The sequence below is a fragment of the Elephas maximus genome, chromosome 12 (assembly GCF_024166365.1).
Source record: "Elephas maximus indicus isolate mEleMax1 chromosome 12, mEleMax1 primary haplotype, whole genome shotgun sequence".
Taxonomy (NCBI): Eukaryota; Metazoa; Chordata; class Mammalia; order Proboscidea; family Elephantidae; genus Elephas; species Elephas maximus.
Window position 1 is genome coordinate 36,741,796 of NC_064830.1, and position 144,179 is coordinate 36,885,974.

Consider the following 144,179-nt stretch of genomic DNA (forward strand, 5'->3'; position numbering starts at 1 on the left):
TGGGTCAAAGTGTAAAGAAAACTGAAGAAATTGTCTACAGGATTATGGCGGTAATGAATCATAAACCCAAAAAAACCCAGTGCCGTCATAAGAGTCCCACCTAATAATGAGCATCCTGTGGGATTCATCGTGTAGTTGTCAGGTTCTTACCATCAAGTACTTCCTAGTTTCGAAGCTCTTTGGACAGTCAGTATATTATTCCTACTCTACAGACAGGTAACTAAGAGGCCTAGAGGGGTGAGTTGTTTGCCCACATCACATCATCCACATGCCACAGCCTAGCCCAGGCCCTGGATTTCCTCGTTCCCTCCTGCAGTGCTCTTCCTGATGCACAGTGCAGCCCCTAGATCAGTGGCATCACTAGGACTCGTGTCACCCAGTGTGATAACTCATGATGTCACCACCATCCTCCCCTCCCTCGGCAGATCCCCACAGCATCTCCCCTCTCCCACTGGCCAAGGCAGATACTCTTCTCTGTGCCCAGTGGGTGATGGGTGACACCAACCCTACTGACAACTCTGTCTTGGCATCCCCAGCCCACCCACCACTGCTCAGCTCTGGGGTCATTTTGGTGTCACCCTCTCTGACAGTGTCGGGGTGCGGACCACACCCTCCTAGTGACGCCACAGCCCTAGATATGAGCACCAATGCCACAGCACCCCATTCCTTCTCACCTTGGTGTCCATGGATGAATTTTCTCAATGTCTGGAGCATTCAAATCCCATCGGACATGTTGAATCAGATTCTTTTAAGAACGTAAGGTAGACATTGAATATTGCTTTTTAGGGGTTTCTCTGCCTTACTCCTACTGTCCCCACTTTTTTACTTTTCTAAGAAGGTGCATTCATGAACGCTGAGTAAGCAAACCTTAAAACAAACTGCTTGGCATGATTGAAATGGTTAAACTCAGGCCTAAATTGAAATTCTATTTTAAATTAAGATGCAACTAGGTTTGATATGTCTCTGCCTTCTACAAAAGACAAGTTGGCTTCCTGTGAAAGTTTCAATTGCCTATGACACAGTGTAGAGATCCGGGCTGTAGTTATGCAAATAATCTTGCTATGTTAACTGCTCTCAGTAAATGCCTAGGCCCTAACTTGACTCCCTCTTAGGCGGACGGGCAATGTTGATGTTTCAAAAGCCTTCAAGTTAGAGCTGACCTAATCTCCTTCCTTACCAAATCTTTGACTTTTACATTTCAAGGACTCCAACCAGGGCTGAACCAGCCTACAATCACTAAACACTCACATTAAGAATGTTTACACCACTTGCTTTAGAAATACTGCCTTAGTCAATTTCTATCTGGAAATAAGAGATTGATTTTAGGTTAGAAATTGATGTTAGGCAAGTTTGTAGTAGCTTGACCAACCAGAAACCAAACCCATTGCTGTCGGTTCCAACTCACAGTGACCCTACAGAACAGAGTAGAACTGCCCCACGGGGTTTCCAAAGAGCAGCTGGTGGATCCCTACTGCCGACCTTTTGGTTAGCAGCTAAGCTCTTAAGCACTGCACCACCAGGGCTCCGTTTGTAGCTTGACAATCCCTTGTAAATTTTCCTTCCTTTCCTCGTACCCTCCTTGATGGGAAACCATTTTGCCTTTGTTGCTGAGACTGATAAATACCTCACTGCTTTCCCTTCAAGCTGGAGCATGCGCTGTAGCCTCTTGAGTGCCGGTGTAGCTCTCCATTTCATGAGTTTTCTTTTTCCTTCGATGAAACTCCTTTTAATTTGTAGTGAATGCCAGTCTAGTGTTTTCAGTAGGACAGGGCAAACAGAATACTGTAGTACAGTGTTTAAGCGATCACCTGATAACCAGGTTGGTGGTTTGAACCCACCAGCTGCTTGTGGGAGAAAAGATGTGGCAGTCCTCTTCCGTGAGGATTTCAGCCTAGAAAACCCTATGGGGCAGTTCTGCTCTGTCCTGAAGAGTCACTATCAGTCGAAATCAACTTGACAGCACTGGGTTTTTTTAGGCCACTTTAGGAAATGGCTTTTCTCAGATGGGTAAACTAGGCTGTGAGGATGTGGTACTCACTGCCTTTTTTAGAATCTTTTAATTTCCTCACCACAAAGTGAAATGGGTCAACAGTTCTAGATGCTTTTAGCCCAAAACAGAACCAAACAAAGATAAATTTCAAATTGATAAAAAATGTGTACAAGGAACATCTCTTTTCCCGCTTAGTTTTATGTAGATCTCTACTTTGGATTCTATTAAATTACCGGCTCATGGGGGAAGGGACGGAAAATGGTATTAGCATTTGCTGAGAATTAGGTTTTTTAAAAAATATATTCTTAATTCTTAAAACTTACAAAGTATGTAGTACTATCAGATAAACGCACTGAGGCTTAGATAAACGAACTCATCCAAGTTCACAAGGTTTGTTTGTAAATGTTCTTGTGTGTTACCTTCAAGCTGATTCCCACTCATAGCAACCCAAGACAGAGTAGAACTGCCCCACAGGGTTTCTTCTAGGCTGTAATCTTTATGGGAGTGGACTGCCAGGTCTTTTCTCCTGCACAGCTATTGGTGGTTTCAAATCGCCGATCTCTCAGTTACAGTTAGCAGTGAAACGCTAATCATTGTGCCAGCTGAGCCTCTATGTTTGTAAATAAAAACCAAAAAACCAAACCCAGTGCCGTCGAGTTGATTCCGACTCATAGCTACCCTGTAGGACAGAGTAGAACTGCCCCACAGAGTTTCCAAGGAGCACCTGGCAGCTTCAAACTGCCGACCCTTTGGTTAGCAGCCGTAGCACTTAACCACTATGGCACCAGGGTTTGTAAGTAGTGAAGTAAAATGTAAATCCACACCTGAACCCACACTGTACTTCCCATTAGACAAGAATGCCTCCCCAAGTACATGTGCAAAGGAAACACGCACCTAAGGGTATAGAAATATAGTTTAATCCTCAAAACCACCTTTAAGAGGTATCATTTATTAATAAGAAACAGGCTAGAAGTACTCTATGCAATCAGACAGAGATCTGAATATTAATCAACAGAGGGGATTAATACCAGAAGGATCAGTGGCCCCAGACCAGCATCCATGTGATAAAAAATATTTTTGTTTGCCTTAAATCAGAATAAACTTGAATGGGCAATCTGAATCATAATTGAGGTACAGAGGGGTATTTTATCTAGAGAAAAACACAAGACCAGGTTTATTTCATACAATGTTATTCACACATTTTTCATTTTCTAATTTATACATAATATACAAAGAAGTAAAGATAACATTATTTCATATGAGCCAATAAGAGCCAGAACTTAGCAGACAAACTGGTCCAGAAACAATCCGTATCAAAAGGAGACACTCAAGAGCAAAGCCTAAGTGGTTCTGCCCAAATTAAATTCCTTTATTCTGAAATATCTTCAGATTTTACCAAAACTCTATGCCAACTTATCAAAATATTGGGAAGACTGTGGGTTGTCAACATTGGGACACATGGGAACATCAGGACCCCAAGAAGAGGGTTCGGTTTGCCAACGTAGTATTCTGTAGGACTTCTGTTCTAATTTTCAGAGATAAATGCCTGTGCGAACAGAGCGTAAGCATAAAGGAAAACCAGGAATTCAGCTGTGCAAATAAAGGAAAGTCACTACCAATCTCCAACAAGGACAGCTTTGATCCTGAAACCAGGGGCTGACACTGGGAACGAAAGTTCAACATGGGGCCAAGATACTCACAAGCTGGTAAAACAAAGTAAGAAAGGGTGGAAGAGAGCAGCTTTATATGGCAAAAACAAACAAATTCCCCCAAAACAAAACCCCAAACAAAACACTGCCGCTGTGACTAGGATACTCTCATAAACCAGTGTGACTATGAGAAGGGACAAACAACCAGTAACCAGTGGTTGGATTTAATGGCCTCACCAAGGAATGTTGGCTTAGAAAATGAGAATAACTCAACTTCAAACGTGAAAAAGTATGCCTGGCACCTCAAAATTTATGCTTTTGTTTTTCCTTAAAGGTTCATGATACGAACATCTAAATGATAAAACCTATATATTCATTACTGTGCTCAACGAATTTTCTTCTGCAGATCTCTAATAAAAAATTCCATACATATTCGATCAACTGAAATAGCATGTTCATTTTAGTTTGCAGCACTAAACGTAAGTGGGTCAACATAAATGTTTTATACAAAATACTGATTTCAACAAAATACAAAGCACTTTCTTTATCTTTCAGAAACTGAATATACAAAGCAAGTTTTTTTTTCCAAAATATTTTCATAGGCAAAGGATTAAAAACGATTTTAATTATACACATATGGTCACAATTTTGCCTTAAAAAGATTGTTGGGAAATGTACATAAGGCCGCTTGTAAATGTACATCATGTTACTGTGTCTTATGTCCAGAGAAAAAAATGTTATCATACAGATTTGCTCTTACTTGGGAGTAGGCTATTCAAAAATACAGTACTCTTCTGTACAAAGAAAAAAGTCACATCACATTTAATAAGATGGGAAAAGCATTGGCCTCCATGGTAACCAAATATCTCAGTCCAATACTTTCTGTTATGCACAATACCCTGACTTCAATTGAAAGCGACCCAAATCCTAGCACGTCCATATTAACAGAGTCAACAACTGTGGTATAAAACAAAATGTGTATCACAATAATAAAAAGAAAGCTGCTTCATACCTCTGAAACCATATAAAGATAAAAAATTTTTTTTAAAAAATCACTCTTGATTTGGAGAAATAAATTTACATTATACAACACTATATGCCAAGTCAAAGAGGGCAGGGACATAAATGTACACTAAAATGCAAATGTTTCCCAAAGAGATAAAACAAATTCCATTTACAGCATGAAGGTTTACAAATGTACACCTGTACAACCAAGGTAAGCATCACTACTAAATTAGCAAGGCTTTTATAATAAACATTGAAACAAGATTTGCTTTCAAAGTGTAAACTTACATCTATTACCACACACACAATGCATATATTTATAGGAAGCAAAAAAAGCTATCTGAATATGTAATCATGCTTAAATGTTGAGCTATCGTATCAAATTCACTTTTCAGTGGCCCCTTTTCACCTCTCTCTGGTTCCTACTTTCTGGATCTACTACGGGAAAGCAAAATAAAGCTCAACATTTCCTGTCTTTGTAATTCTATAAGCAAAACAAAATACAAATTTCCATTCTTTCTCATTGCAAACCAAACTGAAAAGTTAATATAGGCCTTAACTTTTCATTTAGCGCACTTAACTGGATGGAAGTGTCACCATGATTTTGTTTTTTCTACCTCTTACAACAATTACATATGTAAGTATATACAATACTTCTGTACATTGCCAGAGACATTTTAGGGCAGTATTTGTATTAAAACCACATCCACTGTAAATAATGTAGGTTATTTTCTTCTCAAATCTTTTAATTCTTGTCTTACTTGCTCAGTTTTTATTTGCATGATAGTTTGTGAATTATCAAAATACAACTTAACTTTCTCATTTAAAATATTAATAATATTTATGCAGTTGATTGCTAATCTGTTATAAAAGGCTTCACACAAAGGAAAAAAAAATGACTATAATTCTATATACATCTCTATAAACCTCTTGTGCTGTGGGGTCGTAGACCTACCAGACTGCAAGCCAGTTTATTAAAAGAATACTGTACTTTTTCCTTAAAAACTATTTTTGTGACTTTACAAGGTAAAAATTTACAAAATATGTGACAGCTTTTTTTTTTTTTTTGATACAGTTACATCATATACAGGCATTCTGTGCTTTGCCAGCAATCCAATCTGATAGGTCTCCGCTCAGGGCTGGATATATTTTATAATTCACGACCCACCCCCCAAATATACACAAGAACCTTAAAAAATTTACAAATGGATGAATAAAGTCAATAAATAGTTTTGCTTTAAAAAAAATTTGAAGATCCACAGTTGAGTTGTGTTTTGATAATTCACAAAAGCACTCCCTTCCATGTGGTGAAATCACCTTCCTTTCCTTTACAGCATTCCATTTGGTGGTCCTCCAATAGGCCCAAGGTCTGGGCTGTTTTTCAAATAATATTTTTCCAACTTGGCCAGTATATGCTTCCCGTAGGTGTATTTGCGCAAAGTAGTAATGTGAGGTCGAATCTGAAAAACAAATAATTTACTTAATAAAATTTTTTTCTTTCAGTTTCTGATTTCTTAATAAAGTGCCTTCAAATCTGGGTAATTTAGCTGAGAAAAATTACAATTCTAAATATCAAATTCAAAGAAAACTACTGCTTGCAAAATTAGCTCTGTTCCATTCATCTCTCTAAACTTCTGCTTTCAAAGCTGTTCAATGAATAAACAAACCGCTACTTCTAAACTATTTCATATGCTAAGAGCATAGAGGCTCCACATGTAGCAGGAATGAGCTACTGAACTTTTGTAAACTTTTTAAGGCACAATTTTATACTTCACAGCAGCTGGACAGGAATTCAAAACAAAATGAAGTGAAGCACAAAAATGAGCAATAAGATGTAATGGTGGCTAATAAATTTAAGATGCTCAGTATCACACTAATAATTTTTAAAATGCAAATTAAAGAATCATATCATTTTCCATCCAGACCGGTAAAGATTTAATAAGTATTAATAACTGGTGTTGATGAGGGTGCAGCGAAACAGGTACTCTTCTCATGTACTGAACAGACAGATGTATTTGTATAAGATTTTTTGAGAGCAATTTGGTGATATCTGTTAAAATGTAAAATGTTCAAACCTTTTGACCCAGCAATTTCAAGTCTAGGAATTTATCCTATGAAAACACTTGTTTAATTATACAATTATTTCAAATTATTAATACTGAAATTAATTTCACACAAAGCACTGTTTATAATAGTTAAAAATGGAAATAATTCAAATGTCATAAATATATTGGTTAAATAAATACTGTGGCTGTTAAAAATAAAGTTGGAAAAATTTTACGTATTACTTTTCAGCAGAAATATTAGATTAAAAAATAGGTAGAAAATTTAATTCCATACAATGAGTTGAGGAATGTACTTTAAAAGTCAGAGGCCCAAGACACTTTTAGTGTTAACAGGTCATTTTTCCTCTATATAGGAGAAGTCCAAAGAGGTTATGTACTTTGCTCTGTTTCCTAAATGAATACATTAGAAGATCAAGAGTAAGTCTTCAAACATTACTTCCAGTGTTCTTTTAACAGTAAGTTTTCCTATGGCAATTAACGACTTTTTGAAGAATCAACTGGCTATAGGAGAGTTCAAGAGGGTACAGAATAAAAAAAAGAGAACCATTAAAAGGAAAAGTACTAGGAGACACTGCTATTCGAAAAATCAATCAAATCAACATAAATCCTCTCTTTAGAAAGCAGTACTAGGTTAATGGAAAAATCTAATTGCACTTAAGAGTCAGTGTTCAATCTATCTATTATGGTACATCAAGCGTGTCTGAACAAGATGGGGAAAGAAGAACTAAAGTTAGATAAAGAGATGAGGAATGAAGGTAATTTTACTGAGTAGATTATCTTAAGAATGTAATCATACCAAAATCTGCCAAAGGTTATCCATTGATTTTAGATTTGTTCCTCAGTTATAACATGTATGAAGAAAACAAAGCCTAGAGAAATTAAATGCTTGTCGCACAAACAAATGTAGCTATCTATTTCAGTGCTATATGCTGTATTACCTTGTGCATGATTATCTTTCTCTGAGCAGGTTCAGCCATATCAATCATCTTCTGAACCACATAATTGGCATACTGGTCCTTCATCATGGTGTATAAGGCACTGTGAGGACCATCATTCTGGCAGCAAACCTCATCAATCAGTAAAGCTCTCTCAGCACGGGAGGCATGAGTAACACACTTTTCTACTACATTGCTAAAAATTAAAGTACATACACAGAGATTTAATATATCTTTTTCTTTACCGCAAAATCTCCTTGGCTCTTGAATGAACGTGCTTAACCTATTATAAGAAGGAGGGAATCAAGACTTGACTCTCTTATCTTTACAATAACCTTTACAACAGAAGCTAGGATCACAGGAGAACAACAATTCAAAAAATGAAACTAGGTCGATAAGAGGCCTAGCACTTTCCAGGGTGTGTGCTAAATAAGTTAAATTTGCATTTTCTGAAAGGTGTTTGGGACAAATAATTTCTTAAACCCAGGTTTTAAAAACGGACAAAACCAATTCGCCATGTAGTTTTTTCGAAGAATAAAAGCAATGTTCTTTACGTGTTTTTGCCTCCACTAAAAAAGATTATAGTTCAATGGTATATTCTACATGCATTTCTGTGTGTACTAGGACAATAGGGTTACTAATAAAAGCCAAGGGGCTAAAAGAACCGACCCTGGAATTACAAATTATTGCAATACCTGGCAAATTTGTGTTGACTCAGGGCTAAGACCTTTCCTCTGATTTCAGAAACGATTTTGCTCTTGTCTTCAGGTCGACCATGTTCCAGTACATGCTGAATAACATAATTTCCATACTGATCCTAAGAACAGATATTGCAGAATTACTTTCCTTAAGAGAAAGGCAGAATGATTATTATTTAAAAAGAAGTTTTAATCAACTTGTCTAAAAATCCAGTAATCTAGTCAGAAGAAAACAGGTTTTTATTTCACTGTGCTATTCCATTTCTATAGTATGTTAATTTAACAATAAAATACATTCCCTTGGAAAATAAAATCAGAACCATTTTTAAAAATATACAAATATTTCAAATGATTAGAGAATTTACTGTACCTGTACCAACTGCTCTGTATGTTGATGGAGTTCTTCTAAGATAGGTAAAGTCTGTTCTGCAGTGCAATGCTCTAGAATGCGCTGAATTACTCTGCAGCCGTAAGGATGAGTTGAAAGCACAAATACCTTAAGACAATTAGAAAAATTAAAATTTCCATCCCCTGACAATTTTGAAAAGTGCTGAAGCAGACAGGTTTTTCATAATATGCTGAATTAACTAAAAATAGAAGGGGGATGAATTCACATGCAATATACCCACCATCATGGTAGCAAAGACTGGGAGGAGGGGTGGAAGGGCTCAGTTTAGATCTACTGACGCTGTGATCAAAAGAACCTAACCAGAAGATTGAGGGCATGTAAAAATGGAAGTTAATGGATTCAGGGGAGGTAGCATAGCATAACTGTATTAGTTACTAACTGCCATTTATTTTCTTTTATTATAGTCATGTGTCTTCTTCCCTCCTCCCCTTCTCCCAGGAAATTTAAAAAAACATACTGTTGGGTTTACAATTCTAATAGTGTTTACTTTACTTTTTAAAGTAATATGCCTAAACTCAGATATTTCTAAGTTTTTCAACTTCAAAAAAATGAAGCTCTCCACTGGCTACCCTATGAAAAGAGGTAGAAGTTAATGCAAATTTACTATTTTGTCTTCTATTTTTGTATGAAAGAGCTGGGAGTTATCTTGGGACCTTGAGAGAAATGTGTTAACACTCAAATTCTACAATAACACCCTGCTAACTAATTAGAAGCAAAAGTCAGTCTTACTTGTCCTTTGAAAGCATCAATGATGAACTGTAGTGACTGTGGCTGAACGCATTCAATACACTTTTGTACAACATGGTTTCCATTCTGATCTTTCACACATTTGAGTACATGACCGTCTAGCTCCTTTACCATTTCACTCTGAAAAAATAAGATGCAATTTAAATAATTCTTTCCTAAACAATGTAACAGAATTAAAAATATTGAGATGGAAACAAACAAAAACCTCAAAAACAGTATTTACTGTTTTTAAAATTGTTCATATATGGACGTTTCAAAAATTTTCTCCCTAAAATATAATTATCAGAAGTCATGGAAGTTGGGAATTTCCAAAACATCTGCAGAATTATAATGTGAATTACATTTGCTGAAGTATAACCCAGTGATGCTGAATTTGCCATTAAACCCATTGCCATAGAATCAATTCTGACTCCTAGTGACCCTGAAGGACGGAGCAGAACTGCCCCATACAGTTTCCATGGAGCGTCTGGTGCATTTGAACCGGTGATCTTTCAGTTAGCAGCTGTAGCTCATAACCACTACACCCCCAGGGTTTCCAGCTCATGGCAACCCCATGTGTATGACAGTGAACGTGTGCTCCACAGGGTTCTCAACGGCTGATTTTTCAGAAGTAGATTGCCGGGACTTTTGAGGTGCCTCTGGGTGGACTAGAGCCTCCAGCCTTTCGGTTAGCAGCCAAGCACTTGACCATTTGTGGCACCCAAGGATTCCGAATTTGCCTAACTACTACTTTTTCTGTGTACGTTTTTTCTGAGCTGATAAAACAAATTCAAAAATTCTATATTTTCCCCCTACTTAGCATTTTTAAAGGTCCTTAAAATATACAAATTATTTTTAATGACTACATGAGCCTATCAAATACTTGGAAAAGAGAAAGAAGTTGGGCACTTACGGGCTATGGGATTTTCACATAATATCTCTATTATGGACAGAAATTATTATTGAACATTTTTGTTCTGTTTAATACTGAGATGCTAAACAACTTGCTCCCTACAGATTTTCTTTATTTTTGAAAGCTTCCCCAGGGAATCTCAGGATATTTTACGTTTTCGCTAATTTAACGGGCAAACATGATTCCTTACTCTTTCAATTTATACTTCTTTGGTTAATAATAAGGTTAAAACTTATTTATATTAAGGCTTATTTACTAACTACATTTTCTCTCTTTTATGAACTCTCATGTCTTTTAGGTAATGATCGAAGCATTTTCTTCTTATAAATCTGCAACAACTTGTTAAATAAATGTATTATCCTTTGGAAAAAACACTGGCAGCTCATACAACAATTTGTTTGTTGTATGAGAGCAACAGGGAATAGTACTGTGGGGAACTGGAGCACACACATCCAGTTTAAAGACATTCATATTTAGAATATCTTTAAAATATCTTGCTTACCCAATGAATTCTCAACCTCATGTTGATATAATTGTGAAGGAAGCCCATTAAGGCAAGCTACAACACAGATGTTTAGTTATAAACTAAAACTTAAATACAAAATAAAATGTACTGAAGCATCCCAATACAGAATCAATTTGTTGCCGTCGAGTCAATTCTAACTCATAGCGACCCTATAGGACAGAGAAGAACTCCCCAAGGGGTTTCCAAGGAGTGACTGGTGGATTCAAACTACCAACCTTATGGTTAACAGCCATAGCTCTTTATCACTGTACCACCAGGGCTCCAATACAGAATATCATACCATTATTCATTAACTGACTCACCTAAGACAGTCTCAATTCTATTTTCAAATGCTGAAGATATTTAAAATATCAATACTAGTTTGAGACTTTTGGTAGAGAAGTTCTAATCTTCTACATAATAGAATTTGCTCATCATCTTTCTCTGTGTGACTTATCTTCAATTATACCAAAACTCACTATCTTCTCCAGAGGAATACTACTATTTCCTTACAGATTTTCAAAGGTATAATTAATACATACACATAAACATATACATATCCATTCATCTGTGCATTTATTATTATTGTTTTTAATTCTAAAATTTAGTTTATGTATGTGGGATGAGTCAAAGCTGATCTCTTTTTAAACTCTCTACTAATCACTCATATTTTTAAAGTAATTATTTGTTTCACCCTTATTATGTTTTCATTGTAGTACATAAATCTGTTATGTATAAAACAGTATCTGTCTGGAGCTATCAATTCCACTATAAAAGTCTGTGTAATCTTATATAAGAAGCACACTAATTATTGTTGCTTCACAGTGACTTTTAAAAATCTAATGGATCACCACTTCTCCTTGTCCTCTAGTGTCCTTGATATTCTTTTTATTTCAAATAATATTTAAAATTTGATCAGTTACAAAAAAATTCCCATGAGTATATGATTGAATTGCATTAATCCTTAATTAACGTATTTAGGCTTTCTGTTTTTTGTCCAGGAGCATGAGACACTTTCTATTTAATTATATGTTCTCTTTTCTCTGAAAGAATTATAAATCTTGCTAAGATGACCTTTTTCCTGTTAAGTGAGATTTTTTAAGAAATATATATTCCAATGTCTTCATTTAGTGATGAAAAGAAGCTGAAGAGAACGGATATGGAAGACAGATCAAAGATCCGTGTTGTAATTTTAAATTAATAATGTGCTGTTTAAGGCATTACTAAAAGATATTTTAGTCTAATTGTGGAAATACTTATCCTTTCACTTTAGATTAATGTAAGCTATAAAAGAAAGTTAAGATTTTAAAAAATGAATAAAGTAATAAAAAAAAAATTGTCTTAACTTACAATTACCTGCTGGTCAGAAGAAATAGATTCTAATGCTTTCTGAATAACACGGCAGCCATACATCTGCAAGGCTAAGGGTAGAACATGACCACGAATACGAGTAGCCAGGGCTAATTTTTGATCCAAACTCCCAAACTGACAGAAAAGAAAATAATGTTAATAAAAGGTGCCCATATTACTTTGTTTAACTTGAGTAAGACACTGTAACCTATTGGGTCTATTTTAAAAGTATCACATTTAGTAATTGAGGAAAACCAAACCAAACCAAACTCATTGCCACCGAGTCGATTCCGACCCATAGTGACCCTAAAGGACAAAGGAGAACTGCCCCATAGGGTTTCCAAGGAACGCCTGGTGGATTTGAACTGCTGACCTTTTGGTGAGCAGCTGTAGCTCTTAACCACTACACCCCCAGGGTTTGGGGGAGGGGGGAAATACTAAAGTTACACTACCTAAAATTTCCTTGTTACTACTGTATTAACCACCAATATACTTTTTTCTTCTTAAAAAAAGAAAAAAGCATATTCATTCTTCATCTCAAACAAAAAAAATCCCCTTTAAAATACGGATTTCTGAGGCACACATACAGATCACTAGAACTCACTCACCCAGGTAATTCTCAACTATGTCCTGACACACTTGTGGAGGAAACCTGTTAAGTCAAGCTACAACACTGATGTTCAGTTATGTAGTAAAAATAAACTAAATTCAATATAAAACATACCTAAGAATTCGAATAAAGACTAAAATATTCATTAACTGGTTCACCTAAGACTTACTCCCAGTGCTTTATGTTTTCAAGTATTAATTGGGACTAATACTAAACTTCTCATTTAAAGTAGGCTCATATATTTTTACATGAAAATGAATCTTACTAACCAAACTTTCAAAGCAATTCTTAGTATTAAGGATATAGTTGGATGGATATACAGACATGCATGCATGCTTACCTCAAAAAACTTCTGTATAACATAGTTGCCAAAAACATCTGTCATTAATTGATAAGCTGCTTGTAGAATTTCATTAAATACCATCTGTCGCTCAGCTGGGGTAGCTCTCTCTAGCTTTTGCTGTATGAACCTATATGGGGAAAATTTTTAAATGACATGACAACAAGTTGAAAACAAGCTCCTATAAAATCTGTACTTGAGCATTACATACACATACTCGCACCCCCACATATATACACACAAAAGCATTTTCAGCAATAGTACAACACGCTTTATACAGTAGACAGCCAATTTTAAACAAAAAGCACGCACATTTCTTTGTAACATCTTAATAATTACTAGTGCCCCTATGTACAACAGTACAAAACACTGCCTGGTTCTATGCCATCCTCACAATTGTTGCTATGTTTGAGCCCACTGTTGCAGCCACTGTGTCAATCCATCACATTGAGGGTCTGTGTCTTTTTCGCTGATCCTCCACTTTACCAAGCACGATGTCTTCTCTAGGGACTGGTCCCTCCTGGCAACATGTCCAAAGTACCTGAGACGAAGTCTTGTCATGCTTGCTTCTATGTGGCATTCTGGCTGTACTTCCAAGAAAGATTTGTTCATTTTTCTGGCAGTCCAAGGTACATTCAATATTCTTTGCCAACATCATAATTCAAAGGCATCATTCTTCTTTGGTCCTCCTTATTCACTTTCTAGCTTTCACATGCACATGAAGTGACTGAAAACATGATGGCTTGAGTCAGGCACACCTTAGTCATCAAAGTGACATTTTTGCTTTTTAACACTTTTAAAGAGGTCTTTTGCAGCAGATTTGCCCCATGCAATACATCATTTGATTTTCTGACTGCTGCTTCCATAGATGTTGATTGTGGATCCAAATAAAACGAAATCCTTGACAACTTCAGTCTTTTCTCCATTTAATCATGATGTTGCTTATTGGTCCAGCTGTAAGGATTTACGCTTTCTTTATGTTGAGATGTAATCCATACCGAAGGCTTCAGTCTTTGATCTTCACCAGTAAGTGCTTCAAGTCCTCTTTGCTTTCGACAAGCAAGGTTGTATCATCTGTGTATTGCAGGTTGTTAATAAGTCTTCCACCAATCTTGATGCCCTGTTCTTCTTATAGTCCAGCTTCTCAGGTTATTTGCTCAGCCAAACAGATTGAATAAGTATGGTGGAAGGATATAACCCTGATGCACACCTTTCCTGATTTTAAATCATGCAGTATGTGCTTGTTCTGTTGGAATGACTGCCTCTTGGTCTATGTACAGATTCTGCATGAGCACAATTAAGTGTTATAGAATTCCTATTCTTCACAATGTTATCCTTAATTTGTTATGATCCACATAGTTGAATGTCTTTGCATAATCAATAAAACACAGGTAAACATCTTTCTGGTATTCTCTGCTTTCAGCCAAGATCCATCTGACATCAGCAATGATATCCTTCATTCCACATCTTATTCTGAATCTGGCCTGAATTTCTGGCAGATTCTGGTCGATGCACCACCGCAACTGTTTTTGAAGTATCTTCAGCATGATTTTACTCGCATGTGATATTAATGATACTGTTTGATAATTTTTGTATTCTGTTGTATCACCGTTCTTTGGAATGGGCAAAATATGATTTCTTCTAGTCAGAAGGCCTGGTAGCTGTCTTCCAAATTTCTTGGCATAGATGAGTGAGCACTTTCAGCATTGCATCCATCTGTTGAAACATCTCAACTGGTATTCTGTCAGTTCCTGAAGCTTTCTTTTTTGCCAATGCCTTCCGTGCAGCCTGGACTTCTTCAGTACCATCGGTTCTTGATCATATGCTATCTCCTGAAATGAACAGACTCTCTGTACTCTTTCCGTCTTCTCTTGATGCTTCCTGAGTCATTTATCTTTTTACCCAGAGAATCCTCAACATTACTAGCCGAGGCTTCACTTTCTTCTTCAGCTCTTTCATCCTGAGAAAGGCTGAGCATCTTCTTTTGGTTTTCTAACTCCAGGTCTTCGGACATTTCATTTTAATACTTTACTTTGTTGTCTTAAGCTGCCCTTTGAAATCTTCTGTTCAGTTCTTTTCCGTCATTCTTTCTTTCTTTCACTTCAGCTACTCTGAAAAGCAACTTTTAAAGTCTCTTCTGACACTCATTTTGGTCTTTTTTTCTTTTCTATCTTTTTAATGACCTTTTGTTTTCTTCATGTATGATGTCCTTGATGTCATCCTACAACTCGTCTGATCTTTGGTCATTAGTGTTCAGTGTGTCAAATCTATCCCTGAGATGGTCTCTAAACTCAGGTGGGATGTACTTAATAAGGTCACACTTTGGTTATTCAGACTGACGAAAATCTGGACATTAAGGTATCTAATCCTGTTTAGGTTAGTTCTGTTACATTACAATCGACAAAACAGAAAATTACAAAGATTTGGCTCATTTGTTTTTAATAACATACAAAATATTACTAAGTATTTTTGGAACATAAATAAACCCTTAGGAATAAAACACAAAACCCTACTGAATTCCTAACTAAGCTACTAGCTGTTTGGGCACTATGAGATTTATCTGCTACTCTCAAGGAACCTTCACTTTTACAGAGATAATATTTACATGCAAGTAATAGAAAACCTTTTCTTTAAAATCTCAAGTTTACCTTAAAATAAAACTATAAAAAGATAAAACATCTCAAATTTAATAAATATGTTAGAATTCTACTTCTATTTTCCTTTCTAAGCTTTTTTGGGAGCAGTAATCACAACTCTCTCTCAAGCATTATATTATATCTGAACACTTAATGTATAAAGACAAATTTTCCTATTTTAAAAAGTGAAGTATTTTAATTTAAGCCAAGTCACGTGGAACACTAACCCATGAAACAACACAAAAGTACTTATTTTTTTTTTTTTTTTAACTATTTTTTAATGACAAATTATACATCAGGGACACTTTCAAGTCCACAAAGGTAATTCAGAGCACTGTCTTCAAAGAATTAAATGTATTCAGAGCCAATGTAATCAAAATAATCCAATAAAAGCCATTACTATACCTTCATTATAAAAATATTCTCATTGTACAAATCTAGGAAGCCCTTTAAAAAAAACCTTGCATTTTTATAATTTGTCCTAATATGAAGGAAAAAATAGATCCAGAGTATTATTTTTTAAGTTTCCCATATTTATGCAGATTAGCTGATTCTAGTCAAGAAAAACTTAAGTTCTTGTAAGGCAGTCATTTTCAAAGCAATAATGAAGTAGAAAGTATCAGGAATCACAATCACCTACCTAGAACCATGCTGGTCTTGAGAAAACTCAACTATGTGTCCCATCAAGTCTCTAAGTTGAAGGTTTGGGAAGCGGTTGTTTCTGAAATCTTCCAATAATCTACTGCGGCCAGAAGGCATAATATCAGACCTATTATATCGAAGCCGAGAAGGAGGAAAGAGCTGGCTGCTGGAACTAAACAGACTGGAAGTGCTTGAAGCACCTCTAAATTTTGCTTCTGCTCCAGGTGCTGCAGAGATATAGCGACCACTACCATTTGTCAGTCCTCCTACAACAAAGCAGCTGTGGTCAGCAAGTATTTTTGACAAAGTCAAAATAGAAGTTTCACAAATATAAGTTACTTAAGCTATAAATTTAGCCAAAAAAGAAATCTTTCCTTTACTAATTCCTATTTCTTATGACAGGAAATTACAATTAGAGGGGAAAATCTCACACATTTACTTAATGTGTATGGCTGTATGAAAGAAAAAGACTGGAAAACATGAGAAAAATCAACTACATTTGTTCTCAGCAGCTTAGTTTAAAATGTAATTATAAGAGCTAATGTCATACACTTTAATACCAATACTAGAATACTGAAACCACCAACAAAACTTTCGTTTATATTAATAAGTTATAAATAACTAGCAAGCTTATAATTTAAGCTACTGAAATATAGTTTAGAATTCACTTGTAGTGTAAACAGTAACATCTGGTGCTAATTTTGTACTTTTTGAAATATATAAAAAATACATTAAGTCATTGTATACTTCTATATAAAGACAAACTATTCCTCAGTTAATGACTAATTAATGCTTCAACTAAAAAAAAAAAACCCACAATATTAGATAATAAATCTAAATCAAACAGTAATTTAAAAGTTACTCATAACAATATATATTACAGACATAAGTAGTAATAGGCACCTTAATATTGATAATTTGAGACAAACAAATAAAAAGCTTAATTAACTTATACCCATTCCAAACAAGGAAATGAAAGGGCAGGCAACAGAAACAAAAATAAATAAACAGGAAATTGTTTTTATTATGAATAATGGTTTAAAAGTACTTGACAGTGTCCTTTTAAAAAAGAAAAATGTGCAGGAAATTATAAAATGCAGATTAATTTAATAGTTCAAATAAAATTCACCATCAGCTTTATGTTATTATATACCAACTCTATGTAGAGCAGTGCTATGTACAACCCAGACCACAGGGTATGTAGATGATCCCTAGGACACACTGTCAGTGCAAAGTTATACAGAGCATGAATGGCCAAAAGGAGTTACAGGGACAGGGAATAGTAAGAGTTATAATCCTGGAGGTTGAACTGAGTTAGAGCATTCCTCCTTCACTTTCTATCCCCAGTGCTCTAGCTTTATTTTTCTTCACTGAACTTCCCATCATCCAGCATATCATACATTTATTTATTTGAATCCCCAGCTCCTTCATAAAATTACATTCATCTACATACTAGGTGCCCAATGCCTACAACAATGTCTGCCAGTGAGTGTACAATAACTATTTATTACATGACAACTAGAGAGCATGAATATTTCACGTAGCATCAACCGCCTAAGGTCCAGTTCTGGGATATTCTTCTAAAAAGTATATAATTTGCAATCCATTTCATACACCAAAATCACGTTTTTCCCAGTTCTACATAACAATGCCAGTGCCCACATATGAAAAATAAAATATGTGAAACGGTTCAGTATTTTAATACTGACTCAATTACCTTTCCAGTCTCCTATGATTTCTGATTGTATAGTTCCAATCAACTGTTTGCAATAGTAACTGATCACTAAAGCCGTTAGATTCTTAACAATGCAATTCAGATGACTTTAACAAATACCATTATAACTGAGTCCTTATCAAATCTCACACTAGATTTTTAGCTAGCATTCTTGCCTTTTTTGTGGGGTTTGTGTGCTTTGCTTATCATTCCAATCTATTTTTATACATAGCAATGATACTTTTCCCTTCAAAGGCCAATATGATGAAATAATTTTATGCTATAAAATCTACGGCATCCTGCTAGAGAACATCCTCTAAATTCTTCAACCTCAATTTCTGGTCATTATTCCAAACATATATCTCACACAAATTTCCTATTGATGTCCAACTGTTCACTTCTTTCCATTCTTATTCATTACTATCTCTGTACCATTGCTCATCATTACTTCAAACATAAGCCCCCATCTAACCCCTCTATCCTTAATGTACTTCAGATTTTCTATACCAAATTAAAAATATGTGCTTAGTCCAGGAAATGACTGAACCAATTTTATTTGGTATCTTGCAAGTAGTTCTACTAATCTCCAAACAGAATTTCTTTCATCTTGGTATTCTTTGATTCTATTCTATCAGCTCCTAGGAACCAAATTCCTAATGCAATCTTCATCTGACAATCTAATAGTGCGAAACCATCCTAAATTTTAAAACTCTTGGGCTTTCGGTTTTGAAGAATAATTAATATTCTCATTTATAAAGTTGAAAAATTAAATTTACTTAGGCCAAGATTCCTCCCTTCTTTTACAAATTAAATAAGCACTTAAAACCCAATTTATAATATACATTAAACATTTTAAATTTGGTTGTCTGAACACTAAAAGCATGTCATCCAAAATCTGTTTTGGGATTGAGAGACAGACTACAAAACTGGCTTATACTCTTCAAAAATGTCAAGATCATAAAAGGCAAAGACTGAGAAAAAAATTCAAGATTAAAGAAGAGTAGTCATGACAAATAAATGTAATGTGTGATCCTCAACTGAACCATAGGCCCTCAAATCAACCAACTTACCTATCTTTCTTTTTGTGTTATAAAGAAATCATTGAGACAATTAGCAAAGTTTGAATAAAGTCTGCTCATTGGATAACAGTATTAGAGCAGTGATAATTTCCTGTCTTTGATAATTGTGACTGTGTAAAAAAAAGTCAGTGTTTTTTGGAAACATACATTGAAGAATGGGATATCACGTGTGCAACTTCTCAAGTTTCAGAAAAACAATGTATGTAGAGAGGTGGGGAGTAAAACGGCAATGTGAGGAATCTGTGTGCTGGCTATTCTGGAATATTTTTGTGCTAACTTTGCAACTTTCCACTAAGTTTGCAATTATTTCCAAAATAAGTTAAAAACAAACACACACAAAAAAAATCAGGTCATCCATATTCATACTACTGCTGTTGGCAGTCTAAAAACAAATGTGTTCTGCACAAAATGTATTAAAGGGATAATAACTAGGTCCTTTCGGTTCATCACTGACATCCTTATACCATTTCTTAATCATTATTTGAATGGTAAGAGTGTATGGGATATGTAGATCAGTAATATTAATTTCACTGATGAGGTTACTATGGTCCAAAAGTGACCAAACAAACAGCTAGTCAGCCAGGCCCTTAGGCCAGAGGTTATCACAATAGCATGTTGCCTCTTATATGCTTATTTACACAGGTATCTTTCAAGTTCACTCTTGATAACTGAATGAAGGTAAACATAGGATTTCCATTATCTTAATGGAAATAATCCATTAAATAATCTGTCAGTTTGTTGTACTGTGGTAGTTTTTGTGTTGCTGTGATGCTGGAAGCTATGCCACTGGTATTTCAAATACCAGTAGGATCGCCCATGATGGATGGGTTTCAGCAGAGCTTCTGGACTAAGATTAGTGGTCTACTGAAAAAATTGGCCAGTGAAAACCTTTATGAAAAGCAGTGGAACAAGGACGGGACAGTGTTTCTTCTGTTGTATATAGGGTTGCTATGAGTTGGAACCAACTCAATGGTACCTAACAACAATAATGGAAATATTATGATTTTACAAGTTCTCATTGATTTCTTGAGTAGGGTATTATTTTAGAGTCCTTCCTGTTTAAATATCAGAAATCAGAAAGATTATTTGAAAGTATTGGGAAAATACAGGGGATAAAAACAAAGCAACTACTGAAACAATCACAAAATAAATCTGACTAGCCTTTACTTTTTACTACCTACCCCCACCCCTGAATTTGGAATGGCAGCTCCCATACCTGACTGTGTATTAGACCTGTGTTTTCAAAAGACAGATTCCTGAGCCTTACTCAACACCTACCAAACATTTTTTATTTTAAAAAAGCTCCCTGAAGGTTATTCTGGTAAAAAGAGTTTGTGAATTAATGAATTAGAATCAAGGTAATTGAAGCCTTCATTTGACAACAGGTTGTCACCTACTCATTTCATACAAAATGGTAACTCAAGTAGATCTTAGGTCCTGAAAAGGGTACAATTACATACAGGCCACTAGGCAAAGCTCTGAAAAGCTTAAGAAATAGGAAGATGATAAAAGAAGATCTCTACTGGTAGAGCAAATAATCAATGATACAGAATAGGTAGCTGGAAAAACAGCTTAAAATGAAGACTGTTCACTTTATGACATAAACTTTAGTTACTTCTATCCCATAAACAGGCCCACTGAATATTTTTAGTTCAGCACTTTTTCTCTGATCACTTTTCAGAAGAATCTGTAACAGAGTGCAAGGGCTATGGGCAATCTGATTTATTACTATATTACATGTTGCTTGGCTTTAGTGGGAAAACCCAAAGTTGAAATGAGAAAAAACATCTCACAGCAGTACTTCTCAGTGTGCACATTAATCACCTTGGGATCTCGCTAGAAATAGAGAGTCTGAATTTCTAACAAGCTTCTTGGCGATGCTGACACTGCTGGTCTGCAGAACACACTTTGAATAGCAAGGTTAAAGGTTTATAAATTTTAAAAATAATGAAAATATGTTGATCGGACCTCTGTCCTAAGTTCTGGCATCTCATGTCAAACAAGCTTTATGTGTTCAACATAACCAGTATCTTTGGCTATTTCAGAAAGTCTATTTAATGACAATATTCATAGTTTTTATTATTTTCTAAACCCTGAGGCACGCCATCCATGGCATGAAGTAATTTATTATTGTGTTGAAAAATTTGCATATTAATAAAAAAACGTTATCCTGTACATAGTAACTGTTAAAAATATCGTGAAAGGCAAATTTTGCAATATGCCATCTTAACAATGGCAAAGACAAGGATAATTCCATTTACTTGTGAGAAAACACTTAGAAAAGCTAAATAACCAAGTCAAGAATGCACAGCTAATAATTAAACTGAGCTTTTTACTATTCATTTAAAAATTCTGGTTATATTCTGCTATACTTCATGAAGAAAGAGATCTGGTGTTGCAGCGGTTAAGCACTCAGCTGCTAACTGAAAGGCTGGCAATTTGAACCCACCAGCCGCTCCTCTGGAGAAAGATGTGGCAGTCTGCGTCAGTAGAGATTAAAACCAAAAAACCAAACCCACTGCTGTCGAGTCAATTCTGACTCACAGGAACCCTACAGGACAGAGTAGAACTGCCCCATAGGGTTTCCACGGAGCGCCTGGTGGATATGAACTGCCAACCTTTTGAAAACCCTACGGGGGAAGTTCTACTCTGCCCTACAGGGTCACTATGATTTGGAATCAACTCAATGGCAAAGGGTTTGGATTGGTGGTACACTTCATGGAGAACATTTTACACCATATACCATTCTTAAATCTGGGAAATACTTGAAGATAAAAGGGATATGAACCACACAAAATTTTTCTAATTATTATTAACCATGTATCTGCCACATAGAGACATAAACATTTTATCGGGCAAAGACTCTTAGGCTACGATGAGCTGAAAAACCAAAGTGATCCTTTGTATAATCTTTCACATCATTTTACTAGACTAATATAATAAAAAGCCTAGTGTTTAAACTTAAAGAAAAAAAGAAGATCAAGACCACAGAAAATATTAATACCAAAGAGTATAAATGGACTGAATTTTTAACATGAACTATATATAGTCCGATGGTAGTGGGTTATATAGTCTTCAGACTAAATATTGTATCATTTCTATGAATAATCCATCTTTGTTAATTTACATTTCAATAAAAAAAAGGTAGTTTCTGTACGACTTCAAAAATTCCCCAAATCTTATACCTTTAGTGAAAACTAGCTAGCTCTATGGTTGTTAACATAAGAACAGTTTAAAAACTGACAAAACAAAAACAAAGCAAACAAGAAAACACCACACACACAAAATGGGGAGGAGAGGGAAGGGAAAGGAAGAGAAGTGAGTGCTACTGGCTGCTTAACATGAACACGTGGACACAAGTATTTCCCTGCAGATCTCAAATCACCCTCCCAGACTGGACCTGAACATTCCTTTCTCTGGTTAATACTTCTGGTGATAGTTAATAAACTCTCAAGCTATATCTGCATTTCCTTTTGAATATTCCTGATATAGACTTCATAGTCACCCACCCTTCCTGATTGGGGTGAAGAAAAATTGTAGGAGCCAGGATTTTTCTCTTAAACCATGATTTCCTAAGAAAGCTTTATATAATCCTAAGCCTTGCTTCTCATATTATAAATACTGGGAAGAATAATTTTGATCCTAGACAAAGGTGAATACTCCCTTTCTCGCTTGATGAAGCTTCTTATGCTGATGAGAAGGTAGATGACCTAGGAAGTTACTATGAAAGACGTATTTAACCAGATTAACCTAGATAATGGTAAAACAACAAAAACACCCCAAACTGACAATTGACTATCATATAACTTTTCAAAGGGCAATATTCTAAACACTGTGATCTTAACACACTGAACAGAGAACATACTGTTAATATACTAATCTATGTAGGACTTAAAATGTTTTCTTTTTCTAAAAGAAAGCAGGCGGTGTCCCTGACCAAGAATAGGTTTATTAATAAAACATAAAATCACTCAAAATCAATTACCCAAACACTTATTGAGATCTGAACACTCTTAAAGTGTGGAGGAAGGTCTGGGCTTTCTTGCTCCTAATTTAGCGGGGACAATAAACCCAGAAGCAACCCTAATATAACCCAGTCTGTGGTAAATTTGGTACAAAAACCATGAAGGAAAGACGATAATTTCAATGGAGAGAATCACTGTTTTTATAGGATGAAATTATTAAAGAAAGTGCAATAACGCAATAGCATTACAATCATTACATTGTAACTGTTGATTTATTAGTCTGTATTCAAAGGCTACAAATTTGATGAGAGTGAGAATGGATGGTGTTTATTTTTCTCAACATGTACCTTTAGTGAGGCAGAGTCTGGCATATAGGCATTCAATAAATATTGGTTGAATGAATTGCTAAGTAAAAAATTTTGATCAGACATAAAAATTGTAAAAAGAAGCCTAATAAAACTACATACAAAAGATAAAATAACAAGTAGTGTCAGTGATTTTAAACTAAACTTGATATTTATACTCAAAAAGACAGCATTAAAGAAGATCCTGATCTGGTCACTTTTAATTAAAAAAAATTAGTAGTAACATGTTTTAAGAGATCCTTGAGGTTAAAAAGTACTTAACTTGAATTAAAGGTTCACCGCTAGCAAGTGAAAAACCACCAAGACGCTTCAATACATTGACATTCAAACTCCCTTTTTCCACCAGATCACAATAGGTTAAATTACATTTTACCACGATTTTATAAAAAGTTCACAAAGATTCTAAGCTCAGGGAACTGAAGAACTTTAACCAGTTGCTGGCAAGTTAACTCCGATTCATGGTGATCCCATGTATGTCAGAGTAGAACTTGCTCCACAGGGTTTTCAAGGGCTGATTTCTCAGAAGCAGATTGCCAGGCCTTTCTTCTGAGGTACATCAGGTGGATTCAAACCTCCAAACTTTGAGGAAGCAGCTGAACATATTAACCATCTGCACCACCCAGGAACTCCAAAGAAGAGAAAAAGATTTTTTTAATTCATTCGGATAGATGTTAGATGAAAATAAAAGCATCCTTTGAGAAGCAGTATGATAACCTGGAATGAGCCAGATATATCTGGGCTCAAAATTTTTGTCTGCCCCTTACTAACTTAACGACTACAAGTCAGTTACTTAATTTCTTTGAGAATGGAATTTGTATGTGTGTGCACAGTATGTTGAAACAGGAGTTAAAGTTCCTTTCCCCCCAGTTGGGAAAATTTACTGGAAAGACCATCTTTTTCCTTGTGCCAATACCACACTTAATTACTCTAAGCTTTGTAAGTTTTAATATCTGGTGGTAAGTTCTCTAACTTTGTTCTTCAAGATTGTCTTGAATGTTCTTGCTCTCTGCCTTTCCATTCACATTTTGTAACCATTTATTTTAAAAACCTGAAGCATTATGATTGAGATTGTGTTAAATCCAAATAATGGATATAAGTGGTAAATCAAAAAGTTACATTTTTCCATATCATTTCGAAAAGAGGTCTGAGGGCTACAACTTTGAGGACTAAGTGCTTAAGGCATACGAAGACTTGCTCACTAGCTCGGTAAGAAAGAATATATAGGGGAAAAGTTGTGTGGGAAGCTGAAATGCAGATGTAAAGGAAGGGTCAATGAATAAAAAAGAAGACAGTAAAAAAACAGTAAAACACATACAAAATTAAAGAAAATGCTTCAATCCACAAAATACGTATCAAAGGAAGAAAGCATTTAAAACATATACGAAAAGTGATCAGACCTTTCTATTTCACGCCTCTCATCCTATTTTTTTTTTTTCCCCCCAAATTTAAAATACGCATTGGCAAGCAGAGTTCAGGTCAGTGGGAAGAAAGAAGGTAGGGAGGAAACTGCATTAGGGAGATGATGGGGGACAAAGTCAAAGGCTCAAATGAACACATGATGGATCCTGTGCTACTCAAGTAAAGCTGCATATAAATTATGAGTTATTTTTTCCATTCAGGGTCTCTCTCTACACGGGTGCTACTGGAAATTTCAGAGGGACAATCCTGTTTTTGTGGTAACTATAAAAATGTTAGCATCTGGTCTATGGGCATTTTATACCAATAAAATCTCCATAATCAGATAATGAGCAAAAATTGCTGCCACACATTTCCAAACTATTCACCTCTTTTTGAAGCCCACTACTAGGCATTTTAAACAAATGCACCAAGTGATCCTAATCCTGAACCACTGATCAGGTCACAAAGTATTTTCTAGTGCTAAATCTGTGATTATCTGAAATTAACTGGTGAACACATTGTCAGTCATTAGAACTACAAAGTCACCAATAATGGTATCAAAGGGTAATGAATAAAACATAAGACAAAAATTATTACAACCCAAAACTAGCACAATTAAGATCAGTAAATTTGCATACAGAAAAGACAATAAATTCCTCCATCCAGATAATGTATTTTTAGAATGCCTTCACATCATCTTTCCTATTCATCGGCAAATAAATGACTTTTAGACACACCAAAGGATTAAAACAGTGTTTTAATTTACATTACCCCAAGAACCAAAGATAATACTCTGTTGAGAGCTGGGTGTGCTGCGGGATAGCCAGTCCCTGAGTCGCCTGCCTTATGATCAACAAATAGTCTCATTTGGTGGAGTGGATAATATGTTTGGACTTGAAAGATGAAGCGCCTTTGTATAAATCTCAAGAATAAACTGGAAAAAGAAAGGGATCTAGAATTCTGTTAATCTTTTATAACCTTAAATACAAAAGAAACCCTACTGCTTTCTGAGGTAAACTTGAGAGGCTGACTGAGTATGCTGTTTATACATTTTGTAAAATTGTTCAGTTCATGATAGAATAACAATGGAAAAAGCAAGGACAGGTATCAGAAATCAGAACTGTATTCTAGTCTTGGCTATCATTTGCTGGTTTGGACAAGTCACTTAGGTTCAACCTGACCTTTAATTTCCTCAACTTTAAGGGGCTTATCACTCAGCCAATGTATGGATGGAATGAACTAATGAATACGAAGGTGCTTTAGAAAACTTATCAGTTACAAGGAACTTTTTATTTACCACTTAAAAGAACAGTATTTTCAATTAAGGCTTTAAAATCACTTTTATTGTTTTCTGTTTTCATTAAGGACGACATATAAAACCTGTTGCCATCGAGTTGATTCCAACTCATAGCAACCCAAATGGACAAAGGAGAGCTGTCCCCAGAGAGTTTCCAAGGAGTGGAAGGTAGATTTGCAGTTCAAGCCAACCTTTCTGGTTAGGAAGCTGAGCTCTTAACCACTGTACCACCAGGGAGCTCAGCAAAATTACACACCAGCTACATGCAGCTTTATGATCAAGCTGGCCTGCTTCATTTGTTCTAATTCTCAAACATTTCATCCTGAGGGGAGCGATTGACTAAATCTGCCAAATGCCAACAATTTTAACAAATGACTACTATTTAATAGGAAAGAACGATCTTTAATACTATTCTGCCTCTATTTAATATAAAGTGTTCTGTGACTGAGAGAGAAAATAAAAAATAGATTATGAAAATAGCAAGCTAAGACAGTCCCATTTGCTTACTAAATAAACTTGGAACTTAGAGGTACCTTTAAATAAACTAATTTCATTGAGTTCAAAACTTGTATTACATCTTTCATTATCCTTTTGAAAGAAAAAAAATTAAGCCAGTTCAGAAATGAAGAGGTACAAGGGAAGGAGTCATTAGTTTGCTAAAACCTAAGTTAAATAACAAAAATACAGAATATGCTGTGTTATACCTAAGAAATCTATCAATATAATTACTATGGGTATAAAGATTAAATAAGAAACCACTAACATTATATTTAAAGAGTTTATTAAGAAAAAGGAAAGAAGGAAGGATGAGAAGGAATGGAGTGCAAAAGAGTGAAAAAGAGAAGGGAGGAGGGGATGAAGGAAGGAAGGAGCTAGCTCCAGGTAAACCTGTTGCTGTCACAGCAACCCTACAGGACAGAGTAGAATTGCCTCCATAGTGTAATCTTTATGGAAGCAGGCTGCCACATATTTCTCCCGTGGAGCGGCTGGTGGGTTTGAATCTCCAACCTTTTGGTTAGCAGTCCAGTGTTTAACCACTGTGCACCAGGGCTCCTAGCTCCAGGTAGAAGGACAGAATAATAATAGAAATAGAGGGCAATTAACAAAACAACTAGGAGTTTCTTTTTTCCTACAGATCATGGGAATTAATCCACTTAATATTCAGCACTGGACCTGAAGCCCAGAATTTTACACTGTTCTTTGTGTTTCAGGATAAACAACAGTTGATCTTCAAGTTCTTTTCTCTCCTTGTCCCTTTCCACTTCTTTCTGTGACTCCCAGTAATTTAAGTGCTACATTTAAAGTTATACTCAACATGGGGGACAATCTGAAGGAGCTCCAAGTGGCCAAAGATGGTATAATTTTAAGATCAAAACTGATATCTCAACTGTTCCTGATTAAAAACTCTCAAGAAAATAGAAATAGGGAGGAAATTCCTTAACACAATTAAGGGCATACATGCAAAACCTGGAAACCCTGGTGGCATAGCAGTTAAGCGCTATGGCTGCTAACCAAAAGGTCAGCAGTTCAAATCCGCCAGGCGCTCCTTAGAAACTCTGTGGGCTAGTTCTACTCCGTCCTATAGGGTCGTTATGAGTCGGAATCGACTCGACGGCACTGGGTTTGGTTTTTGGTTTTATGCAAAACCAAGGAAACCCTAGTGGCGTAGTGGTTAAGTGCTACAGCTGCTAACCAAGAGGTCGGCAGTTCAAATCTGCCAGGTGCTCCTTGGAAACTATGGGGGCAGTTCTGCTCTGTCCTACAGGGTTGCTATGAATCGGAATCGACTTGACAGCAGTGGGTTTGGGTATGCAAAACCAACGGCCAACGTTATCCTCAATGGAAAAAGACGGGGAGCCTTCCACTTGAAAATGGGAACGAGACAAGGACACCACTATCACCTCTTAGTCAACATTGTACTGGAAGTCCTAGCCAAATTGGAAAGGAGGAAATAAAACTATCCCTATTTGCAGATGACATGATCCTATATATAGAAAACTGTGAAGAGTCCACAAGAAAGCTTCTAGATCTAATAGAATTCAGCAATGTTGCAGGATACAAGATGAACACACAAAAATCAGTTGGGTTCCTATACACTAACAGGGAGGAATCAAAAAAGGAAATCAAGAAAACAGCATTTACAATACCCCCGCAAATGATAAAATAACTGGTAATAAACCTAACCAGGGATGTAAAAGACTTACTTACACAATGATAACTATAAAACACTAATAATACAAGAGACTAAACGAGATCTATATAAACGGAAGACATTCCCTGCTCATGGATTGGAAGATTTAATATCGTGAAAATGTCAATACTACCCAAAGCAATCTATAAATACAATGCAATCCTGATCCAATATCCAATGTTTTTTACTGTCATGGAAGAACTAATCAAAAACTTTATATGGAAAATGAAAGAAGCCACAAATAGCCAAAGCAATACTAAAGAAAAAGAACAAAGTAGGAGGCCTCACACTTCCTGACCTCAAAACATATTACAGAGCTATAGTAATCAAAATAGCTGGTACTGGCTCAAGGACAGACACACAGTGGAAGAGAATTAAGAACACAGAAATAAATCCATCTATGGACAACTGATTTTCAACAAAGGGTCAAAGGCTATTAAATGAGGAAGAACAGTCTTTTCAATAAACAGTGCTGGCAAAATTGGACAACAACATGCAGAAAAATGAAACAGAACCCATATCTAACACCATAAACAAAAACGAAATCAAAATGGATCAAGGACCAAAACATTAAAGCCAAAACCATAAAGTTCCTGGAAGAAACACAGGGGCAAAACTATGGGATTTTTTTTTTTTTTTTTTAAAACAACAGATTATCAAATACAACTACAAATGCCAGAGAGCAGCAGAAAACAAAGTAGATAACTGGGACCTCATAAAAATTAAACACGTTCTTCAAAAGACTATCAAGAGAGTAAAAAGACAACCTACAGACTGGGGAAATTTTCGAGAATGACATACCTGACAAGGGTCTAATCTCTAAAATATATAAAAAAAAAACTTTAGCAACTCAACAACAAAAAGACAAACCAATAATAATAATAAAAAAAAAAGGGCAAAAGACATGAATAGATACTTCATCAAAGAGAACATTCAAGTGGCCAACAAACACATGAAAAGATGTTTCCAATCTTTAGCCATCAGAGATATAAATTAAAACAACAATGAGATATCATTTTGCCCCTGTGAAAATGGCACTCAACAAAACAAACAAATAAGAAAACAAAATGCTGGTGAGGATGTGGGGATATTGGAACCCTTATCCACTGGTGGTGGGACTATGAAATGGTACAACCACTATGCAAAACAGTATGGTGCTTCCCAAAAAAACCAGAAATAAGGCTACCCTTTTGATCCAGCAATCTCACTCCTATACCTTAGAGACTTAAGTGACATGACCAGACATATGCATACGTATGTTCACTGCAAATCTATTCACAATAGGACAAGATGGAGACACCCTAAGTGTCCATAAATGGCTGAACGGATAAGCAAAATACGGTATGTACATACAACAGGATACTATGCAACCATAAAGTATAATAGTAAGTCTTCGAAACATCTCATCATGTGGATGAATCTGGAGGACATTATGCTGAGTGAAATAAGTCAATCATGAAAGGACAAATATTGCATGATCCCACTTTTATAAAAAGACGAAATATGTAAACATACAGAAACCAAGGTTCACTGGTGGTTACCAGGGATGGGAGAGTTGGGATGGGGGAATCACTCTTTAGGTAGTAGACACTTGCTATTTTTGGTGACACTGAATGTGGGTGAAGCATGCATAGTCTAAGGTAAAGGATGTCACTAAGAAGTACACACACAACACATAAAAGAACACTTCTGGTAAATGCTAGGACATATAATTTTGCAACAACCAAAAAATATATGTGTATAGGCATGTATATATGTGTGCACATACACATGCAGTTATATGTATATATACATGTGTGTGCATGCATGTATATTCATATACATAAGTACATACGGGGCACAGTTACGGATACTTCTTAGATATAACCAAACACCTTGCAGAATTGGTTTTCTGGGTTTGAAGCCTTAGGACTATAGTCTTGTGGGACAAATCGATCAACTGGCATAATATAGTTCACAAAGTTTATGTTCTATCTACATCCTAGTTCGGTGAGTAGTGTCCGGCGTCTTAAAAGTTTGCAAGCGGCCATCTAAGATACAATGATCGGTCTATCTTCCAGACCAAAAGCGAAAGGAAACAAAAGATTCAGTGAGGAAACTAGTCCATAGGGCTAACAGTCTACAGGAACCACAGCCTCATCTACCCTGAGACCAGAAGAGCTAGATGGTGCCTGTGACCATGCTGATCAGGGTCACAACAGATGTACCCTGATACAAGGGGAGAAAAATGTGGAACAGAACTCAAATTCTTAAAAAGTCCAGACTTACTGGACTGGTTGTGACTAGAGGACTCCCCAAGACTATCACACTGAGATACTCCATAAACCCTGAACCAAAATTATTCCCTGAGGTCATCTGCTAGCTAAGTAACAGACTGGTTCATAAAGAATATTACCAGTGAGTACTGTGCACCTTAAAAAAATCATCTATGTAAGACGAAATGGTCAACAATTACTCTAAAACAGAGATAAAAGGGTAAGGGGACAGGGAAATCAGATTACTGGAAATGAAATTTCCAGAAGTGAATTAATGAGAATGGTAATACATTGTGAAAAATGTAACCAATGTCTGTGAATAATCTGTGTAGTAACTCTTAAATGGGAACCTAATCTGCTGTGTAAATTTTCACCTAAAATACAATATTATTTGAAAAAAAAAAACTGACATCTCTTGGACTGCAATGGACTAAAAAACTTCAACTATCATAAAATTAATCAATCTATAGATGATGATGATGGAAAAACCCATGCATCACATTTAAAGGTTGCTAGGCCATCAACTCATTAAGTAAATAGAGGAAAAGAATCAAGTGTTAACGATGACTCCTACATAAAATGGTATTTCAGGTATTTGAGGCGAAGTTCTTTATAGAAAAGTTCCAACAAAGAAATGCAGAAGGCATGACAGAACTAGAGTACCACGATTTGCAACCTCTGAAGAAACCGCAGGTCTGTGCAATAATCAAAGGCTGCTAAAACCATTAGGTGGACCAGGCTGACAAACTCATCAACGGAGACAAGCAGACATTATGGGTCTATTGATATGGTGCGACAGCACAGAAACACATCTTGCCAAAACAAAGGAACTGACCAAACCTCTAGATCTAGCTTCAGTTTACAGGAAATATAGAAGACTGAGGTACATGTTAAATAACACCTCAGGGACGCAATTAGAAAAATCAATAAAGTTGATTCAACAGGACAAAGTTTCTTCAACAAATAAATGGAAACAAAAAAAAAGAGGAAAGAAAAACTGTTACAGACTGAAAAACTTATCAAACAAATGCAATGTGTGGGCCCTGATTCAAACAAAGCAACTGTAAAAAGATATTTAAGTCAACTGGGGAAACTATTAGGATTAATTTTAAATAATATTTTATTAGGAATTATTGATTTTGAAAGGTATGAAAAGGATGCTGTGATTATGATCATATTTAAACAAGAGTCTCTATCCCTTAGATATACATAGTAGAATATGGAAGAATATATTTTTCATGCTTCTACCTTGGATATATTAGAAGGGTAACACGGTTACAAATGTGAACAAAAGGATTTTAGATTATCATAAAAAATGAACACTCAAAATTTATTTAAAGATTCTTGTTTGTCAATCAAAAAGGGACTACTAGTCAATCCTGCTAAAAATATATACACTGATCAAATGCCTGCTCTTTAAAAATAGAAAACATCATCTTTGAAATTAGTCATCTTCTATGAATAGCACTAGCAAAAAGAGAGCTTGTAAAAAAGTTTATTATGTTTCATTAAATATTTTGGGACCTCAGATCTCAAGGCATATCAATAACTATAATAATGTTCCTGTCTGAAAAACTGAACAATAACTTGAATTAACTAATCCCAACCAATTCTAATGAGACAGACAACATCTCTACCCTATGATCTTACATTCTTAATGTGAGCCGAGTAAATATGTATTTTTTAAAGAATATGCAAATCCCATTTCCACAGGTATTTTATGTACCAGAAGCCTTGATTACCTGATTCATGAAGAAATTCATTTAAAAGATATACAACTTAAAAATATTTTTTAAACCAGAGAACACATAAGCCTTGCATCATGATTCAATCACAGGAAAGCAGAGGAATAGATTATTTCTAAAAACACTATACATACAGCAAATTAATGAAATCTACTGAATTGTTTTTAACTTGGCAGGGTGTGTTCATTATTAACATGTTGCCAGTGATACAACTAAAGAAGGAAATTAGAGCTCACAAAAGAGAATAATCTACAGATAATTCCAATTGAGATACACTACAAGCCATCCCACAATCAGAGATGCAGAAAAATTTCAGATTTCACGCTGAAGTTAAACCAAGGAGTTTAACTCTGGGTACAAAAGTACCAGACTATAATGCAGAAATGTTGGCCCAAGTGATGATTATTTCCCATAAATGACTAGAATTCCTTCCTCACACATCTATTAGGTTAGATTCCTCACTGTCTAAAGGAAAAAGGCACATACCTAGATTGCTATCGACTTTGAAAGTCATTTGTACCGACTTTCTAAGCAAGCTATATAGAACAATAACTAATGTCATTTATAGTGGCTCTAAAGCACAACACAAGCAGTAACAGTTAAACAGAAATCTGATCTGAAACTTACCCATGAAAAATGACAGGACACAACAAATATTATTTTAATGAATAAAACACAAAGTTATTACAATAGGTCTATTCTTAGGTTTGTTTTGTTCCAAGTTTTTATGTCCATTTCAAAGTTTCAAAGGTATGTCTTATGTGGGGAGGGGGCAGTGGTAGTGGGGGTTTGTCTTGGTAGTAACAGAAATCAGGAAGTGAGTAACTCCTGTGATTAAGAAGAAAAGATGATAAATGAAGGAACGTGTTAGTCTAAAAACTGGTAAATCTACACAAATAGTGCTGCAAAGCAGATCTAAGGACCCCACCCAAATAAATGATTACATATACTCAACAAAGAAACCCTCAAAAGAGCAAAGGACCAGAATTTGGGGCAGAGGACCATGGTCTTCAAAAAAGAAAATCGAGCCCACCTTGAAATAACATAAATCTAAGTGATGATCACTTTACCAGGTATCTTTGTTACGATGGACCTTTACCGTATTAATGAGCTTTAGGAAAAAATATTGAAATCCATATGATTAGGGGTCAAAACACAATCACTAACTTATAGTATATCTGCTTACAAGAGCAACATTACTTTTTAAAATCACAAGCGGATTAAATCTTTCCAAGTCAGCATTAAAATCCGTCAGTTTTAGTTGAGGTAAGCCAGATTACAAAAATTCAGAATCTAATTAATGAAATAATTTCTCTTACACGGCCTCTGATAAGAGGCTAAATACATTCAGGAGAGAGAAAAAAGGTAACCACCAATGTAATAATCTTGGGGGGTATAGGGTGGAAGTAATTTTAATGTACAGATATAAACAAAAAAGTTCTAAATTCTCCAACTTCAGGGGTACTACCAGCTTAAAACATTTTTTTCTTAAATTAACAACACATTCAAAAATTAGAGAAGTATATGGACCAAACCCATAAGCTTCTCAACTCACAAACATACTAAATTGACATCCCCTGATAACAACCCTTTGAGTTAAATGGCCAGGCATTCAAAAGGCAAAGCAAAAACCATTGTTCTAAACTAAATGATTTAAGTTTGGTAACTGTGTGACTAATGTTCTCTGCTGGTGTGCAAAAACTTTTGAAAGCGAAATTCGTCTTTCGCTATCACGTATCAATAGTTGACTTTTCAGATGATCTAAAACACACACAAATCAAAAGCACAGACAAGAAAAAAACACACCATTGTATTTCATAAAAAGCCCATAAGGTACAACAGGGGGTCTTTACCTTACTGTATATCAGACCCTCACTCTTAATTTTCAGAAAAGCAGAACCTTTTCCAAAGGCTAATATCTAAAAGCAAAAGCAATTCGGCATGTTTTATCCAACATTAAATATTTTACATATATTATAAACATACACACACACACAAACACACATACATGTATACATACAAATAAAAAGGGTTTTGGTTTTTTTTTTTTACCTAAATGCAAACTGGATGAGGATCCATGTGATGAAAGTGATGGCGGTGGCGTGAGTGAGTGTCCTGGAGTTTGGCTTGGCAGAGGCATGCCTATTGGACTTGGAGAGGAGGAAAATCCCAGACTATGGTAAAATGGCTGCCCTATGGGTGCTAGGCTGCTACTAGGTCTTTTGTACAAGTCAGAGCTAGTAGATAGAGACTCTCTCCTTGTGGCACTACTACTTGCAGAACTGCCAACTGAAGAAGAAATAAAAAAAACCCTAATTACATACAGTGTTAACTGAATAAAACCTATCCCCAACTCTTGCTGGGCAACAAAAGAAGTGATCACAATAATTACTTTTAGAAACATTGTGGAGAAGATAATTACTGTGATAACTATATACACTAACTTATTAATCATAAAAGGGTATAAATGCACCCCTATACAGTAACTAAATACTTAACAGAGCAGTCATATGTTGCATTATTTCACACATATTTACCACTGACACATGTGATTACTGTGCTTTAATACCCTGGTATGATTATAAACCCTGCAATTACATGTGGTCTTCTTTCGGACATGTTAGAGATTAAATTCCAATAAAATTAAATTCTGGCAGTGTCCTAATCTCTAGAACCTGATTCTTAAACTTCAACTCAATGCCAAAGAAAAAAAAGGTTATACTGATTTATAGAATATTTAACACATTTCCCTCACCATTCACATTTGATTTGGTTCTAGCTTGTGTTCAAATCACAGCCCATTAAATTCATATCGGCCCGAATATTAGGCAGCTATGAAATAAAAATGGCAACTCCTCAGTACTTTTCACACTATAAATTCCCCCTATTCTCCAACTAAATTGCAAAAATACACCTGAAAATACTTTCTTGTAGAATATTACTACCTCTCATTACTCTTATCACACCAAAAGACATGCTTTCACTTACCCTCAGGAATCCTCCATTCCAAAGATTCTACTAATGGCACCCTGAGACTCTTCCTCAAGTGAAGATTGCTCAGTTTTTTTTCCTTATATTAATATACAATTTTTCTTATCTTACATCCCATATTAACTTAATCTCAAATTTAACTATTAACTAATGCCCTTTTCCTTCCTGTATTCTACAAAATCATGGGGGGGGTGGGGGCGGGGGAAGAATCACATTACCATGAGGGCCTTGATGAGCTACGGATGCTCTGTAGAGCAACTCAAGTGCAGGCTGTTAATTAACATATCTCAGGATAATCAAATTCTTTATCATGTGTCCATAAGGGCTGCCTAACTACCAACTCTTAAGTCTCACTTAACAGCCCATATTTTCAAGTATGTTTCTTTCTTATTTTTGAGGATTAGCCTCTTTCAACCTACTGCCTTTTACACCTAACAGAATTTCATATTACATTTCTTGTCAAATAAATTTTTTAAAAGATAAGCTCTACATTTGGACCAATGTGGTAATTCTTTTGAATAGAATTTTAAAGTTTTATTCTATTAAGTCTTTTCTAATAGCAAGTCTATTATAAGTAGATTGTATAGGATATAAAGAGAAAAATTAAGCAGAGCTCATGGTACGTAGCCCAAATTAAGTTTATAAGACAGACAGAAAACTTGAATACATTGGTTTTGCAAAATTCAAAAAGTTCTATAGAGAAAAAAAAAAACAAACCGGCTCATACTAGTGTATTAGGCAAAAGATTACACTATTCAACTTTTTTATACCAGCCAGTGCTGTTTCTGAAAGACTGATCATATGTTTTATTGACAATCTCACATTTTAAAATATCATATAATAGGAAAATACTAAGCAGCTATATGTATTTTAATAGCAGGAAAAAAAAAGACACTGATATAAATGGTTCTTGAGTTGGTTTTGGCAAAATTGTCAACGTATATTAACTATGCTAATTTAAAAGGACACTGTCAAAGTGATTTTCCTAAAACATGACTACATTAAAATTCCTATTTATTGTAGAAAACAATTTAACGGACAAAGAAAAAGACATTAGCTCTCTAATGAGATTCGCAGCACTACTGCACTGGCAAATAACCAAACAAACCATAGTTTTGATATGTGCAATATTACTTTCTTCCAAAAAGGAAAAGCCAAGTCAAACATATAAAAATAATTCAGTGATAGCTTTACTTTAAATATAAACTAGCTGGCTCTTTAAATTTTACTATACGCCTAAATTGTCTGCAGAAGTGTGACTATGAAATATGACACGAAGTATAGCTAAAATAACCTAAGAGACTAGACAGTGGAGTCACTATCATCCATCAGCTGTGTAAAAAATGTTAAATTATAAATTTTCAATTGTAATAGCACTTTCTAAATAATGGGCTATAAGAAGTATGATTTAAGTACTCCATTGCAATGGCTAAGCTTCCTGGTCAACTGTGTTATAAATTAGTGTATTTACCACATATAAACATTAAAAATTCCATCATATAGGCAAGCAAATGATGATGTGTATGCCAATTGTGTGTGTGCACATATGCACACAATTACATTTTAGATTTCTATAGGTATGTCATTGTCATACTGGAAAATGACAAAGGGTAGACTTGTAAGAGTATATACATGTAGAACTTGAATGAACTCTCTCAAAATGCCCAAGAAAAGGGAGAAGATGACAAGCTATTTACTGGCATTTAGGGGTGGCAATCACTAGTGCCCTCTGAGGTAAGGTAAAACAGAGGTACCCCAGACTAGAAATCAGAATTGAATAAGCAATGGTTATAAATAAAGGAGGCATGAAGAAGTAAAGATCAGCTTTTGGGAAAGAGGCATCAGCAGGCAACATTTGTTAAGGGACAATATATTTATGCCGAGTAGAATGCAGGGGGAAGGTCTTAACAACTAAGAGACAAATAGGAATTTGGAAGAAGGAGCAGGTTAAGGGGCCTACAAAGATGTAACCAAACCACAAGTCGTATATTTTATCAGGAAAAAGGAACACAGGGTTTTTATCAAAGCTCTCTTCTATTTTCCCTGAATTACTTAGGGTTTAACATCTATATTTTAAAAACTATCTCCATAAAAAAAAGAATTAAAAAAAATTATGCATTCTTGTGGTTTTACTCTAAATATTTAGAACTCCTTGGGGGGAAATGTTCATGTGAACTGTGTTAGAAACAAAGAATGAATCCTATGGGAGTTGCCGGAGCTGCAGGTAAAAATAATGAACTTCAAAAAGGGATGAAAAAACTCAAGTGGGAAAACTAAAAGATTGAACAGTCTCCATGGTCGCTAAATTTCTCCTCATCTCAGGAGTTTTTGTGCCTATTCTTTATTTTATGTTTGAGAAGTATGGCATTTTTCTATTGTACTTCATTTTTTAGCAAAGGAGTATTCTGCACCTAGAAGTTTACAGCTCTTATAAATGCTAAAAGTGCAGAAGACACTTCATTAGAAAGCATAGTTAACAATGACTGGCGTATGTTACTTTTGCCATTTTCCACACCAGAAAAGAATATAATTTGACATAGTGGGAAAACAGATGAGAAGGAGACATTAAAAATTCCAGGATGTTACTTAAATAGAAAATCTCTTGAAGCTTGAATCCTGCCCTCAGGAAGAAAAGGCTACTAATTGTACCAATGAAACTACGGTAAGCCCCTTTTTTTGTTGCTGTTGTTGTTTCCTGAATTCTCTGGAAACCTCAAAGCATTCTAATTCAACACGGGCTCAACAGGGGCCTCTTCTTCACTTAGTTCTTTAGCTCCGTCACAAAATCCAGGAACCAGTTTGTATGGGTAAATTATTTCGTGAAGCTATTTAAAATCTGGATTTCTTAAGGGGTAAATAATGCTGGGATATGAGAAGAAACATCTTTTACACACACATATATATTTTTAAAGAGATACAGACTTAATGTATTTAATCTAAAATAAAAATAAGCATACTAATAGTTTCTTAGGGGCTTCTGTTTAGAACATTTAACTACATTTTTTTTTATTATATGTCAAATAAACAAAACCATAATGAACAACCAGCGCTGAATAAGAATAAACCATCTGATAAGCTAAGATTATTTTAGAAGACCAAAAATGTAAGATGACAAAATATTTGGCTCTTCACACATTAACATTATGGAGAGAATAAGGAAGAGCTAATCATCAGCATACAATATATTGCTCCAAATAAAACTACCTAAAACAAAATTATAGGAATATCATTTTAAAGCTAGTAAGAAAAGGAAACTTATATTTGAGTAAGGATGGGCTGCCTGAGATGAATTAAACATCCATAAATGTTTAAGGATTGGCAGGAGGTACTTTTTCTTTTTCAAAATTATACCAATAAATCAACGCTATTCCTGTCTTTCCTATACTATATGCTATCATTGCTTATTTTAATATTAAAAACAAACTGCTCATATCCACTTAGCAGTGTACACTCATCTTAAAAGCAAACTTACCTGATGAACCAAATCCACTGAGCGCTGAGCCTATAGCGGCACCCAAAGAGCTACTACTTCCAAAGCCAAGGGATGCACTTCCAGGTTGACCAGGTCCATGAGAAAATAAAGAAGTGCTCTGGGAGCTATTACTTAGAGAACTGCTCCCATAAAATGAATTAGACTGCAGATTAGTGCTTGGCTGCTGCTGCTGCTGCTGCTGCTGCTGTGGTGGCTGAGTGCCAATTGGCCGAAATAGACCATTTGTGGTGCCCGTGAGACTATTTGCAGTTCCTCCAGCTGCTGCCGCCGCTGCTGTAAAGTATAAATTTCAGATACTTCTTAAAAGTATCCAGAAAACTATTCTGTATTTTTTAAATATTTCAAAAACACTAGAAAAAAAAATTATTCCTGAAAATGTCAGTTACACTTACCAGCTTGTGCTGCTGCTGAACTAATTAAAACGGGTGTTGGAGCCATTAATCGAACTGGAGCTCCAAGGCCAGTTCTTGCTCCAGGACCAACCACTAAGGCACCAGTCTGATCATAATAGGCAGTTGGAGCTAGTACTTGATAGCCTAGATAACATTAAAATAAATGTTTACTAATGAAAACATTACAGAACACATGCATCTTTATCTTCCCTTGCATTTGTATTTTTGTATGAACCAGAAAACAGATATTTTACACTATTAATAAAAAACCCTTAAATAGCTACCATAAGAAAAGCATCACATTTGAGGTCTTACTTACCATATGAAAATGAAAATGTAATAGAATGTAGTGAAAATATTTTTTCCTCTCAATTTTAACAAATACCTTTAACAGAGGCACCTTTCATTTAAGGATCGCAATGTGAAGAGGTATTTTCCTTGACACATAAACAAATTACAGGCTATCGAGGGCTGATACTAGAAAAATATCACCACTTCAGTCAGTCTGAGAGGAAGAGGGACAGGAAGACTAAAGGAAGTGAGGTAGAACACTAAAAGCAATGTTTATCATGCAGTTTTACTGAATTTCTACACCAAGTGCCTCACTATCAGCATTCCCTTAGATTTCACTTTTAAACATCTTTTAAAGAACTTATATTATGATATAAAGGGATACAGTAAAACCATAAGATAATAGTCTATTTGTAAAAGTTCTTAAGCTAGGCTTTCAGTAGAAATCTTGCAGGCATTATTTTTATTTATTCTTGAGCACAAAGCAGGTAGCAATTTGCACTGCTCACAGCTACAGAAGAGTTAATTTTTTTTGTCCCTTAGCAGCCTTTCTCAATAGGGATTCCTCACCTAAGCCTCAGAACACAGACAGAATCATTCAAGTAACTATTTTCTCAATTGTCCTAGTTGGTACATAACTAGTACAGGAGAGAAGTTAACTATATAATGGCTGGTTTAAGGCAACAAGGTTTAATTCTCTCCCTCAAACTCAGGTTGATAAAGGCTGCCTTACAGCGCAGCAAGGACTCACACTGGAATAGCACAACAAATACCTAGAAAAATGTACCAGCAACTTCTGATACTTCAAAAAAGTATTTTAAAACACACAATGTATTGAAATATACTACAATCTCAAGTTGTAGTTTTTGTTTTTTAAGACCACAGGAAACAAAAATCAGAGTACAATTACACTTATGAAGCAATAAATAAATTTTATTGACTTCTAACACAGCAGGCCAAATTCAGTTTAAGCATAATAAACTGTGCTAGGATAAATACAAACTTCACCACTAAGACTGACATTTTCATATGCAAAGGTTGTTTTTAAATAAATACAGTAATTATGGCTAATAATAAGCATTAGCATGCTGCTAATGAAGCATCCACTTTACTGGTAAACCTCAAGCTATAGGTTTTTAACTGGTGCATGCAGTCCCAGTCTTAAATCTAAGACATTCAGAAAATACTTCTGTTCAAAAGCAGTATTATCTACTCAGCACCTGAATTGCTATGAGTTGGCATCCACTTAACTGGACAATGGGTTTGGGTTTTTTTTTTTTTTTAGCATCTGAGCATAAATTAAAATATAAAGTTAAACCATTTGGACATTTGGTTGTAAATATCCTAATGAGGAATCAAACAGTAACTGCTATTTGGCTACACTGCATACACAAATTCCTAAAGAGAGAGTAATTAATTATCCCAGTCAATCCATCTCCCAAGACCTGTCCATTTCACTTTCTAAATATTTCACAAATCTATCTATTTTCTTGATTGTCACTATTCTGGTCTAACTAAATCAAAATGGTCCTGCCTTACTCCTATAACGTATTCTCTAGAGTGATATTTTAAAACACAGTCTAATACCACAAAGCTGCTCAAAACCTTCTACCTTATTTTCGTTAAGGGCAGAGATGGATTACCCATTAAGCAAGGTAAGCATGGGATTACTTGTGCTTGCTTACTAATCTGTACTGCACAATTTCACCTCTTTTTCTTTTTTTTTTTTACCACAATAAAAACAAAAACAAAACTGAGTTGTCCAATGGTATCTATTTAGATCTCCTTCAATGTCTAATTGTTGCTGTTGGGTGCCACTAAGTCAATTCCAACTCATAGTGACACCACATGACAGAGGAGAATTGCCCTATGGGCCTTCCTGGCTGTAATCTTTACAGGAGCAGATCATCAGGTCTTTCTCCCATGGAACCGTTGGGTGGTTTCAAACCTCTAATCCTTCAGTTAGCAACCCAGCACTGAACCACTGCTCTACTAGGGCTCCTTAATGTCTAATAAAAGCTTTTTAATTTTTCCCTCAGAAATCATGCACATTTTTCCTAGCTATATTTATCTATAGATTTATAACTAGCTATTTGTCACTACTGTAAATAGTATCTTTAAAAAATTTTATTTTCAACGAGATTTTTGTTCGACAGGTTTTAGTACCAAGGTTATGCAAGTAATATAAAATGAGTTGGAGAGTATACCCTCTTTTTCAGTTTGAGGAGTGGCTGAAGATACATGGTAAGTCTGGCATAGGGATAGAAATTTATTAGATGTTTAGGAAAGAATCCAAGATACAGACATAAACTCATTAATGCTTAAAGTAGATAAGATTCCCCCAAGGAACAAATGTAAAGTAAAAATCAGAATAAAGAAACAATACTAGAGGATTATAGAACAATATAGCTAGTTATATTAATACTACTCATTTTGTACCTACTTTGCCAAGTTTGGAGCCCTGGTGGTACCGTGGTTTTGGCTGCTAATCAAAAGGCGGGCAGTCCAAATCCACCAGCTGCTCCTTGGAAACCCTATGGGGCAGTTTTACTCTGTCCTCTAGAGTCGCTATGGGTCGGAATCAATTCTACGGCAATGGGTTTGGTTTGGTTTTTTGGATGCGAGGTACTGTAGTCTCATAATTTAATCCTTTTAACAACCATAGGAGTTAGACCTTATCTCTATTTTTCTAATATTAAAACTGAAGTTCAAAGAGGAAAGTGGCTTGGCCAAAGTCACACAACTGGTCAGGTGGTAGAGCAATATGGCTGCTGACTCCAGAGCATGCAGTTACTAAGCCAGACTGCCTTCTGTATTTAAGGATATACACAGAGGAAATGGAGACTGATGGGAAGCAATCAGAAAGGTAGGAAAGTACAGTATTATAGAAGTGACAGCAGAAAGGAGTTACAGGGAGCTGGACATAGGTCAATATGGTGAAATACAACAAAGAATTGAGAAAATAAGGACGAAGGAGAGGTGGTCATAATTGGCAAGCGTCACCAAGTAAAATTAGAGCTACTGCAAAAGAATTGTGGAGGCAGGGCTTAAAAGAAATGTGGATAAATGGAAGGTCTGATAGTAGTCCATGAAGGCAGCACAACTGAGAGAATTTAGGATGAAGGAAAGGACGTGGCAAATGGGATAGACTGAAGCACAAGACTTAAAACTCACACCCACACCGAGAGAGAGAGAGAGAGAGAGAAGATGAGATGAGAGAGAGAGAGAGAGAAGATGAGAGAGAGAGAGAGAAGATGAGATGAGAGAGAGAGAGAGAAGATGAGATGAGAGAGAGAGAGAAGATGGCAGACAGGATCAAGTAAAAGGGGCTGAAAGGTCTATAATTAGTGCAAGACAATGACCAGGGATTTTGATGGACGTAAATTCAAGAGGGATAAAAGGTAGATAATATGAGACTTGAAAGCAATTTTCTCAAATGAGCTCTTTTTAATACAGCATATTACCTTTATAACTATGTAACTATTTGAATAAGGTAGGTGAAATTATTTCATCATAGTTCTGGGCAGAAGAAGTTGCGAAAGGATCAAAAAACGTTTTAGGGTGAGGACACCACGTGAATAAACAACCAATCAAGTCACTTATGACTTACAAAGACTAATTCTACTAAGGCCCCCTTTTCTGAGACTGTTTTTTATGTTTATATTTTCAAAGGGCCAAAATCTTGTGGTTCGAAGGTTAGGTGAAATAATCTGTTTCAAAATATTTTCCTGAATGTTCTACTATCTTTAATTTTATCATCACTCCAAAGATACAGTCCATTGTTTTTAGACAAATATAATATAAAACTTGCTTACTTTTAGAATTACCAATACAATGTACACTGTTGAACAATGTAAAAAAAAAAAACAAAGGGAAGAAAGCAAGCAATAAAGAGCTTTCTCAAAGAGTGGAAAGGAAAAGAGGTGAATATATAAATAAATTCTGAGAACACTAAGGTTGATAAAATAGCAAAATGCCTTATATTCTCCTATTAAGCAAAGAAATAAGACCATGAGCTGAATATGGACAAAGAGAGCAAAGACATTTGTACAAAATGAATAACAGGACCAAGCACTAAGAGCCCGAAAAGATCTGCACTAGTTACGAGGAACAGTAAATACACAAAGGCCGGAAGTACTCCCTTAATTCCAGGTTCCACTGAGAATACAGAAAGGTAGGACTGTAGCATTCTATGACACCTCTCCCCTTTCTAGCTGTAGTTAAAACCTACGCAAGACTTTAAAGACACTTCTTGATTTATTTCACTCTTTGGTGTGAGAGTCTACATTTAACGTTTCTTAAATTAACCAACTACATACCTGGCATTCCGGTAGCAAGACCCTGACCAAAAGCCAAAGTTGGGTTTGCTGCTGCAGCTGCTGCAAGTGATTCTGCTTGCTGCCCTTGCTGACCCTGATTGGGAGTAAGAGGGCGCTGACTTGCTCCAGCACGGAGAACCTACAAAAGGACAAATGATACTCTTTCCTTAAAAGTGCAATTATAAAATGATAAATAAATTTATTTTGGACAATGTTTTATATATTAGAAACAAATTTAGCCCTTAGATATTTCTTGAATATATTTGCATACAATGTAAAGTACATTTAGCATGAGAAAAATATAAAATACTTTAACATCAAAAACACAATGAACAGTTCACTGGCTGTTGACAATTAGAAGAAACTAAAGAGCAACACAGAGGTTCTAGAAGGTCTTTGGAAAAAAATGATTTCTAACAACTATGCTCTTAACTTACCAAAGTGGTACTAAAAAAAGAGAGAGGTTAGGAGTGGATGGGGAGTAGGGGCAAAATCTCAGATGAACTTTCTTTAGAAGACTAAAAAGAAATTATTTTAGATTGTTAAAATTATTTTCTAAGACTGAAAACTGAAACATAGGAAACATAACATAACAAATTAGGTATATTATTCAGTTAACCTGTTATGAGACTGTGGTGTAGAGGAAAAGCTATATCCAGAAACTGTAATAAAAGTGGGTAAAAGCTACTTGCAACTTCAGGGTTAAAAAAAAAAAAAAACATAACATAACATCCAAACAAGGTGAAAACTCTTCAGGCTGGTCAAATTTTACTGCTTCGTAATACACAGCTGTTGTAGTGATTATACACAAGCATAATACACATTAATCTCACAAAAACAAAAACAATGCAGGACAAGGTGTAAGTCCCATCTACATAAGGATATACTGCACACAGGTGGCGTGGGTATTATTAAAACAGTATGATATTTTTATGTTTGCCTAAAGAAGATATAGGTTAAAAAATAATTTATTAAATAGTACTGTGGCTTGATGTTCCAGGACTGAGACAAAAGACAGCTTTAACACAGCATCAATATAATATTAAGCCACATTAAAGGAAATTTAGAATAAAATTTCACTGCCAAGTAACACCATACTTATCAGTAACTGCTTCTTTGGTATAAAACAGGATAAATTTGACAGCAAGAATTCTGACATGTAGTAACAATGTTCTTACACTTATTAAGATACTTTTATAAAAGCGACTGAAGTAAAAAGAAAATCTTTGTGATAAACATTTTTCTGTTTTAAGAAATTAATGCTCAAGTTCAGTCAAAATATTTAATATTTTCTTGCTTAAAAATATAAAGCATCAAGTAATTTTTTTTTTTTTTTTGGCCAGAAATGTATAAAGCAAGTATTTAAAATAATGATTTTAAATATCCAGAGGAAAACAAAGTGACAATTACTTTCATGGAAACATTACTAGCATACTTTAAGAAATGATGAAAAGAAATTTCAAAATTGCTAGTGATTTCAAGACAGCAAACAGAAATGCAGACATGGACTATAACCAAACCTTTTAAATTAATCTGATACTAATTTTTAAAAATACAATAAACATTTTTGGACTAACTATAAGCCAGGTACTGTGCTACATACCGAGGAAACAAAAGACAAAGATCTTGAACTTACAGAATTTCAAAGAATCAGTCTTCGGGTATTATTTAATGAAGTAAGGACAGTACCTGTTGCTGTCCAGGCTGGGCTTGTGATGCTGCTTGTTGACTTGCTGTGTTGTTTGCTGCTGCTGCAGCTTGTTGCTGAAATAAATTGGCGGGATACACTCCCCATGGAACACCATAATACTGAGGTGGAACTACTGCTGGACCTAAACCACACCACCCACCAAAAAAAAAAGTCACTAGGTTTTATAGGTACATGAGGTCAGTTGCCATTAGATTATAAGAGGGGACAGTGCATAAGACTTAGAGCAGAAGATGTCCTTATAACCATCTACCCACTTATTCCTACTATATACCCTTTACCCTTTTTCTGACTCTATTAGAAAGTATCATTCAGCTATTACCACAAAAGTGTTTAGGAGTAACAACAGTGGCCTTAATGAAGAGTTGTGAAGCTTAAACTCAATGAATTGAAAGAATACTTAACCAATTCAACATTTATTGAATGTCAATTTATTAGTCTGGTACCAATAAACATAGATTACATGTTCAGTAAACATTAGACACCACACAATTTTAAGATTTCCTATGCTTATAATTTGTCTTAAAACAAAGCACTTTCTGATTATTGGAAAGAATTATGAAAATAAAACAAAATGTTTCTACCTAGCTTTGCAATCTATATCACAAAACTAGGGACATTCTGGTACCAAGCTTGTGACAACTGTATCAGAATAGCAAATCATTAATTTAAAAATCAATCTTCATCTTTGAAATAGAATTGGTCACAAAATCCGCCCCCCCCAAAATTGAAAATTACATTAAAACAAATGAGACTAGTGAGTGAAGGAAAGAAAGAACTAGATAGTATAAGCATAGAGGGAAACAGAGCTAAGAAAGCAAACTAGGAAAAATAAAAAGAATTGTTCCTGCTTATTCTACTTTATTTAAGATAATATTTGATTCCCAGAGAATAAGTAATATTATATACAATAAGCCCTACCATTAAACTAATGGATAAAACATCTTGAATCCTGATAATAACATACTCTAAAATTCCACTAACATGATTTCAGCATATTTAATTTATATATCTTAATCGAACTCTTGGTTTCACTTTGTCTTGGAGGAAAATGAAGCCCAGTATACTAACCGAATTACTAAAATGAAAAAGCTTAGAAAGTTAAGGTGTAAGACGTTATATTACTAAAGACTGGTAAGCATAATCTGACAGTGAGGTCTGTTAATACACTGAAAGGGTTTATGAAGGAAGGACGCATGGTAAAAAACCGGACAGAACGAAGGCAGTGATGTACCTAGAAGTGAACTGTCCAATACAGTAGCCAGGAGCCACATGTGGCTACTGAGCAATTAAAATGCGGGTAGCCTGTACTGAGATGTGCTGTAAGGTATATAATACGCACCGAATTCTGAAGGCTTAGCATTAAAAAGAGAATTAAAATATTAATAATTTTAAAAATGAGTACATGTAAAAATGAAAATATTTTGGATATGTTGGGTAAAATTAAATATATTACTGAAATTAATTTCATCTGTTCCATTTTACTTTCATAAGTTGGCTGCTAGCAAATTTAAAATATATGGCTCACAATATATTTTTACTGGATAGTACTGGCTTAGAAAGCCTAAATCCAAAATGTCCGAATGTTTATCCCAAACTCAGTGACCTCTTAAAGCTGCTTTTCTCAGTGTCATTGGTTAATGAATACCTGTATGTATAATATACAAGCACTTTATATACTAACATCCATTTAAATGGCACAAGGGAAGCTTATATCCTCACAGAATCACATGCAAATCTACATCTAAAAGCTACCGAATGTGTTAAGTAACCTACAGTCTGCTAGGTAAGATATCAGAGGAGAATTTAAAATAAACACTTTAAAACAACGCCCTAAGTATTAAAAAAAAATCCCCATACTCCTAGGAAAAGACTTGTCAGTAGTTCTGACAATAACTACCAGAACTAGATTTAAACTTATTTAACTGATCAGTGACAATTTACTTTAGTGAACATATCTCTGAAAGCCAAAAAATCTATGAGAGCCTCAAGATCTGAAAGTCAGCCAATCAGGCAAACACTCTAGTGAACACACTTCTAAGACCGCCATTCTGCTCTGTAACCACCTACAGACCACACTTAAGGCTAACTCACTCCTGTCCCTGTAACCAACTCAACCTAAAATAAACTCTGCCAGCAAGTTGCTTCGCTCAGTGACGCTATTCCTGCCCAGTGCAACTCTTCCTTGTTTAAATGAGCAATAAATTCAGTTTCTACTTCAGATTTTGAGTGGTGGTCTCATCCTCTGACAGCCTGTAACAAGTTCTTCCCAGCTACACCCTACCTTTTCATCCCCTAGCTTGCTTGCACCTTTTAACACTGCTAAGTACATTTACTTTTTAATTAATTATTCTCTCAAGATTGCTAAAGCTGTGTTTACCTTTACAGTTATCCCTGACCTGGGTATTTATACCATCGACCTCCAGTTTATTTTCTGAGAAGTAACTTTATTTTGAGTTGTCTCTTTGAGTAATGGGTTTGGTCATATGAACGGAAATTTGTAGTCGACGATACAACATTTCCAAAACTACAAAACCAAAAGTAAACCAACTCTACATACAAGGAAAAGCTATTGCTTAGGTTTCCTCCTGCAGCACTGTGGCATTACAGTTGAAAAACTAAACTAACCCCTTGGAGACCTTAGTTCATTTTGGATAAATGTTTCAGGTTTCCCTAGGAACCTCAAATTGCCCAAATAGACAAAAATAAAGCTTACACTCGAATTACAACTAAACCCACCAACATCCAACAATGACGAACAGTAAATCACCTGCTAATGTCGCTGCTGCAGCCAGTCCTGCTGCAGTGTACGGATCGGTCCCTGGAGGAGCAGCACTAATAATATATGGATTTGGCACAAATGCAGCTGGAGCCAGGCCGGCTGAAAATACACCTGCTGTTTTTAAAAGAAAGAGAAATAATGAATAAAAATGTAAAGTATGGTTTTCTTCACTAGATAAAAACATTTCTACTCTGAATTTGGGCATAGAGTTGGGAGAAGTATGTATAATGGTACAAATCCTACGAGCTGAGTGACCTTAGCCATGTTACATTACCTGATTCTAAGATTTCTCCCTTATGAAATAGATGTACCACCCATTGTCTTGCAGGGTTTTTGTGAGAATTAAATGTGATACTGAACATGAAATGACTGCATCATACTAGTACATAACAGGCAGACAATAAATGTCAGTTCTTTTTTCCCTTGCTTAAGTATTTTTCTTACACAAACCCTGAAGATGCACCTAAGGCATCCTTCAGAATTCAGGAAATCTTAAGACTAGTCAATAAAAAACAATTCTAAATTTACAGTTAGCCTGTCAATAGGTAGTTATTCAATCTTTTTTTTTTTTGTTTTAGTAGTATTTTATTGTGTTTTAGGTGAATCATTCAATCTTTATTAAACCATACTATGAGCTTTTTTTTTTTTTTTATGAGCTAGGGATTCAACCATGAAGACAAGAGGTTTCCTGCCCTCACAAAGCACTCTAAAGTGAAAAATAAGCAAGTAAAAATTGGCAATTACAATACAGTATAAAAAGTGATGTGGGTATCTGGGAGAAGTGGGTCAGACATGCATAAAATGGTTGCACAAATCTACACAGGTGGCAAAATGATACAGAATGATATATACACATTGTACCAATGTCACATTCCTGACTTTGATACTGCAATTATAAAAGATGTAATCGCTGCAGGAATACTGGTTAAAGGCTATAGGGGATCTCTGAACTATCTTTGCAACTTCATATGAATCTGTAATTATTTCAAAGAAAGAAGTAAAAAAAAACCAAAAAGACCCCATCAACTCATTTTACTCCACATTCTACTACAGGAAGAGGTAGAACACAATAAAAGAGTCGGGGGGCAGGGGGAGGGGAGCCTAATAAAACTAATCATGACATAAATACCAGAAAGATTTATCTGTATCAATAAACAGTAAAGATTTGCACTTCATTGGGAAAAAGAAAAAAAAAAACAAAAAAGCAAAACACAAACCACCACTACCCAAAAAATTCAAACACTGATACTATATACCATGCTTGTAACTGCTATGATAATTCACATTAAAGACTAAAGGCCAGAGACCACACAACAAAGGAAAAAAATATTAAGAATTTGTCTTGGGATTCCTATTTTCAAACAACTTTTGAAACTGACACTCTAACTTGATAATGGACAAAAAGAACTGCATCTAAATTTCCAAGTGTTTGACTCTCTTAAACTCACACTGGGGGGGAAGAAAAAAGACCTATGTGCTGAAACCTTTTATCAAATCACAGATCTTTATTTAATCAATGATGCAAACAACAATCAGAAACAAATCTTCTCTATTTAATCTGCATCCTTGCCATGTAATCTATTACTCTTTGATCTGAATGAGATATTTCAAGAAGTAATAACGTTTATCACCGATCAAAAAATAAAAACATTCCAAACACTTTCACACACAATTTGCTAGTGGTCTAGTCCGAACGTAACTTATGAAGAAAGACTCACCTATGTGTGGCTGCTGCGCCGCGGCTAGTGCGTACTGCTGCTGCTGGGCTGCGGTTAACTGCTGAACTGCTAGTGCATTAGTCCTCTGAAAGAGCTGAAAGGGGAAATATTTCACACAAACATTAGTCTCAAAACTTTTTGCTTGTAATTAGAAAGCTGAGAATAAAATACTTCAAGCACATATTTGAATCACTTTCTCAAATATAAGGACATTTTATTCAATAAAACATTAACTATATAGTTAGGCTTCTTAAAGGAGGAGCGTGCTTTACCTGCTGCTGGGAACTGTAGTCAAAAAGACCTACAGTAGCTCCTGAAGAGTCCACTGGTACCTGGTTCCCAGGATAGTCAAACTGTAAGGAATCCAGACCAACTTGTTCCATGGCATCCAGGTTCTGGGTTTCAGGGTTTGAAAATTCTTCAACAAGTGGTTTATTAGCTGTAGGGTTAGGAAGAGACCCCAGTCCTTCTGGGGGATTAGTGTTGGGGCCTAAGCGCTCAACGACTTCAGTTGGAGAGGCTTGACGACTTCCAGGAGTACGACTATATAAGGAAAACAGAAAAACATTATAAACAAAAGTAACTTAAATAAAAATGTGTTAACGAGGAAATGGGAAATCATGAAAAACAAATGGTGGTAAAATACAGACAGCAAATAGCGCATCCTGGGTCCCCAGATATTCCATTTTACCACTTTTTTTTCTACTTAATATAATTGCCTGTGAAGGGTTCACATGGTTTCAATTAAAAAAAATATATATTAACAGTCACTCTGTCCAATCTGAATAGCATAATTATAACTCAGTTTTATAGATAAGAAAACTGGCCAATATCACAACTTAGGCTTATACTACCTAAAATCTTTGTTTCAAATCAGAGACAAGATGAATAGCAGATATGAAAAGCAGGCTACCAAATGGCAATATGGAAAGGCACCAAAACCAAAAAACCACCACCACCACTCTCCTGTCCTGCCCACGAACCTGTAACAGCTTGCTTAATAATAGTTAAGAAAAAAATTGGCCACAAGGGATCACGGTGGTCTTCAAGGGGGTAAGTGATGTGTGATACAACAAAAAAAGGCATAAAATGAAGACAAAGGGCAGACTCCTGACTCTTTTTTTTTCTTCTGGTGGAAATTATATAGGTAGCAAACATTTGCAATTTCAACAATCTTCACACATACAGCTCAGTGACATTAATTATGTTCATCATCTGGCTCTGACTTTTAAATACGATTTTGAAAACACCATTTCATCTTCTAGGCCCCAGTTTCCTTATTAAGGAGACTGAAGAGATGACCTTGGGGTTTCAATAAGAAAAAGAAAAGAAACTATTTGTGAAAATCTTCTACAATAGCTCTCTGAAGTCTTTTTTATTATGCCAAACTCTTCCCATATAAACCGGGGATGAAAATGCAGACCGTATTTATAAAAATTAAGTATACACAGCAAAGTATAATCTACATAAAAAGGGAAAAAATAATTTTCTCTACTATACCCACCAACCCACTGCCGTCGAGTCGATTCCGACTCATAGCGACCCTACAGGACAGAGTAGAACTGCCCGTGGCATAGTGGTTAAGTGCTACAGCTGCTAACCAAGAGGTCGGCAGTCGAATCCGTCAGGTGCTCCTTGGAAACTCTCTACAATACAGCCTCATTAATTTTCCCAAGAAGTTCATTAACATTGGAGTAAATGTTAAGTACTGGCTTTTCTCTTTTTAACTACAACCTTCATGGTCTGAACTTTGTTTTTATCTTATTTCTAGACATAATTGGTCCTCATTTATAGCCCAGCCTTTTCTTCTTTTATATAGAATCCATTCCCTCAAAAGAAAGCAGTTTATTGTTCTGAGGAACCATGCGTTCATAATACATTCAAACCTAAATACATTAAGTAAATGATATGCAGGCGGTCTGCCTCCAACTTCAGGGGCCTCACACTGGCATAGATTTGCTGATATGTACACAGCATTTGACAAAGCATTCTAGACATTTAACTTACATTTTATATAAAATTAACCATTGTCCTTGCAACATTAGAAGAAATTTTGAACTCCTCTCTCCTTTAATCATACAATTTTCCATGTGAACACTCCTAAAGTTTTTTTTAATTCACAATGTACAGGAAGAAAAAATAAAACTAGATCTTCTTTAAAATCAGCCAATTAAAAAAAGGGAAGAATCCTGCTATAGTTCTTTCAGTTCTCCCCCGACAACGGATATATTGATGATGTATCAGTTAATATACATATTAATGATGGGCTGGCATAGCGGCCATGTGGCCACATTCATTCTTTTGAAACTTATACGCTGTCAGGTAGTAACTACAGATGTATCTAAAATAATTCACAAATAATTTAAGACACATACCAAAAATTTATGAAAAATCAGAATGCTAATAGATATAAAGTTCATTCTCAATATTTTAATGGGGCAAGTTGACATATAACAATTCTAATATAGAAAAAAGTAGAGTGCACAACAGAAAAAAATCATTGTGGTAGGAGTGGTGCTATTTTCTTGCTATAGTTAATGGTGTATTAACACTTCAATTATAAATGTATAATCTGAAGGGTTGGAAATAAACTCATGTTTAAATGCGTATCCTTGACTAAAACTTAGATTAGTTAATAGAAGAACAAAATCAAGATAAGGTTCTAAAACAAATCGAGTAGCATTAAATTTATTTCTTGTCAAAAGAGGTTTACTGGTTTTGGATGCTTTTTTGCACTTAGAACAGATAGAAATGGCATTTAAAAAAAATCACTGTTACTCTGCTTTTGAGAAATAAAGGCAATAAATGTCAAAGTATACCACCCACCATGTACCTATACTCTGTTGACTGAAGTTTCATGGTTCACAAGACCTCAAAGAAACAGCTAATTTTCAGGTAGAGGCTCAAAGTATCTGACTGTTGAAGTATAAAGTATAGGAAATCAGTAAGAAGAAATAACTCTTTAATATTTATACAAATGTGTACTGCCTAATCAAAGACCAAAGGCTAGAAGAAAATCCTTAATTGCCATAAAGAGATAGCTAAAAAGCTACAACTAAGAATTCTGAGCTTAAAGATACCCTTTGAAGCCTCAAATATGCTGTCTACTTCCTAACTGTAGGAACAACAATAGTATTATCATAAAGTCACGTACCGTTAGAAAGGGGCTTGGTCCTAAGCTAATCATTTCTAAGCTTGTAAGTTAAATGGGGTACAGAGATTGGTGGATGGGAGGACAAGGATTGAAAGGAGAACTGAACAGAAAGGTGCTCAAGAGCAACCCCAAGAAGTGTTTGCCAAGAAAAATCACAGATTTCCTCAAAAAAAAAAAAAAAAAAATTTTAGGGTTCACACAAGGTACAAAGGGAAATAAACCTAAATTGGACAAGTGTCTAAATCAGTCACATCAGCTAGGAGTAATAATCCCTAAAGAGATATGCTTTTCTTCTGGAGAAAGTTAAAATCTTACTTAAAATCTTTGCAATCGGCATCCATTCCATTTGGCAAACCTCTGCCATTTATTTTAGAATCATCATCATCTCCTTGTTTAAGATCTCTGTTTTGGTCCTCCTCAAATGGAGAAGCCTTGCCTTTTTGATCTCCTTTCTCAGGTCCATCTGTTTCAGCATCTCTAGTGCCCTGAGGAAAAAGAATCTGTTTGATTCTGAGTATTGAATAGAACACAAAAAAGGCACCATAGGTGACCTAAAACTACTCTACAGTGCATGTACACAATAAAAGCAATGAGTCTTATTTTAATTTTGTAGTCAATTAATTTATTAAAGCCCAAAAATTGAGTACAATCCAGTGATTTATAACAGAAGGGCTAAGGCAACCTTAACTATAGCGGTGCTGGAAAAGCGGTTTAACACCACAAATTAGAATTCTATTTAGTGCGGAGACAATTTTGTAGAACATATTTCAGAACTTTAGACTTATGCTAAGTTACTTTGAGATCAACAGCTACCACGAATAAGTGTTTTTAGTCTTGTAAATTATAATTTTAAATCAATATTTGATTTTTGTAACATGTTTATTATAAATATTCCCAATGGATCTATCATCTCATGTATTCAAGTGGCCAAATGAAGAAAACTAGAGCACTAATAGTTCCAAAATTTCCTTTAGCTCTAGGAAGGGCAGGGAAGGTACACTGACTTAAAAATGAAGGTAATATAATCAAATAACAAGCAAATAATAAATATTTCTTTACTCAAAGTACTTACAAAAGTTCCTTTCCTAAATCGAGAATCCAATTTATCAGCAGGAGAGGAACTTAATACATATTCTACCATGCTCACGCCAAGGCCTCCACTTTCTGATCGAGGAGACAGTATTGCATTTACTTCACTGTTTCCATGAAAACCTTGTCCAGATCTTCTCTGTACCATAATAGGCTGGGACATTGAATGGTCTGTTTCAAAGAAAGAATGCAATTATGTATTTATGCTTTTAAGCTAAACAAAAATGCTTTTACACAAACTAAGATACCAAGGAAAGAAAAAATCACGTTATTCTAATTTAAACGTCATTATCTTTATAAAAAAGCTCTTCATTCTGTTCAGATTCAATGGCCTTGGTACATCTCTTGAAAATACAGATGGGAAGACCCATTTAGCAGTAAACAACAAGCAAAATAAAAAGGTCACAGAGGTAAAAACATTAACCTGAAGGCTAAGTTGTCCGCAAGCAACATGTTAAAAAAAAAAAAAAGCAACATATTAGAAGTTAAAATTCTTTTGGTGATGCTAATTAATAATAAAAATTTTCAGGGATAAGGACTAGAAGAACAAAAAAAAAAACTCTTTCCTAGCTGGCAGGGGCATTTCTCAAGTTCGTAGTTATGTTACTGGAAGGACTGTGAATGCATAGCTATAATGCCATAAATGCAAGTTTAGAAAAACCAGAACAGAATTTTCTATTTTTGGTGGGAAGACAAGGTGTCATCTAAAGATTTTTTTAAAAATAGGATACATAAGGACCCCCAGTGATACAGAGGTTAAGAGCTCGACTCCTAACCAATGTGTCGGCAGTTCTACTCAATCCTATAGGGTTGCTATGAGTCAGAATTGACTCAATGCAACAGGTTAGGACAGATAAAAGTTTTCCATTTATTTATTTTTTTATTTACCTGAGTATCTTTTCTATGTATTTCTTTAGCTACGACAAAATAATAAAGATCTGAGACCTAACAGAATACAAACATGATACAACATTTGCAACAACATTCATAGAGCCCCCCAGCAAAAAAAAGTTTCTACAGGAACCAGTAAGTTACATGCTACTTCCAACTCAGGTAACAGTATTCAAAATTAGGTCTGGACTTCAAAGGGTTATAATAAGAGTGTTAAGCCTTTATTTTATTAATTGTAAAAATTTTTAAATGTTTGTTACTTCTCTTAAACCATATTAAGACAGTCCCATTTCAGTACTTCTACCCATGAGAGTTTCCAAGGAGAAATTAAGGAGCCCTGGTAACACAGTGGATAAAGCGCTCAGTGGCTAACTGAAAGGTGAGCAGTTTGAACACACCAGCACCTCTGTAGGAGAAAGATGTGATAGACTGCTTCTGTAAAAGGTTTACAGCCTTGGAAACTCTATGAGGCAGTTCTGCTCTGTCCTATAGGGTTGCTATGAGTCAAAATCAACTCGACAACAATGGGTGTGGACTTGGTTTACCCCTGAAAGATTAGTCATTAAATTTTTTTATTGAACCATTCACCCATTCATTTACACAAATACTGATTTACTGCCTCTTGTAAGATAGGTGGAAACCCTGGTGGGGTAGTGGTTAAGTACTACGGCTGCTAACCAAAAGGCTGGCAGTTTGAATTCACCAGGCACTCCTTGGAACCCTATGGAGCAGTTCTATTCTGTCCTATAGGTTTGCTATGAGTCAGAATCGACTTGACGGCAACAGGTTTTTTTTTTTTTTAATAAGATAGGTAGAGTCCCTGGGTGGTGAAATCGGTGAATGTGCTGTGCTGCTAACTGAAAGGTTGGATGCTCGAGTCCACCCAGAAGCTCCTCAGATGAAAGGCTTGGCAATCTACTTTCAAAAAATCAGCTGTTGAAAACCCTATGGTGAATGGTTCTACTCTGTCACACATGGGGTCATCATGAGTTGCAATCAACTCAACAACTGGTTTTATATGCTAGGCATTGTGCTACGTGTGAGGAATCCAACAATGAATAAGATAGCTTTCACCCTGATGTGGCACGACTCAAAAATGAGAGCAAACTGCTGTAAACATCCAATAACAGAAATATGGAATGTATGAAGCATGAATCTAAGAAAATTGGAAATTATCAAAAATAAAATGGAATGTGTAAACATCGATATCCTAGGCATTAGTGAGCTGAAATGGACTGGTATTGGCTATTTTGAACCGGCCAATCATATGGTATACTACGCCAGGAATGACAAATTGAAGAGGAACTGCATTGCCATTCGTCAAAAAGAACATTTCAAGATCTGGAAGTACAACACTGTCAGGGATATGATAATATACATATGCCTACAAGGAAGACCAGTTAACATGAGGATTATTTCAATTTATGCACCAGCCACTAAAGCCAAATGTGAATAAACAGAAGATTTCTTACCAACTTCTGCAGTCTGAAATTAATCAAACACGTCATCAAGAAAATTACTGGTGATTGGAATCCAAAAGTTGAAAACAAAGAAGGAAGGGTAGTTAGAAAATACGGTCTTGGTGACAGAAACGATGCCTGAGATAGCATGAGAGAATTTTGCAAGACTAACAACCTCTTCCTTGCAGATACCTTTTTCACCAACATAAATGGCGACTATACACATGGACCTTACCAGACGGAATACACAAGAATCAAAGTGACTACATCTGTGGAAAGAGACAATGTCAGAACAAGGCAGGGGTCAACTGTGCAACAGACCATAAATTGCTCCTATACGAGTTCAAGGTGAAGCTAAAGAAAATTACAAGAAGTCCACAAGAGCCAAAGTATGACCTTGAGTATGTTCCACCAGAATTTAGAAACCATCTCAAAAACAGATTTGACTCATTGAACACTAATGACCGAAGATCAGATGAGTTGTGGAATGACATCGAGAACATCATACATGAAGAAAGGTCTTTAAAAAGACAGGAAAGAAAGAAAAGACCAAAATGGATGTCAAAAGAGACTATAAAACTTGCTCTTGAATGTAGACTAGCTACTGTGAAGGGAGTAAAAGGGCAGAACAAATTTCAAAGGTAGCTCAAGAAGACAAAGTATTATAATTACATGTGCAAAGATCCAGAGTTAGAAAAACAAAAGGGAAAAACACATTTCTGAAAGAATTGAAGAAAAAGTTCAAGACTCAAGTTGCAATACTTAAGGATTTTATGGGGGAAAATATAAAATGATGCAAAAAGCATCAAAAGAAGATGGAAGGAAACACAGAGTCATGACACCAAAAAGAACTGATCCACATTCAACCATTTCAGGAGGTAGCATGTGATCAGGAACCGATGGTACTGAAGGAAGAAGTCCAAGCTGCACTGAAGGCATTGGCAAAAAACAAGGCTGCAGGAATTGACAGAATATCAACTGAGATGTTTCAACAAATTGGATGCAGCACTGTAGGTTCTCACTTGTCTATGCCAAGCAATTTGGAAGACAGCTACCTGGCCAACTGACTGGAAGAGATTCATATTTATGCCTATTCCAAAGAAAGGTGATCCAACCAAATGAGGAAACTATAAAAAAAAAATTGTCATTAATATCACACGCAAGTAATATTTTGCTGAAGATCATTCAAAAGCAGCTGCAGCAGTATATTGACACGGAACTGCCAGAAATTCAAGCTGGATTTAGAAGAGGACGTGGAACCAGGGGTATCATTGCTCATGACAGACGGATCCTGGCTGAAAGCACAGAGTATCAGAAAGATGTTTACCTGTGTTTAATTGACTGTGCAAAGGCATTCGACTATGTGGGTCATAACAAATTATGGATAACTTTGCGAAGAATGGGAATTTCAGAACACTTAATTGTGCTCATATGGAACCTGTACATAGATCAAGAGGCAGTCCTTCAAACAGAACAAGGAGATACTGCGTGGTTTAAAGTCACGAAAAGCATGCGTCAGGACTGTATCCTTATATCATACTTATTCAATCTGTATGCGGAACATATAATCTGAGAAGTTGGACTATATGAAGAACCAGGCATCAGGATTGGAGGAAGACTCATTACAACCTGCATTATGCAGGTGACACAATCTTGCTCGGTGAAAGTGAAGAGGACTTGAAGCATTTACTGATGAAGATCAAAAACTATAGCCTTTAGTATAGGTTACACCTCAACATAAAGAAAACAAAAATCCTCACAACTGGACCAATAAGCGACACCATGGCAAATGGAGAAAAGACTGAAGTTATCAAGGAATTCATTTTACTTGGATCCACAACCAACACCCATGGAAGTAGCAGTTAAGAAATCAAAAGACATATTGCATTGGGCAAATCTGCTGCAAAAAAACCTCTTTAAAGTGTTGAAAAGCAAAGATGTCACCTTGAAGACTAAGGTGCACCTGACCCAAGCCATGCTGTTTTCCATCACCTCATATGCATGCAAAACGTGGACGATGAATAAGGAAGATCGAAGAGGAACTGACGCCTTTGAATTGTGGTGTTGCACAAGAATACGGAATGTACCATGGGCTGCCAAAAGAATGAACAAATCTGTCTTGGAAGAAGTACAACCAGAATGCTCCTTAGAAGCAAGGATGGCGAGGCTATGTCTCACATACTTTGGACATATTATCAAGAGGGATCAGTCTCTAGAGAAGGACATCATGCTTGGTATCTAAGTCATGTAGTGCTGCTGTAACAGAAATACCAGCGGATGGCTTTAACAAAGAGAAATTCATTCTCTCACAGTCTAGTAGGCTAAGTCCAAATTCAAGGCATCACCTTCAGGGGAAGGCTTTCTCTCTGTCAGCTCTGGAGGAATGTCCGCGTCATCAATCTTCACTTGGTCTAGGAGCTTCTCTGCACAGGAACCTCGTGTCCAAAGGACACTCTCTGCTCCTGGCATTGCTTTCTTGGTGGTATGAGATCCCCCACTCTCTGCCTGCTTCCTTTTCCTTTTATCTCTTATAAGATAAAAGATGGTGCAGGCCACGCCCCAGCAAAACTCCCTGTACACTGGATCAGGGATGCGACCTTAATAAGGATACTATAATCCCACCTTAATCCTCTTTAACATAATCTAATCTTACCTCATTAATCACAGGCAGAAATTAGGATTTACAACACACAGGAAAGTAACAATCACAAAATGGAGGACAACTACACAATACTGGGAATTATGGCCTAACCAAGTTGACACATTTTTGGGGAACACAACTCAATCCATGATACTTGGTAAAGTAGAGGAAGACACTCAACAAGACAGACTGACACAGTGGCTGCAACAACAGGCTCAAGCTTAACAACAATTGTGAGGATGGCGCAGGACTGGGCAGTGTTTCATTCTGTTGTACGCAGGTTTGCTATGAGGTGGAAACAACTGGCCTGCACCTAACAACAACAACAAAACTGACCTCTAATTTTCTCATGTTTCCTGGTAAAGGGCTAATATTCATCTAAAAAATTTTATCTATACAGCTAAAAAAGTTAAGAAAGGGAGTAGTACAAGAAATTCACTAGAATTATAAATCCAACATTAAAATTAATTATCAGGAATGTGTAAAAGTGCTGCTTAAAAGTTTTCCTGCAAGTACTACAGTCCTCCAAATGTAACATATCAAAAATAGTTAACAACCATCCATTTTGAAAATAATCTGTCATTACCATGTTTTGTTGAAGATGCTTTGCTTTTGAATACCCTAAAAAATATTAGGTTCTAGTAAATAACCATTCAGCCTTCAAAACAAAATCAAAATATGTCCATCTACAAAGTTATTGAACACTCATCCTTTTTAGCAAAGAATGTGCCTTTTGAGGAAAAAAAGAAAAATAAAAAACATGAAGAAAGAAAATGAATGTATCCCAGCACAAATAACCAAATAATTTAAATTATGTATACAATCTAATATAGGTTAATGTTAACTTAGAAAACGAAAAATCTCAAAGGCCAGGATCGCATTTCAACTTTGTATCTTCCAAATCTGCTGTATGTAGGTATTATTTATTGATTAAACTCAAAGGAAATTTACAACATTTTAAGGAAATTTTTAATCAAAAGTAATTGTTACCAAATGCTTCAATCTATTTTGACTATAAAAAAGTACTAATCACTAAAAATTTTTCTAGAACTTCCTAAGCTTTTGGCTTTTAGCTTTTTGGCAATTAACTTCAGTTTAACAATTTTAAAACTTATAAACGTGCTTAAAGTCTTTTAATGGCGACCACAGGTACAACAGAAATGTTGTGCAGTCCTGCGTCATCCTCACAATCATTAGCATGTTTGAGCCCATCCTCGCAGCTACTATACCGATCCATCTCACTGAGGGTCTCCCCCGCCCTTAACTGGCCCTGTACTTAACCAAGGACGATACCCTCTTGTAGTGATGGTTCATTCCTGATGACGTGTCCAAACCTAGTAAGTCAGACACTGTTCTGCTGTGACACATAATTTTTATGGAAGCTCCACTGGAACCTGTCCCTCATGGGTGACCCTGCTGGTATTTGAAATACTGAAGGCATAGCTTCCAGCATCACAGCAATGCATATGCACACCACCGCAATGCTACAAACTGAAAGGCACGTGGTGGAATTTGATAAACATTACCCTTAAATTTGTATTTTATATTAGTTTGGTCACTTAGAATAGATTCATCAGGTTGCTGAAACTTATAGAAAAAAAAATCTTATTTGTAAAATACTAGTTGCCATCAAATCAATTCTGACTCACAGTGATTCCAAGTGTGTCAGAGTAGAACTATGCCCTACAGGGTTTTCAATGGCTACCTTTTCAGGAGCAGCTCACCAGAGCTTTTACTTCTGAAGTGCCTCTGGGTAGACTGGAACCTCTAACCTGAACCTTCCACCTTTCGGTTAGGAGCCAAGCATGTCAACTGTTTGCACCACCCAGGGAATCCATTTGTAAAATATATGGGGATAATTGTACAACTTTCACATTTTACTAATCAGAAATATTTTAAAATATAATCAGTAAAATGATGTGCTAACTACTCTAAGAACATACCAATGCTCTTTAATTTACCAATAAATACTTCTACAAATTATACTCCTTTTACATGCCAGTTCATTTTGCCTTAACAGTCCCTTGGTCTTAAGTCTCTCCCCACTACTTACGGAATAACACAAACATTTAAAGCTCTGCTGCCTTTCTGGAGGTTCTAGGCTACTGAGGATGTTGCTTCTTTTCTGGGTGTAGCTCATGTCTAATAAGGTTGTACTGAGCTGCAATTAGATAACTCAGTCATTGCCATCTAATATAACTTAAGATTGAAAATTACTAAGGTTAAATTAATTTGTTCTCTCTTTTAAAGGAAATTGAGAATTTTGTAATCAGAATTAATTTCAAATAAAACTTAAGGTTCTACTGTGATGAAAACTTTTTATTAGATAAGGGCTAAATGACATAAAAAATGTGCATTACCACAATTTATGAAATCCTCAACAAAGATACCATAAAATTTCTCCCAACTGTCTGGGGTAGGCAGGGATTGTTTAAAAGAACTCTGAATAAAATCCTAGTTCTCACACATACACCAAAATAACTTACGAGAAGTTCCCCATGCAGTTTCTCTCCATTCATCATCCCCAAGAAATATGCCTTTTTGTCCATCTTTTGTTGAATCATCAGGTTCCCAAAACTTTTTGGTAGGCAAAAGCTATTTGGGGAAAAAAAGAAAGTAATTATATTTAAATTGTATTCTAACCACACAGTACCAATATATAGGAGAAAGTAAACGTACCAGTGATACAAGTTAATCTTTAATGCTGATAAAAATTCAGTTACCTATTTCCTAATTTGGCTCGTTGATAACAACTACTCCCAACTTACATTTAGGTACTGGCTCTAATAAGTACAGACCTGAACGTTAATCAAAGTCCACTTCTCACTTTTCTACACTTTCAGATGGTTTTATAATTATGTGATTTTCTTTATAAACTTCTTCATAAGGCTTACTGAATTTCTTATACAAGAACAGGTCATTAAACAAAAATGCCTACAGGAATGATTAAAATTTTCCCTTCACTTCCAAGTAGTGCCCTTTTTTGTGGACCACTTTTCCTATCCTACAGCTTCCAGCACAAAAAAAGATGCTTTTCATTCTTATTTCAGTTACTCAATGGACATGAATGTCACAACTCTTACTAGCTCTCAAATACTAGCAACTTGTCAACTCCAAATCAGAGTTCTATGGAGAAACACAGGAAAGACTCCAAATATTAGAGATAACAATCTCAAGCCTCTATGTTCTATCTTACATTGTCACATACACAGTTCATGAAAATTGTGATGCTATAGCTATTCATGAATTACTGAAAATGTACACGTGACTAACTGCTATTTATTCTTTAATATTTATCCAGTTCTCTTCTCTCTACCTTCTCTGACCACTCAGAGGAGGTGGACTGGGGATATGTATGCTTGAAAAGAGATTGGTTTTCTGAGATATGCATTTTTCATACAAGCATTTGTAAGACTTACATTACTCTCAACCTGTAATTAGGTCCCAGTCTTTCATTACTCTTTACCAAACTTATACACACTTCTATTATTAAATTACCTGTGTTTACCTCCTTAAGGGCAGACTGACCTCATCTTCAGAGACAGTTCGCAATATACAAACTAGCTACAATAGAATGTAACTTAGTAACACCTAAATTGGGTCTGAAAGATAAATAAGATGGTGCCTGTGTGGAGGATGAGGGAGGCACAGCAAAGCATGAACAAAGGCAAAATTTGAGAAAACACAGTGTGTAGAACAAAGAGGGAGATGGAGAAACAGATGCAGGAAGGTCAAAAATCAATGCTAACTAAGTCAGATTATGAGGAACCTTAAAGACACGCTAAGGGTACTGGATGTTATATTGAGAGTAGTGGGAGTGAAGAAAGGTTGGCAAGAATGACATCACTATGTTTTAGGAAACAACTCAAGTGGCAGTAAGAATAATGGATAGGAAGGAGGAAAGATGAAAGGCAAGGAAACCATTTAAGAGAATTACAACTGGTCCAAGAGACACTGGGTATTGGCAGAAAGAACTAAAAAAAAATCTATAATGGATTTGAGAAATATTTAGAAGACTCAATAGGATCTGAATACAAATAAGGTGGGGACGGATAAGAAGAATAAAACTTCAAATTACAGGTAGCAAGGCAGATGGTAGTGCTGTTGACCAAAATGGAAAAACTGGAGAAGTGACACGGTGTTCTGCTATTGTTTTTAGAAGGGGCAGGGGAGGGGGGAATTCGATTTGGCCACGTTCCTAATTTACATATCAATTTTAAAAGAAACTAACTTCTGCTATTTTAGAAAAGTTTTTGTACGTTAGGATCTTCCTGGGCTGCAAATGATTTGTAATAAAGTACAGACATCTAACAATAATCTGCTTTAACAGAGATCCCAGTAAGTGAAATGCAACCTGTTAGTTTGGTGCTTTTTTTTTTTTCTTTAATTCATTATAAAAACCAGCAAAAAACCTCATTGCCATCGAGTCGATTCTGACTCATACTGACCCTACAGGACAGAGTGGAACTGCCCCATATCCGTTTCCAAGGGGCGCCTGGTGGATTCGAACTGCTGACCTTTTGGTTAGCAGCCCTAGCTCTTAACCACCATGCTACCAGGGTCTACTCATTATAAAAGTCATGTAAATACTCACATAAAATGTAAAGCTGATAATGCAACATCAAAGCACCATATTTGATATATTTAGCTAATTAAACTTTCATTTACAGTAAAACCTAAGTCAATCCCTTAAAAATACTGTACACAAATAAGCCATTTCAGGCAGAAGTGACTTTACTGCATCCTTAATGACAGGAAATATCTCAATATCAAAATAAAAGTCATAAACAGGAAATTTAAACAAAGACAAGTTACAACAACTAATAGAAGCGCTCATTACAGACAGCGAAGTGTACGAAACAGGCCAATCTTCTGAGGTAGCAGAAATAATAGAACCCTTTTGAGTAGACTGTTCCGAAGTCTTCTAGAGTAAGATTCTACACAGTGCCTTGACAGACCACTGTTTAAAATGTAAAATGTACTCCTCAAAATAAGACAAACAACTATGTCAAGCACTTACCAACTGTGCTTATTTTGCTAGCACTGTTCTAGGAGTATCTCCTCCATTTTGCAAACATACATAAATTATCATGCAGAGAAATACAACTTCGTAGCTAATAAAACTGAGATCTCTCCTACCAAAGGCCTTCACCAACATTCTAGAAACAGCTTTCTGTGAGTTTAGAAATTGATTTCAAATATTTTTAGAGAACTACTAGCTTATAATCAAGAATAGGTTAAAATGAACAAAATATAGAGTAGGGCAGCAATTCAGGAATAGAACAGTTTAAAAAAAAACAAACTTAAGTGATATACTGACTGAAATGACAATGAAAATAGGTATTTGCCCTGGAGACTCTTTTACCTTAGTAGAAACGGAAGAACATAACAGTAGGGTTGAAATCTTGAGAATCTATAAAATAAATCATCTAGTATCATTTCACACTAGTTTCGTAGTGCACAAAAGCGGTAACACAAGGTCAGGCAACTCATTATTTCTTGTCAGCCTGTTCTTCTGTCCTTCCAACTCAGAAATGATTGAGTGGACATACAAATTCATTTCCAAACTGTCCACTCTTTTATAAGTTCTTTCCTTCAAGAAGCATTAATGGCTTGTCCTGATCATCTCCACAAATAAATCAGTCAGCATCCTACCATACTATTAAAAAAAAAAATTCCTGCTATAAGGGGTTTATGCTATGAGTCACATTTACACTTGAAACAGTTTTCTAGTACAGAGTATTATGTGAAATCCTCAAAGCCATCAAATTAACAAAATCCTAAGAATTAAAAAGATGTAAAGTTGAAACATCTACACCATGTTTTAAACTAAAATGTTCATGTAACTCTCTTTCAAACTGGGACACTTTTGACAATGAGAGTGCCACAACAGGTGTATATGTAAGACTATCCTAGGCAGATCAGGATACGGTCATACTATTTATAACGGAAGTGCATAAAAGATAGATATAGATGCTAATAACTACGTTGTACAGAGAACAAAAGAAACAAAGTTCATTCCCTAGAACCCCAGATTGGTGCTTTTCCAGACTTTATCTTTTCTGTTAATAAAAGATATTAAACTTAATTTTTTCAACTGAGACCACTTGCCCAAAACTTCTCCATTCCTAACATGAGCAAGCATTATTAATGCTGTCATTTCCAATGGGAAGTAGTGTTGTAAACAGTAGGACATTCAAGGTCAGACTGCTCTTCAAGCACTATGATGTGACTTTAAATCAGTTAATTCAACTTTCTGAACTTCAGTTACCTCACCTGTAAAGGGTAATAATATAATTCCTGCCACAGACTTATTATGAGGTTAGATGCATAGCATCTAGTACACGGCAGACACGTAACTACCAGGTATGTTCACCACCAAACGCATGAATCCTTTAATATTATAAAACATTAATGACACACTGGCCGACAACATTTGAGTGGCTGGTTATTTCGAAGGACTATAATATTATTCATTACAAAGATTGCATCTATAGTTGTCACCTTTTCTTGAATCAATCTGGGTATCCTAAGGGGATCATGAAATCTCATTACTTATTATTTATGAAGAACAGCTGGCTAATATAAAAAATATAGTCATATCTTAAATAAGAAAACGGAATCAGAGGTGAAACAAATTGCCCAAGGTTACATTCATAGTAAACGGCAACATCAGAATTTGAAGTCAATTCTCTTTACAGTTATCAGAGAGTTCTTTCCAAGTCATCAATATTTTAGAAAATTTCCAATATTCAAATACTATTACCTATTTTATGTAAATAACGTGCGCCTTTTACGTTTGTTTGCCAACTGCCCCCCAACGAGGTATTTTCATTAAGTGCTGCTATGCTAATTTTTTTACAGCAACATGTAAAAAAAAACTGACATATCTGAAAATACCTCCCAGGGGAAGGGTGCACACAGCAAACAAACAGAAGGTGCACGTCATTTGCGTAAAAGTTCAGTAGGTATAATAAAAAAGTAAAAGTTTAAGATATCATCACGATATTCTTCCCATAAGATGTAGCCATTCATTATAGTGAACATAGACTAAGATAGGGTTGCTGAGATAGGGATTATGTAAACAAAACTATGGTCAGCTACTTAAACGCTGTTTGAAACAGACGATTTCCATGCCAGTTATTCCTAAGCTCAGATCAGAGCTGGAGCATTTGAAAGGTATACATACAAAAGGTTATTCTTGCTGTATTCAAAGAAGTCAGTCTTATGAAAAGTCATACTATTCATGGTTGATATAAGAAAAAAACAGAAGTTTCCTTACTTCCCTACCCAGTACGTCTTCCACTTCACTTTACCGTATCTGGGATCTTGTTTGTCGTTAGTCGCCATTGAGTCAGTTTTGACTCACGGCGACCCTACATGTGCAGAGTAGAACGGAGCTTAGTGCATAAATATTTTAAAATGTTATTATGTCACAAAAGACAAGAGGGAGCATTATTTATCATACTAAGCTATGAAAATACTTCCAAAATAAAACACATTAACTCAGTGATTTAAAGTTAAATTCTGGGTTCCATGAAGAATTTCAGGTAGGGTCCTTTTTCCTCTTATTTGAAAAATAAATAGGTGTCCAGTTACATATGCACCAACAACCTGGAGAAGGTAACAGGTAGAGGTATGCGTCTCTACAGTGTAGGTGATTAAAACGTTATCCTAATAAAGCTGAGTTCAACCTCCTGTGGATCAGCTTTGCTCTTTCTAAGCCACATGACATAACTTGAGTCAGAAGGTCTTTTGACAAAAACGTGCTATTAATAAAAAAAAATGGAAGAGTTTATGAATGGATGAACACAAATCGTTCCCATTTCTGAATGAACAACTAGAATAGACTGTCCTTCTAATAATGGGTCAGTAAAGTCATCATAAGTTACAAAAAGTGGCACGTCTGAAATTAGTCCTATATGTAAATGCAGTGCTTTATACACCAGAGAGCTACAACAACTTAAGACATAATAAGCAAAAACTTTTATTTTTTAGAGAAAAAGTCAAGGCTAGGGCAATCCATTAAAAAGGATTTTGCATTAAAAAAACATACAAGCAGTTTTAGAAAACTTAAGAGCCAGAAACTCGAGGCTGCTCTTAATTTATTCCAATGAATAAATTCTGGGATAAAACAAAACAAAAAAAACCTCACCTGTCAGGAAAGGAGGAGAAGACTGGTGAGAGAGAGACAGGCAAAGAAGGAAATCCCAGAAGGTTCCCTGCTGCCTGTGAGATGAGGAAAGATAGAAAGGCTTGTGGGAGAGAGAACCCAGAGTCAGATATCTGAGGTTTCTTAGCTATCTCTTAGAGGTAACAGCAAAAATACCTTAGTGAATAACAGTTTATTTTAAAGTACATGTTTACTAGATGAAGGTCACAGATGCACTATAACCTGCTGCTATCCGTCAAGTAGCACCCATTCTAAACCTTGAACAATTTTACTCTGCATGTTGGACATTTCCATAAGGCCTGGATTTAAGCTTATTTATTTTAACCTACTATTCGACCCAGCTCTTCTTTTCAAAAAACCTCACATACCCCTCTTTCTCCTACCCTCGAACAACTAATCCCTTTAACCACTGATCATGACATTTTTGAACTGCAAAGCATTTGGGGCTGTCAAATGCTATTTAGAAAGGAAGGAAAAAAGAATCAACTTGTAAATATATATACAATGTAGATGTGGGAAATAAAGTGTAGGGGGTCTAACTAGAATTAAATAGGGTGTGACTCTCTTTGCTCTTAAAAGAATCAGCAAATTTACATTTGTCACAGATCGAAAGGCTGAAACACTGTTCAAACCTGCTTTTAAGATGTTATTCCGCTTTCTAAAGATCAAAGAAAACAAGCAAGTGACAGGAAAAGAATGAAGGCCCTTTTCAACTGCCTGTTTCATTCCCACATAATGTAAATAATGCGTAAGTAGCCACTCCACTGCAGTGAAGCTATAAGTTTTTTGTTTGTTTGAATAAAAAAACTATTCCCTCTCTCAAATTTCTCTTAGGGCCCAGAATTTTACCTTATGCACTGGACTAACAAGTTTATTTTGGCAATACTTAAGCACCTTAACTCACCCTTAAATCAGTCCTCTGAAAATGACAAACTCTTTGGAAAACGCTGTTCTGGAGAAGGGGAGGGTTAGCTAGCTGCAGGGTGCCCTCTTGTGGCCCAGAGGAGTGACTGGACTCTTTTTCTGCATCTGAAGAGCACAGCATTGGATGGAGTGAGTCTCATGAAGGTCTAATCTACCAAAGTAAAATAATCTCCAGAAGCAAGCAGTTAATTACATGTTGTAGATCTGTTCAGTTATTTTCTAGGATCAAAGTCCATACTAAGTTAGGTATTACAGAACTTGACAAAGATGTGACCACAGGGGCTTTCGTAACCCAAGTTTTCTAAATATTCATTAGGTATATGGAAAAGCTAAGTATTTTTGATATCTTAAAATATGTAATGGTGAGATTAAATGGTGCGTGCAAAGAAAATTATATATTAACAAGATTGATAAAATCCATTAAAAAATTTAGAGTACCTACTATGTGCTAGGCATTCAAAGCTAACAACCTATAAGGGAGAGAGAGAAACACAGAACAAATAAACTATGACCAGTAATATAATAAAAGTATGTACAAAAAACTATGAAAAGTCAGATGAGGAAGTAATTAATTTTACTGCAGATAGCAATAGGACGACAGATAAGAGTCTTTTCAGTAGTCTCACAGAGGATTAAGAGTTTATTAAGCAAAAAGCTATGGGTGAACAACACAGATTTTACAAGGGAGAATAGTGAACAGACAAGTGTCGCTAAAGCAAAGGTAGCACACATAAAAAATACAGGACAAGGGTAAAGAGTTTTCTTCCGAGCAAAGTTAATTACGGTTCATTACCAAAACACAAGACATTCTCTAAACAATTCAATCAGATAACCTAGATAACCACGCTAAAAATTACTTACTGCTAATAATGAAAAACAAATAACAACAACAACAAAACTCCTTAAAATCTTAAAATCACTATAACTACAGAATTCCACGACCTAAGATTAAACCCAACATCATTTAGGACATGTAACCATCATTTTCAAGATTGATTTAAAAAAAAAAAACTCAATGGTTCAAATAAACAAAAGTAAGGTATAAATTCTTAGTATTCATAAATATTTACCTCTCCCATTCCCCGAGATTCTAATGCAAGAGCTTGAAAATCATGATTCATTTCATCCACAGATCAAACCTGCTGAATAACAAAAACAAAAATTAGTAAAAAGATACCTTAAACAACAGGCTGCATCAACTATTTTTATTATATATCACTGCTATTATTGATATTGGGATGACCAGAGATGGGCAAGAAGTGATTTATCTATGAAGACAGGTTTTCTCAAATATGTGCAAAGATAGAGCACATGATAACAAGATACAGTAAAATTTGTGGGAAAAGCTGGAGTTGAGTGTCCTTGCTGGATTATTCCGTATGCCAACAGAAACTCCTACTAAATTCCTGAGCAATGGACTAGATGGATAAAGAGTAGAAGGGAACTCAGGTATCAAAATAGTTATCATTTTCTTTTTCAGAAATTATTATTTTGCATCACAGTACAACACAAACATAACATGAAAGGGAGGTAAGTGTTCACGGGTGATCTCGAGGCAGGAGTTAAGTGCTCTCTACTATAACAAACTGGGTTAGAAGAAACTGGAAGGATGTGGGAACATGGGTGACAAGATTTCCGGACAAACCAAGGCGGATGGAGCCTCTGGTTCTGAGCGGTGAAGTGGAGGGGTGTGGGAGAGGAGGTGGGTCAACAAGGCAGACCCGGGTCTACAGAGGCAGAGGGACTGAGCTGCCTCCCCGACACCCCAGTCCCAGTATTTCCCTACCTGGCCCCCTGACCTGGGCCTCAGATAATCACCACCTGCCTCTTCACAACATGGTCATTGGCACTGACCTGTGGCATGCTGGGGATGTAGTGAAATGGCCAACAAGGCTAAGCTTAGTCACTTTGTGTGCATCTGTGCCTCACTCTGTAATGGATTAAATTGTGTCATCAAAAAGCGTGTGCTGTAAATCCTAACCCCTATACCTGTGAATCGACTCGATGGCACTGGGTTTGGTTTTTGGTTTATACCTGTGAAACAACTTGACAGCAATGGGTTTGGTTTTTATACCTGTGGAGGAGCCCTGGTGGTGTAGTGGTTAGTGTTATGGCTGCTAACCAAAAGTTCGAATTCACCAGCTGCTCCTTGGAAACCATATGGAGCAGTTCTACTCTTTTCTACAGGGTTGCTATGAGTCAGAATTCACTAGATGGCAATGGGGTTTTTTTTAATACCTGTGGTTGGAGCCCTGGTGGTGCAGTGGTTAAGAGCTCAGGCTGCTAACTAAAAGGTTGGCAGTTTGAATCCACCAACTGCTCCCTGGAAACCCTATGAGACAGTTCTACTCAGTCCTGTATGGCCGCTGTGAGTTGGAATCAGCTAAACAGCAACAGATTTTCTGGTTGTTAGACCTATGGTTGGAGCCCTGGTGGTGCAGTGGTTAACAGCTTGGCTGCTAACCAAAAGGCCAGCCATTAGAATCCACCAGCCTCTCCTTGGAAACCCTATGGGGCAGTTCTACTCTGGTTTATACCTTTGGTTATAAACCTATCTGGGAATGGGTCTCCCTTGCTGAATGTTATATTAATGTAGCAGTATTAGTGTGGGGTGTGCCTTAACTCAATCTGGTTTGAAATATAAAAGAACAGATTAAGTACACAGTAAAGAAGCAGGCATGGGGGAAGATAGACGCCACGCCACACCACATGAGATCTCCAAGGAACCAAGAAACACAATCTGAAAAGAGACAAGGACCCCCGCCCAGAGCCAAAAGAGAGCGAAAGCTTTCCCCTAGAGCCACATCCTGGGTTCGGATTTCTAGCCTCCTAAGCTGTGAGAAAATAAATTTGTTTCTTAAAGCCCCCCCCACCAAAAAAATTATTTTGCATCATTTAATACTTTTCACAGTTAATATTTTCAAAATTTCCTGGCCTTTCAATATTTGCAGCTCTTACACCAATGATAAATAAAAACAAATTTCACTGCAAATATTTAAGTAGTAAAATATACTCAATAGAAGTTACCCAGTTCTACTTCAATGCAACACATAATCTGCTATGAGAGTATTAAATTTCTTGAAGAACAATTCCTTTTCTTTCTTCTCAAACTAAGTAAAAGCATGTTTTTCTATCTTGCTATTCTTAACGAATAGTTTATATTGTTTTTTATCTCTTACGTGACAAAATGTTTTGAGCCAATGGCTCTTTGCCCCCCGCACTAGCACTGCCGGAGAAAACATTTCGAGATTAAAGTCACTACAAATTCATAGCCTTCAAATGCAACTGGACCTTAGTTGTAATCCTGTTATTTTCCCTAGTCAATTTTCTCCAAAACACCACAGCATTTGACATTATGAAGCACCCCTCCCTTCTTGAAATACTTTTCACTGTTACTACTTTGTTTCTTATGAAAATTCCTCTTATCACTTCATGTTTCCAGGAGCTTCTTCACAGACTCCTATTTTCTCTCCCACCCCTTAATTCTGTCCAAGACACTGTCCTCTCTATCTCTGCCTTTTATCCTGAGCAATCTCATCCACTCATTGCTTTAAGTGCCACAGATCTGCTTAGGACCGCACACATTCGTATTTACAAACTATATCTTCTTCCTCAAAATTCCCAATTATCTCCTTCCCTCTCCTCCCACCCCATGTACCACAGGAACATCCAGCTTACTTTCTTCCCACTTCTAACTTTAATTCTTTCCTTTCTTATACCCAATATCCAATCACTTACCAAGTCCTGTCAAGGTGACTTCCTGCCTCATTTAAATCCATCCATTTCATTCAATTCCAACTACCTCATTGTTCAGACCACTACCATCCAAAATAATCTTTTCCTGTTTTCCCATCCTGCAAACTAATCTCTAAAATGCAATGGATCATCTTTCTGAATCATATAATTTGATCATGTGACTCCAAATCCCTTAACGGGGCTTACGTGGAGAACCATCAGACTCAAATCATAGTGCTGGCACCTACTAGCCTGTAACTCTGGACAATGAACCTCAGCCTTCTCTTCTCAATTTCCTCATCTGAGGATAACTGTAGTGCCTGTCACATGGACTTGCTGTAAGAACTGAATTAGACGACATAAAACACTTAGAACAGTTCTTGGCACATGGACAGTCAAAGGGAGCTACTAAAAGCTCTCCGATCTTTTCATCAGATGGTGCTGGAAAAATCAGATGTCCATATGCAAAAAAAAAAAAAGAACTTTAACACACACCTCACATCTTAAAAATCAACTCAAAATAGATCATACACATAAAGGTAAAACTTAAAATTATAAAATATCTAGAAAAATACAGAAGAAGAATGTGTGACCTCATGTTTGGCAACGAATTTTTGGATCAACATCAAAAAGCACAATACATATAGGAAAAAATTGATAATTTGATCTTTATTAAAATTAAAAACTTTGCACTACAAGACACTGTTAAGAGAATGAAAAAAACAAGCCATACGCTAGGAAAAAAGTTTGCAAATAACATAGCTGATAACGGACTTGTATACAGAATATACAGAGAACTCTTTTTAAAAAACTGACAATGAGAACAAGCCCAATAAAAAAATAAGTAAAATACCTGAACAAATACTACATGGAAGAAGATATAAAGAAAGCAAATAAGCATATGAAAAGATGCTCAACATCATTGCTCTTTAGGGAAATGCAAATTAAAGACTATAATGAGATGCATCTACACATCTATTAGAAGCCTCTGAGTGGAGCAAACTGGTTAAGTATGCCACTACTAGTCACAAGGCTGGCGGTTCAAACCTCTCCAGAGGCATCTCGGAAGACAGGTCTGGTGATCCGCTTCTGAAAGGTTACAGCCTTGAAAACCCTATGGAGCAGCTCCACTCTGCATATATGGGGTTGCCATGAATCAGAAGTGACTCAACAGCAAGTAACAACAACAAAGACATCTATTAGGATAGCTAAAATTAGCCACATAAGATAAAACTATCAGTATCTTCTGGTCCGGAGCAAAGGGAAGTAGAAGAAAGTAAAGACTCAGGGGAGCGAGTCCAAAAGACTAACTGACCATATGAATCACAGCCTACACGACCTCAAGTCCAGAAGAACTAGATGGTGCCTGGCTACCACTACTAACCGCTCTGACTGGGATTACAACAGGGGTCCCAGACAGAGTGGGAGAAAAATGTAGAACAAATGATCAAATTCACAAAAAAGACCAGACTTATTGGTCTGACAGGAGGAACCCCTGAGACTATGGGCCTTGGGCACCCTTCTAACTCAGAACTGAAGCCACTCCTGAAGTTCACCTTTCAACCGAATATTAACCCACCCACTGCCGTCGAGTCAATTCTGACTCATAGTGACCTTAAAGGACAGAGTAGAACTGCCCCATAGAGTTTCCAAGGAGCGCCTGGTGGATCTGAAGTGCTGACCTTTTGGTTACCAGATGTAGCACTTAACCACTACGCCACCAGGGTTTCCAACCAAATACTAATACTAGGCAGGCCTATAAAACAAACAATACTACATGTGAGGAATATGCTTCTTAGATCAATCAAGTATATGACATCAAATGGGCAACACCTGCCTAAAAATAAAAATGAGAAGGTGGGAAGGGACAGGAAAACTGGACGAATGGAACTGGGGGAACTTGGGATATGAAGGAAAGGGAGAGGGTGCTGACATACTGTGGAATTGCAACCAATGCCATCAAACAGTTCGTGTATAAATTTTTCAATGAAAAATTAATTTGCTCTGTAAACTTTCACCTAAAGCACAAGAAAAAAAATTGTCACATTAAAAAAAAAAAGGAATAGCTAAAATTCAAGAGCAGGAAAAAAATAAAAAATAAAAAACCTGGAAAGAATGCGAACGTAGAGTAACAGCAACTCTAATCACTGGTGGGAATGTAAAATGACGGACACTTTGGAAAACAGTTTGACAGTTTCTTAAAAAGTTAAACACACCATAAAAAAAACCAAACCCGTTGCCATCAAGTTGATTCTGACTCATAGAGATCCTCAAGGACAGAGCAGAACTGCCCCACAGGGTTCCAAGGAGCATGTGGTGGATTTGAACTTTCGACCTTTTGGTTAGCAGCTGTAGCTCTTAACCACTACGCCACCAGAGTTTCCAAACACACCATATAACCCACCAATTCCACTCCTAAGTATTCTACCCAAGTGAAATGAAAATGTTCACACAAAACCTATATAAATATTTATAGTAGCTTTATTCCACAAGCTAAATGTCCTTCAATAGATGAATGTATTTTTAAAAAAAAAAAAAAGAGAGAGAAACTGAGACCCAGGCTGACAGATTCCTCTAAGTATACAGGAAATTCACAAAGGTCACTAACCAATTTGGAATGTACCCAAGAACAGGTAAAAAGGAACAAAGACATATTGGAGACACAGTGATCATAAAATCACCCCCTTGGTGACACTTGTTAACCACGAACTCACTTAAAGTTCACCGTAATCTGCTTTTTGTCCTTGTTCCCTGAGAAAATAGTCCTAAACCTCTAAAGTCTCCTAAGTAACTGAGATATTTGTACTGTGCAAATAAATGAGGGCTGGCTGGGAAACAAGCACTACCAGGTTAACCCAGGAAGAGGAACAGGCCGCTGTTGTCGGCTGCCATCAAGTCAGCGCCCAGCTCATGGCAATCCAATGCACAATGGGGTCGGACCATTGTGATCCACAGGATTTTCACTGGCTGATGCTTTTGGAAGTACATCTCCAGGTTTCTCCTCCTAGTCTGTCTTAGTCTGGAAGCGCCACTGAAACCTGTTCAGCATCATAGCAACACGTAAGCCTCCACTGACAGACAAATGGTTGCTTATGAGGTGCAGTGGCCAGGAACTGAATTCCGGGTCTCGCACATGGAAGGTAAGAATTCTTCCACTGAACCACCACAGCCCTCACTAATTACATTAAATGTTAATAAAGGCAGAGACTGTTAGAATGACTAAGACCCAACTACTGTATATGCTATCTACAAGAGATGAACTTTAAACATAAAAGCATAGATGGGTTCAAAGTAAAAAGATGTGTGGAAAAGACACAGAAGTCTAGAGTGGCTATATTAGTATCAGATAATGTAGACCTCAAAACAAAAAGTATTCTCAGAGATAAAAAGGGATATATTATAATGATAAAAGTGTTGATTAATCAGGAAGGCATAATAAATGTTTGTGTCTAGTAAAAGTTTCAAAATACATGAAGCAAAAAATGACTGAATTAAGAGAAAGACAAATTCACAATAATGTATTTCCTATGTAATTCCCATTCTACTCCCTAACTAATCTAATTACTTAACTCTTGATATCAATTCCCTTTTTCCTCCAATAAATTTAGCCAATGAAGATCAAACTGGACCTAATAATAATACAACCGTAAGTCCATAGGCTATTTAAAGTCTCATAGATGGGTCAGGTGTATACTTCAGCTTGAAGGGAGGCAGTTTCTGAGCAATATAGTAAGATCTTTCTAAATCACAAATGTTATATTCATTTTACATATTTTTGACAAGATTTAAACCAAGAGACTAAGCTACAGGTTACAGCTGTATTAGATGTGAGAAACAACAGCACTGTGGAAGAGGCATTTATTTAAAATAGATGATGGATTCAAAAGGCATTTCATAAATAGGAGTCAAATTCAAAAGTTAACTGTTATGGGGAAGGAGGAATGAAAGAAGGTGAATTTCAGATTTCTAACTTGGGTAAGTAGGTAGACAGTAATACCATTAAGAGAGTGACAGGAGGAATAAATATAATTAAGAGATCATTAGTTCAGCTTCAGAAAGCACTGAATAGTGGTTAAGTGCACCAGCTTGAGAATCAGACAGACATAGGATTAAGCCTAAGTTCCATCACTTCCTAGTACTGGGATCTTCAGCAAGTAATTAACTTCCGGAGGCCTCAATTTTCTCCTTTGTAAAGTGAGGAAAATATGATACCTCAGAAAATTCTATTAAGGAAAAAGATCACACATTTAATACATTCAGCACAATGCCCAGCACATATTAAGCACTTAGCAACATAGGTGGTTACGTTAATCTTTTTGTCATACAAGTGGGACACCTACATGGAGAAATAACAAGTACCTGGAAATGTACATCAGGTCAAGGATGAAAGAACCGTTAAAAAAAAAAAAAAAAAGATGGGAACATTTCAAAAGGACACAAGAGTCAGCTTTAAGGGGCTTCTACTAGTCAAATCAGGAAAAATTTTAATATCAAAACAAGCAATGAAGTAATGGATTATAATCTTTCGTATACTAAAAAATGTATACCAAAAATAAGTTAGGAGAGAAAGGAACACTTTTACAGTGGTTTCAACACCAACTAATTACTGTTGAAGAAATTACAGTTTTAGAAAAATCACCATTTTGCAACCATCATAGTAACTGATTCATTCTCCAATGATACACAAACGGCCAACAATCACATGAAAAGATGCTCAACATTATTAGTCATTAGGGAAATGCAAATTAAAACCGCAAGGAGGTACCACTTCACACCACCACCAGCTTCTTGGAAACCCTATGGGGCAGTTCTACTCTGTCCTATAGAGTCGCTATGAGTCGGAATGGACTGGATAGCAATGGGTATGGGTAAAATGGTTATTAAAAAAAAAAAAAAAAATGGAAAACTAGTCCAGGATTTGGAGAAAATTGAACTCACACACTGCTGGTAGGAAAGTAAAATGATTCAGTGGAAACTGGCAGTTGCTCAAAAAGTTAAACATAGCATTACCATATGACCCAGGAACTCTGCTTCTAAGTACACACCCCAAACAAAGGAAAAAAGGTATTCAAATACATGGGCTTCCATGTTCACAGCAGCACTTACTCTCAATAGCCAAAAAAAAAAAAAGTAGAAAAACAGCCCAAATGTCCATCAATAAATGGATAAACAAACTGTAGTATACACATACGATGGAACATTATCCAGCCATAAAAGGGAATGAAGTACTGATACTAATTACAACATGAATGAACCTTGAAAACACTATGCGAAGTAAAAGAAGCCAATCACAGGTCACATACTGTACGATGCCATTTATATAAAATATCCAGAGCAGGTAAAACCTTAGACAGAATGCAGATTGGTAGTTGCCAGATGTAAAGAGGGGGGAGGATGGGGAACAGCTGCTTAATGGATACAGCACTTCTTTTGGGGTTTTAGAGCTATAAAGAGGTGGTAGCTGCACAACACTTTGAACTTAATAAATGCCGCTAAATTTTTTACTTAAAAATAGTTAATTCTAGCTGGTAATAGGGAACCCAGGGTTGAGAAGAGAGTGTTGACATGTCGTGGGGTTGTTAACCAATGTCATAGAACAATGTGTGTACTATTTAATGAGAAACTAGTTTGTTCTGTAAACCTTCATCCGAAGTACAATAAAAAAATAAGAAAAAAATAACTGAATTAATATCATGTTAAAGTAGTATACAATTACCTTGACTTGATCTGAAATAAATGGTGTGCTAAGGTTTCAATTGCTACAAATGACAAGATAAATGTAAAAGCGCCAGCTAAACTATAAAACGCTAAAGGTACCACAGTCGTTAAATTTATCTGTAAAATAGGAATTTAAAAAAATGTATTTTTGTTTTTAAATGTAGAATTTTTTTTAGCTTATAAGACTGGTATATGCTTTTTGCTGAAAATTTGAATGTTTCCTATAGAAAGGAAAAAAACTACTCTCAAAGCCTGCTACTACGATCATTTTGATGTTTTCTTCAGGTTTTTTCTCAGCACATTAGAATATAAATTGTGATCATAGAGTTAGATGTTACGTGTATTCTTCGAAATTTGACTTTAATGTTTATATGATAACCCATTATGTCTCTTCATACATGATTTAACCATTTACCTGTTACTGGACATTTAGGTTGGTTTCAACATTTTGTAATTTTACATTTAAGTACATAAAGATTCCTAACTGAACTCCTTTCCAGTTGAAATATTTCTGAAATTAAATTTGATCTTAACTGATTCAGGCAGGAATCAATGGATACTAAAGCTGGTGGATGGAAGTTTGATGAGGAACAAGGATATTTAAACAGTCTGATTGTTATTTCCTTATCAACAATGTATTAAATACAAATTTGAAAAAAGTAACTTTCTAGAGATGAAACCAAGGGACACCACCTTACCCAAGTAATGAAAGTTAACATCATCAGTAATGGGACCAACAGAGTACAAAACATTACAAACTGACCTTGTGTGCCCCCTGTTGGGAAGCACTAGAAAGAACACAACATCATTTGTTATTCCTAAATGTATAATCTCAATCAAATCATTAGAAAATGTCAGATGAATTCAAATTGGGGGACAGTCTATAAACTATTTTATATAGCTCTTCAAAATGTCAATGTTGTGAAAGACAAAGAAAGGATAAAAACTGTTCCAAATAAAGAAACCAAAGAGACATGGTAATTAAATGCAATGCATGATACTGGATCTGATGTTGGATTAGAAAAAAATTGCTGTACGACACTGAGAAACGGTGAAATTGAAATGCAGGGCCGTACATTAAATAAAATAGTGTCAATGTCACATTTCCTGAATTTGGTAACTGTACTGTGTTTGCTTAAGAGAATGTACTTCTCCTCAGAAAATAAACATCTAACATGTATTTTATCTAAGTACTAATAGATAAACGGATACCAACTCATTTGGCAGAATGACAGCTTTGAAGGTTAATATTTTTCTCCTTAAAAATGGTACTTGGTAAACTGACACAAAGGAATAGGGAAATGTGATGTGACTAACTAAATGTCCACGTGCCATCTGTTACTGTCGATCCTCGTTATTCATAGATTCAGGATTTGCGAATTGGCTGCTTGCTAAGGTTTATCTGTCGCCCCAAATCAATACATACAGCACTTCTGCAATCATTTACGAACGTTTTCAGAGCAGCAAAAAATTCTGAGTCACTCAACGTGCACATTTCCAGCTGAAGTCAAACACGGTGACACTTTTTTTTTTTTTTATCAGTTCTTATACTATAAACAAGTATCCTTTCTGTAGTCTATTTAGTACCACATTTTTCGCATTTTTTGTGCTTTTTTTTGGGTGACTTCACTGTTTAAAATGTCCCCAAAGCATAGTGCTGAAGTGCTATCTAGTGTTTCTAAGTGCAAGAAGGCTGGGATGTGCCTTATGGAGAAAATACGTCTCAGGTAAGCTTCGTTTGAGCATGAGATATAGTACTGCTGGCTGTGAGGGTCAATGTCAATGAATCAATACAGACGTCCAGAAAAAGGAAGAGGAAATTCGCCACCCTGTACGCGAGGTCACTTCAGAAAGTACTAAAGTAACATGCTTGACGAAGCTATGGAAAAGCAGCTAAATGTGTAGATTCATGAGATGACAACTAATTTTAAAAAAGCACACTGTACAGCATTGTTGTAAGACTGAAAGCTAAAAAAACTTACGGTCACATTACCTGGGGTCAGGAAAATGTTAAAACTTCTCAGCTAGTGTTTTATTATAAAGAAACAATGCATATATTTCTAAGAAATGCATATTAAATGAGCTGTCTTAAATAGAAGCACACATAAAACAAGCTTATGTATAAACTGGCAGAAATGTTGTGACCAGACGCTTGCAAGAACCTAACCCTGTATTTCCCCTAGAAGCAATCACTTGGTATTCATAAAGTCCGTGTCTGTGGTAACTTTATAGAATAAGACTGCTACAAATAGTAAGAATCAACTGTACTTATATTAGGCATTAAACTTACCTAAGGTTAAAAACCAAACCAAACTCATTGCCATTGAGTCGATTCTGATTCATAGTGGTTCTACAGGACAGAGTAGAACTGCCCTATAGGGTTTCCAAGGAGCAGCTCGTGGATTCGAACCGCTGACCTTTCGGTTAGCAGCCTATCTCTTAACCCCTGTGCCACCGAAGCTCCTATCTAAAGTTAAAAAAAAAAAAAAAAACCCAAACCCATTGCTGTCCAGTCAATTCTGATTCATAGTGCCTCTACAGACTATATCTTAGTTATATTTTCAAATACCTGTGATGGTTTTAAAATACGTTAAAAAATTCTTTGTTATGACTTCAAGAGGGGCAAAGTCTAACTGCCCTTCCCTAGACTTAGTGACTTGCTTCTAACAAATGGAGTAAAGCGGAAATCATGGTTTCCTCCTCCTCACTCACTCTTTGAACACCTGCTCTAGGGGATGTTGTGAGTAGGCTTACGCAGCCTATGGAGAGCCAGTTTCTCACATGGTGAGGAATTGGGGCCTCCTGCCAAGAGCCATGTGAGTATGCCATCTTGGAAGCATATCATCCAGCCCCATTCAAGACTTCAGATGTCTGTAGCCTCTGCTAATATCCTGACTGTAACCACATGAGAAACTCTGAGCCAGAACAACTCAGCTAAGCCACTTCCAAATTCCTGACTCACATAAACTGTGATATAATGTTTATTCTATTAAGCTGCTAAATTTGGGGGTAATTTGTTATCCAGTAATAGATAACTTATGTAATACCTAAACAGAAAGTAGTTTACAAAATAACTATTAAAAAAAAAAAAAGATTTGGGGAGCAAAGCAGATAGAGGGATTCTCCCCTCCTACTATCAGGATAAGTAAGGGAATCCTAGTCCAGATGTGTCCTGTACTTCTTAGTCATCCAATCAAAGTTCTCAGTCTGAATATGACACAAATCCATTCTAATGTCTAGTATATTCTGTTTAAACCTGCTTTGATTTCTAAATTTTCTTTAAAATTCCTTAAATGTGGACAAGGTCCATCCAAGTATTTTACAAGTACTTCAAAGGATTTCCCATACTGCTCTAGACTCTATGTCTTTTATATTCATTTTTTAGATTTAAATTGGTGATCTTTCTCTTAAATCTTATACATCATAGATCTCCCATTCAATTATGGCCTCAAATTATTCCAAGCTAGAAAGAAATGAATTCTCATTAGTAACCAATAAAAGTAAGAATGCTTAAAGTGTCTAGATCAAACGTTTTCCAAATCTAATAGCCAATCCTCTGAAAACTTTAGGCTACTGCTAACATGTTATCAGGAATCACTTAAGAATCACAACAGTTCGATCCAGAACCAGTCATGGGGATACTGCAGTATCGGGCATTGTTTTGTTCCACGGTGCTCGAGGTCACCATGAATCAGGGGGCCAACTTGGCAGCAGCTAACAACAAGAGACTAAATTTGTATTTTGGGGAAAATGTTTGCGCAACTTTCTAATCTGCTGAGACTGCCTCAAATTTAAATCCTATCACCTAGACAATGTACCCATCATACATATAATTTTGGCTTTATAATTCAATTTATAAACATATTAAATGATATCAAGCCCTGAACCCTGGGCTCAAAGTACACAGACAACACCAATTACAGTCACTTGTTTTAATCATCTATGTAAGTAACATTTACCTGTATCCTCTAGAAATAGAGTGTCCTTATTAAATGAACCATTCCATTAGGGTCAACACTTAAGATTTTTATTATGTAGAATGGAAATCGTTCTAAAATTGATTTATTATTTTGCTATCCTAAAGAAAGCAAAATGTGAGGATGGCACAGGACCAGGCAGTGTTTCGTTCTGTTGTGCACAGGTTTGCTATGAGTCAGAACCGACTCGATGGCACCTAACAACAATGACAACAAAGAAAGCATAATGGATACAATTTGATCTGTAAGACAATGTAGTAGAGTATAAGTAATATGTGATTTAGACTTAGAAGATGTGGAGCATTTGAGTTTGGGTTTCTGTAAGTCCCCCAACCCAGAAATCTTAGTTTACTTCTCTGTTGTGAGGAACAAATGAGGTAACGCACCGAGAAATATTTTCTGAGCTACTAATAAATAAGTGTTCAACATACACAGTTATCATCATTAAGAATATCATCATCAGGCTACATTCTATAAAGAAATGACACTTTCAGGCTTTTGGAACACCCAATGCTTCAATCTCTTATGTCTCCTTTCGACTTGACTTGAACATAAAGATGCCACTTCTAAACTTTCTAATTAGTTGCTTTTAATTTGCAGCAGTCCGTACCCTCAGACATCCAAGTATGGTAGACTTGTAAGAGTAAACAGAAGCTATTGCTAACACACACACAAAACACACAAAAAAGTGACAACCCTTTAGGAAGGCAATGTGGCATCATGTCTTGAACCAGTTTTTCCAACTCTGAGAGTCTATTCTAAGAACAGCACTTGAAATGTAAGAAAGCTTTATGTACAAAGACATAGTAGTGTTACATACAGATCCTAAAATTATAAACTACCTGTCCAACAATAACTAAGTGATATAGTTCATCTATAAAATGCAGTATCATGTAGCTGTTAAAAATATTTCAGTATGTAATTAAAGAAATAGTTACATAGTACTGTTAAGACTGAATGGAAACAAACCAAAGTCCATGTAGTTAAGTGATGAGATCACAATCAATTCTTTTCATCTATTTATCTGTATTTTACTACCCTTCTACAATATATCTATATAATTTATGAGCTGGAGGGGGAGATTTTTATTTTAAAAAAAGCACAAAGGAATGACATAAATTTTCTCAAGAGTAAAGCACTAGAGCTTTACTGAAGCCCCCCCCCTTTTTTTTTTGCTTACTTCCAGGTATTTTTGTCTGTGATACAAATAGATGAGGTCGTGATCTAAAAGACCTCTGGATAATCTTGAGCCATCTTCTAGATCTGTAGATCCATTCTTACTTAGCTTTCTGTAAAGGGGCAGATGGCAAAATAGGCTTTGAGGGCTATACGGTCTCCCACTACTACTCAGCTCTGCCTTTGTAGCCCAGAAGCAGCCACAGACAATATTTAAATGAATGAGTACAGCTGTGTCCCAATAAAACTTCACTTACAAACACTGAAGTTTTAATTACATATATTTTTCACATATGTCACAAAATATTGTTAGTCTTGATTTTTTTCCATCTATTTAAAAATGCAAAAACCATTCTTAGAACATGAGCCATGCAAAAAACAGGTGGTAGACCAGATTTGGCTGCAGGCCAGAGTTTGCTGGCCTTTGCTCTAGTGTATTTACGCTCCTGACTGCTCTACAAGGTATGAGAAAACCAAAAGTTAAGCATCAGAGACTAAGGGACTAGGGACCGTATCTTAGCCATCTAAATGCTCAATATATATTGAATGAAAAAGATTGTATTTTATGAAATCAACTAATGCATATAGTGACAATTTATACATATATAAACAACCTCCATATACATTAATATACAATGCTCATTTTTATAGAGCAATGATGACCAGACTCTTCCTCAGACTTTTTGTACTATGACTATTGAGTACAACTTCTCAAGGGCACTACTTCTCCAAACTGGTCTTCTTTATCTAGAAATTGCTATTACCTTTCGTTATAAATTACAAAAACAACAAAATTACTTGAAAACTTAATAGAGTCACATAAATATAAGTCAATATGCACAGAGTGTAAATTAAGCTGCTTATGAAATACTCTTGGTAGTAATCTTCCTTGGACTGTTTTTAATGAACATCATCACTGAAGGCATCCATTGCAAACATGCTAAAAACCTTAACAGTATCTTCTTCTCTTCAAAATATTACATCACATCTTCAAATTTGCAACACGGCTAATTTCTTTAGCAATGTCTTTTCTTACCTCCATGACAAAGATAAACAAAAATCCAAGTTTAGGCATTTATCGTAAACCTTTATTTTAGCCTCTAAAATCTGACATTCAAAGCTACTAATAACCATCAATACCTAGTAATCTGTTATTTCTCTGAGGCATGAACTCAACCATATGTTTTTCCAGGGGTGTTGAACAAATCACTTACCCATGACCAACATTAACAGTTTTTGATATTTTCTACTTGTTTGTCCGTGTACTTCACGGGAGAATTATATATGCTCATTTTACTAGCAAAGCAAAAACTCTTAATTATGGCAAAGAACCATATTATTGATTCAATTATACTAAGGAAAAGTCAAGTTCTATGTTTTGAGTGAAATTCAACATAAAAATTAACATTAGCAACTTACAGACTCCTAAAAAACAGAAATCGCCTTCAAAGTCCCTCAAATCTTCTAATCAAACATTTTATTCCAGCACCAATATTTAAACATTGAATAAAAATTTACCAATATTTCTGTGCAAGAATGTTTTAGCTCTTCGAGGATAAATGTCACAGAGATCTTATTCTCAAAGAGGAAAGACCGAAAAAGAAAGCATATAGTACTTACATGGTCACAAATATAAAGCAAGATTTTTTCCCCCCTAAAATCCTCTCAAGGAGAATAGCAATATATTTGAGTCATTACAAAGTCTTTGGTATTACAAGGCTTTCTCTCAATTGTTTTATTTTAAAAACAAACAAAAAAAAAACAAAGTACTGCTTAGAGAAGTTACAGCCTAAATCAATCTCAATCAATGCTTGTTTTTGATGCTTTTAGATATCACCTAAAAGACTCAGGTCAAATAAATTAAATGCAAATGGAGGTGACATAATTTAGAAAACTGATAACCCAAAAAGTGGTTTTAATGATGTCAAAGATACACTATGAAACAAGTCCCCCAAAAATGGTATTTCTAAATTAACATTACTTTCTGTGATTTAATATGTGTAATCATCCTAACACCCAGGTGTCTGTCAGATTGTCGTACTGTGGAGGCTTGCATATTGCTGTGATGCTGGGAGCTATGCCACTGGTATTTAGATAGCAGAAGGGTCACCCACGGAGGACAGGTTTCAGCTGAGCTTCTAGACTAAGACAGACTAGGAAGAAGGACCCGGCAGTCTACTTCTGAAAAGCATTAGCCAGTGAAAACCTTATGAATAGCAGCAGAACATTGTCTGATATAGTACTGGAAGATGAGCCCCCCGGGTTGGAAGGCACTCAAAAGACCACTGAAGAAGGGCTGCCTCCTCAAAGTTGAGTCGATCTTAATGACGTGGATGGAGTAAAGCTTTTGGGACTTTCATCTGCTGATGTGGCAAAACTCAAAATGAGAAGAAACAGCTGCAAGCATCCATTAATTGGAACCTAGAATGTATGATATGAATCTAGGAAAACTAGAAATCCTCAAAAATGAAATGGAACACATAAACATTGGTATCCTAGGCATCAGCGACCTGAAATGGACTGGCATTGGCCATTTTGAATCAGACAATCATATTGTCTACTATGCCAGGAATGACAGCTTAAAGAGGAATGGTGTTGCATTCATCATCAAATAGTACATTTCAAGGCCAATCCTGAAGTACAACACTGTCAGTGATAGGATAATGTCCATACACCTACAAGGAAGACCAGTTAATATGACTATTATTCAAATATATGCACCAACCAGTAAGACCAAAGATGAAGACAGTGAAGATTTTTATCAGCTGCTGCAGTCTGAAATTGATCGAACACGCAATCAAGATGAACTGATAATTACTGGTGGTTGGAATGCAAAAGTTGAAAACAAAGAAGAAGGATTGGTAGTTGGAAACTGTGGCCTCGGTGATAGGAACAATGCCGGAGATTGACAGAATTTTCCAAGACCAACGACGTCTTCATTGCAAATACCTTTTCTCACCCCCATAAACAGCAACTATACACATGGACCTCGCCAGATGGAATACACAGAAATCAAATTGACTACATCTGTTGAAAGAGACAATGGAAAAGCTCAATATCATCAGTCAGAACAAAGCCAAGGGCCGACTGTGGAAGACCATCAATTGCTCATATATAAGTTCAAGTTAAAACTGAAGAAGATCAAAGCAAGTCCATGAGAGCCAAAATACGACCTTGAATATATTCCACCTGAATTTAGAGACAATCTCAAGAACAGATTTGACACACTGAACACAAATGACTGAAAACCAGATGAGTTGTGGAATGATATCAAGGACAACATAGATGAATAAAGCAAGAGGTCACTGAAAAGACGGCAAAAGAGAGAAAAGACCAAGAAGAGACTGTGAAACTTGCTCTCAAATGTCGAGCAGCTAAAGCAAAAGGAAGAAATGATGAAGTCAAAGAAGTGAAAAGAAGATTCCAAGGGCCAGCTCAAGAAGACAAAGTATTATAATGACATGTGCAAAGAGCTGGAGTTAGAAAACCAAAAGGGAAGAACCTGTTCGGCATTTCTCAAGCTGAACGAAATGAAAAAAAAAAAAAAAAATTCAAGCCTCAAGTTGCAATAGTGAAGGATTCTATTGGGAAAGTATAAAACTATGCAGGAAGCATCCAATGATGGAAGGAATCCACAGAGTCATTGTATCAAAAAGAATTAGTCGACATTCAACCATTTCAAGAGGCAGCATATGATCAGGAACCGATTGTGCTGAGGGAGGAAATCCAAGCTGCACTGAAGGCACTGGCAAAGAACAAGGCTCCAGGAATTGACAGTATCAAATGAGATGTTTCAACAAACGGATGCAGTGCTGTAAGTGCTCACTCGTCTATGCTAAGAAATTTGGAAGACAGTTAGCTACCTGGCCAACCAACTGGAAGAGATCCATATTTATGCCTATTCCCAAGAAAGGTGATCCAACTGAATGTGGAAATCATCAAACAATATCATTAATATCACACACAAGCAAAAATTCTGCTGAAGATCATTCAAAAACTGCTGCAGGAGTGTATCAACAAGGAACTGCCAGAAATTCAGGCTGGATTCAGAAAAGGATGTGGAACAAGAGATATCATTGCTGATGTCAGATGGATCCCGGCTGAAAGCAGAGAACGCCAGAAGGATGTTTACCTGTGTTTTATTGACTATGTAAACGCATTCAACTGTGTGGATCATAACAAATTATGGATAACATTGCGAAGAATGGGAATTCCAGAACACTCAATTGTGTTCATGAGAAACCTGTACATAGATCAAGAGGAAGTTGTTCGGACAGAACAAAGCGATACTGAGTGGTTTAAAGTCAGGAAAGGTGTGCGTCAGGGTTGTATTCTTTCACCATACCTATTCAAGCTGTATCCTGAGCAAAGAATCTGAGAAGCTGGACTATATGAAGAACGGGGCATCAGGATTGGTGGAAGACTCATTAACAACCTGCATTATGCAGATGACACAACTTTGCTTGCCGAAAGTGAAGAGGACTTGAAGGACTTACTGATGAGGATCAAAGGCTACAGCCTTCACTACGGATTACACCTCAACGTAAAGAAAACAAAAATTCTCACAACTGGACCAATAAGCCACATCATGATAAAGGGAGAAAAGATTGAAGTTGTCAAGGATTTCATTTTACTTGGATCCACAATCAACAGCCATGGAAGGAGCATTTAAGAACTCAAAAGAGGCACTGCATTGGGCAAATCTGCTGCAAAGGACCTCTTTAAAGTGTTGAAAAGCAAAGATGTCACCTTGAAGACTAAGGTGCACCTGACCCAAGCCATGGTATTTTCAATCACATGATATGCATATGAAAGCTCAACAATGAATAAGGAAGACCAAAGAAGAACTGATGCCTTTGAACCGTGGTGTTGGCAAAGAATACTGAATATACCATGGACTGCCAAAAGAACGAACAAATCTGTCTTGGAAAAAGTACAACCAGAATGCTCCTTAAAAGCAAGGATGGCGAGACTGCATCTTTACATACTTTGTACATGCTGTTAGGGAGGATCAGTCCCTTGAGAAGGACTTCATGTTTGGAAAAGCATAGGGTCAGCGGAAAAGAGGAAGACCCTCAAAAAGATGGACTGACACAGTGGCTGCAACAATGGGCTCAAGCATAGCAACAATTCTAAGGACGGCACAGGACCAGGTAGTGTTTCATTTTGTGGTACATAGGGTTGCCTGGAGTCAGAACCGACTCGACGGCACCTAACAACAACAATGATCCTAACAGTGGAACAGACAGTTGTCTGCTTGTTCATGATGTCTCATGATGTAATGCAACAGCAAAGATCATCACCACCTATGAAATATTCTTGCCTTAAAAAAAAAAACTACTGAACTTCAATTTTTCTAGTCAAGCCACTAATCTAAATACTGGCTTACTGAAAATATGGAAGACAGAAAAGTCAACAGATACCACAAGAAATTAATCACTGAATTCAAAAATATGAGATATATTAAAGGAAAAATTACCTAGTTTCTCTAGTATATCTAGGACAAGAAATTTTATTAAGGCACAGGGGAGGGAAGGACCATTATAGGCTCAGACTTAAATGTTAAATGTAGTATGTAAACCTTATTTAAACCCTGATTCTAACCAACTATTGAGACTTTTTGGAGACAATAAGGAAATAAAAACATAGAGTGGGTATCAGATATTAAATAATTTTGTTAGTTATAATAACAGCAAGGATTATAGTTTTTAAAAGTCCTTATCATTCAACCTTAGAATATCAATTAACATAATCTACCAAATAAATAGAACGAAAGGAAAAAAATCACATGATCATCTTAATTGACACAAAAGGCATTTGATAAAGTCCAACACCCGTTCCTGTTAAAAACTTTCAGTAAAATAGGAATAGAAGGGAAATTCCTCAAGATAATAAAGGGCATCTATACAAAACCAACAGCCAACATCATTCTCAATGGAGAGAGGCTGAAGCATTCCCCCTGAGAAGGAGAACAAGACAAGGATGCCCTTTATCACCATTCTAAATTAACACTGTGCTGGAAGTCCTAGCTAGAGTAATAAGGCAAGAAAAAAGAAACAAAGGGAATCCAAATTGTAAAGGAATAAGTAAAACTATCCCTATTTGCAGATGATGTGATACTGTATGCAGAGAACCCCAAAGGTTCCACAAGAAAACTATTGGAACTAATAGGAATATTCAGCAGAGTAGCAGGATACCAGAGAAACACAGAAAAATCAGTTGGATTCCCATACACCAAAAAAGAGAACTTTGAAAAGGAAATCAGGAAAACAATACAATTTATTATAGCCCCTAAAAAGATAAAATACTTAGGAATAAATCCAAGCAGGGATGTAAAAGACCTATGCAAAGAAAACTACAAAACGCTACTCCAAGAAACCAAAAGAGACCTACATAAATGCAAAACCATACCATGTTCGTGAACAGGAAGACTCAACTTTGTGAAAACGTCAATTCTACCCAAAGTGATCTACAGATATAGTGCAATCCTGATTCATATCCCAGCAGCATTCTTTAACAAGCTGGCAAAACTAATTTCCAACTTTATATGGAAAGGAAAGATGTCCCAAATAAGCAAAGCATTATTGAAAAGAAAATGAGCAGAGTAAGGGTCCTCACACTACCAGATCTCAGAACCTACTATACAGCCTGGTACTAGTACAATGACAGACATCTAGGCCAACGAATGGAACAGAATCAAGAACCCAGAAGTAAATCCATCCACCTACAGTCAGCTGATCTTTGACAGAGGTCTAGAGTATACGAAATTGGGAAAGGACAGTCTTTTAAACAAACGGTACTGACAAAACTGGATGTCCATCTGTAAAAAAAAAAACAGGAGCCATATCTCACGCCATACAGAAAAACTAATTCAAAATGGATCAAAGACCTAAATATAAAACCAAAAACCTATAAAGATCATGGAAGAAAAAACAGGATCAATGCTAGAGGCCCTAATATATGACATTACCAGGATATAAACCATAACTAACTACATACAAACTCCAGAAGATAAACTAGATAACCGGGATCTTCTAAAAAATCAAACACTTATGCTCATCAAAAGACTTCACCAAAAGAGTAAAAAGAGAACCTACAAACTGGGAAAAAAAATTTGGCCATGACATATCCAACAAAGGTCTAATCTGTAAAATCTAAAAGATATCCTAACGCCTCAAAAACAAAAAGACAGTTCATTTGAAAAATAGGCAAAGGATATGAACAGACTCTTCACCAAAGAAGACATTCAGATACTCAAGTGGCTAACAGATACATGAAGAAATGCGCCAGCTCATTAGCCATTAGATAAATGCAAATTAAGACTACAATGAGATACCATCTCATCCCAACATTACTGGCTCTGATCAAAACTCAGAAAATAACAAAAGCTGGAGAGGCTGCAGGGAGACTGGAGCTCATGCAATGCTGGCAGGCATGTAAAATGGTACAACCACTATGGAAACGGATATGGCGCCTCCTTAAAAAGCTAGAAACAGAAATACCATACAATCCAGCAATCCCACTCACTGGAATACGTTCTAGAGAAATAAGAACCATCACATGAACAGACATGTGCACTGCAGCGTTATTCACAACAGCAGAAAGATGGAAATAACCTAAATGCCCATCAAAAGATAAATGGATAAACAAATTATGGTACATACACATAATGAAATGCTACGAAATGATAAAGAACAAAGATGAATCTGCGAAATACCTCACGACATGGATGAATCTGGAGGGCGTTACATTGAGTGAAATAATTCAGTCACAAAAGAGCAAATACTGTACGACCCCACTATTATAAAACCCAAGAAAAGGTTTACATGCAGAAAGAAACAATCTTTGATGGTTATGAGGGAGGTGAGAGGTGGGAAGGGAAAAATACTAACTAGATAGTAGGTAAGTGGTAACTTTGGTGAAGGTAAAGACAACACACAATATAGGAAGTCAGCACAACTTGACCACAAAATAATGTGTGTATAAATTTTTCAATGAGAAACTAATCTGTGCTGTAACCTTTCACCTAAAGCACAATAAAAGATATAAAGTCCTCATCAGTAAGAAAATCCATCTTTGCAAAGACATGTTCTCTGGGATTTCCTTTGAAATACTCTTTAAAAAGTAAAATATGGGTATAAACAAGATTCACACAATGCTGAATACAGGTGACATATTCAGCAGTTCATTACAGTATTTTCTCTACTTCTGTGTTTGAAAAGTTCTGTAATAAAGTTTAATAAAATACACACAACAAAATTAATGAATTAAAACACTAAAAAAAGAAAAAATTTCACTTAGATGACTTAAGGTTGATATAAACAACCTGGCCAAAACACTCACTGGGGAATATCAGAGTATCACCATATATTTGGCATCTCTTCCTGGTCAGGCATATACAAAGAATAAGTATATAAAAAGGAAGACGACACCTGCCGCAGTATACAGAAGAGGAGCATTTGTTTTCATAGCAATATGACAGAAGGCCCTGTGAGGCAGGTGACAATATTTTTAACAAAACATTTATAAACTGACTGAGTTAGGGTCCAAGTGTTAGATAAACTTACTTCCTAAAATCTTATTTTTGACAAAATAGTCTATGAAAAATTTTCCTAAAAACTGATTTCCAAATGAGTACCAACTTCTTCAGACTAATTTTTATCAGACAGCCGTGCCCCAAAGAGAAGTAACGATTTATTTAACACTCAACTGTATTGCACTGATCATACGAAGCGCATTCTAATTCTCACTACAATCCAGCAAAGTTGGTATTGTTTTCCTACTTCACAATAAAGGAAATTTTGGCTAATTTCTTTTTATTAGAGCTACTAAATGACAGACAATTCAATATTGTCAAGACTCCAACTGCCTCTTACTCTTGCCTATATTATTGTTGTTGTTAGTTGTCATTGAGTCAATTCCAACTCATGGGGACCTCCTGTATAGAGTAGAACTGTTCCATAAGGTTTATCAAAGCTGTGACCTTTCGGAAGCAGATCTCCAGGCCTGTCTTCCAAAGAGTCTCTGGATGGGTTTGAACTACTAGTGGAATGTTTAAACTGATGCATCACCCAGGGACTCCAAGAATAAACAATCACTGGCTGACATGTTAATTACACAACTCTCTAAAAGCTCCTCAATCTTCCCTTTTTTGCTCACACTATTTCAACCCCTAGACAGCTTTTCACCACTTATCTCTTCATGTCTAAGTTTTACAAATCCTTCAAAGTTTGGCACAAATGCAACTTTCTCCATAGAATCTATGCCAAGCAATTTTTCCTCTTGATTCCAATGGTATTTAACCGGTAATTTCCAATCTATTAATAACATAATGTGACCCATTAGACTTAAAAATTCCTCTAAATCAGAGTTAGGACTGAAAAAAATCTATCACAATTTAACAAACTGCCTGGTTACACAGTGTTCCATGAATGTTAATAGCTATGAGGGAAGAGGATCAAACAGGATATTAAGGCACTACAACAGAGAGGGAAGCCCTGGTGGCGTAGTGGTTAACCAAAAGGTCAGCAGTTCAAATCCACCAGGCGCTCCTTGGAAACGTTACGGAGCAGTTCTACTCTGTCCTATAGTTGGAATCAACTCCATGGCAATGGGTTTAGTTTCTTTGGTTTATAACAGAGAGGGAAGGAGGGAGGGAGAGAAACTGATCATCCACTATGCATCCATTAAAAAACATGAGACAGATCTACTTGTGCATATACATAGAAAAAACATTCCAGGGTATTAAGGGAAAAGCCAAGGTGAAAAACAGCCTATGTTTCTATCATTCCACTTTTGTAAAAACAGGATACAAGCACATATATACATATATGTATACATGGAAAACAATCGGAAAGAGTACCACTTAACTGTTAATAGTGGTTGGATATGATATGTACATTTTATAGTTCTTTACTGCTTGAATATTTCCTACTTGTTATATTTCTGAATGTATTTAAAATGTGCACACGTTTTTAAAAAATCACTAAATACATTTATAGTTATTATAATCAAGTTAACTTTGAAATCAACGGCTTCGTTGATTTCAAACATTTAATTAATGAATTCATTATTAATATACCATACCAAGGTAAGACTAAAAAGAAGTGATTTTTATAGTGTACCTTTAAGGAATATGTATGTTTACGACGACGTGTGTGTGTGTGTGTTTTAAGAGCAATACTAGACTTTTCCTAAAATAAACACATCTAAATATAGACTAGAATCCCTGGATGATGCAAACAGGTAATGTGCTTGGCTGCTAATAGAAAGACTGGAGGTTTGAGTCCACCCGGAGGCACCTTGGAAAAGAAGCCTGGCAATCTACTTCCAAAAATTCAGCCATTAAAACCCCTATGGAGCACAGTTCTACTGTCACACATCCTGAGTCAGAAAGGCAACTGGTGATGGTGGTGGGTACAGATGATGTCTCACAACTTATGAAGAAATGTAACAGAAAAACATCTTTTCAATAAACTAGGCTTCACGTAAAAGAAAAAAAAAAAATTCCAACTTTAGTTTGGTCTGTAAGTTTCCACGGCTTTAAGAGGCAATAAAGAAGAAGGTATACCCATGACACCTTGGGTTTTTAACAAAAGCAAAATCCAGTTTGTAGATCTAAATATTCTCTCACCATTCAATTTTAAGCAACAGCACTTACATGATTTAAGTTTTTACAAATGCTGTTTTGTCTAGGTTAGCTCTACCCTACTCTTTAATATATTCCTCAATGCATAAGAAATGGAGACAATCAAATCATACATCTAAACTCAATACACTTGACAGTACGCTGTGATAAATGTGATTTCATATTTCTAGCTTTCAAAGTACTTCTTAGCATTGTTCTTTGCTTTGTAACATATTCTTTGACAGAAGCTTAGGAAAGGAAAAAGTGAACTGGTAAAGAAAAACTGTCATCACGCCTACCATTCAAGACCATCACTGATCTGAATTCAGAAACGCCAAAAGAGGCCAAAATAACCCACTTCTAATGCCATGTTTCACTCCAAATAGCAATGTGAATAAGATAGGAAGCTCAAATTAATCATTAAAAGAAGCTTCCTCTATGTCTGATACCCTAAAGGCTGAACTGCCTGGGGTAAAATGTACCACAGTAATATTTAGGATGGATAAGAGGTATGGCTTTCTTAGTACATATATTGAGGACCTATTGATTGATTACCAGGAAGCTTAATATACACTCACAGACATTCTGGAAACTCTTCATGTACCCCTCACTCAGGCATACTAACACCCAAATATTAAGGTCACTGGTTCTGAAACCGTCACAGTGCATCAGAATCTAGGTAGGTGATGTTTAAAACCTGTAGATGCTCAGATCCCACCTACTCAAGGCTGGCTTGAATTAGTGTGGGCTGGTGACCAGGTACAGATTTTTTAAGCTCTCCAGGTGATGCTTTCCTATGCGGACTTAAAATTCTTATATATCACCATACTACCTATGGCTAAGGAATATATCCAGAAACCCCTAGTGGTTTTCTGACTAAAAAAAATTTAGTACCATTTATTATGGTGGAGCCCAATGGTTAAGAGTTTGGCTGCTAACAAAAAGGTAAACGGTCTGAATTCAGCAGCTGGTTCCTTGGAAATTCCTTGGGGCAGTTCTACTCTGTCCTATAGGGTCACTATGAGTCGGAATCAACTCAATGGGAACTTCTTTTTTTTTTTTTAATTATTATTATTACGGTTTAACAGAAAAAGAAAAAAGTACAAGATTTAGAATACAGCTCCAGTTTGGCTCTAACTAGCTAAATGAACTCAGGCCAATTACAGACTCTGTAAGCCTGTTTCCTCCATTATAAAATTACAATTGCTTTTTTCATAGGGTTACTGTGAAGACTAAATGAGATGATATATGAAATATACATGCTTTCTACAGTATTGAAGACCCAACCTAATAAGTGGACATATTCTTTTCTGTTTATTTAAAAATCAATATAAAAGCCTTTGACCCAGCAATCCCTCTTCTGGGAATTACCTTATGTAAACAGCACCAATGTTTTAAAAAAACTTGTAAGAGTATTTACTGTGGCATTGTTTGCAGTGATTCAAAAACAGAAACTGAACACCCTCAACTGAACAACAGAACAATGGTTTGATAATATGGTAAAGTGCACTAAAATTACAAGTTATTAAAAAAAAAAAGTTGCATATACTAATACATTTTATTATGACCTGTTGCCGATGAGTCGGTTCTGACTCTTAGCGACCCTACAGGACAGAGAAGAACTGCCTCATAGAGTTTCCAAGGAGTGCCTGGTGGATCGGAATTGCCAACGTTTCGGTTAGCAGCCTTAACACTTAACCACTATGCCACCAGGGTTTCCCTATATTAAATAGAAACACCAAATTGCATGTTTACCATATGATCCCATTTTTGTTTAAAGGGTAGGCAGTGTAGATGGCTATATATGTTTGGGTAAAGTCTTAAAGGAACACCTAACTTAACTCTGGTAAGGAAGAGATGAAAAAGAACCAGTTGCCCTTGAGTGAATTCCAAGTCCTGGAAAGCTCATGGGTATCAGAGGAGAATTGTAGTCCATAGGGTTTTCAATGGCTGATTTTTCACAATTAGAATATCAGGTTGGGTAGACTCCAACCTCCAACCTTTTGGTTAGTAGCCAAGCATGTTAACCGACTGCACCACCCAAGGATTCATGTTGGCCTTAGTATCTCTGTGTTATAAGGCTTTAGTGAAGTTACCAAAACTAAGTTTTGTTTTTGTTTTTAAAGGTCCTATATAAGTTCAGCTCATATATGTTATAGTTTAGAGGCTTTATCACAGAATAGAAAACAAGAGATTGTGTGCTATTTTCAGCTCATGGTATTAGTACTAGTTTAACACCCTATCTAGTAATTTTCAATTGTTAACACAGAATCAATTCAAGTTACTATAGTGCCAAGGAAAAATAACTTCAGAAATGTTAAGTAGGCTGTAACAAAGGGAACTAAAGGAAGTTACCTTTGTGTGCGTGGTGTGCGAACTAGAAAAAGATTAAAATCATTTTAAGCAGAAGACTTTAATGCAATTTTAATACGATTTTTTCTTTAGACTAGAATTTTCCAAAGTGTATTACTTAAACACCAGCTCACATAATGTGTTCTTTGAAAAAAGGGGTTCCTAGTCAAATAAATTTAGGATATGCTGCTCCCCAGCAGCACTTATTCTTCTGCAAGCACTTTGAGCACACGTTCATTCTTGTGGTCATCTTTTCCTTTCCCTTTCCTAGTGTCATCAGCATAGTAAAAGCTCTGAGAAGTCCTACAAGGAAAACTCTTTAACTTTAACCTGATAGTACAACTTTCTTCTACAAATATGTTAACAAAGAAAGCAGGCATTTTGAGAAAGAGTATTTCTAGTCATTTCCAGTAAAACTTAAAAGAAAATGAAGGAATGGGTTTATATAACATATTTCAGCTTTCTCATACAGGCTGGGTAGAATAATAATTTAATTTTTGTTTAGGGAAACGCACAACTTATGACAGTTAAAAACTCTAAACTATGTTTAGTTTTTATGACCATTCTGAATATTCTAAGAAAAATACAGGGGCTATACAAATATTTGAATTAAGTAAGAGCAATCTTTTAGGTGGTGGGCGTAAATTGTGATTTTAAAGTTCCCCAAATACTCGAGAATAAGGCTTGAATCGGTGATCATTTATTTCCTAAAAACTTTAAGTGAGATAAGCCAATATCCTAAAGAAAGTGAAGTTTTTAAAAAACGCATTGCTTAAAAAAGCAACAACAACAACAAAATCAAACACCTAGGTTGCAATGTCTGAAATAAAAACCAAAACATGAAATTTGTTTCAAGGACTAAATATGAAGTTATACTCAACAACAACAAAAAGCCCATTTGGTAGAAAAAGATTCTTGGGTAAAATTTAAATGAAAATTTACCCTATATTTGTTACAAAAATATAACTTCTTCCAAAAATTTCTAAGTATCCTGTAGGAAATACATGCAATAAAACAAAGCTAAATTTAAGGAAAGAAGGAAGCAACTACTGAATAACAAAAATATTAAAAAAAAAAAATTACAAACTTGCCAAAAATTGTAAATTCAACTCTAACTTCTGAAGTTCCAAAGATAAAATGGGAGAAAAAACAACAGTAAGTTACATACAATCTCATTATCCACAGGGAAAATCATACTAATTTCCTGGAAGCAACCTTATTCCTAGCACTAAGTTTTAAAAGAAAGGTATTATATAGGGTATTATAGCAGACAGGGTTGTAACAGAAAATATCCTCAACAACACCCCAACAGCACATGCCAAGCTTTATATAAGCGTACTTAGTTTCTCAAGAAGTCAAGTACATAACTCCTAACACAAGGTGCTTTAGGACATTATGGTCTAAATCTTCCTAATTTAAAATCCTGGATTCCTGAATTCCTCTGGACTGTCCAAATATATAAGACCCTTAAGTCTGGTGAGGCCCTGCCTATCTCCCCAGTTTTATCTTTTGCCAATCCTTCTCCCTACCTCCACTTTAAGATCTGCCATTCTCCCTTATCAGTGTCACTGTGCAGACTAATTCCTCTGGCTGAATGCCATTTCAACTGTCTCTTGACTAAATTAACTTCTCTAAGTCTTTTGGAGGAGCCCTGGTGGAACAGTGGTTAAGTGCTCAGGTCCTAGCCAAAAGGTTTGCGATTTAAACTCACCAGCTGCTCTGACGGAGAAAGATGTGGCAGTTGGCTTCCATAAAGATTACAACCTTGGAAACCCTGTGAGGCAGTTCTACTCTGTCCTTTAGGGTCACTATGGGTTGGAACGACGTGACAGTTGTGGGGTTTAAGTCTTTTGGGATGCTCTTCCTGATCTCTGCAGTCTGGGTCCACAGGACTTGTAGGCCCGCCTCCGTGGCATTTAGTATGTTGTTAGTTGTCAATGAGTCAGCTCTAACTTGTGGTGACCTTACAAATAACAGAATGAAACGATGCCCGGCCCTGTGTCATCATCATGATGATTGGCATGTTTGAGTTCATCATTGTGGTTACTATCAATCCATCTATCTTATTGAGGGTTTCCCTTGTTTGCACTGACCCTTTTTACCAAGCATGATGTCCTTTTCTAGCATTTGCTCTTTCCTGATGATGTATCCAAAGAAAGCAAGATGAAGTCTCGCCGTCCTTGCTTCTAAGGAGCATTCTGGTTGAATTTCTTTTAAGACTGATTTATTCGTTCTTCTGGCAGTCCACGATAAGTTCAATACTCTTCACCAACACCACAGTTTGTATGTATCAATTCTTCTGTCTTCCTTTTTCACTGCCCTCCTTTTGCATGCATAAGAGGCAACTGAAGGCCAGGGCCTGGGTCAGGTGCACCTTAGTCATCAAAGTGACATCTTTGCTTTTTAACACTTTAAAGAGGTCTTTTGCAGCAGTTTTTCCAATGTAACGCATTATCTGACTTCTTGACTGCTGTTCCATGGGTACTGATTGTCGATCCTATTAGAATGAAATCGTTGACAACTTTGGTTTCTTCTCCATTTATCATATTGTTTCTCAGTCCAGTTTTGAGGATTTTCATTTTCTTCACATTCATGCCTAATCCATACTGAAGGCTGTAGTCCGTAAATGCCTTAAGTCGTCTCCAATTTCAGCAAGCAAGATTATGTTATCTGCATATCTCAGGTAGTTAATAAGTCTTCCTTCAATCTCGATGTGACATTTCTCTTCATATAGGCCCTGCTTCACAATTATTTGTTCAGCATACAAACTGAATAAGTTCTGAACCACAAACTATCCCCTTGGTCTCTTAAAGGGACAGCCTCTTGATCCATGTACATACGGGTCTGACACGAACACAATTAAGAATGCTAGAACTCCCAGTCTTCATATATTACCCTGAAATGGCCAGTTTAAGCATCTTTCTCTCCACTATACTGTAAACTCATAATAAGGGCCATATCATCTTATCGCTACTTATATCACCAACAACTAAGGACAGTATCTGGCACATAATAGGCCTGCAACTCCCAAAAATGCAAGTTTCTGGTAGTCTAGCTTGATGAAAAGATACAATTTAGAATGTCCAGAGTAACAAATGCACTAAACGTTCTTCAAACAATACTCACGAATAGCCTTTCAACCAAACTTCAGATGAAAATTAGCAAACAACACATCTTTGGCAGGAGCCATGGTGGCGCAGTGGTTAACCAAAAGGTCGGTAGTTCAAATTCACCAGCCACTCCTTGGAAACTATGGGGTAGTTCTACTCTGTCCTATAGGGTCAATGTGAGTCGGAATTCAACTGACAGCAACAGGCTTTGAAATACTATTCTTATTTTTGCTGGCTCAGGATCAACATAATTTACAGATTCCATTAAAGGATTTAAGACTCCCCTTTGGATGAAAGCAATTTATTACACTAAAACTGGAACAGGCCCATCTACTGAGTCCTTGATGAAAACATTCAGTAATGACAGCAGGCCACAATCCAATTCTTCTGATCTCATGGCAAAGAAGGCAGTAGTAGCACATGGAGGCAACTAAACCTGAAGTCCAGTTCCTTCTCAGATTCCTCGGTCTCCTTCTTCCGCTGCGCCAGGCAAACAGAGACTATTTTATCAAGAATGGCTGCTCACAAGCTTATAAGACTCCAGGCACTATTTGCCAAACCAGGGAGTAGAAAAGAAACTCTAAGAACAGTGTTAAGCCAATTGGCTGGATGGTCCCACGAAGCCATGAACCTAAAGCATTCTAACCACGAGAACTAATCCCATGAGGCCTTTGGTTGTACCTAAGTAGTACTGGCAACTGCAATCTTGTTTGTTGTTGTTGCTACTGTTGTAAAATTATATATAACACAACATTTGCTATTTTGCCCTTTTTCTGGTATATGACTTTAGCAACATCAGCTACCTTAGTCAGGTTGTATAACCATTACCCTTATTCGATGCCGATTTCCCCATCACCAGAGACATAATTTCGCTACTTCCCTGAGAATGATTCCCTCTTCCCCCCTCCCAACCCAGGTAACCACTAATAATCACAGGTCTCTATGTATTTACCTATTCCTATCATTTCATACGAGTGAGGTCATACAGTATTCCTCCCTTTGTAATTGACTTACTTCAGTCAGCATGATGTCTTCGAGGTTCATCCATGTTGTGGCATGCATCAAGGCTTCACTTCTCCTTAAGGATGAGTAGTATTCCACTGTATGTATGTACCACATTTTGTTTATCCATTCATCCACTGATGGGCACTTAGGTTGTTTCTACTACTACTTTTTGCTACTGTGAATACTGCTATGAACATGGGTGTATATATTTCTGTTTGTGTCACTACTTTTAGGTTTCCAGAGTATATACCTAAGAGTGGAATTGCTGGGTTGCCATGATTTGGAAGTTCACTGCACGGCAGCTAACAACTCTTCAATGAGGTCCTCTACTTATTTATTGGTGTTTTTCAGGACTAAAAAAAGGAAACAATTCTTCCCAACCTCCTCCAATATTTTATATACTTTGGTACTCAGAAGTGAAAACAAATGATATGTAAACTAAATTGGATGGGATCACAGTAGTTAAATTTCCAAAAGTGGTATGTACTAAGGACACTATTCTTTTGTCAACATGCTTTAATTCCTAGGTCATTTTAGAAGAACATAAAAAACAGTCAAGCAAGGGTCAGACGAAACTCTTCATTTACAAAAAAAGTTTTCTTCAATTTCATTAAGAAGTAAAATGACTCTCCGGAAGGTGACACGTGTGTTTAATTAGGCAAGTCTTAATTTTTCATTTATTAAAAAAGTTGGGTCTTTTCAGTTATGGAAGAAAAAATTATTAAGAGAAAAATATATTAATCATGTCTCTAAACAGTATTTTTTAGTTTTTAGTATGTTCCACCTCTGCAAACTTAGCTACTGTAATCCCAATCATTTTTAGTTTACATATCATTTTCACTTTTTACTCTATACCTAAAACTTTCCTAAGGAAAAACATTTATAACGCACCTACCTATACATAATCAATTCTATACGGTGTTTCTTTTACTGGAAAAGTCTGAAAGCATTATTTCTCTGTAAATTCACCTTTCAACTACAATCAATAAATTATTTAAATAAAAGTTGTTTTCTATCTATAATGCCAAATACAAAGATCGCTATTAAAATATTAACTTCTAAAAAAATACTGACAACGCTAGAAGCCCTAATACTTGGCATATACAGTATACAAAACATCACTAACAATGCAGAAGAGAAACTAGGTAACTGGGAGCTCCTAGAAATCAAGCACCTATGCTCATCCAAAGACTTCACCAAAAGAGTAAAAAGATTACCTACAGACTGGGAAAAAGTTCTTAGCTATGACATTTCTGATCAGCACCTGATCTCTAAAATCTACATGATACTGCAAAAACTCAACTACAAAAAGACAACCCAATTAAAAAATGGGCAAAGGGTATGAACAGGCACTTCAGTAAAGAAGACATTTAGGTAGCTAACAGATACATGAGGAGATGCTCACGATCATTAGCTGTTAGAGAAATGCAAATCAAAACTACAATAAGATTTCATCTCACTCCAACAAGGCTGGCATTAATCCAAAAAACATAAAATAATAAATGTTGGAGAGGATGGGGAGAGACTGGAACACGTATACACTGCTGGTGGGAATATAAAATGGTACAACCACTTTGGAAATCGATTTGGCGCTTCCTTAAAAAACTAGAAATAGAACTACCATACGATCCAGTAATCCCATTCCTTGGAATATATCCTAGAAAATTAAGAGCCTTTACATGAACAGATATGCACACACCCATGTTCACTGCAGCACTGTTTACAATAGCAAAAAGATGGAAGCAACCAAGATACCCATCAACAGACGAATGCATAAATTATGGTATATTCACACAATGGAATACTATGCATCGATAAAGAACAATGATGACTCTATGAGACACTTCATAACATGGAGGAATCGGGAAGGCATTACGCTGAGTGAAATTAGTCAGTTGCAAAAGGACAAATATTGTATAAGACCACTATTACAAGAACTTGAAAAATAGTTGAAACAGAGAAGAAAATACTCTTTGATGGTTATGAGAGTGGAGATGGTGGGAGGGAGGGAAGGAGGGAGAGGCATTTTCACTAATCAGATAGTAGGTAAGAATTATTTTAGGTGAAGGAAAAGACAACATACAATACAGGAGAGGTCAACACAACTGGACTAAACCAAAAGCAAAGAAGTTTCCTGAATAAACTGAACACTTCGAAGGACAGCATAGCAGGGGTGGGGATTTGGGGACCATGGTTTCAGGGGATGTCCAAGTCAACTGGCATAATAAAATCTATTAAGAAAACATTCTGCTTCCCATTTTGGAGAGTGGCATCTGGGGTCTTAAATGCTAGCAAGCAGTCAGCTAAGATGCATCAATTGGTCCTGGAGCAAAGGAGAATGAAGAACACCAAAGATTCAAGGTAATTATGAGCCCAAGAGACAGAAAGGGCCACATAAACCAGAGACTACATCTGCCTGAGACCAGAAGAACTAGATGGTGCCCGGCTACAACCAATGACTGCCCTGACAGGGACCACAATAGAGAACCCCCGAGGAGAAGGAGAGCAGTGGAATGCAGACCTCAAATTCTTGTAAAAAGACCAGACTTAATGGTCTGACTGAGACTGGAAGGACCCCAGAGGTCGTGGTCCCCAGACCTTCTGTTAGCCTAAGACAGGAACCATTCCCAAAGCCAACTCTTCAGACAGGGAACGGACCAGACTATGAAACAGAAAATGAGAGTGGTGAAGAGTGAGCTTCTTGAATCAAGTAGGCACATGAGACTATGTGGGTAGCTCCTGTCTGGAGAGGAGATGAGAGGGCAGAGGGGGTCAGAAGCTGGCTGAATGGACACGAAAATAGAGAGCAGAGTGAAGGAGTATGCTGCCTCATTGGCGGGAGAGCAACTAGAAGTATACAGCAAGGTGTATATAAAATTTTGTATGAGACTGACTTGATTTGTAAACTTTCACTTAAAGCACAATAAAATTGGGGAAAAAAATTAACTTCTAAATGATAGGATTTGGGGAAACATTCTTCCCCCATTCCAGAATTCAGAAATGAGTGAGACAGGGGTTAGGCAAACGGCAATCCAAATATCACCTTTATTACTGATAAAGCTACACTGGAAGGCATAATTTAGACCTAGACCAAGCAGGTTTCCTAATACCACACCCCTTAATTTTTCTAACCTAGTCAAAAAAAAAAAAAAAATTTTTTTTTTTTTTTTAGTCATAGAAAAAAAAAAATTTTTTTTTTTTTTTTTTTTTTAGTCATAGATAGCACTCCTAAAAGGGACAGAGTCTATCCTTAGTGGGCTCATGAAGAAGCAGAGCAGGTTGTTTTCTGTAGGGGACAAACTCCCAAAGACAGAAGAAGGGGTTGAGCCATGTCAGACCAGTTCCCTTTTAAAAAATCATCAAAGGGAAAAGCAATGAGGTGGACGACAGGTCCAAGTCAGACTATTTTTATGCCTTCTTAAAAACAGCAAGAAATCTAGTATCACAAACCAATTTAACAAGAGTTATGAGTAAAATTTTTCTCTTAATCACACTTGTCAGTAAAATGGATTCAAACTGCATGAGTCAGACAAAGCCAATCAAAATAAGAATGTTCAGATATTTAAAATAAGTTTTAAGAATATGAAAGGATGCATAATTCATTCGTGTTCAAAGGCCTTTAAAGTTAAATGGAAAAAATATCTGCATATCTCAAAATACCACCAAATTCAAAGGTCCTTGAATTAAGTGTGTATAATTTGAGTCTAAGAACCAGAAATCAACCTTACTTAAAATTATTAAGATCCTGTCACAGTATCTATAAAAAGGAGACAGTCTGGTCACCAAGAAGACTGGCTTTGAACATCACACCTGGCCCAAATCTCTGATCATAAATACTTCTGCTAACCGGGATGATAAGTCCAGAAAGGCAAATTATCTTCCAATACCAGAAAGATTTATAAACAAATATGGAAATATTCAAAAGAAACAAAATCATAATATCAATATATGTGCTAAGACTACATTACTTGGTATTGTATATACTTGCAATGCTTAAGAGAATTTGGCCTATTTAAGTGACAACTTTGTAAGACCAACTCCAAATGTGATAGCAAATTAAGACGTTCTCATTGAAATCTTACAAAGTATTGAAACATCTCAGAGGACTTCAGGCTCAGACAAACGGAGTTAAGGAAGCCACATATTAAAACTAAACGCAGTTTACAGCCAAACACCTCATGGGATTTGGTGCCTTGGTTTGGAGGTTTAGGGTCACAGTTCATGGGACATCCCAGTTAACTGGCCTACTAAGGTGTTTGGTGCTTCTGTTCTATCCCCCAGTTCTTGCATAGTGCCTGAGGTCCTAAAAGCTTGCAAGCAGCCATTCCAGGCTCAACAACTGGTCTCTATTCACCTGGAGCAACAGATGGAGTCAGGCATAGGAGGAGGATATGGAATGCGTGGCTAATTGCCTCCAGGAACAATTGCCTCCTTCGCCATGAGACCTGAAGAACTGGATAGTGTCTGGCTACCATTACTGAACATTTCGATCGAAGATTCCATAGATGAATCCTGATCAAAAGGGGAAAAATGCAGAACAAAATTTCAAATTCTCATGGACTCTAGACTTTCCAGAGCCATGGCAGGTGAACTCCTGAAACTACTGCCCTGAGATAATCTTTAAACCTTAAATCAAAAATATCCCCTGAAGTCATCTTAAAACTGAACAATAGCTTAACTAGTAAAAAATGTCTGCCTTGAGCATTAAGCTCTTTTAAGCAAAGGGGATATAGGATCAAAGTGACAACAGTAATTGGAGAGATCAGACAGGAACCTTAGGGGGCAGGGAGTTTATGATAACGAGGGAGGAACAACTCAGAAAAGGAGTGTGAGAATGGGTTGCACAACTTGAAGAATGTAATCAATGTCTATGAATTGTACTTGCAGAAAATGTTCAGTTGTTTTACTGCGTATATTCTCAACAACAAAAATTTAGAAAACAATTAAATGCGGTTTAAATTATTTGGGTATGTGCACGTTTGTTAATGGCAAATCCAACTGAAAAATAAAATAGCTCGACTTGTGTAGAGTAAGAAAACTGAACTTAAAAGCCCAAGGACCAGGTTTCTAAAATTATAACTTCAGTTTTTAAAAATTAGTGGAACTATTCTGCATACAAAAATTGTCCTCAAAGACATCAAAACACAATTCATTCTACACAACTCAATTTCACCAAAAATTGGAATTTTAAAGATATTCTTGCTATAAAGGAAATGCCATTATGTGTTTGACAACTGTGCACGTGAGGTAAATCGTTTAAAACAGCAGGTATTAAAAGACTGACAACAGAAACTCAGCCAATTAAAAATATTTATCTTTATATTTTTAACAGAGTTCCTGGCCAGAATTCCTTAAATCATCCTCCATACACGGGGTCACATGGTGCGGAGTCACCTATTAAACATGGATCTAAGCAGTAAACAAGCTTTTAAAATCCTTAAGTAACTTCCTTTATTAAAATTGTTTTTCTTGACATACAACACCTTCACAAGTATTACATTTCTCTTAATCGTTTAAAAGCATTTTTCTAATAAAGCTTCCTCTAAAAGCCTTTACCAAAAAAATCTGTCACCAATTTTCTTAACAAAAATCTCACAAAGTACTAAGTCCTGATTTTAATTGACATGACTGTGTTACGCACCTAATATGTCGGCAATATACTGTCCTCAAATGCTTAAATATTTGCTAGAAAGAAAAGCTAAGAAATGTGGTTTCCCCTAGCGATGTTTTCAAACGTAACAGTAACTTTTACATGAGTGTTTGGACATGAAACTGTAACAGTTTATTTTTCCAATATTTGACACAACTCTGATACTAAGTTACAGCTAAAATACTTGAAGTATCTAACCTTTTCTTTGGTTTTAATTATATATTTTTCTAAATCTCACCATCTGTTCCTGTAACGAAAACACAATATTCTTTACTAATGGCACCTAACAACTTGGACCTAAGTCACTGTTTCTTTCATACCCACACCTGTCTACTGCAACCTTTTCCCGGACGCACTTGGACCCTCGAGAATTCCCACACTTATTCTTGTAAACCCACTCCTTCCTCTTCAGGCACTTCCAACTCGCACGCTTCTCGGGATCCACCAGGCCTCTCCCCCACTTTCCGAACCTAGGGCTGAGGCGGACCGACAGCTCGGTCTCCAGCCCCAAGCGCGCCGAAACGAAGAGCTGGGTCGGTCCCCCAGTGCCGCCAGGCTATGTCAGGGGGGAGGAAAGGAAGCGGGAAAGCGGAGAGGGGAGCCCCCCACCGGGCGCACACCCCCTTCCGGCACCCCTCCCCCGGCATTGTGCGAGCGGGCCCGAGGCCGCAGCCGTCTCGGGTACTCTACAGGCCGCGCCCGCCAGCCCGCCGGCCGTCCGCTCCGGCCGAAGCCGCCACACAAAGCCTGGGAAGCCAGACTGCAGCGCAAAAGGACGGAGAGAGGGAGCGCGCTGACTTACGGGGCTGCTGCGGCCGCGCTGCCTCAGCCGGGGACACCGACCGTTGGGCACACGGCGGCGTCGCTCTTGGCCGTCCTCCCCCTCCTCCGCCTTCGGTGGCGGCAAAATCTTCTTTCTCCACCTACCTCCCTCCCCCCCCGCCCCACCTCCTCCTTCTCCTCCTCCTCCCCCTCCTCCTCCGAACCACCGAAGTACCGAGGTTGAGACACAGAGACTCACAACAACATGGCTACCACCGCCGCCTCCCCTCCCCTCCCCCCGCCCACCGGGCGCGCGCAGTGCACTCCGGGAGAAAGGGGCGGGGGAGCCACTCACGGAGCTTCGGCGCTGCTCAGTGGCCTCGGTGCCTTCTCCCGCGCTCCGGGAGCGGGCAGGCGGGGGCTCTGCGCCTGCGCGCGCTCTCTCCGCTTTCGCGTTTTTGGCCGTCCCTCTGGCGTGCACTCCCCCGCCCTCACCTTGCGGGCTCGCCGCTAGCATTGGGGTTTGGCAGCTCGCGCTCGCCTCTTTTGATGCCAGGCAGCGGAGGCGGCGCCCTGCAGAGGCGTGTGCGGAGCTCGGACAGGGCTAGCGTGGTGTTTCCGAACGCTGCGTTCTGCTCTGTCTTCCCGCGTGGGGCCTCAACTTCCGAATTCGTTTACCCTCCCCTTCCTCCCCCGTAGCTCATTGTTCTCCCCCAGCTGCCTGTGCTGGTGTACGCGCCTGCGCCACCCACCGCGATGTACTCCTAGTACTTCGCTTCCGGGGTGCTGTCACCCACAGGAGCCGGACATTCCTTCAGGCCTTTAGGTGTCACCCTTACCGACGCATGGTGTGCTGAAAATGGTGCCCCTTAAGTGGATTGTCACCGTCCTCGTTTCCCCCTGGGCAAGTGGGACCAGCGCTCAGCAAAATTGCTGACCTACAGTGTTTGACTTTGATAGAACCGCTGGGTGGTGCAAATGGTTCGCTTGGCCTGCTAACGGAAAGGTTGGAGGTTCAGAATCCATCCACAGGCACCTCAGAAGAAAGGCCTAGTGATCTACTTACAAAAAAAAATCAACCCTTGAAAACCCTAGGGAACACAGTTCTATTCTGACACATGGGGTCACCATGAGTGGGAGTCCACTCCACCGTAAATGATAGTGTTAGAGCAAACACAGGAAAACTGGTGGGCTTTAAGCTGGACCGGTGATCCTCAACCCTGCCCTCGCTGACTGTGCCTAACCACCCCAACTTTGCTGCTGGTTAGAGATTCCAAATGGGCACTGCAGAGGCACAGCCATCCTCTTGGCTCAGTTGCTTCCATAGCAGTGATTCCAGAGTTGTCACCCAACTTGTGGCTTCCCCCATTTCTGTCACACGGCTGTGATGTAGAAGAGCACGGGCATGTCGTCTTTTGTTCTTGATAGTTTGCACAGCTCCTGACTCTCTTTATATTCTGCACTTTGTAAACATTGATTGCTTTTTAATTCCTTAACCTCTGTCTTTCCTGGGTGACCATAAACTCCATAGGGCAGGGACTATGTATTTTTTATTCCTTGGTGTGCTTCTGCAGTGCCTGGGCCATCGTAGGGTGTTTAATAATCATTTATTGAAGGAGTGAATACTTCTATTTTTATTACCAAAAAGCTTATGACATCAAAATCCATCTCAAGGCCTTACTTCTGGCTCAACTTCCAGGCTTCTAGATATTTCCACTTGAATATTCTTCCTGGCACCAAACATGTTAAAAACTGAATTCACACCCACCCTCCACCCTCTTGCCTTACCTCACAGTTGGTAGTCTCACCACCTATTCAGTTCCCCAAATTAGTCCTTGAAGCTATCCTCTCTTCCTCTTGTCTCCCACTTCCCATGTTGATAACTTGCCAAGGCTTGCAAATTTTACTTCCTAAATATTTCTGGGGAAACCCTGGTGGCGTAGTGGTTAAGTGCTACGGCTGCTAACCAAAGGGTTGGCAGTTCGATTCCACCAGGCGCTCCTTGGAAACTCTATGGGGCAGTTCTACTCTGTCCTATAGGGTCACTATGAGTTGGAATCGACTCAACGGCACTGGGTTTGATTTTGGGGGGTTTAAATATTTCTGGAGACAGGCTTTTCCTCTGCACCCCCAGTAATACCAGGTTTTTGTAGCAGGGTCTTAATTAGCCTTTCTGTCTCCAGTCTTATTTCAGTCAGTTCTGTTTACTGTCGTCTAAAATGCAAATCTGATTCCTGGCACTCAGTCCCCTGCTTCCAACTACTCCGCTGCTTCCCATCCCACAACAGCATCCTCCAAGAGTGCTCTGTTGATTGTTGATGTTCCTTTACGAAATGTCTCACCATCAAGGAAGTGTGGCAGATAACTGGGTGGACAAAGATTGCCTGCCTTGTCTTTTCCAGTCAACTGGACTGGTAACAGTGCAAGAGTCTTAATATACAGTCACTTAGTCCAGGTGAAAATAGGTGGGCCCAACAGTCCTCCCTCAGAATACAGAGTTGGAACTAAGAAATACCAATCTCCCCCTGGGAAGTACCTTGAACCTGGGATCTCTAGGCTGACTTGTCCCACCACATGGACAGGGGATTCATACAAAGTGTGATTGAGAGAGAAACAGAGAGTCCCGATGATGTTTCTGTCCCACTTGGTTCCTCTTCCTGACTGGCTGCCTCAACCCTTGGATCCTGAGACACATTTCTGGATCCATGTAATAAATTCTGCCTTTTTGCTTAAACTAGATGAAGTGAGTTTCTGTTACATCCCAGAGTCCTGACTAAAAGCTGCATGTATACTTACAGTGCACAAGTACCAAAGCACTTTCTCTACATCGCAGTTAGAATCGACTTGATGGCAACGGGTTTGGTTTTTTATATCCTCATGAGCAGAGCCAGCTCCGTGGGCTTGTGACCTTGCAGTCTGTGATTAAAAGGGCTCTGCAATTTGGTTTAATGCTCTGTTGTCACTGTCTTGAAAGTCTTAATAGTTCTTAAACAAAAGGCCCCTCATTTTCATTTTATACCAAAGCCCACGAATTATGTAGCTGGTTCTGCCTGTGAGGTATTATGTTCATTGCCAGATTTCTTGTTGTTGTTGTGTGCCCTTAAGTCAATTCTGACTCATAGTGACCCTATAGGACAAAGTAGAACTCCCCCCACCACCACCCCATAGGGTTTCCAAGGCTGTAAATCTTTACAGAAGCAGACTGTCACACCTCTCTCATGCAGAGTAGCTTGTGGGTTCAAACCACCAATCTTTCAGTTAGCAGCCAAGTGCTTAACCACTGTAACACCAGGGCTTCTTCCTCACCTTTAAAATCAAAATACGCTTTGTGAGTTTCCAATTGAGGTTTGTAGTTTGCAACATTTCCCAGACATATTTGTCCACAGAAATAATACTTTTTTTTTTTTTTTTAGCTGGAGAATCTCCTAAAGGTTTTGTGCTCTGCAGAACACTGAATACAGCCCAGCCTTTAGTGATCGGCCTCTGCCTCTGCCTCATCTCTAGCAACTGCTTGTGGTTCCCTATGCTCAGTGGGCAGTTTCTTGCTTCTGTGCCTTCACACATGCTTTGCAGTCTGGCCATCCTCATTAAGTACCTTCAGATTATAATTGGCTTCTCCTGTAGATTTACCTCCAAGGAAAGAATATACTCCTCAGCTAATATATCTGGTATGCTCAATAGTTAAGGTGGACATTGTAATTGATGCCTCAACAGCCATTCTAATCACCTCAGAGCTTGTTAGAAATGCAGAATCTTGGCTCCACTCCTGACCTACTGAGTCAGAATTGGCATTTTAACAAGATTTGCAGGTAATTCCTATGCACAATAAAATTTGAGAAGCATCGGTAAGCCAATCACACTAATTCCATCTTGCTTGCTATGAAGTAGTTCTGCAGTGGGTGTGTCATATCCATTTTGAGCCAGTGAGAGGCAAAGATGTGCCAGCTCAGAGCATCTGGGAAAAAGAAGTTACTCTCTCTCCTTCTAGATATGAACAAGAAACATGTTGCCCTAGTTCTTTCTGATGGGCATCTTAAGACCACAAGGGAAACCAGCCTATGGCTGAGACTGGTAGTTACCTATCCAGTATTCATCCTCCTCTTTTTCTTCCCCTTAGTAAGGTCCTATAATGGATCTTCCTGTGGGCTGTTGGAGACACAGGATGAAATGATGCCCTGACTTTCCAACATTGCACCTTGGGGATGTATCCCAAAAAATGTTTGTTGTAAATCCTAACCTCTATGCCTGTGGTTGTAATCCCATTTGGGAATGGTTGTCTTTATTGTGTTAATGAGGCAGGGTTAGCATAAGGTGTATCTTGAGTCAATCCCTTCTGAGATATAAAAGAGATTAAACAATTTGAGAGGAGGTGGGACCAAGATGGTGGAATAGCCAGACACTTCCTGCAAACCCTCTGACAACAAAGACCCGAAAAAACAAGTGAAATGGTTCTATTTATGACAAGCTAGGAGACATGAACATCAAAGGCAAAGTTAGAAAATGGACTGAGAGGCAAGGGGAGGGAGAGATGGTTCAGGAGCAAAGAGGAATTACCGGACTTGAATTGCCAGGATCCCTCAGGCACCATTCCTGGGAGTGGCTGTGGTGGGCTGGTAGTAGCATTCAATGGCAGTTTCCTCAGGGAGAAACAGCCACCCGCACAGCCTACTCACACTTTTGTAACCAGAGAAGAATGGTGCTCTCGGCAAAAGCTAAGTACTTGCATACATTTTACCGTGCCCCCAGCCCCCAAACTGGCTTCAGTGGCTGTTGATTTCCCTGGGCCTGAGATAAGCCCTTTTGAGCACCCAGAGGCATTCTCCCAGCCTTGGAGTAGGAATAAATTCACAATTGTGGGAAAAAATGATTTGCCAGCTCCACTAAATGGGGGAGATCAGGACAGAAGCGGCTCCTGTCCAGGCATAAATGGTCCGTGGACTTCGAATACCTTCCCCCCCGCATGGACCTGTGTGGGCCTGTTTCAGGAGAATAGGCCCTTGTTGGCAGTCAGCAACCATTTCAACTGTGTGGTGCAAAGGTGCGTGTTTGATATTTGACACCACTCTGCCTATTAAACAGGGTCCTCACCTACCCATATCAGGAGCATAAGGACCAGTGGCTCCACTCAGGTCACCCAGCCACCCATGACAGGGGTCCAGGGATAACTGGTACCTCCCAGTCATTACAACCCGAAGCATTGGGTGCCCACGGCCTGTCTGTAGAACCCACCCACCTGTACGTTCTAGGGAACAGGGATGTGCTTTCCTCACAGACACTCGGGGATGGTCCTTAGCCCCCTGCCTTGTTCAGAGCATGACACTGTGCTGCAACCAGACACCTGTACCTACACCAAACACCCCTGCACCTCTAAGACTGTAGGACAGAGCCTGTACCACAAGCTTGATGGTCAACTACCTGGACAGGTGAGGTGAATTCATACAAGAAAAGTGAATAGAATCCTAGACTGATATACCTGAAAACAGCTCTAGCCATCTGGTGAAAGGACATCAGAGCTTCAAAGGTGAAAATAATCAAGCTAGCTCACTCAAGCAACCTATCTGGGCATATTAAAACAAAACAAAGCAAGAAGCTAGGATATAGTAAGCAAACATAAAATAAACTAATACAATAACTTATAGATGGCTTGGAGACAACAGTCAGTATCAATTCACATAAAGAAACAGACCATGATCACCTCAATGAGCTCTCAGAACGAAGAATCAATGGATCTTCTGGATGAAGGTGCCTTCCTGGAATTACTGGATGCAGAATTTATAAGATTAATATACAGAACCCTTCAAGACATCAGGAAGGAAATGAGGCAAAATGCAGAATAAGCCAAGGAACACGCAGATAAAGCAATTGAAGAAATTAAAAAGATTATTCAGGAACATAATGAAAGATTTAATAAGCTGGAAAAATACATAGACAGACAGCAATCAGAAATTCAGAAGATTAACAATAAAATCACAGAAGTAGACAACTCAATAGAAAGTCAGCGGAGCAGAATTCAGCAAGTGGAAGGCAGAATTTCTGAACTTGGAGATAAATCACTTGGCACTGATTGAAGAAAAATCGGATAAAAGAATTAAAAAAAAATGAAGAAACCCTAAGAATCATGTGGGACTCTATCAAGAGAAATAACCTACGAGCGATTGGAGTACCATAACAGGGAGAAATAACAGAAAACACAGACAGAATTGTTGAAGATTTGTTGGCAGAAAACTTCCCTGATATCGTGAAAGACGAGAAGATATCTATCCAAGATGCTCATCGAACTGCACATAAGGTGGACTTTAAAAGAAAGTTGCCAAGACATATTATAATCAAAATTGCCAAAACCAAAGATAAAGAATTTTAAGAGCCAAACCAAACCAAACCCACTGCCGTTGAGTTGATTCTGACTCATGGAGACCCTATAGGACAGAGTAGAACTGCCCCATAGAGTTTCCAAGGAGTGCCTGGCGGATTTGAACTGCTGACCTCTTGGTTAGCAGCCATAGCACTTAACCACTATGCCACCAGGGTTTCCATAATTTTAAGAGCAGCTAGGCATAAATGAAAAGTCACCTACAAAGGAGAGTCAATAAGAATAAGCTCGGACTACTAGGGCTACAGGCAAGAAGGGAATGGGATGACTTATATAAAGCACTGAAGGAAAAAAAAATGCCAGCCAAGAATCATATATCCAGCAAAATTGTCTCTCAAATATGAAGGTGAAATTAGGACATTTCCAGATGAACAGAAGTTTAGACAATTCGTAAAAACTAAACCAAAACTACAAGAAATACTGAAGGGAGTGCTTTGGTTAGAAGATCATAATATCAGGTATCAACCCAAGACTAGAACACGAGACAGAGCAATCAGATGTCAACGAAGACAAGGAAATCACAAAAATAAATCAAGATAAAAAAACGCTCAAAACAGGGAAAGAGCAATGTTATTATGTAAAAGAAGACAGCATTAAAATGAAAAAGAGGGACTAAGAAATGTAGTCATATATCTTTCATATGGAGAGGAAGACAAGAGTATATAAAGAAATAAAAGTTAGGTTTAAACTTAGAAAAATAGGGGTAAATACTAAGTAGCCACAAAGGAAACTAATGATCCTACTCATCAAAATAAAATACAAGAAAAAAATAGAGACTCAGCAGACACAAAATCAACAACAACCAATAAGAGGAAAAGACAATATGTAAACTACACAGCACAAAAAATTAAGTGGGAAAAACAAACTGTCAACAACACACAAAAAAAGACACCAAACTGACAGCACGGTGAATGTAAATGGACTAAATGTACCAATAAAGAGACAGAGAGTGGCAGGATGGATAAAAAAAACACGATCCGTCTATACGCTGCCTACAAGAGTCACACCTTAGACTTAGATACACAAACAAACTAAAAGTCAAAGGATGGGAGAAAAATATATCAAGCAAACAACAATCAAAAAAGAGCAGGAATGGCAGTATTAATTTCTAACAAAATAGACTTTAAAGTTAAATCCACCACAAAGGACAAGGAAGGACACGACATAATGATTAAAGGGACAATATACCAGGAAGATATACCCATATTAAATATTTATGCACCCAATGATAGGGCTGCAAGATACATAAAACAAACTGTATCAGCATTGAAAAGTGAGATAGACAGCTCTGCAATTATAGTAGGAGACTTCAACACACCACTTTCGGTGAAGGACAAGACATCCAGGAAGCAGCTCGATAAAGACATGGAAGATCTAAATGCCGCAATCAACCAACTCGACCTCATAGACATATAGAGAACACTCCACCCAACAGGAGCCAAGTATACTTTCTTTTCTAGTGCACATGGAACATTCTCTAGAATAGACTACATATTAGGTCATTAAGCAAGCCTTAGCAGAATCCAAAACATCAAAATATTACAAAGCATCTTCTCTGACCATAAGGTCATAAAAGCAGAAATCAATAACAGAAAAGGCTGGGAAAAGAAATCAAACACTTGGAAACTGAACAACACCCTGTAGAAAAAAGATTGGGTTATAGAAGACATTAAGGATGGAATAAAGAAATTCAGAGAATCCAATGAGAATGAAAACACTTCCTATCAGAACCTTTGGGACACAGCGACGGCAGTGCTCAGAGGTCAATTTATATAAACAAATACACACATACAAAAAGAAGAAAGGGTCAAAATCAAAGAATTATCCCTACATCCTGAACAAATAGAAAGAGAGCAACAATAGAAACCCTCAGTCACCAGAAGGAAGCAAATAATAAAAATTAGAGCAGAACTAAATGAAATAGAAAACAGAAAAGCAATTGAAAGAATTAATAAGACCAAAAGCTGGTTCTTTGAAAAATTAACAAAATTTATAAACCTCTGGCCAAACAGACAAAAGAAAAACAGGAAAGGAAGCAAATAATCCAAATAAGAAATCAGATGGGCGATATTACAATGATTAAAAGAATCATATCAGATTACTATGAAAAACTTTAACAAATTTGAAAACCAAGAAGAAATGGATGAATTTCTAGAAACACACTACCTACCTAAACTAACACAAACAGAGGTAGAACTAAATAGACCCATAACAAAAGAAGAGATTGAAAAGGTAATCAAAAAACTCCCCCCAAAAAAGAAAGCACTGGCCCAGGCAGCTTCACTGCAGAGTTCTACCAAACTTTCAGAGAAGAGTTGACACCACTACTACTAAAGGTATTTCAGAGCATAGAAAAGGATGGAATACTGCCAAACTCATTCTATGAAGCCACCATATCCCTGATATCAAAACCAGGTAAAGACACCAGAAAAAAAGAAAATCACAGACCTATATCCCTCATGAACTTGGATGCAAAAATCCTCAACAAAATTCTAGCCAATAGAATTCAAGAACATATCAAAAAAATAATTCACCATGACCAAGTGGGATTCATACCAGGTATGCAGGGATGTTTCAAATTAGAAAAACAATTAATGTAATCCATCACATAAATAAAACAAAAGACAAGAATCGCATGATTTTATCAATTGATGCAGAAAAGGCATTTGACAAAGTTCAACACCTATTCATGGTAAAAACTCTCAGCAAAATAGGAATAGAAGGAAAATTCCTCAACATAATAAAGGGCATTTCTACAAAGCCAACAGCCAACATCGTCCTAAATGGAGGGAGTCTGAAAGCATTCCCCTTGAGATCAGGAACAAGACAAGGATGCCCTTTATCACTACTCTTGTTCAACATTGTGTTGGAGGTCCTACCCAGAGCAATTAGGCTAGATAAAGAAATAAAGGGATCCAAAATGATAAGGAAGAAGTAAAAGCATCTCTATTGGCAAATGACATGATCTTACACACAGAAAACCCTAGAGAATCCTCAAAAAAACTACTGAAACTAATAGAAGAGTTCAGCAGAGTATCAGGGTACAAGATAAACATACAAAAATCAGTTGGATTCCTCTACACCAACAAAAAGAACATGAAAGAGGAAATCACCAAACCAATACCATTGACAGTAGCCTCCAAGAAGAAAAAGTACCTAGTAAAAGACCTATACAAAGAAAACTACAAGACACTACTGCAAGAAACCAAAAGAGACCTACATATATGGAAAAACATACCTTGCTCATGGATAGGAAGACTTAATATTGTAAAAACGTCTATTCTAACGAAAGCGATATATAGATACAATGCAATTCCGATCCAAATTCCAACGACGTATTTTAATGAGATGGAGAAACAAATCACCAACTTCATATGGAAGGGAAAGAGGCTCCAGATAAGTAAAGCATTACTGAAAAAGAAGAACAAAGTGGGAGGGCTCACTCTACCTGATTTTAGAACCTATTATACTGCCACTGTAGTCAAAACAGCTTGGCACTGGTAAAACAACAGATACATAGACCAATGGAACAGAATTTAGAATCCATGTATAAATCCATCCACATATGAGCAGCTGGTATTTGACAAAGGCCAAAGTCAGTTAAATGGGGAAAAAACAGACTGTTTAACAAATGGTGCTGGTATAACTGGATATCCATCTGCAAAAAACTGAAACAAGATCCATACCTCACACCATGTACAAAAATGAGCTAAAAATGGATCAAAGACCTAAACATATGGAAGAAAAAAAAGGGACAATGCAAGGAGCCCTAATACATGGAATAAAGAGTATACAAAACATTACTAACAATGCAGAAGAGAAACTAGATAACTGGGTAAAAAAAAAAAAAGTTTTTTTTTTTTTTTTTTGTTGTGTTGGGAGCTCCTAAAAATCAAACACCTATGTTCATCCAAAGACTTCACCAAAAGAGTAAAATAGATTACCTTTGGACTGGGAAAAAGTTTTTAGCTGTGACTTTTCCAAACAGCATCTGATCTCTAAAATCTACATGATACTGCAAGAGTCAACTACAAGAAGACAAATAACCCAATTAAAAAATGGGCAAAAGATATGAACAGACACTTCACTAAAGAAGACATTCAGGCAGCTAACAGATACATGATGAAATGCTCACGATCATTAGGCGTTAGAGAAATGCAAATCAAAACTACGATGAGATTCCATCTCACTCCAACAAGGCTGGTATTAATCCAAAAAACACAAAATAATAAATGTTGGAGAGGTTGTGGAGAGACTGGAACACTTGTACACTGCTAGTGGGAATGTAAAATGGTACAACCACTTTGGAAATCGATTTGGCACTTCCATAAAAAACTAGAAATAGAACTACCATATGATCCAGCAATCCCACTCCTTGGAATATATCCTAGAGAATTAAGAGCCTTTACATGAACAGATATATGCACACCCATGTTCACTGCAGCACTGTTTACAATAGCAAAAAGATGGAAGCAACCAAAGCGCCCATCAATGGAGGAATGGATAAGTAAATTATGGTATATTCACACAATGGAATACCATGCATCGATAAAGAACAATGATGAATCCCTGAAACATTATATAACACGGACAAATCTGGAAGGCATTATGCTGAGTGAAATTAATCAGTTGTAAAAGGACAAATATTGTATAAGACAACTATTAAAATAACTGGAGAAATAGTTTAAACAGAGAAGAAAATATTCTTTGATGGTTATGAGAGGGGGGAGGGATGGAGGGAGGGACAGAGGTCTTCACTAATTAGATAAAAAAAAAATTAGATAAGAATTATTTCAGGTGAAGGAAAGACAACACACAATACAGGAGAGGTCAGCACAACTGGACTAAACCAAAAGCAAAGAAGTTTCCTGAATAAACTAAATGCTTCAAAGGCCAGTGTAGAAGGGGTGGGGGCTTGGGGACCATGGTTTCAGGTGACATCTAAGTCAATGGGCATAATAAAATCTATTAAGAAAACATTCTGCATCCCACTTTGGTGAGTGGCTTCTAGGGTCTTAAACGCTAGCAAGTGGCCATCTAAGATGTATCAACGGGTCTCAAGCCACCTGGAGCAAAGGAGAATGAAGAACACCAAAGACACAAGGTAATTATGAGCCTGAGAGACAGAAAGGACTACATAAACCAGAGACTATATCAGCCTGAGACCAGGAGAACTAGATGGTGCCCGGCTACAACCAATGACTGCCCTGACAGGGATCACAGCAGAGAACCCCTGAAAGAGCCGGAGAGCAGTGGGATTCAGACCCCAAATTCTTATTAAAAGACCAGACTTAATGGTCTGACCGAGACTAGAAGGACCCTGGAGGTCATGGTCCCCAGACCTTCTGTTAGCCGAAGATAGGAACCATTCCCAAAGTCAACTCTTCAGACAGGGATTGGACTGGACTATGGGATAGAAAAAGATACTGGTGAAGAATGAGCTTCTTGGATCAAGTAGACACATGAGACCATGTTGGCATCTCCTGTCTGGAGGGGAGATGAGAGGGCAGAGGGAGTCAGAAGCTGGCCGAATGGACACGAAAATAGAGAGTGGAGGGAAGGAGTGTGCTATCTCCTTAGTGGGAGAGCAATTAGGAGTATATAGCAAGGTGTATATAAGTTTTTGTATGAGAGACTGACCTGACTTGTAAACTTTCACTTGAAGCACAATGAAAATTAAAAAAAAGAGAGAGAGATTAAACGGGGAACAGAGGAGAGATGGGGTAAGATAGATGCCAAGAGACATGGAGCTCTCCAAGGAACCAGGAAGTAGAAGCTTCACCAGAGCCGACAGAGTGAAAGCCTTCCCCTAGAACCAGCACTCTGAATTCAGACTTCTAGCCTCCAGAACTGGGAGTAAATAAATTTCTGTTTGTTAAGGCCGTCTGCTTGTAGTATTTCTGTTATAGCACTAGATAGCTAAGACAGTGTCTATATGGCCTTTTGAGACAAGTGGTTCCCAACTAGTGTGTACATCAGAATTACCCAGGAACATTTTTAATGTATCAGCCATTTCAAGAGGTAGCGTATGATCAAGCACCAATGGTACTGAAGGAAGAAGTCTAAGCTATACTGAAGGGAATGGTGAAAAACAAACCTGCAGGAATTGACGGAATACCAGTTTAGATGTTTCAACAAATGGATGCAGCACTGAAGGCACTCACTCGTTTATGTCAAGAAATTTGGAAGACAGCTTCCTAGCCAACCGACTGGAAGAGATCCATATTTGTGCCCATTCCAAAGAAAAGTGATCCAACAGAATGCAGAAATTATCAAACTATATTATTAATATCACACACAAGTAAAATTTTGCTGACGATCATTCAAAAGCAGTTGCAGCAGTACACCACAGGGAACTGCCAGAAATTCAAGCTGGATTAAGAAGAGGACTTGGAATGAGGGCTAACATTGCTGATGTCAGATGGATCTTGGGTGAAAGCAGAGAATATCAGAAAGTTGTTTACCTGTGTTTTATTGACTACTGTTTGGATCATGACAAATTATGGATAACATTGCAAAGAATGGGAATTCCAGGGGACTTAATTGTGTTCATGAGGAAGCTGTATATAGACCAAGAAGCAGTCGTTTGAACAGAACAAGCGGTACCGTGTCATTTAAAGGCATGCATTAGGGTTGTATCCTTTCACAATACTTATTCAGTCTGTATGCTGAGCAAATAATCAGAGAAGCTGGACTGTATTAAGAGGAACGGGGCATCAGGATTAGAGGAAGACTCATTAACAACCTGAGATACAAAGATGACACAACCTTGCTTGATGAAAATGAAGAGGACTTGAGCATTTACTGGTAAAGATCAAAGACTACAGCCTTCAGTATGGATTGCGCCTCAACAAAAAGAAAACAAAAATCCTCGCAACTGGACCAATAAGCAACATCGTGATAAAAAGAGAAAAGACTGAAGTTGTCAAGGGTTTCATTTTACTTGGATCCACAATCAATGCCCATGGGAGCAACAGTCAAGAAATCAAATTACAGGTTGCATTGAGCAAATCTGCTGCAAAAGACCTCTTAAAGTGTTGAAAAGCAAAGATGTCACTCTGAGGACTAAGGTGCACCTGACCCAAGACAAGGTATTTTCAATTGCTTCATATGCATGTGAAAGTGGGACAATGAATAAGGAAGAGCGAAGAAGAATCGACGCCTTTGAATTATGGTGTTGGTGAAGAGTATTGAATGTATCATGGACTGCCAGAAGAATGACCAAATCTGTCTTGGAAGAAGTACATCCAGAATGTTCCTTAGAAGCAAGGAGAGTGAAACTTCTTTTCGCATACTTTGAAAATGTTATCAGTGGACCAATCCTTCGAGAAGGACATCATGCGTGGTAATGCAGAGGGTCAGTGAAAAAGAGGAAGACTCTCAATGAGATGAATTGACGCAGTGGCTGCAACAATGGGCTCAAACATAGCAACAATTACGAAGATGGCACAGTACCGGGCAATGTTTCATTTTGTTGTACTTGGGATTGCTGTGAGTCAGAACCAAATCGGGGGTACCTAACAACAACGATTCCCAAGCTCCACCCCAGAAGTTTTTATTTAATGGGTTTGGGCTGAAGTCTGGACATTGGTATTTTTTAAAAGCTCCTCAGAAGTTATAACGTGTAGCCGTGACTGAGAACGACCAATTTAGACATGACATCTTAGAGCAAAATGCCATTTTAATATTCTCTCTGCAATGCCCCTTTCCCACTAGAACTGTGTGTGAAACTTCTTGTAAACTTCTTTAAAAATTTTGCTGTTCTTAATTTTAAAAAAATACAAGCCCTTTAGAAAAACACAATACAGAAAAAATTAAATGTTCCTAAATTTAGTATCACAAAAATACTGATATCTACACTTGATGAACATCATTAGAAGCATAAATAGAGAGAGAAGAATGGGTAGAAAGAGATGTAGATAGACTGATTAACAGAATAGCCTCGTTCTTCAATGCTATTTTTTTTTCAATCAAATTACTTTTTAATTGTATAGAGTTTACATACAGGGTTACGTCCTCAGTTTTGTAAACAATATTTATAGCTTTTTGTGTGTGTTTGTGCTTTAGGTGAAAGTTTACAGCTCGAGTTAATTCTCATATAAAAATTTAAGCACATATTGTTATGGGACACTAGTGACAGCACACTCCCCCTTTCCACCCCAGGTTTCCTGTGTCCCTCCAACCAGCTCCTGTCCCTTTCTGCCTTCTCATCTGCCTCTGGACAGGAGCTGCCCTCCAATGCTATTTTTAAAATATTTTAAAAATACAGTATTCAATTTATTCTTGTTTGATTTAACGAAAGAAAAAAACTGAAGAAATTGCTCAGATGCAACTGGTTAGTATGTTTGCTTAATGTGAAGACCCTTTCATCTCAAGGTTATTATGGGCAGACCTGTGAGACTTTGTGTTTGTTTTGAGCTGGCATGAGGAAAATCTTTTTGATAGATTTCTCACTAATTTGGGACAAATTTGTTTTCCCTTCAAAGTTGTAGTTTGAGTACTGGGTATATAGTTCTTAAGCCAGTTTCCTGTAGCCTGAGGAAACCATGGTGAGGGAGGGAAATAGCGTATTCAGGTGTATTAGTCTCCAAGGCTGCCATGACGAATTTCTGCAAAGCGGGTGGCTTAAGATAACAGAAATTTATTCTCTCACAGTTCTGAAGGCTAGACGTCTGCTAGGTTTCTCCTGAGCCATGCTCCTGCGAAAGTCTGTAGGGGAGAATTCTTCCTTGCCTCTTCCAACTTCTGGTAGCCCTAAACATTCCCTTGGTTTGTGCCATCAAGTCAATTTCAACTGATAGCGAAACTATAGGACAGAGTAGAAGTTCCCCACGTGCTTTCCAAGAATGTAGTCTTTACAGAAGCACATCTCCAGGTCTTTTCTCCTGCAGAGCAGCTGGTGGGTTCGAAAGGCCAACCTTTCAGTTAGCAACCAAGCACTTTAACCACTGTGCCATCAGGGTTCCTTTGATTCATGGCAGCATAACTCCAAATTCTGCCTCTGTGTTCACATGGCCACCTTCACTGTGTGTTGATCTGTGTGTCTCCTCCTCTTTTTATATAAGGACTCCTGTCATATTGGATTAGTGCCTACCCTGCTCTACTATGAACTGATGCTAACTAATTAAATCTGCAAAACCTCTTTTCCAAATAAAGTCACATTCGTACATACTGGGGATTAAGACTTCGACAAATCTTTTAGGGGGACACGACTCAACCCATAACACAGGATCAAGATGAGTTCTTGCTGTAGGACCCAGATTCTAGCCCCGAGGTAGAGAATCTCTTGAACAATCCATGCCACTCAGTCAATTCCACTCCCGTGAGCTTCAGCTTGTTCTATAATTAACAGTGCCCTGGAAGATGGCAAGCTAAGGTGATTTCTGTGTTGCTCTCTGGGTTGTCCCATCATAGCAATGTGATATTTTAGGATCCTGCCCAGTCTTAGAGCCAAGCAAGAGTACTGAACCAACTTAGGTATATCTGCCATAAACCTCCTTTCCCCTTCCAGGACAGTCTACTTTCCTAAGGAATTATGTTTGTGGAACCTGGGTGTATACCATTTTCAAAATTATGAGGAAATTTCTTAGACAGTCTTAGTCTGATGAACTTATCTAACACTGAATATACTTTGCTCCCCAAATGAGATATCCTGTTTCCAGTAGAGCATTTTTCCAAAGCTTTTGTTTCCAATCTCAAAGAAGTTTCTACTATTTCCTTCTGTAGTTCTGATGGTATTCTAGGGAACAAAATGGGTCATCCTCGCTCCCACCCAAAAACAAACAAACAAACAAACAAACAAACAAACAAACAAACTCATTGCCTTCAAGTCAACTCCAACTCAGAGTGACCCTATAGCAACCTTATAGGACAGAGTAGAACTGTCCCATAGGATTTCCAAGGCTGTAATCTTTACAGATTGCCACATCTTTCTCCTGCAGAGTGGCTGATGGCTTGAACCACTGACCTTTCAGTTAGCAGCCCAGCCCTTAACCACTGCTCCACCAGGGCTCCTTAAATGGTTCACACAGGCTTGAACTCTGCTCCCTTGCCCCAAAGGCTGCACAAAATAGAGACTCCACTGTTAGCTAAGCCATGACTACCTACTGTTCTTGAAAAACAGGCAATAAAACAATGGGGATCTGGATTGTGGTATATTTTGGGTTCTGGAACAATTGTTCTGGCTTGGATAAGTGACTGAAGCACCTAGATTATAAGTTGCTATGATGACTGTAGGTTTGCTTGTATTCTCTAGATGTTATGTATATAAGGCCAGTGCTGTGATAATCTGACATTTATTTAATTTTGTTGTTGTCGTTGGGAATATACACAGCAAAACATACACCAACAATTTCTACATGTACAATTCAGTGACATTGATTAAATTCTTCGAGTTGTATAACCATTCTCACTCTCCTTTTCTGAGCTGTTCCTCCCCCATTAACATGAATTCCCTGTCCCCTAAGGTTCCTATTTTTTTTTTTTTAAGGTTCCTATATAGTCTTTCAAATTGTTTTTGTCAATTTGATCCCATGCGGATAGTTCTTTAAAGAGCATAATGCTCAAGGAAGACATTTTTTTACTAGTTAAGCTAACCTATTGTTTGATTTTAAGAAGACTTTATGGGATTTTTTGGTTTAAGGTTTAAAGATTATCTCAGGGCAATAGTTTCAGGGGTTCATCTAACCTTCATGACACTAGGATGTCTAGAGTCCATGAAAATTTTATATTATGTCCTACATTTTCTCCCTTTTGATCAGAATTCTTCATTGGAATCTTTCATCAAAATGTTCACTATTGGTAGCCGGGCACCATCCAGTTCTTCTGGTCTCAGGGCAAAGAAGGCAACTGTTCCTGACTCTCCTTCCTCTGTCATTCCAAAATGGAGACCTATTGTTGTGCCTTGGATGGCTGCTTGCAAACTTTTAAGATCCTAGCACTGCACATTGAACTAGGAGATAGAACAGAAGCACCAAACGTTACTAGGCCAATTAACTGGGATGTCCCGTGAAACCATGACCCTAAATCTCCAAATAAAGAAACCAAATCCCATGAGGTTTTTGATTGTACATAAGCAGACTCAGCAGCTACTCTTTTTTTTTTTCTTGTGTCGTAAACTTATCTGTCACACGACTTTGCCAATTCAATGTTTTACAGATGTACAACTTACTGACAGTAATTATAATAATTGGCTGGGCAACCATTAATCACCATGATATTTCCATCACATTAACCTTTTCCTCCCACCCCTAGTAACCAGTAATAAACTTTGTTCTCTATACTTTTGCCTTTTCTTGTCTTTTTATATAAATGAGGTCATGCAATATTTGTCCTTTTGTAGTTGACTTATTTTACTCAGCATTATGCCTTCCAGCTCCATTCATATTGTAGCATGTATTAAGACTTCATTTCTTCTACCGGCTAAGTACTATTTCATTGTATGTATGTACCACATTTTTTTAATCCATTCATCTGTTGATGGGCATTTATGTTGTTTTCACCTTTTGGCTATTGTGAATAGTGCTGCAGTGAACATTGGTGTACAAGTCTCTGAGTCTTCGATGGCTTTTCATGTGTTTGGTGGCCATTTGAATGTCCCCTTTGGTGAAACCTCTATTCAAGACCTTTGCTCATTTTATGATTGTATTGCCTTTTTGTTGTTAAGTTGTGGAAGTTTTAGATATATTTTAGTTATTAGATTCTTGTCAGATATATGGTTTTCAGAGATATTCTCCCAGTTGGTAGCTTGTCTATTCAATTTTTTGGTAAAGTCTTTTGATGAACAAAAGTTTTTAATATTTTTAAGGTCCCAATTATTTATTTTGACTTTTGCCGTTTGTGTTTTTGTTATTATATTAAATAATCCACTGTTAAAAGCTAGGCATGACAACATTGCCCCTGCATTTTCTTCTAAGAATTTTATGTTTTTAGTTTTCACTTTTAGGTCCTTAATCCATTTTGAATTTGTTTTAATGTGTGGTGTGGGGCATGGATCCTGTTTCATTTTTCTGCATGTGGAAATTCAATTTTCCCATCACCATTTATTGAAGAGACTCTTCTTTCCCCATTGAATGGACTTAGCACCCTTGTCGAAATCAGTTGATATGTGGGTTTATTTCTGGACTGTCAATTCTATTCCATTGGTCTATGTATCTGCTGTTAATAACAGTACCGGGCTGTTTTGATTACTGTAGCTGTATAGTATATTTTAATATCAGGAAGTGTTTGTTCTCCTACTTTGCTCTTCTCTTTCAACATTGCTTTGGGTATCTGGGGCCTCTTGGCATTCCATATAAAGTTGAGGATTGTTTTTCAGGAAACCCTGGGGGTATAGTGGTTAAGAGCTACAGCTGGTAACCAAAAGGTCAGCAGTTCAATTCTACCAGGTGCTCCTTGGAAACCATAGGCACCAGTTCTACTCTGTCTCATATGAGTTGGAATCGACTCAATGGCTACGGGTTTGGTTTTTTTTTTCCATTTCTGTAAAGACAGCTGTTGGAATTTTGATTGGGATTGTGCTGAATCTATAGATCTCTTTGGGTATTATTGACATCTTAACAATATTATTAAGTTTTCCAATCTGTGAACATGGAACATCTTTCCATTTATTTAAATATTCTTTAATTTCTTTCAGCACTGTTTTAAAGTTTTTATGGTATAAGTCCTTCATGTCCTGGTTAGATCTATTCCTAGGTATTTTATTCTCTTTGATGCTGTTGTAAATGGAATTATCGTCCTAACTTCCGTTTTGTTTTTCTCATTGCTGATGTATAGAAACCCAACTGATTTTTGTATGTTGACCTGTACCCTGCAACTTTGCTAAGTTCCTCTATTAGCTCTATCAGTTTTCTTGAGGACTCTTTTGGATTTTTTATATAGGAATCATATCATCTGCAAATAGAGATTATTTTACTTCTTTTTTTCCAATCTGGATAGCTTTTACGTCTTTTTCTTGTCTTATTGCTGTGGCTAGGACTTCTAACACAATACTGAATAGAAGCAGTGAGAGTGGGCAACCTTGTTCCTGATTTCTAGGGGAGTGCTCTCAGTCTTTCTCCAAGAAGTATAACATTGGCTGTTGTTTTTTTGTATGTGTCCTGAATCATACTGAGGAATTTTCCTTCTATTCCAATTTTCTTTAGGGTTTTCATTGGATTTTATCAATGCTTTTTCTGTATCTATAGAGATGATTAGGTATTCTATTGAAGTGGTGTATTATGTTGATTGATTTTCTAATGTTGAACCATTCCTGCATTCCTGGAATAAATTCCACTTGGTCATGGTGTTTGACTCTTTTAATATGCTATTGGATTCTGTTTGCTAATATTTTGTTGAGGATTTTTGCATCTATGTTCATAAGAGATATTGGCCTGTAGTTTTTTTTTCTTGAGGTGTCTTTGTCTGGTTTTGGTATCAGGCTTGTGTTTGCTTCATAGCATGAGTTAGGGAATATACCTTCCTTCTCTTATCTTTGGAAGAGTTTAAACAAACAGTGCTGGTGTCATTTCTTCTTTAAATGGTTGGTAGAATTCCCCAGTGAAGCCATCTGGTCCAGGACATTTTTTTGGGGGTGGGGGGAGATTTTGGATCACTAATTCGATTGAGACTTTCTATTTCCTCTACAGTCAGTTTGGGTAGGTTGTATGCTTCTAAGAATTTGTCCATTTCATCTAGGTTACCTAGTTTGTTGTTATACAGTTGTTCATAAGGTTCTGTTGTAATTCCCTTTGTAATGTCCCCTTTTTCATTTTTTATTTTGATTATTTGCATCTTTTCTCTTCTTTTCTTTGTCAGCCTAGCCAAAACACGTTGCTGTCAAGTCGATTCTGACTCATAGTGACCCTGTATCAAAACCAAACCAAACCCATTGCAGTGGAGTCAATTTTCTGACTCATAAAAAAAAAATAGGACACTGTAGAACTTCCACGTAGGGTTTCCAAGGAGTGGCTGGTGGATTCAAGCTGCTGATCTTTTGGTTAGCAGCCAAATTCTAAACCACTGTGCCACCAGGGCTCCTCAATCTAGCTAAAGTTTTGTCGATTTTATTGATTTTTTTCAAGGAACCAACTTCTGGTTTTTATTGATTCTCTCTATTGTTTTTCTGTTTGATTTATTTCTGCTCTGATTTTTGTTATTTCCTTTCTTCTGGTAGCTTTGGGCTTAGTTTGATCTCTTTCTAGTTCTTGGAGTTGTCAAGTTAGGCAGTTGAGATCTTTCTTCTTTTTAATGTAGGCATTTATTGCTATAAGTTTCCCTCAGAGTACTGCCTTTGATGCATCCTATAAGTTTTGGCATGTCATGCTTTCATTTTCATTTGATTCTAAGAAACTTGTGATTTCTTCCTTGACCCATTGGTAGTTTAGTAGTGTTTAATTGTTTAATTTCCATGTGTTTGTGTATTTTCCTGTTTTTTTTTTTTCTGTTATTGATTTCTAGCTTTTCTCTGTTGTGATCAGAGAAAATACTTCATATGATTTCAATCTTTTCAAATTTATCAAGACTTGTTTTGTTATCTAGAATGTGGTCTCTCCTGGAAACTGATCTATGTGCACTGGAGTAAAATGTGTATTGTGCCTTTTTTGGGTGGAGTGTTCCATGTGTGTCTGTTAAGTCTAGTTGGCTTATAGTGCCACCAGGTCCTCTATTTCCTTGTTGATCTTCTTTTTAGATGCTGTGTCCAATATTGAAAGTGGTGTTTTGAAGTCTTCAACAGTTATTGTAGTACTATTTCTCCCTTCAATTCTATCAGTGTTTGCTTTCTATATTAAGTGCCCAATGTTGAGTGCATGTATATTTATGATTGTTAAATGTTTTTTGATTAACCAGCCCTGTTATCACTATGTAGTGTCCATCTTTATCTCTTCTGATAGATTTTGTCTTAAACTCTACTTTTTCTTATATTAAGATTGCCACCCCAGCTCTCTTCTGGTCATTATTTGCATGGAATATTTTTTTTCCATCCTCTTCCTTGCAACCTATTTGTGTCCTTGGGTTTAAGGTGCGTTTCTTGTAAACAGCATGTGATTGGACCATTTTTAAAAAATGCATTCTGCCACTCTCTGCCTTTTGATTGGAGCATTTAGTCCACTTACTTTCACTGTAATTACTGATAAGAAGTGACTTGCTTCTGCCATTTTATTTGTTTTTGTGTGTCTTAAGCCTTCTTTGTCTTTGTCCTTTAGTACTGTTTGCTTTTGTGTTTTGTTGGCTTAGGGTAGTGAAGCTTTTTGATTCCCTTCTCCTTTCCTTTTGTGTATTTTTTAAAATGTATTTTCTTAGAGGTTACTATAAATATTACATTTAAGAGCTTGTATTTGTAACCTTCTAGGGTAACTTGGTACCAACTTAACTTCTGTAACATACAAGAAATTCTGTACCTATACAACTCTTCTCCCTCCCCCTTTGTTGTTGTCATTAATTACTTCTTTGTATTTCTTGTGCCCTGTAACATAATTTTATCTTTGCTTTTTATATGCTGTTGTTGTTGTTAGGTGCCGTTGAATTGGTTCTGACTCATAGCGACCCTATGCACAACAGAACGAAACACTGCCTGGTCCTGTGCCAGCCTTACAATCGTTGTTATGCTTGAGCTCATTGTTGCAGCCACTGTGTCAATCCACCTCGTTGAGGGTCTTCCTCTTTTCCACTGACCCTCTACTCTGGCAAGCATGAATGATGAAAAATTTAGGATTATCAAGCATGAATACCTTGTAACTAGCCCTTATACTTGTCCATGCATTTCCCTTTATTGGGGATCTTTCTTTTTATGTATAGCTTTTAATTACTTTCTTATGTCTTCTTCCTTCCATCTACAGAACTCCTGTTAGTAATTTTGTAGAGCTGGTCTGGTGAATATGAACTCTCTCAGCTTCTGTTTGTCTGGGAATGTTTTAATTTTATACTCATTCTTGAAGGATAGTTTCACTGGGTATAATATTCTCGGTTGACACTTTTCTTTTTCTTTCAGCACTTTAAACATACCATTCCATTGCCTTCTGGCCTCCAATGTTTCGGGAGAAAAATCGGCATTTAATCTTATTGGGGATTCTTTGATGCGACTTTTTGCTGCTCTCTCACTGCTTTCAGGATTCTTTCTTAATCTTTACTTTCTTGAGAGCCATACTATGATATGTTTTGGTGTAGATCTCTGAGTTTATCCTGCTTAGGGTTTCTTGAGCTTCTTGGATTTATGGATTCATGTCTTTCATTAGATTGGGGAATTTTTCTGTCATTATTTCCTCAAATATTCTTTCTAGCCCTTTCTCTTTCTCATCTCCTCCTGGAATACCCACGATGCATATATTAGGTCTCCTCTTGTTGTCCCATAATTCCATTAAACCACGCTCAGCCTTCTTGAGCCTCTGTTCTTGTTACTTTTCAATGTCTGTACGTTTTACTATCTAATCCTCTAATTTGTTGATTCTTTCTTCTGTCTGATTAAATCTGTTGGTAATCCTTCTGTTGTGTTTCTCATTTCAGTTACTGTCCCTTTCAATTACAATCTCTTTCTTTTTAGATCCTCATTTTGTTTGTGCATTGTTTTCCTTATTTCTTTTAGCTCTTTGTCTATGTTTTCCCTTAGTTCTCTAATTACGTCTAATGTTGTTGTATTATAGTCTTCCATTTTTTTCCCATTATTTGGTCATCCCTAGATGCACTTTCACTTCCTTTGTTATGTTCATTTGAATGGGCCATTATTTCTCTGCTCTTTGTGTGTCTTGTGATTTTTTGTTGAGGCATTGGAATTTCTGAGGGTGTTAACTTTCCTAGTTTTCCCCAGCATTTGGTGTTTTTGCCCACAATATTTTCTGGAAAAAACTATTAGGTGGGCAGAGCTGTCGGCCTTTGCTTACTATTTCCTCTCCTCTGTGGTAGTTTCTTCTCCCTCCCTGGTTAAATCAGGATTTGGAAGTGTCAGATTTTGGTTTTCAGCTTTCAGTCTCTCCCAAACACACCAGAGAACATGCTGTGGTCAGTCTGTCCACCAGCAGGCACTGCCACTCAGGTGAGATATTGTATACTAATTAATGGATATGTCCTTCAGGGGATGCAGTCTTCCCTCTCTGGTTATTTACTACTCCCTTCCCTTCTCTGTTTCTGCAACCACATTTTTAGTTGGAAATCCACCCATCAAGCCCTTTTCTGGGCTGGGAGTTGCCCCTAGTTTTGCCCGAGGCATGCTTCCCTGCTCTGTTGGGGGCTACTTATATCTGAGCTGGCATTCAAGAGAAGCACAAGCAGACTTTCCTCCATTTCAGGGCTGGCACTCCCTAGGAGGACCTCTGAGAGGTCTGTCTTGTTGGTTTCAGAGCTCTAGTGGTCCTGTTGTGGCTGGGGGAGCAGTCTCCACTAAGGTGACCCTCCTCCTGACTCTATTGTAGGGAACCTTATGTAGGATTTGTATCAGTCCAGCAGCCAACAGTTACTGGTTGATGTAGGGGTTGTTACATTTTGAACAGAACCTCAGGGAGGTATGCCTTGTTGCTATCAGACTGCCTCTTGCCCCCACCCCCCCATAGTATGTTGGCTGTAGGTGTAGCCTCCACTAAAGATGCCTGCTTCCTAGCACACAGCAGCCTCAGTCAGCAGTCCTCAGCACTGACCAAAAGCAGGAGCAGAGAGACCTGACCTGACTCCTTGGGAGGTTTGTCCTATTAATATCAGAAGCCTGAGCTATGGGGTACACAGGGAGGCAGGTAGAGTGTTAACTATGAGAACAGACTCCATTGCATGGGCCTTCAATAGCAATTTGCTGTAGGCTTGCAGTCAACAGTGTCCAGGTGGGGGAGGTGCTGGTACACTCCAAACGGACCCCTGGGAAGGTCTGCCTTGTTGATTTTACAGTAGAAGTTGGGGTCCTGTCTGTTTGTACAGGCAAGGGCTGTGGTAGTTAGGGAAGGAGGCTCTTTTTCTGGGGCCACTTCCCCAGTTCACAGCAGCTGGTGGCACATGTGGCTGGGGGGAGGTCAGGGGTAGTGGGAGGAGCAATTTTCCTACCATATAAACTCGTTGATTTATTTATTCTTGCATGTTGTAGTTCCCTGCTGCTTCCCTCTGCTTCCTGACTCAGAGTCCCTCAAAGCTGAGCACTGTTTCTTTGTTGTATTTGTGAAGGAGGGTCCAAACTATGATCTGTTTACACCAGCATGCTCCCAGAGTCCATATCTTATATATTCTTATATGTTCTCTCCTTAAAGGAAAGGCTGACTAGGTTCTAGAGGAAGAGCTGGGGGCGTTTTCCTGAATACGAACATTCCTGGATATGGTCGGGCTCTTCAGTTTAGTATGGTTTCTGAGGGAGAAAATCCTGGCTATTCCTCACACTTGAGCATAGTGGAGGATAGGGCACACCCTGCCTTAAGGATAAGAAAGGTGAGTCCTAGAGACAGGGAAATTGTTATGGATTGAATTGTTTCCTCCTAAAATAAGTGTCGGAATCCTAATGCCTATACCTGTGGATGTATAAGGTTTTCTTTGTACAATGCTTTTGCTTTTATATGGCCTTTGTAACTCCCACAAAACGGCTCTCTGGGGCTATGTACATTGAGTCACCTATGGTCTACCAAGGGGATTGGTCAGTTCATGGTCCTGGTGGGAGGACCGTGCCTTGAAATTGAGAAGGAGGAGGTTTATAAACCTGCTGTCAATGAGTTGATTCTGACTCATAGTGACCCATAGGACTTCCAAGGCTGTTATCTTATGGAAGCAGACTGCCACATCTTTCTCCCACAGAATGGCTGTGATTCAAACTACTAACATTTTGGTTAGCAGCAGAGCACTTAGCCACTGTGCCACCAGGGGTCCTTTGGGCTATTGACAAAGAAGGAATCAATACAGCCAAGACCCTAGTTTGGACTTTGAGCCTCCAAAACCAGAAGAAAATAAATTTCTGTTCTTTAAAGCCGTTCACTTGTGGTATTTGTGTTACTGCAGTGCTAGGAAACTAAGAGATCTATGACTTTGTCCAATGACTCTGATCAAAGCAAGGGCAAAGTGGACCAAAAGACCCTGTACCGTCTCAGATGTACTACTCTTCCATAATTCGTAGAGTGTGACCTGCGTACCATTTGGTTGACCCTGAGCCTCTGAGGGGGTGAGTCTGGGAGTGAAATTATGCTTATAAATTTAAAAATAAATCACTATTAGTCCATGGCGTCAAAGAAAACTTACTGGATTCTTCTACTTTCTAGACTTCCAGAAATGGAGTTTTTTTTTTTTTTATAACTTTTATTAAGCTTCAAGTGAACGTTTACAAATCCAATCAGTCTGTCACATATAAGTTTACATACATCTCACTCCCTACTCCCACTTGCTCTCCCCCTCTTGAGTCAGCCCTTTCAGTCTCTCCTTTCTTGACAATTTTGCCGGCTTCCCTCTCTCTCTATCCTCCCATCCCCCCTCCAGACAAGAGTTGCCAACACAATCTCAAGTGTCCACCTGATATAATTAGCTCACTCTTCATCAGCGTCTCTCTCCCACCCGCTGACCAGTCCCTTTCATGTCTGATGAGTTGTCTTTGGGGATGGTTCCTGTCCTGTGCCAACAGAAGGTCTGGGGAGCATGGCCGCCGGGATTCCTCTAGTCTCAGTCAGACCATTAAGTTTGGTCTTTTTATGAGAATTTGGGGTCTGTATCCCACTGATCTCCTGCTCCCTCAGGGGTCCTCTGCTGTGCTCCCTGTCAGGGCAGTCATCAATTGTGGCCGGGCACCAACTAGTTCTTCTGGTCTCAGGATGATGTAGGTCTCTGGTTCATGTGGCCCTTTCTGTCTCTTGGGCTCTTAGTTGTCGTGTGGCCTTGGTGTTCTTCGTTTTCCTTTGCTCCAGGTGGGTTGAGACAAATTGATGCATCTTAGATGGCCGCTTGTTAGCATTTAAGACCCCAGACGCCACATTTCAAAGTGGGATGCAGAATGATTTCATAATAGAATTATTTTGCCAATTGACTTAGAAGTCCCCGCAAACCATGTTCCCCAGACCCCCGCGCTTGCTCCGCTGACCTTTAAAGCCTTCATTTTATCCCGGAAACTTCTTTGCTTTTGGTCCAGTCCAATTGAGCTGACCTTCCATGTATGGAGTGTTGTCTTTTCCTTCACCTAAAGCAGTTCTTATCTACTGATTAATCAATAAAAAACCCTCTCCCACCCTCCCTCCCTCCTCCCCCTCGTAACCACAAAAGTATGTGTTCTTCTCAGGTTTACTATTGCTCAAGATTTTATAATAGTGGTCTTATACAATATTTGTCCTTTTGCCTCTGACTCATTTCGCTCAGCATAATGCCTTCCAGGTTCCTCCATGTTATGAAATGTTTCACAGATTCGTCACTGTTCTTTATCGATGTGTAGTATTCCATTGTGTGAATATACCACAATTTATTTAACCATTCATCCGTTGATGGACACCTTGGTTGCTTCCAACTTTTTGCTATTGTAAACAGAGCTGCAATAAACATGGGTGTGCATATATCTGTTTGTATGAAGGCTCTTGTATCTCTAGGGTATATTCCCAGGAGTGGGATTTCTGGGTTGTATGGTAGTTCTATTTCTAACTGTTTAAGATAACGCCAGATAGATTTCCAAAGTGGTTGTACCGTTTTACATTCCCACCAGCAGTGTATGAGAGTTCCAATCTCTCCGCAGCCTCTCCAACATTTATTATTTTGTGTTTTTTTGGATTAATGCCAGCCTTGCTGGTGTGAGATGAAATCTCATCGTAGTTTTAATTTGCATTTCTCTAATGGCTAATGATCGAGAGCATTTTCTCATGTATCTGTTGGCTGCCTGAATATCTTCTTTAGTGAAATGTGTGTTCATATCCTTCGCCCACTTCTTGATTGGGTTGTTTGTCTTTTTGTGGTTGAGTTTTGACAGAATCATGTAGATTTTAGAGATCAGGCGCTGGTCGGAGATGTCATAGCTGAAAATTCTTTCCCAATCTGTAGGTGGCCTTTTTACTCTTTTGGAGAAGTCTTTAGATGAGCATAGGTGTTTGATTTTTAGGAGCTCCCAGTTATCGGGTTTCTCTTCATCATTTTTGGTAATGTTTTGTATTCTGTTTATACCTTGTATTAGGGCTCCTAGGGTTGTCCCAATTTTTTCTTCCATGATCTTTATCGTTTTGGTCTTTATGTTTAGGTCTTTGATCCACTTGGAGTTAGTTTTTGTGCATGGTGTGAGGTATGGGTCCTGTTTCATTTTTTTGCAAATGGATATCTAGTTATGCCAGCACCATTTGTTAAAAAGGCTATCTTTTCCCCAATTAATTGACACTGGTCCTTTGTCAAATATCAGCTGCTCATACGTGGATGGATCTATGTCTGGGTTCTCAATTCTGTTCCATTGGTCTATGTGCCTGTTGTTGTACCAGTACCAGGCTGTTTTGACTACTGTGGCTGTATAATAGATTCTGAAGTCAGGTAAAGTGAGGCCTCCCACTTTCTTCTTCTTTTTCAGTAGTGCTTTGCTTATCCGGGGCTTCTTTCCCTTCCATATGAAATTGGTGATTTGTTTCTCTATCCCCTTAAAATATGACATTGGAATTTGGATCGGAAGTGCGTTAAATGTATAGATGGCTTTTGGTAGAATAGACATTTTTACTATGTTAAGTCTTCCTATCCATGAGCAGGGTATGTTTTTCCACTTAAGTATGTCCTTTTGAATTTCTTGTAGTAGAGCTTTGTAGTTTTCTTTGTATAGGTCTTTTACATCCTTGGTAAGATTTATTCCTAAGTATCTTATCTTCTTGGGGGCTACTGTGAATGGTATTGATTTGGTTATTTCCTCTTCGGTGTTCTTTTTGTTGATGTAGAGGAATCCAAGTGATTTTTGTATGTTTATTTTATAACCTGAGACTCTGCCAAACTCTTCTATTAGTTTCAGTAGTTCTGTGCAGGATTCCTTAGGGTTTTCTGTGTATATAATCATGTCATCTGCAAATAGTGATAACTTTACTTCTTCCTTGCCAATCCGGATACCTTTTATTTCTTTGTCTAGCCTAATTGCCCTGGCTAGGACTTCCAGCACGATGTTGGATAAGAGCGGTGATAAAGGGCATCCTTGTCTGGTTCCCGTTCTCAAGGGAAATGCTTTCAGGTTCTCTCCATTTAGAGTGATATTGGCTGTTGGCTTTGCATAGATGCCCTTTATTATGTTGAGGAATTTTCCTTCAATTCCTATTTTGGTAAGAGTTTTTATCATAAATGGGTGTTGGACTTTGTCAAATGCCTTTTCTGCATCAATTGATAAGATCATGTGGTTTTTGTCTTTTGTTTTATTTATGTGATGGATTACATTAATGGTTTTTCTGATATTAAACCAGCCTTGCATACCTGGTATAAATCCCACTTGATCAGGGTGAATTATTTTTTTGATGTGTTGTTGGATTCTATTGGCTAGAATTTTGTTGAGGATTTTTGCATCAATGTTCATGAGGGATATAGGTCTATAATTTTCTTTTTTTGTAATGTCTTTACCTGGTTTTGGTATCAGGGAGATGGTGGCTTCATAGAATGAGTTGGGTAGTATTCCGTCATTTTCTATGCTTTGGGATACCTTCAGAAGTAGTGGTGTTAACTCTTCTCTGAAAGTTTGGTAGAACTCTGCAGTGAAGCCGTCCAGGCCAGGGCTTTTTTTTGTTGGGAGTTTTTTGATTACCGTTTCAATCTCTTTTTTTGTTATGGGTCTATTTAGTTGTTCTACTTCTGAATGTGTTAGTTTAGGTAGGTAGTGTTTTTCCAGGAATTCATCCATTTCTCCTAGGTTTTCAAATTTGTTAGAGTACAATTTTTCATAATAATCTGATATGATTCTTTTAATTTCATTTGGTTCTGTTGTGATGTGGTCCTTCTCATTTCTTATTCGGGTTATTTGTTTCCTTTCCTGTATTTCTTTAGTGAGTCTAGCCAATGGTTTATCAATTTTGTTAATTTTTTCAAAGAACCAGCTTTTGGCTTTGTTAATTCTTTCAATTGTTTTTCTCTTCTCTAATTCATTTAGTTCAGCTTTAATTTTTATTATTTGTTTTCTTCTGGTGACTGATGGATTCTTTTGTTGCTCAGTTCCTATTTGTTCAAGTTGTAGGGACAGTTCTCTGCTTTTGGCTCTTTCTTCTTTTTGTATGTGTGCATTTATCGATATAAATTGGCCTCTGAGCACTGCTTTTGCTGTGTCCCAGAGGTTTTGATAGGAAGTATTTTCATTCTCGTTGCTTTCTATGAATTTCCTTATTCCCTCCTTGATGTCTTCTATAACCCAGTCTTTTTTCAGGAGGGTATTGTTCAGTTTCCAAGTATTTGATTTCTTTTCCCTAGTTTTTCTGTTATTGATCTCTAGTTTTATTGCCTTGTGGTCTGAGAAGATGCTTTGTAATATTTCGATGTTTTGGACTCTGCAAAGGTTTGTTTTATGACCTAATATGTGGTCTATTCTAGAGAATGTTCCATGTGCACTAGAAAAAAAAGTATATTTTGCAGCAGTTGGGTGGAGAGTTCTGTATAAGTCAATGAGGTCAAGTTGGTTGATTGTTGTAATTAGATCTTCCGTGTCTCTATTGAGCTTTTTACTGGATGTCCTGTCCTCCGAAAGTGGTGTGTTGAAGTCTCCTACTATAATTGTGGAGGTATCTATTTCACTTTTCAATTCTGTTAAAATTTGATTTATGTATCTTGTAGCCCTGTCATTGGGTGCATATATATTTAATATGGTTATGTCTTCCTGATCAATTGTCCCTTTTATCATTATATAGTGTCCTTCTTTATCCTTTGTGGTGGATTTAAGTCTAAAGTCTATTTTGTCAGAAATTAATATTGCTACTCCTCTTCTTTTTTGCTTATTGATTGCTTGATATACTTTTTTCCATCCTTTGAGTTTTAGTTTGTTTGTGTCTCTAAGTCTAAGGTGTGTCTCTTGTAGGCAGCATATAGATGGATCGTGTTTCTTTATCCAGTCTGTGACTCTCTGTCTCTTTATTGGTGCATTTAGTCCATTTACATTCAGGGTAATTATAGATAAATAAGTTTTTAGTGCTGTCATTTTGATGCCTTTTTATGTGTGTTGTTGACAATTTCATTTTTCCACATACTTTTTTGTGCCGAGGCATTTTTCTTAGGAAATTGTGAGATCCTCATTTTCATAGTGTTTGACTTTATGTTAGTTGAGTCGTTACGTTTTTCTTGGCTTTTATCTTGAGTTATAGAGTTGTTATACCTTTTTGTGGTTACCTTATTATTTACCCCTATTTTTCTAAGTAAAAACCTAACTTGTATTGTTCTATATCGCCTTGTATCACTCTCCATATGGCAGTTCAATGCCTCCTGTATTTAGTCCCTCTTTTTGATTATTGTGATCTTTCACCTATTGACTTCCATGATTCCCTCTTATGTGTATTTTTTTTTTAATTAATCTTAATTTGTTTGTTTTTGTGATTTCCCTATTTGAGTTGATATCAGGACGTTCTGTTTTGTGACCTTGTGTTGTGCTGATATCTGATATTATTGGTTCTCTGACCAAACAATATCCTTTAGTATTTCTTATAGCTTTGGTTTGGTTTTTGTAAATTCTCTAATCTTGTGTTTGTCTGTAAATATCTTAATTTCGCCTTCATATTTCAGAGAGAGTTTTGCTGGATATATGATCCTTGGCTGGCAGTTTTTCTCCTTCAGTGTTCTGTATATGTCGTCCCATTCCCTTCTTGCCTGCATGGTTTCTGCTGAGTAGTCTGAACTTATTCTTATTGATTCTCCCTTGAAGGAAACCTTTCTTTTCTCCCTGGCTGCTTTTAAAATTTTCTGTTTATCTTTGGTTTTGGTGAGTTTGATGATAATATGTCTTGGTGTTTTTCTTTTTGGATCAATCTTAAATGGGGTTCGATGAGCATCTTGGATAGATATCCTTTCGTCTTTCATGATGTCAGGGAAGTTTTCTGTCAGGAGTTCTTCAACTATTTTCTCTGTGTTTTCTGTCTCCCCTCCCTGTTCTGGGACTCCAATCACCCGCAGGTTATCCTCAGAAATGGAGATTTTTAAAGTGAGCCGTGTTTTGTCATTTTGCCATTAAGCTAGAGATGCAGTCCCTTGGGAAAAATATGTACAAAATATTATTGAAAACCTCCTGATTGTGCAGCAGCCTCGCCCTCTGTTTATGGTCCCCTGTGTGCTGTGTATAAGAAGGACTCTTTTCAGCAGATGTTTAAAACTTCCCTCCCATCACTGATGCTCACAGAGAAGGCTTCTCCCAGACAGAAAACACAGCAGGACAAGGGAAACAGAATTGTCACATCATGTGGCCACAGCCCTGTCCCAGCACTACAGCCCTACACCCCACAAGGACCAGCAGAAAGAACTGCCAAAGTGGTGGCCAGCTGCACATTCCAGCAATTGACCAGCATCACCAGCAGGATACCAGTGGCAGCCACTTCTTTGACCTTGGCCTAGGAAGGTGAAGAATAACCAGGTAAAATGAGGTCACTCCATGCTCAGCAAATCTATGAAAGATTGCTATGGAGGCTGACCTGGTTATTAAGGCAAGAAAGGAACCTAGGTATGTAAATGTAGAATTATCCCCCACCGCACTCCCCAACGGACTCAGGAACCAGGGTGCTCAGCTCAGCATAGCATACGGTATCCAGTGTGGCTGGAGGCCACAGGCTGCCCAGGCCATGAGGCTGGTTCCTGGGCTGCCTGTGTGAGCCAGCACAACTGCAGAGACATGAAGGTACCAGCCTGAAACAGGAACACTCCACAGGCCAATCTCCCTTTCTTCTTGGTGTCCTGCTGCCTGGCTCTTGCCCTACCATGCTCTAAATTCCATCTCTTTTCTTACCATCTCTCCATCTTGGGACTTTAAATAGAAACTTCCTCCGGGTGAGCAGAGGCAGAAGCTCAGCCACCTGTCAATCACTCAGCAAATTACAGCAGCCCAAGGGAGGACAAGCAGGTCACTCTGAAATCATAGATTCCAGGGCCCTTTGCTCTCCGTCTGGCACCTTACTAACTCAGATCAATGTAAATGCAAGGACACGTGCTCCCAGGACAACTCAGCCAATTTCCAAAGAGGGAAGGTTCTAGTGCAAACTCCTAATACTCTCTAAGCCCATTGGTGTAGAACTACTTGAAGAAGTTTCTTTACTTAAAATGCAAACTCCAAGCAATTGTAGACAGAGAGACAGAATTCTCTATAACAGGCATATCAGCAGAGGTATCAAGAAGTGCACACCCCAGGTCAGACAGCATGGGATGAGGACACGGATGAGAAAGCATCAGAATTAAGGACAAGGAAGATACACACAGGACCAGAACAGAGATGTTTCCATCAGTCACACCTTGGTAAGTATTTCCTCAGTTCCATTGTGTGAAGAGATTCAATTTCATGCCAAAATGACATTCTAGAACACATCTGTAATAAAACTTATGTGATGGTGGAAATATTCTGTTTCTCTAATACGTATGTGGCTATTGAACACTTGAAATGGGGCTCATGCAACGGAAGAACTGCATTTTAAATTCCATTTAATTAAATAATATATTCAAATAGGCACATGTGGCAGTGGCTACAATATTAGACTGTGCAGTCTATAGAATTTGTAGTCATTGAGGGATTTTTTTTTAATAGTTTTAAATTGTCTCAAATAATTAAAAAAATTTCTTATAGGAATACAATTCTTGATTAAAGAACCATTCTGAATTCATGCAAGTGAAATTTGCAAATTAAAGGTTGGCAGTTCGAACCCACTCAGCTGTACCTGGTGATAGACCTGGCGATCTGCTTGCATTAAGATTGCAGCCAAGAAAACCTTATGGAGCAGTTCTGTTCTGTAACATATGGGGTTGCCATGAGTTAGAATCAACTCAATGGCAGTTAACCACCACCACAACAACAGAGTCTTGTGTAGGAAAGTTAAGTGAGCTAAATTGCTAGTTGTGCTCCAGATGGTGGTGTTCATAGTGGGCAAAACAAATGAGAAACAGCTCCCAGATGATTAGAAATGAATAATGACCAGCTGTTATATGTTCCTCTTGTTATAAAGTGGCCTTTTCAATAGCTAAAGTGCCGTACGCATTTCCCTGTGAAGTAGAATCTGCTGATGATCCCATCCCTACCTAAACCTTCTTCACAAAAGCCAATTAGACATAGGTTGGAAGAAGAAGTAGCATTTTTTTCTTCAGATCAGCACTGGAGACCTGACCCTCTGGAGTGTCTTAGTGTATGGGGGAGTGGTAGAGAGAAGGAAGCAAAGATGCAGAAAGAATAGTTGGGAAATGAGGGGGGAAATGGAGTCAACAGGAAGGGAAAGTTATCTTGTGTCTCAGATGAAAAACCAGCAAATTCCAAGGCCCTCCCCTCCACCCCTGTGAGAATTTACTAATGTATAACTAACACACTCACCTTTCAATCCATAGCCATGGAGAGCTAAAGGCTAAATAGTCTTCTGTGACTCATGAAGCTCTGGGAGGATGGGGGTGTGATATGGGCAAGCCCCATAGGTCGGCAGGGCCAGTGCCCTGAAGAAACAGGTAGAGAGTAAGGCTTTCAGAGCATAAAACTGCCAATACAGTAACCAGGAAGAGGAAGAAGCCTGCAGGTCAGAGGCTGAGCCCTGTCTCAGTGTTTTCGTGGTCTGTGAGGATGGGGGAGACTGAGGCTTGTTGGATACAATTGACCTAAACCAGTCTTCCCACAGCTTTCTCCCACTTGTCAGACATAGTGCCCTGAGCTTCAGTAGGGACCCCTGTGTGGCCATCACTGAGTTGTCATCATACTTGTAAGGGGGTAGACCCCTATCTGTGGCCCGGACCGCTCTCAGTAGTAAGTGTGAGGATCAAGTAGAGCATCTCACGAGTGGAGTTTTTAGACGTTGTGTTTTACTACGATTTTCATGGGCAGTTTCGCTGCCTGTAAAACAGAAATCATGTGTACCTCATAGGAATCTTGTCAATATAACCCAAAAGTCCCCACATCCCATCAGCCTGTAGAAGCAAATAAAGTCACATTAATACCAGTATGTCAGATTTCCTGCTCTCATCCCCACTTGCCTACTCAGGACTCCAATGCCCTGTTAATTTCCCTCAAGTATTTTATTTGGGGCCTTCTCAGGAAGTGCCTCATGTGTACTCACAAACTAGTCTGTCAGCTACAGTCGGTGTCAGTCATTTTCACCCTGTTGTCCCTCCTGCCCCTGCTCCTCTTTGTCAGTGTCTTTGCTCAGATCCTCATTTCTGTCTCTGCCCTTCATGAAAATGCCAATGTCTGTCCCAAGAATTCTTTCCAAAGCTGCTGAAACCCAAGAGAGGTGCTAGATTTTAGTCAGGAATGGAGGGAATGTCCCTTCCCTGATTTTCAAAATACTTTTATCACCTCAGCTCTGGAGCAACGCTGGTTGTGTAACTCAGCAACCTATGACTGTCAAATAAAGTCATAAAATAACAACTAAATTTTAGTAATAATAAAGTCTTCCTCTACCTCTCATCTCCGTCTTTCCAAAATGGAAGCCCAGTTCAACAGCTCTTCTCTTCAGATACTTGGAAGCTCTAAGGAATGCTTAAGAAGCCCTGGTGGGGTAATAGTTAAGCACCTCACTGCTAACCAAAAGGTCTGCAGTCCCAACCCACCCAGCAGCTCCTTGGGAGAAAAGACCTGGCAATCAGCTCCCGTAAAAACTATAGCCTTGAAAACCCGATGGGGCAGTTCTACTCTGTCCTATAGGGTCACCATGAGTCAGAATCGACTCAATGGCACACAAGAGGGAATGCTTATACTGTCCATGATTTACTCTTCCTTTTCACTCACCAGCCCCCCCGTCTAGAAAGCAGAATTCAGTCATATCCCTAGTGGTCAGACTCTGCTAATTCCAACCTACAGCCATGCAGTAGTTCTGGGTTTTCCCATGTCATGTACATAATAACACCCTGAAAAACTCAAGGCTCTATGGTCAGTGTTTGGAGTGTTCTTATATAAGGACTTGATCTAAAAGGCCATAAGATACACTTCTTCTCCTTTAAATCATAGAATAGCCAAGCTGGAAACATTCCTAGTAATGACCTGAAGTAATGCTGTCCTATTCATGAGGAGAACCCAAGCCCCACTGGGTTGATCATTACCAGAACTCAGTAGGGGTTGAATGGGTTACCAGCAAGTAGTCAAATTCTGGAAACTAGATCATGTCAGCCTTTGAGTGTTCTTAGCCTCACCCAGTTGTTTCAGATGTGCAGCCAAGTGTGTACAGGTGACTTTATGACCTGCAGCTGCCAGGCAGAAGACAGTCATTTCATAGAAGTCTAGTCTTTCCCAGAATCCTATATTAAGTCTGGGCTGGGCCTGTGGCTCCTGTACCTAAGGGAGAATGGGTTAAGCCAGGCTGCAAGACCTCAGGGTTGTCATGCCCTCTGAAGATTTTGTGTATTTCCCATTCTCCCCACCCCATGCTTTGGCATCCTGGGCACCTCTGCTGGAGTCAGGGCTGGATCCTGGGGGTCACTGATTGGGCTTCCAGTTTCAGGGTCTGTGTTCTATTCCAAACTCCCAATATGACTGGCTTATAATTTGGCCCTCACCTGTGTCTCCTGAAATCTCTTCAGCCACACCCCTGGCCACCACCCCCAAATACTGTGTCTTAAAGGAACACACCTTTTCCATTTTCTGCTTTCCCACATGAGGGTCCTCTTCCTTGCTCTCAGCAATCCACAAAGCCACGTCAGGCTATCTGGTCCAGATCAGCCTGCAGGGCAGTGAGGAGAGAGAGTCCTGGCAGGAGATGGAGCCCTGGGTTGAGAGTACAGGATAGCAGATGGGCAGAGGCATCACCTCAGGGAGTTATCATTAGTTAGAAGGAGTGGGCTGAGAGGTCCCATTGGTAAGGAGTAGTGGCGGGAATCTCCAGAGGCTGCCCAGTGCCTCCTTGGGCCACCAGAGGCGTTAGTGACGCAGAAAGCACTGAACTCTGCTGGATGCAGAGAGGCTGCCATGTCCTACACCTGCAACTTCCTCATCCCAGGGAGTAAAATGGGAGACCCAGAACAGAAGGGGTCATCCATCAGCCTATCCCTGTGCTCCTGTGGTCCACATCCCAGGAACTTCCAGTTTCTGTTAGTAGTCTTTCTAGAATCATTAACATCACACACAAGTAAAATTTTGCTGAAGATCATTCCAAATGGTTTTAGAAGTACATCAACAGGGAACTGCTGGAAATTCAAGCCAGATTCAGAAAAGGACATGAAACAAAGAGTATCACTGCTGGTGTCAAATGGATCCTGGCTAAAAGCAGAGAATACCAGAAAGATATTTACTCGTGTTTTATCGACTATGCAAAGGTATTCGACTATGTGGATAATGAGAAGAATGGAAACTCCAGAACACTTAATTGTACTCACGAGGAACCTGTACATAGACTAAGAGGCAGTCACTCGAACAGAAAAAGGGAATACTGAATGGTTTAAAGTCAGGAAAGGTGTGTGTCAGGGTTGTATCATTTCATCAGACTTATTCAATCTGTGTGCTGAACAAATAATCTGAGAAGCTGGGCTATATGAAGAAGACTTATTAACAACCTGAGATACACAGATGACATTCCCTTGCTTGCAGAAAGTGAAGAGGGCTTGAAGCACTTATTGATGAAGATCAAAGACTACAGCCTTCAGTATGGATTGCACCTCAACATAAAAAAAACAAAAATCCTCACAACTGGACCAATAAGCAACATCATGATAAACAGAGAAAAGACTGAAGTTGTCAAGGATTTCATTTTACTTGGATCCACAATCAACAGCCATGGAAGCAGCAGTCAAGAAACAAAAAGATGCATTGCATTGTGCAAATCTGCTGCAAAAGACTTCTTTAAAGTGTTAAAAAACAAAGATGTCTCTTTGAGGACTAAGGTGTGCCTGACCCAAGCCATGATGTTTTTGATTGCTTCATGTGCACGTGAAAGCTGGACAATGAATACGGAAGACCGAAGAAAAGCCAATGCCTTTGAACTATGGTGTTGGTGAAGAATATTGAATATACCATGGACTGCCAGAAGAAGGAACAAATGTGTCTTGGAAGAAATACACCCAGAATGCTCCTTAGAAGCAAGGATGGCCTGACTTCATCCCATATGCTTTAGATATGTTATCAGGAGGGACCAGTCCCTGGAGAAGGACATCATGCTCGGTTAAGTAGAGGGTCAGCAAAAAAGAGGAAGACCCTCAAGGAGATGG

At 37.5% G+C, this 144,179-nt stretch overlaps 1 protein-coding gene across 16 annotated transcripts; it reads right to left on the reverse strand.

Moving 5' to 3' along the window:
* Positions 1-3,163: 3,163 nt before the first annotated feature.
* On the reverse strand, positions 3,164-107,281 carry PUM2 (pumilio RNA binding family member 2). Of its 16 annotated transcripts, none has more exons than XM_049902665.1 (21): positions 107,117-107,281; positions 69,580-69,648; positions 61,899-62,007; positions 54,404-54,591; positions 53,647-53,816; positions 50,450-50,720; positions 50,178-50,271; positions 48,448-48,573; positions 45,659-45,801; positions 43,970-44,108; positions 39,360-39,503; positions 38,947-39,240; positions 34,536-34,772; positions 16,473-16,740; positions 13,197-13,326; positions 12,247-12,381; positions 9,482-9,619; positions 8,714-8,839; positions 8,341-8,462; positions 7,649-7,841; positions 3,164-6,104 (listed from the first exon to the last, which is right to left on the reverse strand). In XM_049902665.1, the coding sequence occupies exons 2-21, from the start codon at positions 69,628-69,630 to the stop codon at positions 5,973-5,975; spliced, it is 3,210 nt and encodes a 1,069-aa protein (XP_049758622.1). In that variant the 5' UTR covers positions 69,631-69,648; positions 107,117-107,281; the 3' UTR covers positions 3,164-5,972. The 16 variants fall into 16 exon arrangements, with proteins under 16 accessions (XP_049758622.1, XP_049758621.1, XP_049758619.1 ...); XM_049902664.1 differs by having other exon boundaries at positions 69,580-69,651; XM_049902662.1 differs by lacking the exon at positions 107,117-107,281 and adding an exon at positions 106,977-107,082.
* Between the last annotated feature and the right edge of the window lie 36,898 nt (positions 107,282-144,179).

What these genes read in the sequence shown, in the direction of transcription:
- PUM2 (XM_049902665.1), bottom strand. Translation starts at nt 69,630, where the DNA reads ATGAATCATGATTTTCAAGCTCTTGCATTAGAATCTCGGGGAATGGGA. An exon ending in TTCAGCAGCAGCACAAGCTG is followed by an intron (nt 39,241 to 39,359) that starts GTAAGTGTAACT and finishes TATACTTTACAG; the next exon opens with CAGCGGCGGCAGCAGCTGGA. An exon ending in ATACAGAGCAGTTGGTACAG is followed by an intron (nt 8,463 to 8,713) that starts GTACAGTAAATT and finishes ATCTGTTCTTAG; the next exon opens with GATCAGTATGGAAATTATGT.